Raw genomic sequence first — 139,981 nt, forward strand, 5'->3', positions numbered from 1 at the left:
CATATATCTCTGCTCCAATATGCATTGTGAAGCCCATGTGATGCAAAATGCCACCCACAGTCAGCAAAACCTGAACACAATCAACATACCTGGTGTCATTCAGTAAACATAACGACTCATAATTGAAAACACATGTTGCAAATGATGTGACCACACCTATATAAGTCAGTCTGCTGAAGGTTCCAAACAAAAATGGATGATCAAGGCAGAAGAGGAGGAGTTCATGTCAGAGGAGGGAGAGGAGCGGGTCAAGGAGTGGGCCAGAGAGGAACAGGTCAAGGAGTGGGCCAGAGAGGAGCGGGCCGAGGAGCGGGCCAGAGAGGAGCGGGTCGAGGAGTGGGCCAGAGAGGAGCGGGTCAAGGAGTGGGCCAGAGAGGAGCGGGTCAAGGAGCGGGCCAGAGAGGAGCGGGTCGAGGAGCGGGCCAGAGAGGAGCGGGCCAGAGAGGAGCGGGCCAGAGAGGAGCGGGCCAGAGAGGAGCGGGCCAGAGAGGAGCGGGCCAGAGAGGAGCGGGTCAAGGAGTGGGCCAGAGAGGAGCGGGTCAAGGAGTGGGCCAGAGAGGAGCGGGTCAAGGAGTGGGCCAGAGAGGAGCGGGTCAAGGAGTGGGCCAGAGAGGGCGAGAAGCAGTCCAAAGAGGAGCAGACCAAGGAGGAAGAGGAGAAGGTGGGCGAGCAAGACAACGCATTTTCATTACAGATGAAATGAGAGCAACAGTCATTGACCATGTCATTGTCCACGGCATGACAATGACCTAAGCAGGACAACGAGTCCAACCGAACCTCAGCAGATTCTCAGTGGCCACCATTATTCGGGCCTTCAGAGAACACAACAGGTACTGTATGTACTAGGTTTTTAGTCACTACTGTACACTAGATGTTTACAGTATACAGTACTATAGTGGAGTGCACCTACATACAGACAATCACGGTTACAGTAAAAGTGTGTACTGGACCATTTCTGACCAAATGTTGAAAGATTGCCATTTGCAGGTGGGAGGCCTTCCAGATTCACACCAGCCCAAGAGGTCCTCATTGTGGATATGGTCCGGGAGAACAATATGATAAGACTACGGGAGATACAGGAGAGGATCATTGGTGACAATGTGAACTTTCAGAACATTGACAATGTCAGCCTGACAACCATAGACAGAGTCCTCAAGTGCCAGAGAGTACGCATGAAGCAGGCCTATAGGGTACCCTTTGAGCGCAACTCTGACAGAATAAAACACCTACGTCACCAGTATGTGCAAGTAAGTACAGTACAATCCATGTACACGGTGGCCTACAGTACTTTACATGCAATACTATACTATCGTACTGTAATGTGCTGTATTGACTGTGTCTGAACACCTGAAAACGCTTTTTGTTTCCACAGAGGATCCATGGCCAGACCCCATGAATTTATATTTGTGGATGAGGCTGGCTTCAACCTCAACAAAAGGAGGAGGAGAGGCCATAACATCATAGGACGGAGAGCTATCGTTGATGTGTTTGGCCAACGTGGAGGAAACATCACTCTCTGCGCTGCCATGAGTTCTAGAGGGCTTCTCCACCGGCATGCTGAACTTGGTGCCTACAACACTGAGCGTCTCCTCACCTTCCTAGGAGAGCTCAGATGTTTTGCATGAAAATGACCACCCGAATGCTGGGCCAGCTGATCACCACGACCAGCAGAATCCTGGGCCGACTGATCTTCCCATATATGTCATCCTCTGGGACAATGTTAGTTTCAGTAGCGAACCGTGACCATTAAACCTGGGCCCGCTACACTCCCATCCCCCCGAAAAAATGTTTTTCCTCTCCTAATAAACTGCAATAAAGAAAAAACCGAGACGACAGTATAGCTTTAGAAACGCAATAAACAATAACATTTGTACTAGATAACTTGTTAAGCAAAATAAGTTTCCAAACAAAATAAGGTTCACAGCTCCGTGGTTCTCGGAAGCGGAATATGTAAATGAGGACGTCAAAGGACTGAATCGAAACTAGCTAGCGGTGGTACGCTAACGACAGCTAGTGTCGCCACAGCGGGCGGAAATTATCATACAGTTAAGCCTGCCCACTAAGAGGGAAGATGTGATTGGTCAATTTTACTGCTGAATTATAACTGCCAGGCCCTCTGTAAACGAACAGCGGGCATCACAGTCCTGATAGGGGGAGACACAGGTTCACAGGCTACCACTTAACCCCTCACCTTCCAACACAGATTGAATAGACACGGTTGAATATTTTATTTGCTTATATTTTTGTAATTGTTTAGATGTCGAATGTCAAACTGTAAGTAGATAAAATAAAATTGGATAATTATATATATATATATATATATATAATGTTTTAAGAATATTTTAGGCCCTCTGAGAGGGCGTAGAGGGCCCTGACGGTTCCCCACTGGTTAGTTTCCATCGCAGCATCTAGGTCAGAGAGTGGTTTAACATCAACCAGCAATTTATTAATGTGTGTCTGCCACCCTACTCTCCATTCCTAAATAATAATAATAATATATAATAATAGAATTTTATTTATAAGCGCCTTTCAAGACACACAAGGACACTTTACAAGGGAATAGGCAACAAGAGATTAAATAAACTAAAAAGGATTAGAATAAGTCACAACAATTTAAAATAAATCATTAAATAACTAAAAACATTAGAAAGAAGCAGCAGATGAGAAAAGGGACACACATATACATAAACACGGACACATGTGAACCTACATATTCAAGAAGGCAATACTAAAAAGGTAAGTTTTTAAGAGCTTCTTAAAAGTAGTTAGGGATGTACATGTGCGGAGATAGAGGGGGACAGAGTTCCATAACTTAGGACCAACAACACTAAATGCTCTTCTACCATACGTGTTGAGTTTAGGACCAACAACACTAAATGCTCTTCTACCATACGTGTTGAGTTTAGGACCAACAACACTAAATGCTCTTCTACCATACGTGTTGAGTTTAGGACCAACAACACTAAATGCTCTTCTACCATACGTGTTGAGTTTAGGACCAACAACACTACACTCTTCTACCATACGTGTTGAGTTTAGGACCAACAACACTAAATGCTCTTCTACCATACGTGTTGAGTTTAGGACCAACAACACTAAATGCTCTTCTACCATACGTGTTGAGTTTAGGACCAACAACACTAAATGCTCTTCTACCATACGTGTTGAGTTTAGGACCAACAACACTAAATGCTCTTCTACCATACGTGTTGAGTTTAGGACCAACAACACTAAATGCTCTTCTACCATACGTGTTGAGTTTAGGACCAACAACACTAAATGCTCTTCTACCATACGTGTTGAGTTTAGGACCAACAACACTACACTCTTCTACCATACGTGTTGAGTTTAGGACCAACAACACTAAATGCTCTTCCACCATACGTGTTGAGTTTAGGACCAACAACACTAAATGCTCTTCTACCATACGTGTTGAGTTTAGGACCAACAACACTAAATGCTCTTCTACCATACGTGTTGAGTTTAGGACCAACAACACTAAATGCTCTTCCACCATACGTGTTGAGTTTTGGACCAACAACACTAAATGCTCTTCTACCATACGTGTTGAGTTTAGGACCAACAACACTAAATGCTCTTCTACCATACGTGTTGAGTTTAGGACCAACAACACTAAATGCTCTTCTACCATACGTGTTGAGTTTAGGACCAACAACACTAAATGCTCTTCCACCATACGTGTTGAGTTTAGGACCAACAACACTAAATGCTCTTCTACCATACGTGTTGAGTTTAGGACCAACAACACTAAATGCTCTTCTACCATACGTGTTGAGTTTTGGACCAACAACACTAAATGCTCTTCTACCATACGTGTTGAGTTTAGGACCAACAACACTAAATGCTCTTCTACCATACGTGTTGAGTTTAGGACCAACAACACTAAATGCTCTTCTACCATACGTGTTGAGTTTAGGACCAACAACACTAAATGCTCTTCTACCATACGTGTTGAGTTTAGGACCAACAACACTAAATGCTCTTCTACCATACGTGTTGAGTTTAGGACCAACAACACTAAATGCTCTTCTACCATACGTGTTGAGTTTAGGACCAACAACACTAAATGCTCTTCTACCATACGTGTTGAGTTTAGGACCAACAACACTAAATGCTCTTCCACCATACGTGTTGAGTTTAGGACCAACAACACTAAATGCTCTTCTACCATACGTGTTGAGTTTTGCAGTGCGTACAGATAGAAGGTGAGCATCTGCAGACCGAAGTGAGCGTGATGGTGTATATTTTGACAGTAAGCCGGAGAGGTAACAAGGAGCCAAACCATGCAGGGATTTAAAAACCAAAAGTAGTATTTTATACTGCATACGGTAATGAACCGGTAGCCAGTGCAGGTCTTTTAATATGGGGGTAATGTGTTCCCATGTCCTGGTGTGCGTGAGTAGTCTAGCTGCCGAATTCTGGACATACTGCAACTTCTTGAGGCTACTCATAGGGAGCCCAAATAAAACAGAGTTACAGTAGTCAAGTCTAGAAGTAATAAAAGCATGTATAAGTGTCTCCGCCACTGAGTCAGTAAGGGAGGGGCGCAGTCTGGCGATGTTTTTAAGATGGAAAAAGGCTATTTTGGTGACGTTCTTTATGTGTGCATCCAGAGAGAGTGTGGAGTCTAAAATAACACCCAAATTGCGAACCTGTGCCACCGAGGATGTGACGAAACCGGGAAGAGATATAGTTGGTTGGCCAATCTTCATGAGTGTGGAGGGTGATGCCACAAGAATGGCTTCAGATTTATTACTGTTCAGTTTCAGGAAGTTGTTATTCATCCATTTTTTAATGTCAGTTAAACAGCTAACCAATGCATCAGGAGGCAATGGGTCGGAAGGCTTCGTGCTGATGTATATTTGTGTGTCATCTGCATAGCAATGGAACTGAAGACCATGTTGTCGGATAATATTACCAAGTGGAAGCATGTAGATGATAAAAAGAAGGGGGCCTAGAACTGAACCCTGAGGGACACCGTAGGAGTGAGACAAAGTGTCTGATCTAAAACCATCCAGTGAAACGAACTGCTGCCTGTCCGTGAGGTATGACCGGAACCAGGCCATTGCCATGTCAGTGATCCCAGTCCAGGATTCCAGTCTGTGGAGCAATGTGTCATGACAGACAGTATCGAATGCTGCAGTAAGATCAAGGAGGACAAGGATGTTCACTAGTCCAGAATCAGCTGCCAGCAGTAGGTCATTCATGACTCTTACCAGGGCAGTTTCAGTGCTATGATTTGTTCTAAAACCAGATTGAAATTGTTCAAAGAGGTTGTTAGAGATGAGATGTTCTTTAAGTTGAACAGAAACTACACGCTCGAGCACCTTACTCAGGAAAGGCAGGTTAGATATGGGACGGTAGTTATTAAAATCATCAGGGGTAAGTCCTGGCTTCTTTAGTACAGGAGTAATAGCGGCCAGCTTTAAACTGAGAGGAACTGAACCGGTACTGAGAGAAGCATTAATGATCTTGGTGATCGGTGAACAGAGTGTTGTCAAACATGCTTTAACTAGATGAGTAGGCAGGGGGTCAAGGACACAAGTGGATGCTCTTGATCCCTTAATAAGCCTGGTAACAAAACTCTCTTCAACAGGGTGAAAAGCGGAAAGAGCATTATATAGTTTAGGTTGAGGTTTAGAGGAGTCCAAGTGGCAGGTTATATGTTGAAATTCTGAGTGAATATTCCTGACTTTCCTGGTAAAGAATGACAAAAATTCACTACAGAGAGATGATGAGGGGGTTAATGGAAACTTACTAGCGGGCTGCAGCAATTTATTTATTGTGGAGAACAGGGCTCGGGGATTTCCCTGGCAGTTAGCGATGTTGGAGGAATGAAAATCTGCCTTAGCCATTTTCAACGCAGTTTTATATTCAAGAATATGATCATTATAAGCAACTGCATGGACGGTCAATTTCGTTTTTTTGCTGAGACGCTCCAGTTGCCTGCCTCTAGCTTTCATTAACCTGAGCTCAGGAGTAAACCAAGGGGCAGAGTGACGGAAAGTCACAACCCGTGTCTGAAGAGGAACATGGAGATCAAGTGTGGCTGAGACCATGTTATTATAGTGATCGACCAGGACTTCAGGAGACGACAGGATCGGAGGAATTGTGAACTGGGCTAGCGTATTCATAAGAGCAAGAGGGCTGGCAGTTCTAAAATTCCTAAAAGTAATGCTGCGAGGTGTATGCATTCTCTTGGAAGGGAGTGATAGCAGTAGATAAAATACAACAGCTCCATGATCAGAAACATTAAATTCTGTAACCTGCAAATTAGATGGAGAAATACAGGGGGTAGTACAGACAAGGTCCAGAATATGACCATGAGAGTGAGTGGCTGAGGCTACATGTTGAGTGAGATCAAAACAATGCAGTAGGTTAAGAAGATCAGCAGAGTGAGCACATTGACTGGAGTCCATATGAATGTTAAAATCACCCAATACTAACACAGAAGGAAACAGAGGAGAGTGCAAGGCTAGCAGTTCAGACAGCTCTGACAGAAAGAGCGGTACAGAATTGGATTTAGGTGGACGGTAAACCAACAAGATCAACAATGGCTTTGATCCAGCTATCTTCAGACCAAGACACTCAAATGTAGATGTCGGGGGAATAGACACTTTGTGGACCTTGTAGGTGGAACGATATAGGACCGCCAGTCCACCTCCACGACCAGTTGTACGGGGGTTATCAATGTACTGAAAACCAGGGGGTGAAGCTTCATTCAGTGCCAGATAATCATCTGGTTGTTGCCATGTTTCAGTCAGGAATAAAAAGTCAATGTTATTGTCCGTAATAATATCAGATATAAAAGTCGCTTTGTTATTGAGAGACCGCACATTAAGCAAAGTAAACTTTGTATTCCTACATGAGGCAGGGTCATGTGTAGTTGACCAGTCAGAGGTTTTAGGGAGTTTCAACAGTACTGAAGGATCCACATAGCGCCGGGTTTTAGAGCAGCGGCGACTAGAACTCCAGATGCAGGGAATAGATCCAGGTTTAGCAGTGTGATAGCTCAGAGATGGAGTGGATCGAGTGCCACGATGCATATACCGGGGGCAACGAGCTATTCCCAGTTGGGAACAGTTGTAAAACACATCAGGGGAGAGTCTGTAACTCCTGTCCCTAATCTGCAGAAGTTCGCTGGCAGTGTACGAAATTGCCATAGAGAGATGCAGGGGAGTTCCGACGCCACAGATAATCCAGTGAGCTACTTTGATAAGAACCAGGACACCCAGGGTGACTACAGCTGCTAAACGCCGGCTAGCCAAACTCATCTTAGCACACAACCGAAAACACAGCCAGATAATACACCACGTTAGCCTACTAATCACATCCACTAATATACGCCATGACAGAGCAGTTATACTTACTCCTCAGGGCATAAAGAGGAACATAACACCACAACAAGCGAGAGAGTGGAAACTTACTCGAATGTAGCAGGTTAGTGTCGGCAGGGAGTGAAGAGGGAAAGCTCGTGTTAGGCCGGTATCAGCATACATGCATGAGTAGAAGCGCAGCATATAGCACACAACCAGGGTGGAAAAGTCACAGCAGCATAGCGAAACTGTCCAAGCAACCTGCAGTGGGGAGTCCAACTGTAGTAATTGAAGAAAGTTCCAGTGGAAGGAGTTTCAGCAGGAGAGGAAATCCAAGCACACTGTATCCAGGTACAGGCACAAACAGTGAGCTAATAAAAACAAACACGAGTAGCACGAGCAAACAGCGAGTAAAAGTCCTGGAAATGATAATAAAACAGGAGCCGAATTTAACTAACTAATTAACTAACAATACAAAAAACCCTGGAGCAAAGCGGCAACCAAACGCGCACAGCGTACTTGCAACAGGAAACACAGCCACGCCAATAGAACCCAATAGAAGAGTTCTTCTCATCATGGCGGTGGAAGGTCTATGAGCCCAACCTTACACCAGAGAGAACCTTCTCAGTGCTATGGACCTGGCCTGTGATGATGTGGCCAGCACGACGACGTGATGCCGCCCAATGATTTCAGTGTCAACATACAACATACTGTGTCAATTTACAATTTACAGAAATCGCACCCTGAACATTGTTTTGGATTGTTACTGTACTGTATCTATTGTGTGTACTGGATCCTCCATGGAGGTTACAGTACTCATTTCTGCATTGAGTTGTGATATTACTGCATTTTCTGCATTATTCATTATTCCTATGAAATGCACAAATCTATAGTAAATGCCCAATACATATTTGAGAATAAATAAGGGTTGCTCAAATGCATCCTGGCAGTTGTGAAACTGTAAATAGTACAGTCTCACACTGAAAATTGTGTCCTCAATATTTTTGGTAATGTGGTTAATGATGCTCAGTAGTGTGTAAATTTTTTGCAGGCCTTGCGCGGTATTGTGGTGTCAAAGTTTGCTTTTGAGCATATGAGCAACTGTTTTGGTGTGATGGGTTGGTTTTGAAAAGAGACTGCGGTTGTGTGTATGTAGCTTTAGAAAAGTGTTTTGTGTTTAGAGTTTGTGAAAAATGAGGGGGGGGGGGCATCGTGAAATGTGTTTAAGCAATAGAGAAAAACTGTATATCTGGCCCCGCCTCCACCTGCCGTTCATGTCATTGTTTGTTTTTCTATGTACCTCGTTCTTTTTAGATGTCTCTCGTTTATATCACGACCTCTCTTATTGGTTTCAGCTGTTTCTAGTTGTGTTTGCTCACTTAGTTTGGTATTTATTTCCTCTTTGTGTCCAGTCTTCTCTTGTTGACGCTTATGATAATGTTGGTGATATGAGTTTCTGTTCAGCTGTCCTTGTTTACGTATCCAGGTAGTTTACCTGTGTCTCATATCATGAGCCTCATAACCAAACCAGCGCTGTGGGACCTTCTGTGAGACCTTCGTCCTCGTGGAGAAGCTGGATGTCTTTTGCAGCGCCTCCCCAAAGCGTCATGCTACTTTCGTTAGATTTAGACACGTTGAGGAACTTAAAAGGCTGTGAGATCCCCGTTGGGCTTGCCGGGAACAAGCACTGAAGGCCCTTCAGAGAAATATGACAGCTATAACATTGTTGCTTGATGAGATCTGGGAGAGATCCACCTGACCTGGTCCTGGGTTGACCTGGTCCTGGGTTCACCTGGCCCTAGGGGACACAACAATATACAAATGCGATTAACTTCTCATTCATCCTCTGCATGAACCACCCCAGTGTTTGAACTCACTGATGTTGGATCAAACTCTCTGTAAGAACACATCTGTGTCACAAGGTCACATGTCCTAGACATGAGTGAAACACAATTTAACTACAAGGTAATTTATGGCGTCAAAATAGGACCTAGAATATTAAACTCAAAATAGACTATTGAAAACATAAATATTGTGTTTACAAACCAGCTTTTTTAACTCTCAATATTAACGACAGTTTTCTCAATTACAAAACGTAATTTCTTGGTTATGGATTCTGTTTTTTGATTCTCAAAACATTAGGTCCTATTTTGACGCCATAGTAATTTATGCAAATCACTTTTGATCAGTGTATGTAAGCATCTGTAAATGAAAGTGAGTTTTACTGACCTCTTCATGGGAATGGAGACAGAGTCATTTATGCTAATAAGAAACATCCAGATGTATCAATGTGGTCAGTTTTGACTAAAGGACATTTGCTTTGCTGGACATTTTCAATAACAGTCCTGTCTACTATAGTAGAGACACTGACACAAAACGAAGAGCTAATTTGATTCAGGGTATGTAGATTATCTCTACATTTGTAAAATAAACTTGTAAATAATTCAGTTAAGAAGTTCACTTGGATATTTTCAATAACTTTAGTCCATTGTTTGCCATTTTTAGACATGAGGAAGCTCTGGTCTACACTACTGAGTCTTTGAGGGGCGTAGCAGTTGTACACAGTAGCTTCAGTTAATTACTATTAGTGACAGTTGTGTTTTTAATAGTAAAATCATCTTTAAACACATCTTTTTTATTCAACTTGCTGCAATTAATTCCTGGATTGCAGGTTACACTGTTAACCAGAAATACCAATACTGCTCCAACCACTGGAACCCACACAAACATGACAGCTCCCTGTTTTTGATGGAGACACAGATGTTGCAATAGTTAACAGTTTACTGATCTACAGTACTCAGTAAACCAATGATTCATGTTGAAGGGATTCATGTTCCTCTCCTGTATATCATGTGCTTGTTTCATTTCTGCTTTTGTCTGAGGCTGTTTTATCACATTTTATATTTATACTGAAGGTTTATGTTTAGTTATTCTATAATTATTCTGAATGTCTCTGTGGCTGCATTATGTGCCATGCTGCTGTGTGCACAATATACCGCTGTGAAAGCTGTGAAAGTGTGGACAAAGGTTTCAGTAGTTTTTTGAAGATTCAGAAGTTTAATACATACTATCATTTTTATTAACCAAAGATTTAGACAAAAAAATATTAAAACAAATTACAAACATGTTTTATACCTAAAACAATGCATCAATAATGTTATTAATTTATATAATGAATAAATGTAATTACTAATTCAGGTACAACAAAAAGATAAAGACGTTCTGAAATCCTTGTTTTGCTATAGACGAAATGCCACTGTAGTATGAGTGAATGAAGAGAGACAAACGATGCAGTGTTTAATTAAGAGAATAAAGGAGGTGTGATTACAGCAGAGGGGAGACACACAGGACTCTCATCAGTGAGGAGGCGTCTCAGACCATCGATGTGAAACACTGAACTCAGGACCCTGTGGGGTTAAACAGTTTGAAATGAGAAACTGGTGTAAATAATAATGAGTGAACTGGTGATTGTTGTAGTTGGAAGGGGACGTGATTGGTGTGTGAGACCTGGCGGGGTTCAGGTGACAGTGAGATGTGAACGTTAGACACATTAACTACTACCGCAGGCCTGGAACTGTGTGAGATCCTGAGGGACTTCTTGAGATTTTTTGTAAGTTGATGTTATTCCACGGTTGTCAGTCATATTCATCATTAAGTTGATTTTCCAGTAGTAATGCTTTGCTGGAAAGATTCAAATGAGGATCTCCTGAATAAAGTTCACAGGCCACTGTCACAGGCCAAAGTCACTGAAGTCATTGAAGTGGGGTATCTTTCTGTTCCTACAACACTAAGGCCCTGCCACGTCAGGTCATGTGATGGGCGTTAATCATTCTGGGAGGAGGGGGGGTAAAATAACTACACCCCATAACTGCCCTGTTCTCTTACGTCCACGTCTTTATATCTGCCTTATAAAGCAGTTTTAGTATTTTGACAACACATCTGATACCCTACAGATTCCAAAAGTGTTTAAATTAAAATGATGTAAAAATTGGAAATTAAATAAAATTATACCACAGTTAGTTCCGACCCTACAATGTGATTGGCTGAGAGGCGATCTAGGAGTGCCAATATTACATGTTATAGCACTGTAACCGAAGCTCTCCATGTATTACTCCGCCACATACAGGTAACCTAGCAACGAAGCAGCGTTTACAAGCCAAACAGCGCAACTACAAACAAGCAGCAACATTATCAAAACGAATTACAGGGAGTTTGTTAAATCTATTGGCTTGGAAAGCATTTGTTTCAATCTGAAACTGGAGGATGAAGCTATAAATGACCAGCCTGATTCCTCCAATGAGCCAAGGTTTGTCACGCTTACAAACAATGATTTGGATGAGCTGGAAATGCAGAGAAACGAAGTTAATACCGTAAAACAAACGTCCTGGGCTCTTAATGTATTTACATCCTGGTTTAAGAGCAATTGCAGTCGATTTTAGTATTATCAACAAAATGGAATGAATCAGCTTCTACGACGTTGTTATGGATCCGTCAGAAACGTGAAGGGAGAGTTATATGGCATCAGCAGCTTCGTTGGTTTAAGAGCTGGACTGAACAGATACCTGAACCCTCCTCGAACAAACCTCCAATCAGTGGATGGCCAATAATTGTTGTACATTATTTTTAATAAATACAACTTTATCAACAGTTGTTTTTGTGTATATTACCGCTATAATATTTATTGGGTAAGGCTGTTCCAGTGTTGTGTAAGTTTAGCAGCGATCCATTGAATGGAACTATTTTAACTGGCGGAGTATTTTTAACCAAACAGGTCGTATTTTCTCGTCCTCTTTAACTCAAAATCTTTCAATAAACAGCGATAATGGAACTGTGGTATAATCGCAATAATACACTCGAGGTTCGTGCTATAACGTGTAATATTGGCACTGCTGTGCTGCGGTCGTAGGCACGAGGCCGCAGGCCGATTTACTCTGTTTCGTGTATTATTGCTTCATTACTGGAGAAGTTGTTGATGAATGAATAAGATCAAATGATGACGTTAAATGGGAGTACTTACTGTGTGCTTGGTGAGCACGGACCAACACACGAGATTTAACGGTTAGCAACAGAAGTGTAGATGATGTCATCATGAGCATCTTGAGGCTGTTTGAACAGGGGAGAAGTTAAGGATGAAGATCAGCCAACGTCTTCATCACAACTGCTGGTTATTAAAAGCTTTACTTCATCTCCAAGATACTTAACATGGACTTATCAGTGAAGCCTAATACATAATTCTTACAGACAACTAAAGCCAGTTTATACTGTACTGTTACCTATCACACACAAACAAATAATAATGCATCTCATCAGACCCTCTAAACAAGGAGACATAAACAACAACAACAATAAAATTGATATTTTTGTGTTAATGATTGTTTCAGAATAATCAGACCTTCTCCGGTTTCCTTTGTTTTGACTTCTTTGACTTGAAACCAAATGAACTGTACATCACCGTATCAGACTGAAAGAGCAGGAGAGAGTTTTAAGAAGTAATTCAGAACTTCCTGTTTTTCAGCTAATCAGTACAACAGGGATCACGAACTTCATCTGTATCATTAAGTTCAGTACTAACCGTGGAGGCTGCAGTGTGTGTGTCTGTCTCTGCAGAGCCGGCTGACCTTGATACTTCTGGATGTGATTGAAGTGATAGTTAGATAATGTCAGTTAGTTAATAGCCAGTTAAAGTTTATCAATTTTGGAGTTGGTGTTTGTAAGTGAAACTAGACACTACAGCTCCTCTGTTGCTTTGTTTGACACAAACCATTTGCACATAAGATATCAGAGGTCAGTTTTGACCAAAGGACATTTGCTTTGCTGGACATTTTCAATTACAGTCCAGTCTACTATAGAGACACTGACACTCAGGCAACATGCTTAAAACCCCTCACACACATCCTGTGAGTGACCCATGACTGACCACTGCAGTGTTCGTGTTTACAGTGAAGTGAAAACGAGTACTTAACTACAATAACTAAAATCAACGCTGCCTTTCAGGATGTTTTAAAGTGTTTTTAACAGCAATAGCTTCAAATGTCTTTAGGTCTTACCCACGTCAGGGACACTTACTACACTTCCTCTTTGACATACAGATGCTACAAACCAGAACGGTCAGCAGCAGAAGTCCCACCCCCATCAGACTCCAAATGACTGTGATCCTTTCTTCCCTGTAGAGGTGAAATATTTGTTAACACATGTCATTATTAACTAAATTCATAAGAGGAGAGTAAATATAGAGTTTATATCTTGTATTTTACATTAATGTGGAGTGTAACCAGTGATGTTTAATACATTTATCTGGTCATAGATGTGTTTTGGCACAACAGTATGTTTGCTGTCATGGACCCTGGTAAGATGTGTAGATGTGATCATCAGTGAAGGGTCTTACATGTTCTTATGGGTTTGTTCTTTGTTTTCAGTTGTATTGATGTGAGTTCCAGCTGTATGAGAAAATGTGACACTGTCAGGAATAATTATGGTGTCATGGTGTTAATCAGATAGAAGACGACGTCTGAGGTTGTTAACCAGAAAACTAAAAAGAACTCTTACAGAACTGACCAAACGTATACTCACTGCAGTAATGTTTTAGACTGTCTAAATTTCTAAAATTCTTCTAAAATAAAAATTCTAAATAAATTCCCAACCCAACCACGTCTCAGTGCATTTCCCATAACATCACACCACCCAGGCAAACGTACATTACTCCAAATTATGACGGTGTGACACAGGAAGCTCTGTGCAGCCTTGTCAAATGAGAAATGTGATACAGGCGTGATTAGTGGTTATGTAATTTAAAATATGTTTGTGTAATAGTGTGTATGATTAATGTAGTAATTGTTTTCCAACCTAACCAGCTTAGTTCATAACATCAAACACGTTGTGATTGTGAACATAACACTATCTGCTCTGGTACCTGGAGTGGTGTGTGGACTGATATTTCTGATGCTGGTTTTCTTAATGTCAGTTGTCTTTGTCCCTATGAAGAAAGAATAAAAAACTTAATTGTTATCAAATGTAACATATTACTTGGTTACATAAACTATAGATCAATATTAGTGATGGTACCTGGTCTGGTTTGTGGTGTGATCTTTCTGATGCTGGTTTTGTCATTGTCAGGTGTCCCTGTCAGTATGAGGAAAGAATGAACATCTTAACATTTCAGACACATTGTGGTATCAGTGAGAACATTTTTCATTAAGAGGGTCTCTGGTTGCTTCCTCTGATCTCCATACTGAGAATGTTGCATTCAGGACACGACAGAGACCAAATATGAAAGAGTCAAACTGACTCACTTCTACTCTTGTCCACTGGGACCAAATCTAGTATCACACCACAGACACTGGGTCAGTTATTCTGTCTCTAGTCAGTGCTGTCATGGTTTAAATGTTCATCGACATATACATTTTCACCACTTAATTACTTAATTAAAACACAAAGGTACATGTAAACACACCTGTGAGTGCATCAGTGACTGTGAGGTGAACAGGAACCTGTACATCTCCAACAGAGCACCAGTACCAGCCAGCATCACTCTTCTTCAGTCCACTCATCTCCACCGTGAAGGATGTTTTCCCATCATCACTGATCCACACTGCTGAATTCTGGGATGTGTAAGTCCTCCCCACTGTGTAGCAGCTCCAGTCTGTAGATCTGCACCACTGCTTGTGTTTATTCTGATATGTAGCACTGTAGAGACACTGAACACTGACGCTGCTCCCCTCCTCTCCACTCACACTGCTCCTGTTCACTGACACCGCAGGAGCTGAACACAGAACACAGCTGAGACTGCACCAAGTGCTCAAATCCACTGGTATGGTACATCTTACTAATCACTAGTTACTGGGAGAGAAATACAGTGTTGGACTCAAATCTGTGGAGTGTTGAATTCACTCCTGACATATTGAATTAATGTGTACAGTGTTCATTCAAGTCCTGCTGATCACCAGGATTGATTCAGCAGTGGTGGGTTTAGTGTGTAATCACATACCTGATGTGACTGTGAAATAAAGTTGCTCTGTAACATCTAGTTGAAATATTCCTCCAATCTCCACAGCACACCAGTACATTCCAGTATGATCCTCCTCTAGATCTCTCATCGTGACAGTAAAGAGACTCTGAGCTGGGTTGTCAGTCACAGTCACTTTGCCCTCTGTGGTATTTGCATACGCCAGAATCTTGCAGTAATTGTACGCTGCATAAGCATGATAGCACCAGTATTTCTTGTGCTGAATATATTCTCTGTCGTAATGACACGGGATGGTGACAGAACCTCCAGTCTGAAGAGTTAACTTCTTCTCTGTCCAAGTCCGCTCGATCCCTACAGCAACAAACTCTGAATATTATCGCTGCTAAATACTAACCACGTATTTTCACATTTCTTAAAGATGTCACTTCAATTTAAGACTTTAGTGTTCATTAATACATAAAGGGATTATTTGCACATTTTATACAGAAAAAAAACTACTAACCTTGAACAAAGAAAATGACAATCAAAAGATACTTCATGTCTTCTTACTTCCTGCATCACTTTGTCTACTGAGATCATAAGACCATGTTAGAGGATGTACAAGCACTTATCTGATTGCGTAAAGGATCAAGTCATTGGTACACTGACCGCTTTCTTGAACTTCCCATTACAACTCAGCAAGCGCTCACTGACTCAACACTGCCCCCTGCTGAAGTCTAAAGAATGTGCATGTGCGTTTTTAAAAATGCACATCTAAAATGAGTCAAACTACAAATCCTGTTACCCCAATCTGTAAAAACATCAGTAAGTAAACAAGCACACTTGGAATTGAGTTTGTACTCAAGACAACATGACATTAACTGTGCTGAGTTCTGATGGTTTACCTTCCTCATCATCAGAACTTAGGAACAGTTTAAGGAAACAGGTGTTTAGTACTGAGATGTTTCTCAGGATGAATATCCCAAATGTCCTGCATCTTAAAATCAGTTTGTGATCTGCCATAAATGTACTAACTGTAAGAGGAAATAGAACCAGTGAGTGTCTGGAACATCAGAATCAGGTTTAATTTAATAGGTTTGCTCACACATACAAGGAGTTTATTCATGATTATAACATCTCACACCACAGAGCTGCAGGCAGATGATCTCACTGTCATACACAACACACACACACACACACACACACACACACACACACACACACACACACACACACACACACACACACCACGCAAACAACCTCAACTAATACACACATATTTCTCCCCTTACATATCACCGAGAGAACTCCTCACACACACACACACACACACACACACACACACACACACACACACACAACACGCCTCTGAAAGCAGGGTACGACACACTTTGTGTCAGGGTGAGATTAAATTCCATTACATTTCACCTCATTCATACATCAATTAATTAATTCATTGATTCATTCATTCATCTGTATCTTCATGCCTTTCAGTAATATGTTTTAAATAGTAAAAGGTTGTCACATATCTTTAAAATACCCATATTTTCCCCATATAATATAGTTCCTCCCCTAATGTTTGTTATTTCTCTTTTATTTTCTTACATGTAATCTGTTACATTACTTCCATTCACACTCAATATGTATGAAATGACTTCAGTGGTCTTTCCCTCTGACCTGCTGTACAGTATTTATGAGACAAACACTGTCTGCATTAGTGTCTTTTAAATGACCAACATTTAAAATGCAAATGATAAGGCAGTGAAACTGACTCCACCCCTGTCTGGAGCCTCTACATGTTTTACTGTAAAAGAGACTTTGAATACATTATTAGTGTCATTTTTAGCAAGTAATTTGAAGTAATAATACACCTAATTAATTAAACAGTGATATTTTTGGCATTAACAATTTATTTAGACTTTATAATATTCACAACACACAATATACACATGTACAGGTTTAACAGATGACAAAAGTTCCTCCATATATTAATTTTTCTATTTACATTTTTACAAAGTTTGATGCAAAACAGGGAAATACATCTGCACAGTCCGTCATTTATACTGTTTCTATATTCCCTCATTTCTGTTCTGTTTAAGACGTTGCAGGATACCAAACACCACCAAACACTAGTGCTATTGATTCTGCAGCAAAGAAGTCCACAAATCAAACCCTATAAGGTCACTGTTAACAAACCATGTTGTTATTAATGTTGGCAGGCAACTGCTTTTCATGAAACTGCTTCCAGTCCCAGTGTCACAGCTGGGCTTTTATATACGTTGTTATTGTTACATGTTGTTGTTGTTGTTGTTTTTATTTACATGTCATTTCCAGTTTGAGGGTCTCAGTGGCATCCACAGCTTCCGGCCACCATATCATCATACTGCTTCAGCACGACGTTCTCCTCGTCGTCGAAGTAGAGGAGGTTGATGGAGAAGAGCTTGTCAGGAACACAGCACGGCATCTCCACAGCTTTGCTGAGCTTCAGGGCGTAGATGATGGACTGGACGGTGGCGTGGTTGGTCGGCCTCATGTTCTGCCCCAGAGGGAAGGGGCAGGAGCCCCTGCAGTGGTAGGCGTTGTAGCCGCGAGGAGACACGATCCACCCGGACCAGCCGATCTCCTCGAAGTCGACGTACAGGGGCATCCGCTGACACGGGACCTTCTCGGGGATCTCGTCGTAGTCGAGGGAGCGCGCGTGTCTGCGCTCCGTGATCGGGAGGGTGAAGCTGGTGAAAGGAAGACTCAGGCCTGCGGAGGAATCGTCAGACCCTGGAGAAGAGAAGAACTTCTGGTTAGAGAACGCCGTGTCTGTGGGAACTTCAACCAAACGTTAGAGAAGCTGAGAAGAGGAGCGTGCTGTACTTCGGAGGACGCTCTCCGGCGACGTGGTGCGTCGGCTGTCGTCCGTGAAGAGAACCAGCATGGGCTGCTTGCTGTGGTGGTGGTTCTGGCCCGACGCAAACCGCACGGGCTTCGGGTCCGTCGCAGAACCCACGAGCGTCTGCACCGACACCAGCAAACTGAGGTCACTGCGTTCCTCCAACATCGAGGTACGCACCTGGTGGATTCAGCATTCACACATAAACATTCACCTTCTATGATCTTTATGCTTACATAGAAATCCTGTTCTGTTTGTGTTATCATTATGAGAAATACATTTACAAGTTAAAACGGTAAACTCACAGCTTGTGTGATGGTAAAAACCTCCCAGCCACTAGTGTGTACAGGAATAAGCCTTGAAGATACCAGTTTCTTCCCCTGAGAGACGTTCGTTTTGCTATCAACAATCTGAAAGACACTGACCTGTGGACAATAACAAAAGAGCTTTGTTTACACACGTTTTCAGGACGTTTATTAACTCGAGTGAGTTCGTCTGTCGTCCGCCGCCCGACAGTGAAAGTTCAAATCTAGTAATCTTGTAATCTAGTAATGGTGTTTTCGTATGAAAAGATCTTACCTTGCAGAAATGGTGTCTGTTGAACGGTACCGTCGCTGTCGGTTTCAGTTTGAATAGGTGCAGTTCCGCCGTCAGAACCTTCTCGCTCCTCGCCACGGAAGACAAGTTGAATAAATACTCGATTTGTTCACTATGCACTGTTGAGGAATAAAAAACAGGATTTAGATTTAGATAAATTTACATTTACACTTACTCCTACACACTATTTAAATGTATATATATAAAGAGGTAGGCTACATTTTATAAATCCACTAAGGATAATCAATTCAGCAGTGTTTGAATCACTGTTTAAATCCAGAAATACGGAACATTTCTTACGCTTGTCGAAGAAGCTGCGCACGGTGTTTCCCTCCAGCAGGGTTGGGTCCTTGGTGACCCCGTCCACGTCCGCGATGGTGTTGTACAGGTCCAGCATGTACTGGGGGGGCTGCTTGTGGCTGCGCGCCGGGGTCGCGGGGGGGTCTTCCATGCCAAAAACCTCCAAAAGTCTTTTGATAGCCACCGACCGGACCTCCTTCGAGTCGTTCTCCGTGGAGAAGTGGTTTTCTAAGTAGTTCGGTGCTGGTCTGGGGCTGCCAGTACTTACAGCAGAGATTAGGAGAAGAGCCACGGTGAGCATCTTGGTAGCTCCTGTAATCCGAAGATGATGCGCTCTGGACGTTGAGGTTACACCTGGCTGAAGCATCTGACTGCGTACCTCCTCCCCGGTACCATTTTATGTGAATTTGGCCAGCACCGTCTAAGTCTTCGGTAAACAGCGATAAAGAGGTGCTATTTGGTCGCAAATGTAAGTCAATAATCAGCGAATGTAACGCAGAGTTAATGGTGGCGTTAACAAGGTGTGAGTTTCAATCAGGGTTCAGTCTGTCGGGTCCTTCAGATGCAAGAGCGCACAGATTACTCTTGAAAGCTTATAGCCTATATTCATCTAGAAAAGTTTTCTAAAAGTCCCAAAGCATGTGTAATGGCGTGAATGTTTTATGCTGTGTTTTAATCAAAGCTAGTGCGCGCGCCAGCAGCGCATGGGCGCAGAATGTGTGTTGGAGGCGCGAGGAAGTTTGCACTCCCCGGGAGGTTAACGTCTTTCAAATGGATCCATTAATTTAGACAAACGAGGACGATTTGATACAACAGGAACAACAATTACTTTAGCAAACCAAATGCTCACGACGCAACACCTGCTCAAATACAGCCAACTTCATCTAAAGGAGCATATTTTAAAAATCAGTTAGGTTGGGTCGGGCTGCCCGAATAATTAGAACCTGTGTAATCAACCCATTAATTAGTGTTAATATAAACAGCCTTAAGACCGTTGATTTAAATAGATTTATTATGTACTGTTAATGAAAACATGTTTCTTGGTTTACGGAGTCTCCTGGTATATAATCTGATCTAAAATGCAATGGTTCTTTCATTGTTTTCATTAGGGTTTTATTTATTGGTGTTTACACACGTTGATTCCTTTGACTACGAGACTGCTCTGCTCACTTTTGAGGTCATGTTTTCTCCCAACTATGTATAAAATACTCAGATTTTTGTTAATATGAATTAAGATAATGTAACCTCCCATTCTCTTGAACAAATTGCATATTTTATGCCACTAACATGTTAATACATATAGGCTTGACGTAAAACTAATAAAAACCAACTATCTACTCGGGTGGTCTTCCTAGCTAATGGATAATGTGAATGTTTTATGGATATTTCAAGTCTTCAAAGATGAAATAAAGGTGCACAAATATAATCGATCCTTTGAATGTCGTATTGACTGTCTCACACCAGCCTATCGTAAGTCACACACTGTTGCGATGAAGTGGTTTATTTTACCTGGTCCAGCACGTATTGGCAACACGGTGTATAACTTTATAGGTATATAGGGGGTATAGCACATGAAAGGCGTTTTTTTCTAAAAGAGATTTCATACCTCTCTAACAAGTGCGTGGCTTAAGAACAGAAAATCACAAAATAAAAATGTCAAATTGACAGCAATCATGACCCCATTCGTAAAAATAAATGTGCCATATTTTGTAAATATCTTTGAAAAATAGTCAATATCTCAAGCAATGACCATTTTATTTTACAAAATCATATTTACATAATTTACATATATTACACACACAGCTGAGACATGTCAACTGAATATAAGAGACATTTGTCCTTGACAAACAAAATCCCCGAAAATCACGAGTCGTGTGGGGTATATTTCTCCTTCACTTCATTGTAGTTATCAGACACGTCCAGTATAGGGCGCTGTGGCTACGACTGGCAGAGACACGACGTGATGGCCAGCACAGTGCGGATTTGGCCGTGATGATTCAGAAACGTGTGGCTCTCGTAGCCTTGCGGAACGCACGCGCTCCCCTGACCTTCCGCCCAGAGCAAACACTCGAACGAGTCAGATGCACTCCTGCAAAACATTCAAAGGAAATTAAAGAAATAAATACTTAGTACAGTCACAAAGTCTTAATGTCTAGGTGCTACTCAGGCTGTTTTTGTGGTAGTCCAAAATTATTATTATATTTAGAGAAAGTCTTTTGACTCTTTATAGATATCTGTCAATGTCTTCTCCAGTAGGAGTAGATAAATTAATGATCTCAGATGTCTGTACATAAACAGTAGAACTTTAACAATGAACCCCATCGTTGAATTATGGGCTAAAGAATTGGGCTAAATGCATTGTAAATCATTTATACATTTTAATTTCAGACACAAGTGGGCTGCCCTTGAAAATGATTAATTATCTGGACAAAGTTCACCCAGATAAGTGTATTGATGCCTGTCTCAAGGTTTTCAGGCTGATCAAAGTAAAATGCAAATGAATATGTCTTCAACTGTGTGTGTGTGTGTGTGTGTGTGTGTGTGTGTGTGTGTGTGTGTGTGTGTGTGTGTGTGTGTGTGTGTGTGTGTGTGTGTGTTCTCCATCTGAATCACACACACAGTCTGGCTGCTTTGAAGCCTACCTGAGAAGACAGCGATGTCCTGACCGGCAGTTCCCCAAACATCTCCCCACGTCTATTTCCTGCAAGACAATTAGCAACACAAGAGAGGGAAATAGTTAAGTCTCTACAAGCTGCCAGTCAACAGTGAACCCCAGAAATGTGGGGGGGGGTCTCGACACTTTGGCTCAGCACCTGCTGGGGCCATTTGTGCCCCTCTATGAGGGGGTGGCAACATATGGTCACCATTTCCCTCCTTTGATGTAAATACGCATCTTCTTGACTAACGCAATCCTGCCAATTTCTTGACAATTTAATGTGGGTAAATGTAAACGAGTTCAGGGTTTCTGTAGCAATACAGTTATGATTAGTGACATTTTATGAATGGCTTGCACAATAGCAGTTACATAAACTTAATTTTTTTAGTTTTCTTGCGTTATTATACATGTTTTTTTTGTTATTTATTCAGTAACCTATTTACTAAGACGTTGTTTAGATGTGGCATAAAGTAATTACATTTTGTCTGTCTTGTGGTGTCTCAGACCTGTAAGTGTTGTGGATTTATAAATGAGTCGAATTAGTTTCACATCATCCATTATTTGGGTATCAACAGAGTTACAAAAGCTTCATGTTTTGTTATTTTTCAATAACTTATTTATTTAGACTTTTTTTTTAGATATTGCATAAAGCAATCTGCGTCTGTATTGCGGCATCTAAAAACTAAAAGTGCTTTGTAATTTATAACTGAGTGAAATCAGGTCCACATCGTGTGTAATCTGGGGATTAAAAGTGCGATGTGGATTGGGATTAAGGGAAACAGATCATTGGTTGGACCTTTTGTCTGGCAAATGAAGATAATTTATTATCTATGGCTGACACCAGACGCTAATGACCAGTTTCCTTCTTAACTAGTTAACTGGGTGCTGAGACTCGGGACCTTTGTGGGAATATTTTTAGTCTCCTAGATGTAAATGCCACAAGTTTATATGTTTCATGGTTAAGACATTGCAAATGTCACTGACAAAGATTGTAAATAAAAATGTCCATGTTTTGAGAACATTAATTTGTTAACATTAAAATTGACAATGACCTTTTTACCTTTAGAACTAACAACAGCTAAATATCTACACCAATTCACTGCATCTAATACTCCTTGATATTCATTGTACCTAATATTCCTTTATTTGCAGCCCTTTAGCTGGTGAAATGTCCTTTTATTCTGCTAAAACCCACCTTCAGTTTCTCTTCTTTGAAGCCCTCTTCGTTGTACGTGATTTCATAATGGTACTCTACATAAGGGATTCTGTAGCAACCTTCCTTCACGTCACACCCCGCCACAGTCTGAATGGACTCCACTTTGTTCGGCGTGTCCACGAGAGCAGAGTCGAACTTTATAGGCACACAGGAAAATCCTTCTGTGAAGAAATGCAACGAAAAATCCTAAACGTTTCATCTTAATTTCAGTAATTTCTAGCCAAATATTTACCATGCACTACAAACGTATAGAAACTTGGCCCGATTTGTAGGGAAAATTATGTTTGTGCACCATTAAATTGTATTTGATAGGTTGTTGTAGGTGTTAAAACTCTATTTTTCTTACCTAGGGCACCTTTTGACCCCACGCATTTGCCGACGTCCACGACGGTCTCGTAGGGGGTTTCATAAAAGTAGGTCCTGAGGGAGGGCGCGCGGACGCACCTCGTGGCTCTAACTTCGCAGTGACACTCCTCGATTATCTCCATCTCGCGCACGCCGTCTAGAAGCGTCACTTTGTCCACGCGCAGCCCGGTCGGCTCGCAGGTCGCCGTCGCGCCGCAGGACGCCACGTTCCCGGCGGAGCGCGCGGAGCCTCGGTGCGCAGCGCCCAGCACGCGCGTCTGGTGCAAAAACAAGCGCTATATTTTAGTGACTGAAAGAATGACAAACCCTCTTTACATACCTGGACGTGCATGATATTTAGCCAGTGGCAGTTCTTATTCTAGTAGAATAATCACAATATTATTAATATTATAACAGAACTGATACATTGTAAAAAGCATTGCAACATTTTAAAATATGTATTATGGTTTGATATAACTTTTTTGTTTGTATCAGCTGTAAAATTGTGGTCAGCAGTAAAGTTGATGTACAGTACACCATTTTAAAGCTAGTACGGTAGTTTTAGACCTGGCAGGGTAGGTCTGTATTCCAGACGTACCTTTTTGCCCTTCAGGACGTCCTGTATGTGTCTCGAGTAGTCCTGCATTCCTGCATCAACGGCCATTGGCAGCGACTGACCACAGTGAGTCCTGCACATGCCCACGTCTATATTCACGGGACTGCCTAAAATATCTGAATTATAGCAAAGGAGGGATCCTCGTCAAATAATCTGTCAATAAATGATCTTCACACTGTTCACGTACAATTAAAAAACAGAAGATTGATATAATTAGCATTTTTGTTAGTGTTGCTGTTGGTTGGTTGGTGTCTTTATGGATCAATATTTCTACCAAAGCAGTTCTAGTCTTGGCTGACAGGAGGCGCCATTGTGCAGAACGGTGTCCCTCTTACCTTGTCCTATGTAGATGAAATGACTTTGTCTTCTACAGCAGGCTCTCTCTGCAAACAGGTTTCTTAACTCTGTGGGTTTGTTCAGTATTGCCAGAACTGCAAGACACCCAAAGAACAAACGCAGGACACTCAGTAAAGTCTCAAAGGCCGTGTGAGACGCTCTAGGAATGTCCACATGTCCACACTGCTCATTTCTCCTTCACAGTCAGAGATGTTTCCATCTGCTGTGGAGAGACATGACACACCTCCCCTTCCGGTTGTATTTGTAGCAGTACATTTTCTCCCTGTGTTTCCACGAGGAACCCCTGACACTCACAACTATAGCACTTTCCTAAGCCGCTTGAGAACACTTGTTACACATGCCGACGGGATTGAGCAAAATAGAAGAACGACTTCGGGTAAGAATGAGAGAGACGGGCGAGCGGTGTCGTTGTGGCGACGTTCTAGCGTAGAAGCCTCGTGAACGGAGGGAGAGAAGATCGGCTACTTACAGCTCGGCCGGCACACGCAGAGAAGGATCGCAACACGCAACGGTACCGCAAACATGGCGTCAGTTCTGAGCACCACACACATGCACCTCCACACGACTCCTGCTCCTGCACCAAACCTGGATATTTATATGGGCCTGTGAGACCCAGCTGTCACCAGATCAGTCCTCCCAACTGGGACTGACTGGAACAAAGAGGTGTGGAGGAGTGAAGAATAATCACATTTCCATTCTTCTAATGCCTGCTGGTTGGTAGGGGACCACATCAAAGGGACTCTGGGGCACCTGAGGATCTTGTCACCTTCCAGGACGAGTCCTCTGGTCTTGGGGTGCGGGAGCCCAGCGGGTCGTGGGTCACCCAGGCCCTGTCCCCTCACTAATGACCCGCTTAAAGGGCTTTTAGGTTCTAAGCACCTCTCACTGGGAGGAATTATTCATCATTTATCCCGGGAGGACGGTGTTTAGCACCTCCCCTTAAACCAAAACAGGGTCTGGCATGAGTGAACCAGCCCTGCATGGCAGCAAAGACACTCCCCTCACACACACACACACACACACACACACACACACACACACACACACACACACACACACACACACACACACACACACACATACACACATACACACCACCACCACCACCACCAACTGAGGAGAGCAACACCTTTGTGTTTATTCTGCATGAGCCAAATGGTGTGTGAGAGAGAGGTCAAAGCAGTATGCACACACACACACACACACACACACACACACACACACACACACACACACACACACACACACACACACACACACACACACACACACCCACACACACACACACACACACACACACACACACACACACTTTCCGTCTCTCTGTACAAAGGCTAAATGATGGGATGACCCAAAGCAGGTGAGGTTTTTACTAGAGATTACGACAGGCTTCATTACTTTGCTTTGCTCGAGTGCCCACCTTAGACAAACAGGACACTGACTTCTTCTGCACACACATTCACCCCACCAAAGCAGCGGCTTTGATTTTGCACAACATGCGTACATCATCATGAATAATTATGCACTAATGAAATAAAGTGTTAGTGAAGGTGTGTGAGCAGTGTGATGTTTAGCTCAGCCACACACATCGGTGTATTCAGGACGTCCTGAATGATGCAGTCTTTGATGTCCTGTCTTCCTGAGCCATTTCCACCTCTGTCATTTTAATCAGTGACCTTCAGTTACGCCTTTAACACACACACACACACACACACACACACACACACACACACACACACACACACACACACACACACAGTTCAGGTTTTATCTTTGATCCAGGCACACCTACATGTCCCCTAATCACTCAACCTGCATCTCACTTTGATGTCTCCTGCTCACTTGTTTATCTTCCATGAGGAGTTACGATGAGCCTGACAAGGTTATTAAAGGAAAAGATAAACACAACCATTAATTAGTCAGACTTCAGAGATCCTTGCTTTGGAATTACAGGAATGCCGGTCCTGGTCCAAATATACACAACAGAGATCACTGACGAAGACCTTTGAGGTGGGACTGGGTCAGACGCCTGCACCTCAACCCAGACATCTGGACCTCAACCCAGACGTCTGGACCTCAACCCAGACACCTGTACCTCAACACAGATGACTGGACCTCAACCTGGACGTCTAGACCTCAACCCAGACACCTGGACCTCAACCCAGACGACTGGACCTCAACCCAGACGACTGGACCTCAACCTGGACGTCTAGACCTCAATCCAGATGCCTGAACCTCAACCCAGATGTCTGGACACGCTGTGCCCAGAGTCTCAGACTCTAAATGAACTGGTTCCACACAGTGAGAAGAGTGAAACCTCCCAGTAAGGTGATGGGAAAACCCGCTGGAGCTGAACTGGAGGTGTACGGATGTCTGTGTCCTCTCACTCCGTCTGCAGGATTAGCTCTCATGTCTGTCTGGCCTCACTAGAACACACAGTGCTGACTCAAAAGACTTTAATGAGATCTTAGCCTTGTGTGTCTGGGATCGTCTCGTCAGCCTGAGGACAGACGTATGATCGTGATGTCATGTGGACTGATTGTCCTTCAACTGGTTGAGGTGAAAGCAGGACGACGTGTCCTACATCTGTCCAACATTTGTCCTTCATGAGACTGAGACGAAAGGTCTTTAACTAGAGCTACTGTTGCATAGCATAACTCTATTCACACAGCGCATGGTTTCTAATAGATCTACAAATGAAATACAGGACGTACAAATACAAAAAACAGGAAACACACACATGCACACACACACACACAATGGTATATATTATGCAATCTCAGTGACCTGCCAGTACACAGTGAGAATGTATAATCTCATCCCTGTCTGCAGGAGTGATTGACAGCCGTGGCCATGTGAATGGCGTCTTTGTCTGCAGGTCGGTCAGTAGGTCTGGACGCAGGATTAGCCAGATTTGATACGCTGGAGGCTGCTTAGCGCAGCAGCTCTCTGTGACAGGGCAGTGCACGTGAACGTCTGAGCACGTGAACGTGTGAGCAGGTCCCGAGCACTTCACTCCAGGAACATCACTCTGCAGCCCGAGGAACCAGGAGAACCTTCAGGGCTCTGGATGTGCTTAACGAGTTGGATCACTGCACAGGACGAGCTGGGTTTGAAATCGACTGGACTAGCAGACTCTCCGACTCTCGAGGAGTAAGCAGGCCACATCCCCAAACAGTAATATGTACGGAAAACCAAAGAAAAGTGGGAGGGGCCCGTCGCGAGGTGTGTAGTGCTGGTCGTACTGCGGAACGTCCCGGAATGACACAGTAACCTTCCCGCGTTTGTCTGCTCGTCATGAGACTGTCTCCACTTTTCCTGCTTCTCTCTCTCTCTTTTATAACGAGCAGTTATTTCTACATTTATTCTGTTTTACCCTCTCTCTACCTCTCCCCCACTCTCTCTCTCTCAATTCTCTCTCTCAATTATAGACAGTATTATAGACACAATTATAGGCTGGAATATAATACTAGACATTTTCAATAATCTATAAAGAAGAGAAAAAGAAAACAAGAACCAAAATGATTGCTACATATGTAATAATCAATAATCATCTGTTTGCTTGTTCTCACTGGTTGTCCCTCAGGTGGTGACAGGTTTACACATGTGTGTGTGCTGTGTGTGTGTGTGCTGTGTGTGTGTGTGTTGTGTGTGTGATCTTCTCTCCTAATATGTACAGCAGTGTCTCAGTGTTACTGCAGCGCTGGAACTCAGGGGAGACGCTCATTACCTTCCTGTAGAATTCATTTATAATGGGGTCAAATTTAGGACATTCAGTAAGAAAGTGCAGCTCTGTCTCCACCACTGAGAGATCACAGTGAGAACACAGTCTGGTCTCTCTGGGTAACCAGCTCTGTCTGTGCCGGCCAGTTTCATTGGCCAGACTGTGCTCATTGTGTCTGTACATTGTCAAAATCTTCCTCTGTTTTTCTTGTTTTTCTTGTCAGGTTTAGGGTGAAATAGCGTTGGAGTTTGTGTTGGTGTGTCATTTCAGTCCAGTAGGTGATGTAATTTTGTTTTGGGTTGGGGATAATTTGATTGGGTCTGATGACGGGAGTCTCTCTCTCTCTCTCTCTTTCTCTCTCTCTCTCTCTCATTCTCTCTCTCTCTCTCTCTCATTCTCTCTCTCTCTCTCTCTCTTTCTCTCTCAGGGTGGGTGGTTCAGCACACTCTGCGACACAGAGGCCCCATCTCCCAGCATGCCTTGCGGGAGGGCCCCCGCCTGAAGGAGGCGGGGAGGGAGAAGTCCGAGGGGTCGGAGGTCAAGCGCACGCCGTTTGAGAAGGCCGTGCACGACCTGGCGCACTGTGAGAGGGTGATCAGTGACCTCACCTTCGGACGCCGCGTTGGCTTCTACCACCTGCGTGAGAACATCGGCAGCGGGAACTTCTCCCAGGTCACGCTGGGCGTCCATGACCTCACCAAAGGTATCTCAGCAGATAAAACAACTAAACATGCCTCATTCATCACAGCTTTTCTAACTGTGGACTAAATATTTCTTCAGGTTCTTCAACTCAACAATATTTAAAATGAAAATTTATTTCTGAATTGATTTCTGAGTTGATTGAATACTTATCGACTATTGGTTGACAATTTGACATTTCAACACAAACTGGCTACTTCACCTTTCATTGATATTTTGGGCATGATGTCGACATGGGCTCACACTCAGTTAGGCTGGTCCACGCATCACAACATCTCACCTGAGTTTTGGAAAAGCTTCAATGTAGATCTCACCAGAAGACAAGAAGCCAAATAGCTCATATTAATGGCATAAAAACTATTTTAAATATTAATAATTCTTTAAAAAAATAATAATAATTTTAAATCATTTTAATATGAACCTATTTGAAATATGTTGAAATAATGCTCTCTTGCTTATAGCTGCCACAATTAGTACATTCAATTATTCCATTGAATTGTCTACTGCATTCATTATATCATCTTTCTTTCTTTTTGCTTTTCTGTCACGTGTGTTCTGTCCTTGTCCTTTAAATCTCTTTTCTGTCCCCCAAGAGAAAGTCGCCGTAAAAATCCTGGACAAAGTTCATCTGGACAAGCGTTCACACCAACTGTTCTCCTCTGAGATCAGCTGTATGGAGAAACTGTCCCATCCCAACATCGTGCGCCTGTACGAGGTGATTGAGACCTACCGACGTCTGTACCTGGTGATGGAGTACGCTTCAGGTGGAGAGCTATACTCCAGTATCTCCAGCAGGGGGCGCATGTCCGATCCAGAAAACAAACTGGTGTTCTCTCAGATCCTGTCTGCAGTCAGATACATGGTGAGTATTTTTGTAACTAAATATATGAATATCCACAGACATTAAGTTCTGGGTGAATGATTGTTTTGTGGATACAGAAGAATATTAACGTATTATCTGTTTGTGGTCCTTTGAAGATCTGCAATTGGAGGTTTGTTTAAAGGCCTTAGTTTAGTTTCCTTTAATAAAAACACACTTTTTTGTGATGTACACACTCTCAGCACGACAACAACATCGTCCACCGGGACCTGAAGGCGGAGAATGTCTTCTACAGCACCGGCTACGTGGTCAAGGTGGGCGACTTTGGCTTCAGCACTCAGATAAAGCCCGACGAGATGCTGACCACATTCTGCGGCTCACCGCCCTACGCCGCCCCCGAGCTCTTCCAGAACGAGGCCTACGTGGGCTCCCTCGTGGACCTCTGGGCGCTGGGTGTGCTCCTTTTCTTCATGGTGACCGCCACGTTCCCCTTCAGTGGCACGGGCCTGTCCAAACTTCGACAGAGCATCCTGCAGGGCACCTACACCACGCCCGCCTACGTGCCCGAGCCGTGCCGGAGGGTCATCGAGGGTCTCCTGACACCGGACCCTGCCGATCGCTCCCCCCTCGCCCAGGTCATGGATAGTGGCTGGCTGGCCGGTATCAGGTACCCGTGCCCATACCATCTCCCACCCACCACCCCGGAGCACCTGGTGGGCCCAGCAGAGCAGCTCAGCACCGAGCAGCGTGCGGTGAAAGCAGCCCTGGAGGATCTAGGTGTCACCGAGGAACATCTGACCAACAACACCCATCTGGACTGCCGGAGCCCTTTAACTGGCGCGTACCGAATCGTCCTGCACCGCGTCCAGAAGAGGTGCTCGCTGGAGTCGACCGGCTACGTCAGCCTCCACCCAGAGCACTTCCAGCCCAGACACCAACACTGGACCCACCCAAACTCCACCTTCCACTCAGCTGTGTGCTCAATCCTGTGAGAGCCCGGGACAGATGGGAACCCGATCATGTAGCAGGACGGGAAACAAGAGTGTATTACAGTTCCTCACACTCGAACTCTCAGAACTACAGTTAGTCCTGATTTGGTAAACTGTTGTATTTCATCTACAATTACACTAATTGCCCGGAGACTGAACTGACCCAAGAACATTTTCTGCCAAGATTATTCAGGAATAAGGACTGGTGCTAACAAATGCTAACAACCAATTAATAGTAAAAGAGGTAAACAGTAAACAACCCCACGGACAGCCATTTTAATTGATGCTGTAAAAGATCGCTTCACATATTTGTCCCTTAGTGACCCAGATGTTTTCCTGGGAGTGATTTCATACCTGGCTCACATAGGCACTACAGCACCACCTGGTGCATTCAGATTATAGTCCAGATTAAAGTCCAGATTATATTTACGTCAATTCCATGAATGTGATTTTGCCTTTCTTTAAACTACATTTAAAGTTTGTAAAACATGTTGATGTGTATGAGCGTCTTGTGACGTGATGCATTTCTATGTGTTCTCGTGATTATTGTCACTGAGGTCATCTAGAGTTCTTGGTGTGTATATGACAAAACATTATTTTGATGCATCACCTTTCTGTTTATTAGTTAATATGCCAAAAGTTAAGAATGTATAAATATGTTTACAAATGATACATATTCTTTTTGTACACATATTATGTATTTTATTGTCCAAACCAAGTAACTCAAATAGCACTTAAAAAACTCAAATTGTGTGTACGTATATTCAGTATGTTATATAATATTCTGTTTGTGTATGTAAATAATATGATGCTCAAATAACACAGAAACTTTTCTTTGTACCTGCAGAGAGCAGTATATGCTTGAATAAAGAAACTACTTTAAGAACGAAAAGCATGAAGTGAAGAGAAATGAAAGAACTCTTTATGGGCCAGCATAGCCACACTATTTAGCTGTGTTCAGGATGAGAAGTACATGAATTTGTCTTATTTAATGTACGTGGTAAATAGACCTTATTTCAAGTCATTGAAATGATCAAATTCAGAAGAAATTCAGGCAGATTTAATAAAGGTCAATTGCAATTTTGTGCATTTCACAAATTTATTGCTTGACGTTTTTGAACAAGTGTATTTGCAAATTTCCTTCAGTTTGCCACCGCTGCTGATCCACAGGTGAAACACCCTTCCTCCTGAACGGGCTCCTGAATTCACTTCAGAACCCAGAGCCACACTGGGTCATGACCCACAATGCTCAGAACATGTCTGCCGTTGCTCAGGCAGGTTTTCAGCGAGGAAAGTTATTTTTGGAATAAGTTTCAGGGAAATGATGTCTTCATGTTTGAGTGATGATTGTGCATAATGGAGGAGGTGCACTTGAAAAAAAGAGTGTAAAATCAGTGATGGTTTAAAGGTGTTGAGGAGCAGTATACAAAAACATGTAAAAATGTAAAAAAACAAAAAAAAACGTAAAATAAAAAAACGTAAAAATGTAATTAAAAAAACATATAAAATTAAAAAAAACGTAAAAATGTAAAAAAAAAAAACATGTAAAAATGTAGAGGTTTTATGCACTTTGTGGTGCCCAGTGAATATCGGACAGCAGCGCATATATGAAAATAATACATAATACATCCTGCTAATGTATATGCTAATATGTATTAATATATATAATATATGAAACTTGAGTTTGGCACAATCATTACAAAGACTCTAGATGGACTTTGAGAGCAGACCGAACCCAGACACTCGCAGATTTAGCTTTAAGCCAAAACCATAGTCAGCTTCCACAGAACGCAAGAAATATAATACATCCTGTATAAACACAATGGGTAAACAAGATGTCAGAGAAGATCAATAATCCAATAATCAGGGGAAGCAGATCAAAGCAGCTGGCTGTGATTGGTAGAACTGGTTGGAGTGACAGATGGGATGATGGGAAATGTAGTCAGAAGCAGGGAGCATGACTGGGACACAGCCTCACAACTTGGCTATGTACTGAGAAATGTCAAAACGATTTTCCAGGAAAACGACAGCAACCATCCATCACGTTCAGGACTGTCACCTTAGACCACAAATGGAATCACATCACCCCTTAATGTAGACGCAGAACTTTGAAAAGAAAATGTAATTTCACACTCTGTGTGAAATTTCACACACTGCCAGAGCGCTACTGATGACACGAGTCATTATTGACTTTTATAGCAGTAATGGCTGTCACGTTTGATCGCACTGGAGCAGGAGAGATTGAGTGTTGGCAGACTGATTCCTCACAGGTACAGCTACATTCCTGTCAGTATTTTTACTAACCGATGGCAGAATGCTAATTTTGGCCTTCAAATGTGATGCACTTCCCCCAGCTCGCCGTTCTAGCTCTGACAGCCTGGCACGTTCGTTTATTCACACGTTAGTTCAAAGTAGAGCACTGTAGTGCAGAGGTCACGTCGGGACGAGGGCCCTCTGCTCTGGTAGGAAGCCCAGCTCTTATCATGTGATGATAATGTAGATTGTGCAGGGGAATTCAGAACCGAACAAGCGTTCATTGAACCCGACCTCTCCACTCCCCAGTTTCCTATTACTACATCTAATCATTCAGCTGATGCTTTTTGTCCAACGCAATTGATGCCTAACCAAGATATTGTCTCATCAATAAGTGCCGTGCCAATGATGGTAGGCAACTGGGTTTGAACACAAGTCCTCTATTAAGCCACAATTAATCACTCACTGCAATCTCTTGTAATGCTTTGGAATGGGTTGTGCTCTCCAGACTGTAAAGAAGCTGCATTAAGGATGCTAAGATGCTTTTTGAAGTCTGCTAGGATGTCAGAGTAGAGCAGGACCCCTCCAGACTCTCCTGACGTCTGAAGGTTTTGTGTGTCCCGTTCTCTGTCTCACCACTCAGTAGGACTGTTTTGGGTTTTTATTCCAGCTGATGAGGTTCCTCGTGATTTTCCCCCGGGGATATTTTTTGGGAACGATGGAGACTGGAAGCAATGAATCACAGTGGAGGTGAAGTGTGAAGTCACTTAGATGATATCTGAGCTAGCATGCCCCAACTCCCTCCATGCCACGGCGAAGAAGAGAAGACACTTTGACAAATCCTGGCACCCCAGGAAACCCAGAGAGCTCAAAGATGGAGCCAGCGTGCTGAAACGTGTGCACCCGTCGATCCCGGGACGCGAGAGGGCTGCGATATTCGACATGCTCCGCAGAGTGTGAGAAGGAAAAACGAGCTGTCATGAAACAAGGTCAAGTAGTGATCCCTGAATGAATAGGCCCGTAATCCTGTGTTCTTGTGAATGATCTCGCCTGTCATCTAAAGCAAACTTGTTTGAGAATCCACCTGTTTTGTTCATGTTTGAAAGTGAAAGGATACCTGGGGTGTGCGTTTGTGATGTTATGCTTAGTTGATGTTAGAATCTTAATGTCCATTGGGATTCATAGACCATAATTGGTTTGTTCAGAATGGATATGTAAAAATTCTGCCAAGGTAATGTGCAAATCTGTACAAAACAAGAATTTTCTCCTCAACATTCAGCACTTTTACTGACAGGTGAGATTCACTATTCGCTCCACAATCTTATACATATACTGGTGGTAATAGATGTAATTGGCTACAGGGATATAGGGATCTGTATTATGAGCTATGCCACAGAAGTAGAAATGTCTAGAGATCTCCCAAGTTTTAGCAAGATGGGAAATTTACCTCAAAAAAACCTTAAATAATGTATTAAATTTAAATTAAGTTATTATCTAATAATATGTATAAATGTTCATTAGTAATGTCACTGTGTTTCATCTGTGATCATTTGTTTATATTTGTTTTCCCGCCGATATGTTTTCAGATCTTTTGATCTTGTTGTAGTGCTATGGTGAGACCATAATCATTCCAGAATTTTTATTGTTATTTTATGGCAATGGCAATGAACACATATATTGTCTTGAGATATAAAAATACTTTACATGAAAAGCAGCAATAATATTAAGAAAGAAAGCTCCCCAAACAGTGGGGCAGATGTGCAAGAATTGAACATAATTCAGACTTATTGTTGAAATAAAATTTACATTCTCAGTTTTCTTTGGTAAAAGTCAAAGTAAAAAGCTACAAAAAAATGATGAAAGTTACAATGATTCCTTATTCTAAAGATACTCACAGACGTTATACTAATTCTAAAGTATTAATATTATGACATCAACATAATTAGCAGGAATATGTAAGTATTGAATTGGCATGAATGAAATGAATACAAAAACTCATAATATGCCCATATACAAACTCACAATGTCATATCACAAGGAAACATACAGCAAAATTGAATGGATTGTAAAATTGCTCCATCAGCCTTTGGAATTATTTTGTTATCAGCTGTTGTGAAGCCGGTGGCCATAAGGTTTATAGACATATTTCATCACTCTATAGCTTAGATAAGCAGCACACCCAGCCTGAACAAACTCTTTTGGTGTGGCCAGAGAGAGCGGGCAGTGACATTATGTGGAAAGTGCTGATAAATCAATTACGTTCTGGCCAAAACACACACGATTCAACCGATGGAACCACAGCACTCAAAGCACAAACGCTATAAACGCCTCCGTCTGCAGAGCATGTTCCCAGTGTCAACGCTTAGCCTCTCGAACCCTGTAAACGAAACCAGAAGAATGGTGTCTACTTAAAAGCTTCATTTCAATCACCAGATTTAGGATTTAGGTGTTATGTAAACACTGGACTATATGAAGTTTAAACCATGTGCTCAGAATGCTACCCGTTCATGTTCTGGAAATGGCACGTTCTAGAAATGTAACACTTTGCAGCTCTGGCATTTAGGTGAGGTAGATGCCAAGGTATTTTATTACCTTATTCTTTGTGTTCTTGTTGCCTGAGACGGAATTTGGTGTTTTAATGTTCAGGACTTTGTCAACATTTCTCATCATACTGATGACCCAGTTCTGTCTGGGGTCAGCACAGAAAACCCGCCCCCTCTTTAGTTTAAACCTGAAAAAGAGAAAACATAAATATACACACACACACACACACACACACACACACACACACACACACACACACATATATATATATATATATATATATATGTCACGTTACGAAGGCCCCCTGTTGGCCGCCCCCGTCAGCAGTATTTCATGTTTTCCTGTGCATAATGGGCGTAATGGGCCTGTTAGGGAACCCGACACCTGAGGGTCGTTTGTCTGTCTATATATGTCTTGGCTTTGTAGAAGTTGACTGCTGGTTATTGTATCCTTAATCTGTGGGTTTGATGACAGTTGGGTTTTTGGTGGACAGGTTTTGAGTTTTCCCATTTTCCCTGAGACTGGCATGCTCATTATTATTTACAGTCCTTGCACATCACATATATAACTGGACATTACTGGAAAAGCATATTGGTGGAGGAGGCATGGCATAACAACAGTGCCCAGTGGTTGTTGAACTCAAGACCAGAGCTTCCCTGAACACGATCCAGTAGCCATCTCATTAGCAGATGTCCAAGAAAGGGTCTCAAGAGCCAGACAGCACCACGTCCTGACATGGTCCGACCGCTACTGGCTGAAGAAGCTAATTGCACATGTAATTTGGCCTGGACAGGCGTGGTCAGATGCTTACAAGTAGAGGAAACGTAGTACTGACATAACAGATGTTGAGAGCAGCTGCAAGTATCTTGGAATCCCACAACCTGATGGGGATCATGCAGAGGCCACAAGGAAAGCGGCTACAGCCAAAAACCTCCAGAGAGTGAGACAGGTCCTGAGAAGCCAGTGGAAAGGGAAGAACACGATTCTGACAATCATCTACCGGTCTTCAGATACCCCACTGCCATTATAAGATGAAAAAATCCAGCCAGAGACTGGAAAAGGCTGGAGACAATGACATCACGGAGGCACTAATCACGCCAGCACAGGAACAAGCCAGCAGGGGTGCGAGATGTTCCCAGGCCTGGTGTGTGTTTGTGTGTGTGTGTGTGTATGTGTGTGTGTGTGTGTGTGTGTGTGTGTGTGTGTGTATGTGTGTGTGTGTGTGTGTGTGTGTGTGTGTGTGTGTGTGTGTGTGTGTGTGTGTGTGTGTGTGTGTGTGTGTGTGTGTGTGTGTGTGTGTGTATGTGTGTGTGTGTGTGTGTGTGTGTGTGTGTGTGTGTGTGTGTGTGTGTGTGTGTGTGTGTAACTCACACTATTGCTGGGATGTTACAGCCTCCATCCTGCTCCTGTTTTCTGTAGCTGGACACATTTTTTACGAGAGCCCTCACGTTCTTTCTTGTTGGTGCCTTTATGTACTGCAGGCAGCAGTCCTCATATGAGCCTACAGCAAGACACACACACACACACACACACACACACAAAATATAAAGCCTGAGGTATGAAATGTGTTCTTTGGTACATTTAGGACAAGTCTCTATTTCAAAGAACAGAATTTGAGTTGGTAAATGGATTGTCAAACTTTTGCAAGGATTTAACAGTCACCCTTGTGAAGAGTGACTTAGAACAGTGCTTTGTTGAAACCGTGATGCTAGTACATTAGGCCCAGGTCTAAAGGCACCATTAAGCTAGAACTCCTAAATTGGAGTGAATAAAGAAAGTTAAGAAATATATGTATATATATGTGCAGTACTGGTTTATTCACATCATCGCACTGCAAAGACAATTCTATCAGAGCACTCGAACCATCATGTGCCGTTGGGAATTACACTTCAATCATGCATAAACTTGTTTGCTATTTCATAACCTGCATAAATTGTAGAGCCTTTGACCCAATTGGGCAAATGCAGAATGGGACGAATAAATCCCTCCCTCATGCATGCTGAAAAAAAAATTCATTTAGCAAGTGTATATTAATCTTGCTGGGAAAAGGCTGCTAACTAAAACTAAAAGAGTTTGCTTCTTTCATCTCAGTCTCCTTGGGGAAAGATTAAGAAGGGGCCATATTTCACCGCTCCAAAGTCGACACAGCGTCTGTCAGTTTGATGAATGGCTGTGTGGCGGGTCTCTGCACAGAACAGGTGCTGGATGTGAAAACCAGGTTTACAAACACTGAATGTTCACGACATGTCCACCTCCCTTCCAGCTGTGTTCTCCCAATTTACAAGGGCTTCGACCCAACTTACCAAAATACAATCTTGAATGATGTGCAAATATTTACCTCTGCAAATGTAAACCAAACTAACATGCGCTACTGATAATATATGTGTGTGTTAGGAGCCCAAGTTTTGCTTTCATGGTGGTTTTATGAGTCATGATGAGTCTCATGGGGTAAAGTGTTGTCTTGGTGAGAAGGTCTGTGGTACCTTGGGCCATGCAGAACCAGAAGACCCCCAGGAGGAGGAACCAGAACATCAGGTTGAATCTCATGGCTGGAAGGTGTTGGCGCTTCTCTGCAGGAAACCAGAGGTAAATTTCAGCCACAAACAGTGCAAGAATGCGTTGAAGCTTATCGCCATGGCGCTGCCCTCATTCCTGGAGCCTTGACCCTTGGACAGAGCCTCAAGTTGAGTCTGAAAACACCCGACATTTACAGGGAGACACTTTCAGACATCACACACCGTGCTGCAAGGGTGAAAGTGCCCGGTAAACCAAGAGGCATCAACTGCACTGAATATCATTCTTTCATGATACATATCGAAGCAAACATGCAAATAGTGAACTGGGAAAGACACAATAATATCAGCCTGATCATATTTGAATCATTTACTTAACAAGTTAATTTGGTAACAAGTGATTCGGCACAATTAAAGTGATTTGGAAAGCGAAACGTTGACGATCCCGCAGGGATCTGCGGTAGATTCGGTGTCGCACACTTACCTGAGTCAGTGTGAGGTCCTTCAGAGCTTCGTCAGGTCAGTTCTGGGCTCCAGGAGTGTGTTCGTCTTGTCGTTGGGAATCCTGCTCATAAGATTGAACATGGCTCCACCCACAAGTGAAGACCACGCCCCCCTGATGTGCACTCCAGTGAAATGATACTTTCTGTTTGGATGTGCAAGCCCAAACCTATTCATTGTTTTTTTAGATGGCTTATGTGCGTTGTTTTTTGCGTGGGTCTTTTTTTATGGTAGTTGATAAATATTCTTTTCGTTTTGTTGGTTAGATGAGTTTAAACTTAAACTAGAGTTTAAGTACATATGTGTAGGGTTAAAGTGCATCTTAAGTATATCCACACAAGAGTGTGTGGATATCAGTAACTTGGATATCATAAATCAATAACCGATGTTCTCGGATTTTGAAAGAAGTAGGTGTTGCTATCAAAGGGATGGCAGTAGCTCTCTGTTATCTCAGACTGGTTTGGGCATGCTTGCACAAAGATTTATGAAAGGTTATATTAGCTGTCGGGCTAGAAACTTGTGAGTTTGTGTGTCTTTCCTTATGAGCTCCAAGAAAATCTCCCATATTTATTATAAACACCAGCATCTGGCTTGCCAAATAATTCTAAATATGAGGCTATCCTTAGTGTTAAAGAGAAGGGGTCGAAATAAATTAATGCCATTACTCAGTTATGGGGTGTTCTGTGTGAATCAGGAACCATATGCCAACATTAATATTTTATTTGCATAGAGAAGTGGCATAGTGCTAAGTTGAACCCAAATCAGAGACAAAACACCTAATCTGAAGATTATCATTGATGACCAAATTGAATACAACACGTTCATTCTGTGTGTTGTGCGTGTCTTTCAAACCCTATGGAAGTAAAACTAAAGCAGACTGAAGATTAATCTCCCTTTGAAATGACCAATGAAATAACTTGCTGAAAATGCTCCAAACTAGTAATCAGTTACTGAGGCATAAACAATCTTACACAAGAACTGGTGAAAAATGTTCGGATTTTGAAGTGTCATCCATTGCTTGCAATAAGGATCTCCAAAAGAACATTACTGTAACATAAGACACTAAAGGTAAAAAACATTCCTGCCTCGTCGCGAGGTTGAAGGACACGTAATCCAAGCAGACGGCACTGTTTAAACTTGAAAGAAATGCAGAACCCTTTCATTTCCACTTCCAACGCGGCAGAAGCTTCACTCCATGGTCCCTCGTCTCTGGGAGTCGACCTGTACCATCACATGACCTTTCACCTGCTTCTAGCAGCTCGCAGCATTCATGGGTTCATCAAACGTCCCTCGGTGTGAGTCATAATGGACCTTTCTGTGCAAACGTAGCACTGGGGCAGTCATGGTCCTGTGGTAGGGAACTGGACTTGTGACCGGAGGGTCGTGGGTTCGATTCCCATGACTGAGGTGCCCTTGAGCAAGGCACTTAACCCCAACTCCTCCCCGGGTGCCAGGATAGGGCTGCCCACCGCTCTGGGCACGTGTGATCCACAGCCCCTTAGTGATCACTTGTGTGTGTGTGTGTGTGTGTGTGTTCGAACTGCACAGCTGGGTAAATGCGGAGGACAAATTTCAATTGCCGTGAAAAATCACAATTGACAAATATGGCATGTTTCATTTCACTGTGCAAATGTGTAGACGTGTGCCTGTCACACGTCTCACGTTTGGCACCCTTACATTGTTTTAGTCGTTTCGTCATTTTAAAGGCTGAGGTGGGAAGAATCTGACAAACGCGTTTCTCTGCACCTTTCTACATGAGAGCCGCCATCTTCCCGGTGGTCCACACAACAGATTCAATCTGAATCTTCTATCTCCTTGACTCCAAGTTCATAAACGCACCATGAAATGTGGATCTCTGATAGTGCAAGTGGGATTCTTTTCGCCCACATTTTATTGGGCAGGTTTGTCAATAGTATAAGCAAACACGGACACTCTTGTGTTTTAAACACTCTTGAATTTGAAATAAGGGAATAAAGTAAGATGACACATCACTATAACTGCTGTAACAGAAGATCTAAATATACTGAACCTCTGCAGTCACCACATCGTATAAACTCATATAAGCATCATTTCCTTTTACCCAAAACACTGGGGCTACTGACTGAGAGTGTGACTGATGTCTATTAATGTTACTTATTAGTTGGATATTATGTATGCTGGTGTCAGCATTTCACTTTGAATGTCTTCACAATCAAGTTTGGATTTTTCAGAATAATATTTATTTATTTACATTATCTACATTATCTATTATAAGTTATTACTGTTCATAGAGTAGCTACTGTTCATAGTGCTGTTATTACTTCTCAGTCTCTATGCTAAGTTCTCTTTCTTCACTAGTCAAGATATATTTTTTTATATCTTGTTTGCATATTTATTTTTTTATTGTGCTTAATATTTATCATTGGTTATTACATTGTTATACATCACATCTCTAACAACACTATCAATAATAGACAGTTTGTTTTTTTTTTGCCTTATACAGAAAAAGTCAGGGTTAGGGTTAGGTAAAGTCAAGGTTAGGGTTAGGTGAAGTTTCTTCACCGACGCTGGACACTGAGCAGCTGAGAAGCAGAGCAGGTCTCAGACGTCCTGGAGACAGCGTTCTCAAATGACCTTCTTCACAGGACTCACGTTCCTCCTGCTCTTTTGTCTCTCAGGTCGAGTCATGTCCTGATAGGTGTTAATGTGTCAGATGTCAGGACTTCTCTGTCATCGGCTCTTGCGATGAGGGTCTAATGTTTTGCCCGAGTACCTCCCAGCTTTCATTCTTAAGTTCTGTGGAAGCTTTGAAAGATGCTGAACCACTCAGCAGAGGCTGGAGTGAGAATGGAGCTATTTGATAGTGTGTTTGAAGACTACCCCTCACATGTACCTTTCACACACCAGTGAAGCATTGAAGAATGTGTTCTCTGGCTGACAGAGCTGTTTATGAATATGTGTCTCGCAGTTTCATACTGACAGCTGATGCAGATACAGAAAATGTAATACACACACACGCACACACACAAATACACACACATACACACAGATAAACACACACACCCCCACACACAGATACACACACACACACTCATGGATACACACACACACACACACACACACACACACACACACACACACACACACACACACACACACACACACACTATTAAATACTTTATTTGGATTAACATGGAAGATAAAATGCTCAAACACACATAATGTAAATATGTTTGTTCAGTCATCATTGTGCAGTTCAAACATCTGGCCACATTATCTCATATCTTAAGATTACAAATAGCAGCATCTTCTCCAGATATGCAAGCTTCCACACACACACACACACACACACACACACACACACACACACACACACACACACACACACACACACATTCTCTAAACACATTAAACATAAATGCCATGGTAAAGAATATAATCAGTGCAACATTACAAATTACATTATTACAAGTCCTAAGAAAACATGCACATGTTACACGCCCAGGCGTAGGGTCGGTGTAGACAGATTACTGTGTAACCTGAAACAGGATAAAAACGGATGGGACACAGGAATTGTATCTGATAACTGCAGATGCCTCTCAGCTCTGAGAGGCGGAGCTAATCGCTGCAGCTACCAGCTCACCCAAGGCCCCAGCTCCGCCCCTGTCTGTCATAACAGCAGCCAGAGGACCCAAATTTTGCTAGCAGAAGTCCATAACAATTTCTCAATAAAATAAAATATCCCAATAAACCACGTACCACAAATGTGACAACAGTTTGAGGGTGTCACACTCTCCCGGACAAAAATAAAATGACAAAATAAAATGATAACAGCAATCATGTTTCTTATCCCTCCCATGTTCTCATCTTTTAGTGAACAGGGGTAGTGTAACTGTAGGGTACATATGTATGTGGCATATAAAAGTGTTGTGTAGGCGTGGTAGCCCAGAGTGGTGGTGCAAGGAGGGGTTGTGTGTGAGTCGCCACCAAAAATGTTGGTGAGGTATGATTCAGTGCATTTCCTAGTGGGTTGTGTGGTCTAGTGCATGCCCCAATGACATTCACCCTAGGGTGGACCTGTAGGGAAGGTTGTCCTAATGTTTCATATGTCAAGATCTGCTTTGGCCTCCTCTCTCTCGCTGACCGTCTACATTCAGTATGTGTGTTGGTGGCAAAGGGTAATGGACACACTCCCTCCAGTCCTGATTCTGTTTCATCTTCACCGAGTACCTCAGGTCCAGCTGGGTCATTCAGTGACGCATTTTCGGACCACTGGGTTGGTCCACTTGTGTCCGACAGGAGTTCACCCTGTCCCTGCCTCACACCTCTGTCCAGCCCGTAGGTGGACCATTCACCTTCTGAGGTCGGGTCCCTCTGAGCTTGGGTAGGCCTTTCACAATAGGCATCTTTCCTTCTTACCTCTTCCCTAACAGGCATCCTCAACCAGTAACCTCCTGGGCTTTCTTCTTGCTCCGAATCAGTTGTATCTCTGGAGGGGACATGTTCTCTTAAGTTCCTACTGGTTAAATTTGGTCTCTGTCTTGGTTTGGCTTTAGATGATGATTTGGCATGATCTGGGGGTGCAAAGATAGGTAAGTCATTCACCAACAGCAACAGATTGCGATGCAGGGTCCTTGTCCTCCGATGGTCACCTGTCTCAGGAGCGACCACATAAACTGGATTACTGGCTACCTGTTCTTTTACCACATATATGGCTCTTTCCCAGTATGATCGCAGTTTACCCGGACCTCCCCGCTCACCAAGGTTTCTCACTAGCACTCGGTCCCCAGGCTGTAGGACTATCCCCTTTGTCTTCCGGTCATAGTAGGATTTTCCCCGAGCGCTGGACTGCTTGCTGTTCTCCTCTGCAATCTTGTATGCTTCAGTCATTTTGTGTGACCATTGCTTTGCATATCCCTCGTGTGTGTCTGAATCTTCCTCCCCAGTAAGTCTAAACAGCAAGTCGACAGGTAACCGAGGGTGGCGACCATACATTAAAAAGTAAGGGGAGTATCCGGTGGACTCGTGCCGGGTACAGTTGTATGCATGAATCACTTGAGGCAGGTGGTCTTTCCATCGTTCCTTTTCCTTCTCCTCCAGAGTGCGCAGCATCTGTAGTAGGGTTCGGTTAAACCTTTCAACAGGGTTGCTCTGGGGGTGGTATGGGGATGTTCTGGAGTGGCCTATCCCCGACAGTCGTTGCAGTGTTTTAAAAAGCTCATTCTCAAACTCTCTGCCTTGGTCATGGTGTAGCTTGGAGGGGTATCCGAAACGAGGGATGAAATCATTAAAAATCCGTTCCGCTGCCGTCCGACCAGATTTGTTTTTTGTCGCATAGGCCTGAGCAAATCTCGTAAAGTGGTCCACCACCACCAAGATATACTCGTACCCTCCCCGACTGCTCTCTAGATGCATGTAATCAATACATACAAGTTCAAGGGGTGAACTTGAGGTGATGCTACCCAGCGGGGCACGTACATGGGTAACTGGCTTTTTCTGTGCAATACATGGACACCGCCGAGTGACATAGGCCTCAACATCTTTCTTCATGTATGGCCAGTAAAATCTCTCTCTCACTAGGTGAAGAACTCGCTCAGTGCCGACATGGGCCATATCGTCATGGAGGTGTTTCATCACGACCTGTCTGTACTTGGCAGGGAGTACAAGTTGTCTTCGCTCCCTTGTCCGCCTATAGAGAATGTCATCCTCCAGATGTAGCCTCCTCCACTCATGCAGGAGTTTTCTGGTCGCCCCACTCACTCCATTCCTTAAGTCCCTTGTGAGGATGGTGTTTGTCTCCTTCAGTGTTATCACATGCCCGATTAAGTCATCTTCCCTCTGTGCTTTCACGAGCTCATCATGACTGATTGGTGGCCGAGTCATGCCCAATGACGGATGGGCTCCTGTGGAAGACATGGCCAGAGCTGCAATCCATGCCACATCCTTTTGCTCAGCTGCTTTACTTCCTTGCCAAGTCGCATGCAGCACATCTGAAGACAACTCCTCTGTACATTCCTGCATATAACTGTCAATATCAAGAGGGATGCGTGACAGTGTGTCTGCGTCACTGTTTGCCTTCCCAGGTCTGTATTTCACCTCAAACCGAAAGTCTGCCAGTTCCCCCACCCAGCGGTGGCCCACTGCATTGAGTTTGGCAGTGCTCATTACATAAGTCAAAGGATTATTATCCGTATACACCGTGAAATGGGTAGCATAGAACAAGTAATCCCGAAACTTTTCACACACAGCCCACTTCAGCGCCAAGAACTCCAGTTTTCCACTGTGCATGTTATAGTTTTTTTCTGCTGGTGTCAATGTTCTTGACCCATACCCTATGACCCTCATCTTTCCACCTTGACGCTGGTACAGGACCGCCCCTAGGCCTTCCTCTGAGGCATCTGTATGCAGGGTAAATGGCAGACTGAAGTCAGGATAAGCCAGCACTGGGGGTGATACCAGCATGCCAATGAGACATTCTAGTACGCCTGTGTGCTCTCCTGTCCACTCGATGGGGGTCCTGGAGGCCAGCTGGGGGCCCCTGGCTTTCCTTGTGGCTGAATGGACTTGTGCTGCCTCTGCCCTCCCTTTTAGCAGTTGGTAAAGGGGCCTGGCTATCCGGGAAAAGTCCTGTATATAGGACCGGTAATAGCTGAGAAACCCTAGGAGTTTCCTTACATCGCCGACTGTCTGTGGTGTCTTGTTCTTTAGACATAAGACAGCATCCAAATCCCTGGGGTCTATCTTTACCCCCTCCGCAGACACCAGGCGACCGACATACCTAACCTCTCGACGGAAAAGATCACACTTTTCTGGTCTGAGCTTTACTCCATGACGCTGGAGTGCCCTCAGGACTTTTCGGACCCCATCCAAATGCTTTTCAAAGGATTTGGCATAACAGAGGACATCATCGAGGTAAGGGATGCAACACTCATCTCTGAGAGTGTCTAACATCTCCTCCATACTTCGTTGGAATGCTGCTGGGGCATTAGATAGCCCAAAGGGGATCCGGACCCATTCATAAAGGCCCCAGGGTGTAATGAATGCGGTGTAGTGCCTTGAACCCTCCGCGATGAACCCCTGGTGGTATGCCTTTCCTTGGTCCAGAATACTGAACCATGTATAACCCCCGAGTGTGTTGAGGAGATCTCCAATACGAGGCAGTGGGTGCCTGTCTGCGACAGTCTTCTGGTTGAGGAGCCGATAGTCGACACAGAGGCGCAGTGTCCCGTCCTTTTTCCGGACACAAACGATGGGAGCGGAGTATGGTGACTTTGATTTTACTATCCACCCCTTGGCTAGAAGATCCTGAATATACTCCTTTACTTCCCTGAAGAGGGGTTTCGGTACTGCTGAATATGCTCGCTGCACTGGAATGCTATCTTTAAGATTTATGGACATTTGTAGATTTGGAATACAACCTATGTCAGATTCACCCCTTGCAAAAGCTTCCGACTCCTCACGTAACATCTTCCTGACTTCCTCTTGCTGCTCGGGTTCGAGATGGTTTAGATCAACTGGTGGATCCCACAGCTGAGTTGTTGGAGCTCCCCCAGTGGATGTGACTAACTCACCCCTGTCTCTCTCGTTGGGCACTTGCTCTTTAGTCGAATCAGTTTGAATAATTTTGTCAATTAGCTGAACTACACCGATCACTGATTTTCGTGGTAAGGTGATGTCATGCTTGGTGTGATTGCCCACTGGTACTGCTACGTATGGGTTTTTCGGGTTTTGGATCTTCAAAAGACCCTCTCCTACATCCAGCGGGTCTAGTTGCTCATTGTCCTCATCAGGTTCAAACAACACTAAGGCATCGGTGGAGTATATGCTTGATGGGATGCTGCACTTTAGCCAAGTCGTTTGCCCTGCTGGCACAACCAAGTCCTGGTGACCAACCCTCAGATATTCAGGTGGAGTGACAGGCTTTTTAGTCTGCACGAAACTTACTAGAGCCCTTGCATCACTACTTGGAATTGAAACTGCACCACTAAGTAAGCTGACCAGTGTTGGTATCAGGTACTCGGACTGGCCTTGAATTAGCTCTTCTAGTACATTAAACCCCAATAATGGCCTCTCCAGTGGTAAGTGACTCACTAAGAAGGGCACACTTATGGACAAACTTGGGTTCTCTGTGCCAGGGAGGTTGACATTAACAGCTATCCAGCCCTCAAATGGGATAAGTTCACCATTAACCGCATACACCTCCAATTTTCCATCACGCTCCAGAAGATCAGTGAGTGGCCGGGGATCATGACCAGGTAAATATTTGTTTTTCCAGTCCCGGTCAATCATGCTCACCTGGGCTCCCGTGTCCAGCAAGGCAGCTACTGCTATCCCATTCAGGTTGCACTGTATAATTGCCTTTTTCCCAATAAGCTTCACAACCGGTTCGTTTTTGATGACTGATGGCTCAGATGTAGGTGGGGAGTGGTCCTTCTGTTCATGCTTCGAGTTGGTTTCCCCTGGGCATGGCCGAACCCTAGTATTATTCTGTCTCTCCCTGATGTGATGGGACTCTTTTGAGCCGATCATTGGTGGCCCCTCTCCAATGACCGGCCCCCGTTTCCCTGACACTCTGTTTTTTTTGTACAGCCGATGGCTCTGTGCCCCTCTTCCCCGCAGATGAAGCAGTGTGTGCACCGAGCCATGCCTTGTTCAACACATTTTGGACATTTAAACGTTTTCTCCCTTTTAGTCATAGGTGGTTTTTTTTCACCATACTTATAAGTGTGCTCAGAGTTGTTCCGGGTGGACTGCCGCATTGAGTCCACAATACTGGTTAGGGCGTCTATTTTGGCAGTTAGCTCCTTCAGTGCATCTTTCTTTCCTTTAACCCCGAGAACGTCTTGGGAGTAGACGCAGTCTGTTAGACCTCCCCCTTCAAGTTGAGCACTGTTCACTGCCGGCTGTCTGAAGCGGGGAGTCGCCCCTAATCTGCGCTGCCTCTCATTCTCATCGCTAGTGATCTTTGTTATCTGCCTCAAGATGGCCTGATCAGTGACTGAATTGTGTGACAGCAGTGGCTTCAGCTCTCTGCGAATGTCGTTATATTTATGGCCCAACCCCTGATGGACAGTATGTAGAAAGACCCCTTGAACTGTTTCAGAGTCATACCTTATGTCTGCATTGGCTTGTTTTGATGCAAAAAGAACCCTTTGCTTCAGTCCTATTACTCTGTAAAGGAACTGCTGGGGTGTCTCTGATTCACTCTGTTTTGTGCACATCAGTTCTTGGAGTAGTTCAGTACTATTTTTCTCTCCTAAATGTGACTGGAGGAACATCTTCAGCTCTGCTATTGTCATATCTTCCTTGTTCATCAGCATGTCCTTGAAGTTTCCCGGTTTCACGACTCTCAACACACTTCGGAAGATTTCAGCCTCACTAAAACCCTCTCGGACACCTTCTTCAATCTGTTTGCATATGTTATTGTAAGTGATGTCTGACCCCTGATCACCAATTTGACCCCCCTGTATTTTGAATTCTCTTCTATGTAAGTAAGAGAGGTCCCTTAGGGAGACCCTATCCTCATGTGTGTTATGAGTAGCATTTCCATATTGGGTCTTAATGTGTGGAATTTGACTGGTGGATGCCATTGACTGAGCGTGCTCAGGTGGGGTGGATTTTTCATTGATACACTGATGAAGCCTTCTACCTAGCTCCTCGTAGTCTGATAACATCTTCTGTAAGCTCATGTCTACAGTGTCATGAGTGCTGGTAACAATGTGGGGTGGGCTAAACTGTGCCATGCTGTTCATGCAATTGGGGGCTGAGCTAACTGAGGGAATTACTACACTAGTGTTGTGCGATGCAACATCAACCTCGGGGTTAACCAGTTGAGATGTAGTATGGCCGGATTCAATGCTTTCCCTCACCATATCCCTCAGAACCAACAATGAACTCATACCGCTGTCCTCCAAGTCAAGTAAAGACTTACTATACATGAAGGAATTCACATACTCAAAACAACCTTCGAGGTCAGTAGCATCAAGTTCTGAAACGTCTCTCTCTGGTATAGGACTGATGGCTTTAACAATCTGGAAAAGTTCGCCTGCTGACAAGGTGAGGAGGCTTTTCCTGATTTCCCACACCAGGCTTTTCCTCTCACCATCTGCCCTGGAAAGCTTTCCCTCCATTATTGTTTCAACAACACTCTGTCCTCTCTTCCCTCAGTTCAGTACCTCTTCACAGCCCACTCTCTGCCTCTGCACGGCCTCACTGTAGCCCTCTGACAGCCCTGGCGTCCTTCTGGTCCCGAACATCCAAAATCACTAGATCAGCTATCCACCACCAGGAGGCGCTGATCCCGGACGAGCCCCCAAGAATCTGTTACACGCCCAGGCGTAGGGTCGGTGTAGACAGATTACTGTGTAACCTGAAACAGGATAAAAACGGATGGGACACAGGAATTGTATCTGATAACTGCAGATGCCTCTCAGCTCTGAGAGGCGGAGCTAATCGCTGCAGCTACCAGCTCACCCAAGGCCCCAGCTCCGCCCCTGTCTGTCATAACAGCAGCCAGAGGACCCAAATTTTGCTAGCAGAAGTCCATAACAATTTCTCAATAAAATAAAATATCCCAATAAACCACGTACCACAAATGTGACAACAGTTTGAGGGTGTCACACACAGTATAGTTTCCTATTGTGGTTTAAATCTATTGTGTAATACATATTTCATGTTTCATTGCTGTGTAGTATGTAATACATTTGATCATGACAGTTCTCAGATATGAAATGTAATTTATGAATCCTAACATATACATGCCAGTGGACATTTGTAATAAATACAAATAATAAATAATAAATGCAGAGGCATTCTGATGTTTTTGCTGGTTGGCACCTTAGACCTTAGACTACTCATGGATCTTGAAGTCATCACACCGTTAAAAATATTTCTTTGTTTTTTAATTTAAAAAAAGCATGATAAAATAACTAGGTTGTGAATTAATGTCTGCTCAGGAGAGAGCTCCTCACAGACACAACTCTCTCCATATCCCCTGGCCCTGAAACATGAATAAATCACCTCCAACTTCCTTCAATTTCTTAATATGTCCCAACACCCTGATCTGAGGAAGATTGAAAAACTGAAACACACTCTTAGAGGTGCTACATACCAGCAGGCAAGGCAACAGCTTGGGGCCCCAGGCCAGTAGGGGGCCCCCAAGGGCTGACAAACTCTAAACTACATGAGTGTCACCCTGACTTCCCCCAGGGAGCCCTGGGGAATTTTGCCTAGGGCCCCAACAGACTGTAGAGTTGCACATCCAGTCACCCTGTCACTAAGTAAAACCAACACAAGCGTCATTCATACAGTAGTCTGTGAACTACCTTAAACTGAACCAGCCGAACTGATGGATCGGCATTTTAGAAAGAATACAATGTGTACATGAATTCACAAAATATTCATAAAGCTAGCACACCTCACACACTCATATACTCATATAAACCCATAGACCATAACACAGACCCTAACTCTAACCCATAGGCCAACAGCAAGCCTGCAACAGCCAGGTATATATTATGAATAGTGATACAGCATGGTCTAGATCAGGGTTTTTCAAACTATGGGTCACGACCCTAAAATGGGTCGCGAGGCAAAAAAAAGGGTCGCTAATAAATAAATGTTAATATATTTAATAAATTATATTTATAGCACGCGACTGCGCGAACGTTAATACTTGGCGATCGATCGCGATATAATAGTTAAACTCCGTCAACAACTTACGTTCGCCGCCCCCAACCAGTCAACAACTTACTTTCGCCTTTCAGACCACCTCCACCTCCCCGTTCGCCACCCCCGTCAACATCTTACGCTCGCGACCAAGTATACTGTATATATATTTCTTAGTAGGCTGGGTCGCGGGAAAGATCAGGGACAAAATATGGGTCGTTAGAAAAAAAGTTTGAAAAACACTGGTCTAGATTATATTATGAATAGTGATGCAGTGTGGTCTAGATTATATTATGAATAGTGATGCAGTGTGGTCTATATTATATTATGAATAGTGATGCAGCGTGGTCTAGATAATATTATGAATAGTGATGCAGTGTGGTCTAGATTATATTATGAATAGTGATGCAGTGTGGTCTAGATTATATTATGAATAGTGATGCAGTGTGGTCTATATTATATTATGAATAGTGATGCAGTGTGGTCTATATTATATTATGAATAGTGATGCAGCGTGGTCTAGATAATATTATGAATAGTGATGCAGTGTGGTCTAGATTATATTATGAATAGTGATGCAGCGTGGTCTAGATAATATTATGAATAGTGATGCAGTGTGGTCTAGATTATATTGTGAATAGTGATGCAGTGTGGTCTAGATTATATTATGAATAGTGATGCAGTGTGGTCTATATTATATTATGAATAGTGATGCAGCGTGGTCTAGATTATATTATGAATAGTGATGCAGTGTGGTCTAGATTATATTATGAATAGTGATGCAGTGTGGTCTAGATTATATTATGAATAGTGATGCAGCGTGGTCTAGATTATATTGTGAATAGTGATGCAGTGTGGTCTATATTATATTATGAATAGTGATGCAGTGTGGTCTATATTATATTATGAATAGTGATGCAGCGTGGTCTAGATAATATTATGAATAGTGATGCAGTGTGGTCTAGATTATATTGTGAATAGTGATGCAGTACGGTCTATATTATATTATGAATAGTGATGCAGCGTGGTCTATATTATATTATGAATAGTGATGCAGCGTGGTCTAGATTATATTATGAATAGTGATGCAGTGTGGTCTAGATTATATTATGAATAGTGATGCAGTGTGGTCTAGATTATATTATGAATAGTGATGCAGTGTGGTCTATATTATATTATGAATAGTGATGCAGCGTGGTCTAGATTATATTGTGAATAGTGATGCAGTGTGGTCTAGATTATATTATGAATAGTGATGCAGTGTGGTCTAGATTAAATTATGAATAGTGATGCAGTGTGGTCTAGATTAAATTATGAATAGTGATGCAGTGTGGTCTAGATTGTATTATGAATAATATTATTCATAAAATGACTATATTATGTCACATGACTATGTTCTGGACTACACACTTAAATACTCTCCATGCCATGACTTTGACAAACACTGTGCTCTTTGCTCCATAACAAACTGCATCAGTATTTCAGATGGACCCTACTAACAGTCTTGTGTAAGCATTTAGGGGTCTCCCACATTCCACATTATCCACAGACTTCCTGCAGTCTAAAATGTAGTTTATATAAGGAACTCCAGAATTGAGCAATTTTTCAAAATGTCAAAAACTTGTTCTTATGCCTCATGCACTGAAAAACTGTTCAGTCTGAATGTAATTTAAAATTCATAACTGAACATAATGTAGCCTTCAAATTTACTGTTATAAAGTTGGGCCTATCACATGAATCAATGTTAGGAGTTTTAAATGATAAAATGTATTTAGTTATACAGCAAAAAAGTGTTGAATTAAGTCTGGTGTGTTTACATAGGTCCATCTGGACTTTCATAAACACCTTTGGTGTTTTGGTTGTGCTCACAGGAGGGTTATAAGTGTGTACGGAGGTGGAGGGATTTGTAAAATGTATGTTGTGTAAAACTGTCTGATAGAACATTTTGTCTTTTCAACAGACGCAGAAAAAAGACAACGATCCTTGTGTCTCTAGTACCACCACGTCTTTTTGCACCACAGCAGTAAACAGATGTTTTAAAAGTTGGCATACTCTCCTTTGTTTCCCGTTTGTGATCATGAATCAATGTCAGTGAACTGTTACAACTCGCACAGAGAGAGTTTACAAAGGGTCTGCAAAGCTGATGGTCTACTGCCAAGCTTGTGTGGAGGACAAAAAACAACATCTAGACAAGCATTGTGTCCCCCGTACGTACCATCAGTCAGTGACACATGGCGGTCAGGTGGCACTCCACGGAGGTCATCTTCAGATCTTCAGATCTTCAGATTGCATATTCTGGCAGAATTAGACTTAGCTACATTAGTGATCCATGAGAATGTCTTGATTTACAGGAAACATGAAACATCTGTGAAAGACGCCCTGTGCTAATCTTAACTCCCCTTTGAGAATAAGATGAAAACAAGTTTACTGACAAAAACACATTGACAAAAATTGTAGTCATCAAAATTGTAGTGAAGTTGTCACGTCTGGCTCCACCCCCCAGTAGTACACAAGTTTCTAGAGAAATACTGAAAGAAATTGTGTACTTCACAACCATTTTGATTATATCTAGGTTATAAAAATGTAGACAATTTACTGCAATTTTTATGTGTATATAAACATAGAATCAAAATTGTAGTGAGCTATACAAGGTTTCCACAGAAATATTTCTCGTGAAATCTTGTGTACTCTTGTGTACACAGTGATGCATGCACATGGCCAAGAATAAAAAATTCAAGCAGTTTGTTTTTTAAGAGAAATGTTGATGGAAATTTAAAAGAAATAAAGTGTTACTGAGATTATTTGACTATTTATTGAATCTTCATTAAGTTTGTAAAGTTGCCATATTGTCAACTGTGATTTTCACCCCAATCAAAATTAGTCCTCCGCATTTACCCATCTGTGCACTGAGAATATACACACACACTAGTGATCACCAGGGGGCTGTGGTGCATACACACTAATTATCACTAGGGGGCAGTGGTGCACACGTGCCCAGTGTGGTGGGTACTGGTGGGAATCAAACTAGACTAGTGGTGGGCGGTGGGCAGCCCTAGCCTGTCACCCAGGGAGCAGTTGGGGTTAGGTGCCTTGCTCAAGGGCACCTCAGTCATGGCCTCATGGCCTGGGAATCGAACCCACAACCCTCCGGTCACAAGACTAGTTCCCTACCACAGGACCATGACTGCCCAATAATACCCAGTTATACCCAATAATACTCAATAATAACTCATTTCAATGAAGTTGTTTGTATTTGACCTTAATGGGCGGTCATGGTCTGGTGGCTAGGACACTGATGTTGTGACCGGAGGGTCGTGGGTTCGATTCCCAGACCTGAGGCCATAACAGAGGTGCCCTTGAGCAAGGCACCTAACCCCAACTGCTCGCCGGGCTAGGGCTGCCCACCGCTCTGGGCATGTGTGTGTGTGTGTGTGTGTGTGTGTGTGTGTGTGTGTGTGTGTGTGTGTGTGTGTGTGTGTGTGTGTGTGTGTGTTCTAACTGCACAGATGGATAAATGCTGAGGACAAATTTCGATTGCGGTGAAAAATCACAATTGACAAATATGGCACATTTCACATTTTATTGGGTATAACTGGGTATTATTGGATATTATTCAGTTCACTTCATACATTTGTCATAATTTGTCTTTCTGTTCTTTTCATGGAGACATCAACACATCATCGCACTATGACTGGTGGTAATTGCCTGCAGTATTTTTCTGAGCGTATTATAAAAGGAAGCTCTGCTTATTGCTTTAAAACCACACTCAGGCATCTGGATAATACCGAGCTGCACCCTCTTCAGTGTGTTTCCTACAACACTGATGCAGTTGGGGCAGGTCTGTGCCTAAAGTCTAGGGACAGAGAGAAGCAAGAATCAACACGCAGTGACGTAAGTTTGATTAAAAGGTCTGGGTGTTATAATCCCTGCCAATCACTTCCCCATTAACTGGTGGTGATTGCACAGAGTTGCTTTTAGTGGTAATAATAGAAATCTAGAGAAGAAGAAAATTTTTTTTAACTAAGTTAAAACTAATTAATCTAAAGGATGTTATCAATGTGTGTTCTATATAGGAGTAATCAAAATGGGTTTCTCAATTTCTGCTTGTACACTTAAGGTATTAATGAACATGACAAATTGCATTGAGATGGAGGAAACAGGAGCTACAGATCTCTGTCCCAGCCGTGTCACTCTTTTAAAGCTAAATTTGAGCTGTAACTCTTCCCAGAGCAGCCAGCCGTGGTGTGCACACAGATCCGTTTCTCTTTGATCTATGAAGTAGTGCACAGAACGTGTGGGCACCTGGCACACGCCTCAGGGCTCTGTCAAATACACCTCACACATTGTGAAATACTGGATGGATGTCCTCGTGTCCTCGTTGTCTCTTTCCCTCCGTTTCCCTCCACACACTTCCACAGTTTCCATCTTTCTTGTTTGTTTGTTTGTTTGTTTGTTTTTGTGCATATTAAGAGTCAAAAGTCTGGTTTGAGTTATCTTATGCACAGTATGACAAAGGTGTATGTATGTGAAATGCTTGTGGTGAGGCTTTTCTAATATGTTTCACAGACATGTAAGCTAATGAAAATGAAATATAGACAATAGAAATCCTGAATATAGAAGTCTGTAAAAACATGTAGAAATGTCAAAAAATATCAAAATAAAAGAACGTATTAGAAGATTACAAGAAGGAATACACAAATGTATGAAGTAAACACCTGTAAACAAGTGCATACTACACATGGCAAACACCTACTTAACATTTAAGTTTTCCTCAAAGATGTGTTTGAACAGCAAGCACTTTCATTACAATGTTTGATAAAAAACTAATTCAGCATGATCAAACACAGGTAGGTAGAAACAGTTGATTTATTTTGCTATAAGGTTATGCATAAAATCAATTAACGAGCATAAAAATAATTTATATGCATAAAATCAATTAAGTAATCCTGTATTAAATAACGAGAATACAGGATTGTTAGAGTCAAATGAGTAGAATAGAGGGTCAGTTGCCTGCATCAAATCTGCATAAATGTTAATTTATTTAATCTATACATATAGCCTATATAGGTATACACACACACACGCACACGCACACGCACACGCACACACACACACACACACACACACACACACACACACACACACACACACACACACACTTGTCTGCCCAACCTCGGGCTGAAAACCAAAGGCCCATGTGATCTGCATGAATCTGACATTGCAAAGTAACTTGAAGAAATTACGCCACCCCGTGGTCTCAGTGTCGCACAGAAATTGTGCCACTTTGAAACGAAAATGCAGCATTTAATTACCGTTGTCATCAGCTTAATTTGTTGCGTGGTACCTCTAAATAAGACAGACACCACCAAACACACATTTACTGACACGTTATCTCGTTTTACCCCTTACATTTAAATTTCACTAGGGGAAGAAAAACACATCAATTAATTAAGGTTTATATTCTATTAAAGGGAAAGAGACTAATTCGTGACAGGTCATAATTAAAACGAAGCGTACAATTAAAGTGTTAATAAAAAAAGGGACTTGGTTTCTATTATAAGGCTTTTGTGTCGCTCCTAGAAATAACACCATTCTGGCGCGGTGGCTTGTGCGCTTGCGCGGAGAAATAAAATGGCGGACTTGGCAAACGAAGGTAGGCAATGGAGCTGAAGCGAAGCCAGCAAAACAAAGAAAATACATGAATATACGTCCGTGCGGGAGCGGCCGGGTCACCGCATACGTGTGGAGAACTTATTTGCCCACGAGTTCGTGAGATTAATCCTCTCTCACGGGCTAGCAGTTTTTAAATTACCCGGCGAACGTGTGAATGTTTAGCTAGCGGTGTTAGCATGGTTAGCCGTTAGCGCTTAGCAACCGTCGCTAGCCGGACGGAGTGTGTGTGTTTAGTTTGGTGTAATCCGGTAACACGGACCGGTACCGGTACCGGTGTGATATTGGTGTGAGTCGTGGGGTTATTTATGGGTTAAATGTGTTGAACGCGGCTGGTAGGGGCTCGAGGGGTCGGCTAACGTAGCATGGCTGTGCTAACTAGGCTAACGTCGCTGCCCGACCCAGTTAACGTTAACGGGGCAGTGGCGGACCTGGACGGGCCTCGGGGGTGTGGACCTGGACGGGTCTGGGGGGTTTGGACCTGGACGGGGCCTGGGGGGGTTTGGACCTGGACGGGGCCTGGGGGGGTTTGGACCTGGACGGGGCCTGGGGGGGGTTTGGACCTGGACGGGGCCTGGGGGGGGTTTGGACCTGGACGGGGCCTGGGGGGGGGGTTGGACCTGGACGGGCCCTGGGGGGTTTGGACACCTGGACCTGGTTTATTTGTGAGGTTAACTAGTGTGCTAGTTGGTGCCCGTTATTTGATGGACCTCCAGAGCCTGGGTTTCTCATGCCTGCAGACTCGCCAGTCTGCATGTTTTACTCACTTGTCTATCACATGGTGCTGAAATTAAGGGAGTTTGTGTGGGTTTTGTTTCTTTTTCTTGATGAATTTTGTTCATATGTGCGGCTGAGCGGTGGTGTCGGCCAACCCGGTTTTGTCGACTACGTTCGCAGTGAAAATGTGGCTTTGGTGAGATTAGACAGGCTATTTTTAACAGGAGTCCAACACCAGTTTGACCAGGAGGATGATTCGTATGTGGCTTGTTGGTAGATTGACTCGCAGTTCTGATCTCAGTTGGAACCTAAGTCTGACGTTGAGGTTTTCTTCTGCTCCACCGTGTGGTCGTGTGTGTCTCACATGGTGTGGGGGAGCTGGACCACCAAACGCCTGACACACTCCTGCATCTTCACACGTGGTTTACATCACGCCACTCCAGACCTGTTGCATCCTAAATGCATCACCGCGGGCTGCATCAGGACCCTGTAGCAGGCTGGGCTCGGCCAGGTCTGGGGAAGTGGCCTCATCACATATCCAGGGCCAGCACTGGCGACGTCTGCTGCTGCCGGACCGGGCCCGCCCACCTCTGGACTCCAGGGTGTAACGAAAGCCCTTCTGCACATGACTCCCGGCAGCCCGGCCTACTCCAGCCCATAGATCCATTACTATGTGGTGAAGTCATGTTGCAGTGCCCACCTCAGAAATGTAACTGGGATCATGCCCGTTGCCTCCGTGAGTGATTATGCTCAATCGTAAAAGCAAAAAAAATCATCGCCCCTGCTTCCAGCGGATGGAAGGCGTCCGAATACGTCTGAACGTAACTCTTTAATTTAACAAATGTACATTTACATATCAGCGCTAACACAATCCTACATCATCGGGTGTTTATGTGGTTTGGAAAGTTTGGACAAAAATCACGAGGTTAAACGTTTTTATTACCAGGATGTTGAGAGCGGTAATGATCACACGTTTATCTGTGCATGCGAAGCTCGTATGGGATAACAGTCGGTGTTGTATTTTAATATCATTATTTTTATTCAGGATACAGTTACAAATTATGGTGCCACAGCAGTGGGTGGAGATTAACGTTCTCCAACAGTGCAGTTGTAGCTAGCGTACGTACCAGGCACTCAGGGTTTTGAATGGCTTGGCTCAGGTGCGCCTACACGCTGGTAAGAGCAAAAATCTGGGCCGTCTGGAAAATCCGTGCTGGTTCCCCGAGGAGCCGATTAAGACGTGATGGAGAGCTGCTGTGTCTAGACAGGAGGGGTGTGTCGCCACGCTAACTCGACATGGTGACTCTTCCCAGAAGCAAACCAGGTGCACTGTAGAAGTGTTTCGCTGCAAAGCTTAGTCACATCACAGAGGTTTGTTACGGATTAACGACCCAGTTTTAGCTCTGCACGGACACATTTCAGTGGCAAATAAAGTTGATTGCTGTGTTGGTCCTGTGGAGGTAAATAAATGTTTACTTCTAGTGTCCCACACCCTCCGCCCGCTTCATTCATATGCTGTTTGATTTTCCTTGATTTGTTGATGGTTTTTTGTGTGTGTAAATGTCAGACTGCATTTAGTTACATAATCAGTTGCTGTGCTGCTCGTAGGATTGACAGTTCTGCAGAGGATGAAACACTTAATTTGTCATGATGAAAGAAAATCAATGAATTAGTCCTTCCATATTATCATTATTCTGTGTCCAGCACAGTGGTGTAAGCTGGTTTGAGGTTTCAATATAAATGGAAGAAGAATCATGGATTTTTTTTCCCCCCACAGTTGATTATTGTTGCTTTTTAGACAAATGTGGCCAAGACTCTCTTGAACTCGGTTGGTTAACCACATTTTTATCGCTCATTTGAGTTAAAACCACAACATGAGCCTTCATGAATCCTGTTAAACATGGAGACCATGTTGCTCTACTGGTTCCTGTGGTACATACTGAGCCACTGTCTTAGTGCCCTAACCTGTGTTAAAACCCACAGGCAGCTTGTTGGAGTCCCACCTTGTGGTGTAGGCTACCTGTGGAGTGAACAAGTCTTGTTTGTTTATTTACCTCACACGTTAAACTGCTCGTGCTTTTATCAATGTTTTATTTTGTATTCTTCCAAATACTTAGTCGGTCATACCAGGGGAAAAAAGCGTGTGTGTGTTTGGGCTCTGGAGACCCTCAACCTGGAGACACTTCACACTTTTGTCCTGTTGGATCCAGTGTGGTTGGGTGGAAAAGCGCGGCACCCTTTTAAAAGTGACCCAACCTAGTGTGCTATTGTGAGTTATACAGGAGAACTCCATTAACACCCACCAAACTATGAGCACAATCTATTTTTCTTTCTCCACAGAGAAGCCTGCCATAGCTCCTCCAGTGTTTGTGTTCCAAAAAGAGAAAACACAAAAGGTAGGCCCGCTGTAATGGCGACTGCGTTAATGTCTCTCACGTTTGACCGTTCTCTTTGGGAACATCTAGCTGAAGATGCCTCGATAAACACGGTGCTTAATTAATTCAGGTGTTATATTCCCCTATCTTATAAATATGCTAATTAAAATTTCATAAAGCAGGAGTTCTCATTAAGGCCTGGTTTTCACTGATACTGGAAAACGTGTCTGATTTCTTACGCTTTGTCCTTTCATACACTAAAACGGGCCTTTTCTGCCACTGTTGACGCATCTTTTCAAAACCGTCCTCCAGAATTAAAACTGCTAAGCCTGTGTCTCTGTTTACTGCAGTAGGTGTTTTAATGTCAGGTCTGCCTGCTGTGTATAGTATACAAACTAGGTTTTGGCGTGCAAGAAGGTTTATTTAGTGTTCATTCTACCAGTTCAACAGGTGTCAGTTCAACAGGAGTAATCAACAGTAAATGTCTTGTGTATAGGGGTCATAGGTCAGATGCTCACTGTCACCTTCCAATTTATCCATAGTTTCCATGTCTGAAAAACAGTATTTTCCAAGTCACCGGTGTTTGTGTGAACTTGGCTGTAGACATTCAACCCAAATTCAGGTCTGTCCAATCAGAGGCTTCCAATCAGTTGATCCTGTCCTTCCAATCTGATTGGTCTCTGTTTCCCCCCTCTGCAGCGATCAGCTGATGGATCCAGTGCGGAGGATGGTGATGGTGCGTTTGTGTTTTAATCTTTAATCCTAAATCTGGGATCTAAATCTAGTTGTAGGCTTTAAGCCTGGTTTATACTTGACGTGCCGCTCGCGGCAAAAATGACGTAATCGCTGTGGCTCCGCCCGTGCGCGAGGGCCTCGCGCGCTGTCCATTCGCGAGGTCGTGCACCTCTCGAATTTTGTAACCTCGCGCGTGCCGCACTTCAGCGCAATGAACAAAGTCATATTTGCAGGGTTCATACACCTTTATAAGGTGGAATTAAAGCACTTGTACGTCACTTTGAAGGTCCATTTCAGTATTTCCCAGCACGGTAATCTTAATTAAGTTAAATATTTATACATATACTTGAAATGAATCGAAATAATTCGCTTTTTTATCACATTATTTAATGGTTGTTTATTTCCAAAACGCCCAATCTTCACGTCTTCACGTTCTCTCATGTTTCGTCCTGGAATTACAAGAGGTTCGTATTTGTTAACGTATCGTTTCGGACAACACTGCAAAGCCATATTTTACACTGCAGTGATGCTCGCGAAAGTATAAACGCGTACACCGCTCGCGCGCGAAAGTATAAACCAGGCTTTAGAGTTCACATGTCACCTGCCAAAATGATCTGCTCTACCAAAACTACACTGAGTAAACATCATTAAGATAACCTCCTTAGCATTCCCTTCAATCATCTGTGGTGGCTGGTCCACTTAAGTTCTGTAGCAAATGTATGAAGGGGGTATTAAATGCAAATGTGATTTCAGCCATGTCGCATTTTGTCATTTTATATAAGTGATTTTTTCACAGAGCAGTGTAGCTCCTTTCTTAGCTACCATAGGCCTGGTGGTGTATAAAGTGCCGTACTGACTCTGGTTTGTGTTTGCTGTAGACTCGGACAGGGAGGATGGAGAATACTGTCCTCCACTGAAGAGAGAGAGAACCTCATCGCTGACACAGTTCCCTCCATCACATTCAGGTACTGCTGCCCAGCTGTTTGTTTATTTAGGTAGTTAATCCTGCCTTAACAAGCCCAGATCAGCTAACAAAGGGCTCAGTAATTGGCGGAGTTGAATTTTGCATTTTAGATAAAGGGTGAACGCAAATCTGCCATGCCACAATTCTCCCGGGCCAGATCTGGACAGCCTTCCTTTACGCAGTTATAATTATTTATGTAAATTCTTTTTTTTTTTTACATGTGTGTCATGACATACTTTAATGTAGATCTCGTCTACACCAGCCGCCAACGCAGAGCTCTTTGTTCCATCACGCCGATCAAAACGGCTATTAAAAATCATAATCGGCATGGCTAGCATCCCTGCCATCCTCCACCGCGATTGGTGTTTGCCGCCGACCGTTAACCAATCGTCTGTGGCGGAAATGTATTTGTGGGCGGTGGCGCCTCGGTCACACTGCGTGTCTCTCTCCACGTGTTTGTCTCCCGCTGCAGTTTCCAAGAATAATGTGTTTATGCCGACAAGCTTCTGCCAGTCTCCCACGGGGAACTCGGATTCAGAGCCAGGTAAGAGCAGACCGCTCTCCCCTGCAGGCCTACAGCAGCCGGTCCAGCTCTGCCTCTGACAGGATTACTCTCTTATTTACATCAGGCACAAAGTGCACAAAGTGTGTTTCTCTGTGCCTGGGGGGGCGTGGAGGTGTGTGCATCGTCACATCATGATTCTGTCTGAGTCCTTGTCCTGGGATTTTATGGGGTTTGAAGTGCAGTACGTATTGAAAACTTTGAGTGTTTGATTTGTGGATGCTAAATATATTCAATATGAATCTCTGTATTAAGATTTTTTGTTTTTGTCGTCATGTGAGATGTACAGTGCTGGAAGGATGACGTTTTGAACATATGGCTGCACCTATTTAATCATATTTGTCCTCCATTCTGAGATCTGAGCTTTTTTTAAGCCTCCAGCACTAATGTCCTTTAGTTATTGTCAAACGGCTCGGGGGGGCTGTTGCACAACACAACTCTGCTATTGTTTTGTTTTTTCTTCTCTCAACCGAGCCGGTTTTCTCCAGCAGAGGGAAGAGGTGAACTAAACAGTTTCACTATTTGGAAATCGTTTCCAAAGCTGGCCAGAGGCGAGCGTCACATATATTTTTTTTCTGACCCTAGTTGGAATATGACTATTTATACAGCGCACATGACCTGGGGGATTTATTTGATGGAAGCAGAAAGCACTGGTGAGAGTGTGAGGCATGGAGGAGAAGGTGGAGGGAGCCTGGAGCCGCCCCCAGGGGGCGGGGCTGGCCTTTCTATTTCTGTCTCTTCCAAGACTGAGCAGTCAGGCACACCGAACCCGAATGTCCAAATGTGCTCAGTTGCCGTCTCTGACGGCCCAGGAATGTGTAGAAGTGGGTCTCCAGCAGGCCTGTAGTCCACCCCTGCCAACAAGACCCAGCAGGACGTAGTCCAGCAGCCCACACGGCTGTTGCTGCGGTAACAGGACACAACCGTGTTGTGCCGTGCGGCGGATGAGAGGGCGGGGAGACCAGAGTGTAGTTGTAATGGAGAGACACTCCCGAGTGGCCCTCTAGACTAGTGAGGAACTGTGTGTGTGTGTGTGTGTGTGTGTGTGTGTGTGTGTGTGTGTGTGTGTGTGTGTGTTCGATTCAGCATCTTTTTAAAATGCTCAGACCTGGCACAGAACGGGGTGACTCATGATGTGTGTTTTCTGCCTCTGTGTTGTTGATCCCTGTTAGAGGAGAAACCCGTGGGCTTCCGGTTGAAACCACCCACTCTGATTCACGGCCAGGCCCCCAGTGCAGGTAACACTCGCCCCGTCCTGTCAGTGAGAAGGTCTTGTAGCCGCTACAGACTTCAGCGTTCTTCATCATAATGTGCTTTACAAAACACGGGCTTTGTTTCTGCAAATTGACTTGAATGAGTTTTAATAAATATCTCCAAATCTGAATGCAAAAAACTGAATGCAGAATATAAAGTGGTTTCTTGTTCATAGTTTTTTTTTTCTTTTTTAAGCCTGTAAAATCAGTAAACAAAACAGGATGATTGAAAGGAAGTGTTGTGAAGTTGGAGCTGTGTGGAGTGATTGAGCTCCTGCACGGGCCCCACGTCCTGGGGGCCGTACGGTTTCAGATCCAATCCATTAGCAGACTGTTTTACAGGCGTCCCCAGTCAGAAACCCAAGGAGCAACAGCGTAGCGTCCTGAGACCCGCCGTCCTTCAGGCTCCGCCCACAAAGACCCTCTCCGAGCCCAGCAAGAGCAGTGAGTCCCGCCCACTTTGCGGTCCGCTCACGGACAGTAGAGACGTTCACACTTTGGGGTCCCCCCCCACATTCTTGGCTGACTTTTCAGTTGTGTGGCTGTCGAGTGTCATTTGAAATTTGGTTCCCAAGTCCACGACCACTGAATTGTCCAGGGACAGGAGGACACTTTGTGACAGGGACAGGAGGACACTTTGTGACAGGGACAGGAGGACACTTTGTGACAGGGACAGGAGGACACTTTGTCCAGGGACAGGAGGACACTTTGTCCAGGGACAGGAGGACACTTTGTGACAGGCCTGCTTTTTTATGGTGCTATTGGTTTTGGTGGCATTTTTTTAGCACTCTGGGATCTATTGATTGTGTCTGATGAATTTGAAATAGTTGTGCGGCGTATTCAGAGCAGTTAACTCTTATGTTAACTATTCTTATTAGGAAGTTAAGGCAGAAGCAGTTCACATCGGCCTTGGGTCAGGGTTAGTAGGATTAGCAGGCTCTTTGGGTCAGGGTTAGTAGGATTAGCAGGATTAGCAGGCTCTTTGGGTTAGTGTTAGTAGGATTAGCAGGCTCTTTGGGTTAGGGTTAGTAGGATTAGCAGGCTCTTTGGGTTAGGGTTAGTAGGATTAGCAGGCTCTTTGGGTCAGCGTTAGTAGGATTAGCAGGCTCTTTGGGTCAGGGTTAGTAGGATTAGCAGGCTCTTTGGGTTAGGGTTAGTAGGATTAGCAGGCTCTTTGGGTCAGGGTTAGTAGGATTAGCAGGATTAGCAGGCTCTTTGGGTTAGCGTTAGTAGGATTAGCAGGCTCTTTGGGTTAGCGTTAGTAGGATTAGCAGGCTCTTTGGGTTAGCGTTAGTAGGATTAGCAGGCTCTTTGGGTCAGGGTAAGTAGGATTAGCAGGCTCTTTGGGTCAGGGTTAGTAGGATTAGCAGGCTCTTTGGGTCAGGATTAGTAGGATTAGCAGGCTCTTTGGGTCAGGGTTAGCAGGCTCTTTGTTCCAGAATGACTGGAGGTTTCCAGTCATGGTTTTACTGTCTGTAGTGTGGCTAATGGCTTGTTTTGAGATGGGATAGTTTGTTGTCATATTTACATTCACCCCAAAATAGCCGTAAAATTCTCCCCAGCTTTGCCTGATGACAGTCGGCAGTGTGATCAGGGGAATGTGCTAGACGTCTCGTCAGAAGTGCTCGTGCGCATGTGTGAAGTAACCTTTAGCGTTCCTGTTGTGAGTTTAGGTGTGTGTGTGTGTGTGTGTGTGTGTGTGTGTGTGTGTGTGTGTGTTTCCCTCCTGCCTAACCCCCTCTACAACCTCCCCTTCAGACTCCAGCTGTGGAACAAACGGTGTGGGCAAGTTTTCAGACGCGCAGACAGAAGACCAGTCCATCTTTCAGAACAGCACGGAGAGCTCGGACAAGTCGCCGGTGAGAACAGCGGGGAGACTGGCGGGCTGCGTCCTCGCGCACACGTTCACACACCGCGCCATTTTAAACTCGTCATATATGGAGAGAGGAGCCGTTGTTGTGTGTCTGCTAACTGATGCAGATATTAATAGTTAGCCTTTAAAACTACAAAGCTACCACATCGGGTTTCCAATAGAGCGCGCTGTGACCTTTCACCCAGTGTCCTCTCTGTGACGGTCAGGACACCCAGCATGCATCACAGGGTGTCTCCACCGTTTTGGTGGCCCGTGGGTGTTTTTCACCCAACCGCCCAAACCCGTTCTGTGGTTTCTGCACCTTTCCTAAACGCTGGCCGACGCTCTTTCCCGTGTGCACTGTGCTCGTGGCGTCCGCAGAAGAGGGAGGCGGAGCCAGGGGAGAGCAGCGGAGCTCCGAGCGAGGATGACGCCCCCAGGAAGGAGGCCCACGTCAACTCTGGTTTTGTGTTCGGGCAGAACATCAAAGAGAGGGCAAAGGTCAGTGGTCCCTAGCGTTGGCTCGGGTCGTGTCCTGGCCACTTGTCGCAGCGGAACAGCACGGAGCTTCTTCACGGTTCAATATTTATTATAAGTGAGCACGAAGGCGTTATGGAGGATATAATGAGTGAGTTTTGTTGTTTTATTCTTTCAGGTGGAGGAGAACAGCTCTGGCAGCGATTCAAAAGACTCCACACAGGACTCCCAGTCTGGCAGTACTAATTACTTCCTGCAGTACATCGGCACCTCCAGGTACCCACCGTACCTCCGTCTTCCTGTGTCTCCGCCCGTCACACACTTCTGCACACACTTTCTCTCTGGAGTTCCTTCATGCTAAATCCTGCGTGCAGTTTCGGACTGTACTACCTCTGTCTGGTTCAGCCACTCTCTTGCTTGTCTAACACCGTGTCTGTCTGGGTTTTCAGCTCTCTGAATGCGACCAACAACACGGACAAAGGAGCCAAGTTTGTCTTCGGCCAGAACATGTCTGAGAGGGTGCTGGTGAGTGGGCTCGCTCCAGTGTGTCACGGTGGAGCTGGTATTAAACCCGGCATCGCTGTTGACGTTTCGAAATGTTCTCAAAAGTTTGAGCAATTATGTGTGTGTGTGTGTGTCTCTCTCTCAGAGTCCTCCAAAGGGCAGCGAATCAACGGTAGAGAGTAACAGAGACACAGTGTCCGCTTCAGAGCCCTCGTCGCAGGAGACCACCCCAGAAAAGCGTACGTCCCCTCGTCTAAACTTCCCAGAGACACTACAGATCTTTATCGGTCCCTCGAGCTGAGTGATCTGTGTGTGGCACACGCAGGCCTCCCTCCTCAAACCAAAACAAAGAGAAAGATGAGTGATGTGTATACTAGCGTGGCCCGCTTTGATATGCAACCACGGTATTTCATAACACAACCGTCCTTCACCCCTGGCAGCTCTAATGGCACCCACAGGCCCGAGTTTCTCCCTACGGAGGCAGGACGCTCTTTAAATACTTTTCAGATGAAATGCTTCTGAATAAAATAAATGTAATGAATATTTTCATGGTGAAATAATAGAAACTACGAAAAGGAAGCGAAAAAAAAAACGTGTGTGTGTGTGTGTGTGTGTGTGTGTGTGTGTGTGTGTGTGTGTGTGTGTGTGTGTGTGTGTGTGTGTGTGTGTGTGTGTGTGTGTGTGTGTGTGTGTGTGTGTGTGTGCGCGCGCGCGCAGTTCCCAGCGTGACGGAGTCTCTGGAGGAGTCTGCGGCGGCCTACACCAAAGCCACGGCCAAGAAGTGCATCCTGGAGAAGGTGGAGGTGCGCACGGGCGAGGAGGCGGAGAGCAACGTGTTGCAGGTCAGCTCCCGTCCTGGGCCTTCACGCCGCAGGGGCGGGGCCTTCACAACGCAGTCATCCTCGGCTCCCTGGTTTCAGGGTTTCTCACCGCTTACACTCGGCTGTGCCGTGACCTGTTTTAAAGCTCGATCTTCAGTCTCCTTTTCCTAACACCTTTTTAATTGGAACTTGTGCGAAAACGGTAAAAAGCTTCATATGAGACTCGCGGACTCTCTGCACTGTCGGCACCGTGTCTGACGTCTTCACACGCGAGATCACCGGAGAGCCTGATCGAGCGTGAGGCTCACCGCTCAGACCACGCCCGGTCTCACGGCTTTCTCGCCTCCTCTCGTCTCACAGATGCAGTGTAAGCTGTTTGTGTTCGACAAGCCGTCTCAGTCGTGGGTGGAACGGGGACGAGGACTCCTGAGGCTCAATGACATGGCGTCTACAGACGACGGCACGTTACGCTCCAGACTAGGTCAGCTGCTGTCTGTTATTATTATTAGAATGATTCGTCCTGATTAATCAGGACCGGTGTGCACCTGCCTGCATGAACTCGTGTGTGTCCCCGTCCCCGTCTCTGTCCCCCGGCAGTGATGCGTACCCAGGGAAGCCTCAGGCTGATTCTCAACACCAAGCTGTGGGCGCAGATGCAGGTGGACAAGGCCAGTGAGAAGAGTGTCCGCATCACTGCCATGGACACGGAGGACCAGGGAGTCAAGGTCTTCCTCATATCGGTACGTCTGGGCCAGGCTCTCTGTGTGGCGTCCCTGTGTGTGCGTGCACTCTGGTGACTGATGCTCACTGAGCTATTGGGAGAGAAAATGGTGTATGCAGTGTGTAGTTACATAAAACATCTACACACCAGAGTCTACCGTCTGGAATGTAGCCCCCGTTTCTGATTTTTAACATTTTAGAAATGTCATTCCTGAATATGAATATGGCTTTTTAATTCAGATTTTCAGTGCCACCTTAAAAGGTGCAATGAGAAACTAGATTTAAGGTGGAACAAACAATTTGAAGAGTAGGCGGTTAAGGTGGAACGGGAAATTAGATTAAGATTCCAGCTACAGCCTGAACTGGCAGATGAACAGATGTCGGATGTTTGAAACTGTTCCTATACGAGTGAAAAGCGAAATAATGCAAAAACTGATTTGTCGCCCGGACTTCTGTGAGCAACGGTGTGGTTGTGTGTGGTGCGTTTGCAGAACGTGACCTGCAGATGGTGGTGCTGGTGTTCACTGCGTAGCTGAAGTGGCTTCTAACATTTGGATGAGCATTTTGTGAACATGCGCTTTGTTTCTGAGTTCTGGGTGAGATAAGTGGGTTCAGGTCCCCGTGCTGGAGGTGCAGATCCTGTGGAAGCTCCTCCCACCCTTACCTGGTCAGGTGTGTCAGCACAGTCCTCAACCGGGAGCATTACTAATAAATAATTAATAAAATTAATACAAAGAGAGAGAAAAGATGAAAAATGTTTTCTTGATAATCACTTTATATTCTTCCCTTAGTTTAATCTTGTGGGCATCAGAATGTTAACGCTTCAGTCATTAAGATTCAGAGGGTTGACGATGTGTTTGGACTTCAGTGGGTTGTTTCCTGAACTCCCCTTGACTGTTGATGGCTGTCCAGCCTTGTGGAGTCTGGTGGTGGGGGGGGTCTGGGGCCCGTTGGCTTGATGAACAGAGTGAACCTTTTCATCATGGCAGTAGTTTGGGTCGGCAGTCTCTACGACAGCCAGCGAATTGTGTGGTCTCTTCAGAGAGGGTCTACATTTGTGTTTGTGGAGACGAGCGTCTCATTTATACAGACATGACATTGCAGGAAGAACAAGGGGACAGGCCTGTGTGAGAGACACACAGCTGTTACCCATACAGGAAGACTGTCAGTTGCCATCTGGGAATTGTAGTCCTAGTTGTTGTAAGTTGTAGTCCTGGCTGGCCCCAGGGCTGGTCATTATCCTGCTCTAGCACAACAGACATGCTCAGATTTATTGCATATGTATTGGAGAAAGGAACTGAAAACCCCATGTCCTATTTATCAGTGTGTATCCTCTCTAATCCCTGAGGCATATGTTGTTGTTGTATTGCCGTATGAAGCGGGGGGTGGTGTTTGTTTCATACTGCCCCACCGGGACGTGTAGCACTCTTCTGGGTGCTGATGTAGCTGTGTGCTGCACCGCTGAGCCAGAAGTTAGCTGGCACGCGTCAAATCAGAACTAGCCAGACTGCCTTGAATGAAAGTGATACCTGTAGTCATTATGGAAACAACGACTGTGTTCATATGGTTGTAATTCATAGATTTGTGTGTCTCCATCTGTCTATAACAGTACAAGAGGCCTGTAGACCCCCTCTTCTTCTCTGTTCCCTCCTCTTCCTCTCTCTTCCTCCCTATCTTCCCCTCTCTCCCCCCCCCTCTCTTTCTCTTTCCACTGTGTGCAACAGGCTTGATATAATACGGAGCGTCACACCAGCTTTCAGTGAATTTACTGCATATTTGAATCCTAGAAGATTAGTATGGTGTGTTCAGTATAGTGCAGAGGTCTTCCTCAGGCTGCAGGTCCTTCAGGTGTCTGGTCTTCAGGCTGCAGGTCCTTCAGGTGTCTGGTCTTCAGGCTGCAGGTCCTTCAGGTGTTGGTCCTGCAGGAAGAATATGTAGTTCTCCTTAATTAAGATATTAGGAGCAGATGTTTTCAATTGTATAAAAAACAATATCAAACTAGTGAAAGCATAACTTTATTTCTGAAGCATAAACATTCAAGATGCTTTTATTAATAACGTATGACTGCATCAAAATGTTATTGTGCTTCTCCATGGGTCACGTGAAACCGGGTCGACGTGGCCCCCCAGCGCGCAGCTACGTGGCAGCACGGCTCCGTTAAGCGTGTCGGGTTCGTGCGTCCACGCAGCTAACGTGCCGTCTCGTGTCCCGCAGGCCAGCTCGAAGGACGCGGGACAGCTAGCCGCCGCGCTCCACCACCGTATCCTGGCGCTACGGAGCCGGGCGGAGCAAGAGACGGAGAGCACGCCCACCCCTCCCCAGGCCGACGCCCCACGCCCCGACCAGGACGACAGCGACGAAGACGATCTCGCCAACAACAGTGCCGGCATGGCGACGGCAGGGAGCGCCAGTGGTGCGTGTCCCGCCTCTCCGTGTCCCGCCTGCCTGTCCCGCCTCTCCTGCCGTGTCTCGCTAGCTTGGCCGTGTGCCGGTCGCCTCAGTCAAATCAGCTGTTCCTAATGTCTGCAGTGGGAGGTCTAGGCCACCCTCTTTACATCCTGTTAAATGTATTTATAATCATTTAGATTCCTTCTTTCCTAACTCGAGTTGTCAGCCGTGATTACTTGTTGAGAGTTGGCTTTCCTCGTAATCCACTTTATTTCTCTACCCCACACACACACACACACACACTTGAGGAAGTGGCAGATCTTTAATCCAGGATTAACAGTATGGTAGAGTAACTTCATGTCTTCTTTCCCTCTAGGCACCTTTGAAGCATCTGCTCCAGTGACCGAGAGCACATAACATCCTGCCCAGCTGCCCCACTGAAAACTGCTCAACAGGGTTTTTTTTTTTTTTTTAGTTTGTTTTGGGGTTTCCATCCCTTTTTCTTTTTTCTTTTTTTTTTCTTTTATGCGCGGGCATCTGGGTGGACAGCCTTATCCACCACGACTCTCCCAACCCAGTGCCGCGGGTCCTTCACTTGCAGCCCTGTAGCGGTTTCAGCCTCTCACCTAAAACTCGTGTAGTTCAATTTTCTGCATTTATCGTAAAATCTGGAATTCACTTTTGTTTTTCCTCCAGGTTCAGAATATTTTGTTGAGTTTGTTTTATCATTTTTGTTTGGTTTTGCATTCTGTTTTAGTTTCCTGGACTGCAAACAAACAAAAAAAAAAAGAGAGAAAAGAAAAACAGAGACTTTTCCATATATGGGTTTGGACTTGGGTGCTCATCATATTGATGAGTGTGAGGGTATTCCTCTCTCTGTTTTAAGATACGGCACATCTCACAACTGCAGTTTCTACCGCAGGACTTTTTTTACTTTCTGGCTCCTCAACCCCCCCCCCCCCCCCCCCCCCCCCCCCACCTCCCACCCCCCCACCTTTTCACACGTTCCCAACACTCACTTTCTAACTCATCTCACACTCGGTCCCAGACCACCCCTCCTTCCATACGTCCAACATCCAATCAGAAACTTCCACCCCTCCTTCCTGACATCCAACATCCAATCAGTAACTTCCACCAGTTTCCCTGGACCCGGTCCCCCTCCTCTTCACCCTTCTGGTTTTTGGTAGCTGTAACCTTTTGCTCTGATTCTAACTTATTTCCAGTGGTTTCACCAAGCATCTCTGGTTTCCCATAAGCCAATGTGCTTACTAGTCTGCTATGATGGTAGTTAGGTAGATCTCTTATTGATGTAATGAATAAAGGATTAAACCAACACATGGACTGTGCTATTGTGGATCTCTGCTTCTAGAATACTCCATAGCCCCACTTCTGAGAAGAACAAGATGGCAGCAAAGGGGACGAGGAGAAAGGAGTTAATTTTGCCCCCCCCCCCCCCCAACCCTCCGCCCTTATGAAACCACAGTCTATCCTGCAACTCTGCCTTTGACAGATGGATTTCTGTTTGACCTGAAAACTTACTGAAGTCAGCATCTCTGCAGAATTACTGGTTTTTATTTTCCATATTCTGAAGGTTTATATGTTAACTTTTTTATTGTTTTATTATATTAACTTTTTATCCATTTTCATGTCATTGGAGACAGTACAGTGCAGATGTTTTTTCCTTGTGTGTTGAAATTGAGTGCATTTAGAAAAAACGTGAATATGGAACTTCTCATGTAAATTTCTATGAACATGATCATTTACTAGAACACCATGTCTCCAAACTCCTTTACAAAATAAATAGAAAAATCAAAGTTAAAAAAAAAAGCAAAAGGAAAAACTTTGAAATAAATTTTTGTCTAATGTCAAATGTGGTCTATGCCTTACCTTGCTTAAACAGAGAAACGGGTTGGATGTGTGGTTTGGAATTTGTTGTGAAGTTAGAAGATTACAAACCGAAACGTTAATGCGGACGGCTAAATGACAGCTTGTTGTTGTATTTTATAATCGTTTGATAGCGTTTCCACACCGGCATCACAACACATTAAATATGCCCATCGAGTAGTTTGGTGGTGCTTTGGTTGTCCACCAGAGGGCGTCAAATTGCCAGTAATAAGGAAATGTCATAGTTTCAATATTTGTGAAACGTTAGTAAACTGAAATAAAGCATTATTTCAGCTAGCGTTAAAAATGTCAGAAGTCCTGTATTCTTGGAGACATGTGAACAACTTTGCGAGCTTTCAAGTGTTATACCTAAGTACTAAAGGTGTATATAAACCAGTTGCTCAATGTAGTTTACTGTTTAATGCATGTTAAATCAAACTTGGCACCAATGAACTAGGCATTAAATTCCAAAAACCACAGACGCATTAAAATCTTTAGACCGCTGAGGAGATTACAGCTTCCATGCGTTCTTCATCATGGTCACAAAGTACTCATCACTGTCGATGGAAGCGCTGACTCCACTATAGTAGTTCACAAATTCATCCAGAGTTACCTGCAGGGGAGGAGAGGAGATTCTTTAAAAGTTCTTTCAACTCTGGGGAAACAGAACTATGAATTCAGGAGCTCGACTGGAGGCTCATTCAAAGAAGTTGCATGGTATAAAGATGTACATGGTGGAACATGAGTTAAGTTCAGTGTTGTTAACCTATTTGTCAGCAAAATTGCTTTGAATATCTAGTGAGCTTTAAAATGAACCTGTCTGAGCTAGAATCTTCTATCAGCCATCAGCATTGGTCTCTTATCTACACCAGGAGATCATTTGGTGGATACCTTTCCATCTTTCTCGTATGGAGAATCAAAGCTGTCCAGGAAGGAGCGAAACACTTGCTCCTCGGTCCACTGGCCGCTCTTGAACTTGGGGTGCTGTTTGCAGTTGTACACGCCCTGCAGGTCCTCCACGGTCACAACTCCATCGCCTGTGCGGTCGAGTTTCTTGAAAGCCTGCTGGATCACCTGCACTCTGGCGCTGGACATCGGAGGCTGAGGGAAGGCGGTTATGTGACACTTGACCCCCGAGCTGAATCCCTGACCTGACAAAACTGCCCTTGCTCTTGTTAGTGATTAGTAAGATTAGCCTGTGAAAATGGTCTAGTGGGTTGGAAACACAGGCTGTACTCGCCTTGCTGATCAAAGATCTTTCACATAAACTAAGTGCTTCTACATTAGGCCACACATGTAAGTACTGGACTGTGTCTTTCTGATCTCTTACCCTGAGCTTCTCCAGAAACTCATTGAAGTCAATAGTGCCACTTCCATCCTTGTCGATCATCGCAAAGATCTGCGTGGCCTTGTCCTTTCCAACACAGACACCGTATGTCTCCAGCGCCTTCTGAAACTCCTGCAGGTCCAGAGTCTTACTGCCGTCATCATCCATTATAGAGAACACCCTGGACGGGACAGTATAAAGGCAGCGACGTCAGAATCCTCCTTGGTCCAAAGTGCTGCTCACTCTGCTGCTATACTTCATCTCAAATAATGGGAGAAAGTTGCATTTACAGCGTTAAAAGAGGTTGTCAGATTTTGCACAGACTGGCTATGGAATAGAAAAGCTGAGAAAGTTAAGAAGAAAGGCTTGCCTGCCCAGCCCTTTGATTCCGGCAGCTCCCCGGCTCAAGCAGTGTTGTCTCAGCTCCTCCAGTACATCACACATCCTTTCTCTTCCAGACCTCTTTGTGTGGGTCTCCGCATCCAAACGATTCAGGGCAATGGACCCGCCAGAGAACGTCCGCCGACTAGATTAGGGAAGCTACACTTGGATTACAAGCCTTATTGTCTCCCTTCCGTGGTTTGGCAAGAGGACGCAGCCCACGATTAGGTCTCCAGCGTCCCTCGAGACTCACAGTAGTTTGCTCCTTTGAACGTGGGGGGTTTGGGGTTGGCATGGGAACAAAGGAGACACCTGGGCAAACAAGGAAGTGCGGCCGCTGCAGGCTCTGTTGGCTTGGAAACTAAAATGCAAATACTGCTACCAGGTAAGTATGGACACAAGCCGAAAGCACTGTAGAACAATGGGCAATACAACTGAGCATAACCGGTCTGCCATGCGTGCTAATTTGCTTTGTGCATCGCAACTCATGTCCTCCTTGTAAACACCACAGAATATGCAAACCTGCGGTCTGGTTCTCAAAGTATTATGATGCATATTCTGTATGTTGCACCATAATACTACAGGGTGTTTTGTAAGGATGTTTTGTTATGTCCTGAGCAGCATGACCAATTATCTACAGTAACCAGTGGTAACTAAAGAAGGTAAACATGTGTCTGCAGTTAACCTAACCCTAACCTAACCCTCCCCACCAACTCATTTTCAACCTCTACTCGTGTTTTAGGTTGGGTGAGGTGAAAGACCGCGGCCATGTCGAGGTCTAACACGTTCAGCTAAGCCCCGCCCTTTATTATTGGCGGGACGACGTCTGTCAATCACGAGCGTTGGCGCGCGCCTCGCGCCACGCGTGACTTTTCCCGCTCATTTGTCTTTGTTCGCTGTTCGACGGCTGACTTTAACGCACTCAAACGACAAAATGTCGCAGACTAACGCACTCAAAAGTCAAAATTTATTATTTAAACGTGTACAGTTAAAGTCGCGAATGTATGAGTAAATAGGTGAGTGGTTTTGTTTTTCCTGATGAAGTTGATGAAGTAACATGGAGGCTTTCAAAGACACTTTAGTGTCAGGAACAGTAGGACACCCTCAGGACTCGCCACAAAATCACAGTTTAGTAACAGCTTTGTGTTTTGACAGTTTATTAAAACTAATCATTCTGGTACCAAAATGGGTCTCAAGTGGACCCTAATGTCCAAATCTGTTTGCAAGTTAATAATAAGGTTAAGTAGCAACGACACTCATTTTAATTCAGTGTTTGATGTAACATTTGTGAGCGGTAATTGTGTAAATTACCGAATTACGGTAACCAATTGAGGCTAATAATTGGTTTCGTATGTGTGGAGAAAAAGATACAAACGCCTAAACCTTTCACAGTTTGAGTCTGGAACGCTTTCCTCTCAATTATTTACACAAAGCTGTTTACTCAATCTCGACTGTGTTAAATATGTCCAGGTTTCTGTAAAAATTCAGAGGTCTGTGTTATCCTTATAAACTACAGTGATCCCATAGGTTACATTTACACAATGCAAGCAAAGGACTTCCATCAGACATGGTTTCCTCAGTAAGGTAAATGTTTATTACAGATGGCGGAACTTTTATTTACAGAAGTGTTCCAACAAAAATTTATGAACAGGTTGTAGTACTTTATTTCTGAATCCACAAGTTTCCTTTTGTCTGAACACATCTCGCGGTTGACTGATGAACCCCTCTTGGCCACACATGAAAACATTTTTCCCACTGAATGGTTTTATTTAAGTGAAGATCTTGAAAAGATTAAAAGATATACGCCATCTGTTAACAAACGCATCACGAGGGTGGAATTTTTGGCGTCTCCATATTGTCACTGTAATGTCCTCTAATGCGTCTGGTTTCACACAAGCTTTAGGGTCTGCTTCCAAAAAATAAAAACCCACCCCAAAAACTCACATAACAAAGACACATCACTTCTTCATCAGTTTTAAAGAGTTCGTTGATGTTTATGCATGGTAGGTGAGCTCATTTAACCCATATCATATTCTGTCAGGTTTGTTATTTTTCATTATGGACGAGAACAGTCACCTGTTTGGCTGTGGTCTGTAGGTTAGATGAAACAGGGAAAGGGACACAGACATAATGAAAGTTAAATAAGCAATGGTGCTTTATTTGTGAAGCTGAGAACATTTCTTCAGCAGTTATGTAAGTGATGGATTAGTCACAAGTTCCATTTTGGCACAGTTTTTTTTTTTATCTTTTTTTAAAATAAATAAGTATTTGCTTTCCTCCTGACTAAAGTATGTAAATAAATACTCACTCCACTGCCCAATAAATATTGATTACCCACAACAAAGATGCACTGCATCGACACATCTGCTGTTTGTGTGAGACACCAGACACTAGCATTGCTGTTACTATAATATGGTGAGACCGGGAGAAGCTGCTTGTGCACAGATTGTGCTAACCTCTTACACGGCACGTTACAAAATAGGTGACGCATCTGTTCTTACCTGTTATGCTAAGAAACATTCTGTTTCACTCACAGAATTACAATACAGTATAACCCTTCAATTAAACACTTTTTTGAGACATAGAAAACTTTAAATATTAATATATACTGTATATATTATCTTTACAATGTGACTTAACAAAAAAAAGTTGTGTAATCATATTGCATCATCCTTCTTAAGTAATGTTTATCTTATGGTGAAGTAGAGTTTTATAGAATATCACTTAAGTGATATTAACATTTAAGTGGTCAAGGTTTTAGTACTGTCTGCTTGGGTCTTTGTCCACAATAGCCAATTAGCAAGTTTGCATAAAGCTGACTGGATCTCGCTGAAGAATTACATCTGGCTGGACATTCGGTCTCTTTGAAGCCACTCCAGCATACTGTGGCTGTCAGTCGAAGGTTACATGCATACGGAGACTCACAGGCAGGAGACTCACAGTTTTGTGTTCTGCAGGTAAATCTGGTGGCTAGAGCTCCAGATGGCACAGAGACCACACCCCCCCACACCACCACCACCTCCTCCCCCGGCTCCTGTTGCTACCGCTGCTGACATGTCTCCAGGGTAAGTGAATCAGTTCTGAAGGTAGGCCGCGTTCACGGTCTGCTGATTACCAGCCTGCCTCCGATGTCTTAATTTAGTTTTTTTGTTGTTGTTATTTTTATTTTTTTTACCACAGTTCCACGATGGCCTTGTCAACCCAGAAGCCTGCACTCGGTGAACTCGGCGTGAGTGGAACTAGGAGAAGTAAGTGTGGATCACCTGTGGAGTGATTTTTGTAGTGGAGATATGGCCATTTGTGAGGGATTAGCTGTTTACAGTATGTGTAGTGGACTACTCAATCTCATACAACCCAACACACACACACACACACACGTGTGTCAAGGCTGTTTGACTCAGGCCAGGATAACCCCTCAAGGCTGTCTGTCTCAGATTAATCTCTTGGAATTGACTACAAAGTAATCTTCAACAATTGTGAGCGTACAGATTGGATTTAACCTTTTAAACAATAAGCAAACTACATACTGATGGGTAACAGAAACACCCGAACTATACAGCTGTCGCTTTCAGATGACTCAACATTTGATAAAAGCCGAATACATCTGCCTCTGTATTTACAACAGGTCTTGCTTACATACAAAGCAATCAACCCATTGATGGGCATATATGTCATTATTGTTATAACAGATTTTACACACAAATATTTGTATATGTCACATATATGACCTACGCAGTCTGGTATGTTCTGTTCAGTACAGGCAACATTTATGTTGTTCATTCTTGGGTTTTTTTACTTTTCTTCTGGCAAAAATGAACTCGCACAGAAAGGAAAACTCTTATCAGACAGATTTTGGCAGAGCTTTAAGGGCTGCGTGATTTAAGTGGTGTTCTTTTAAGTGTCAGTCCATGTAGTTATTTAAAGAATCTGACCTGAGACGACACATGAATCTCTCTGTGTGTGTGTGTGTGTGTGTGTGTGTGTGTGTGTGTGTGTGTGTATCTTCACTGATTGGTATCAGTGAACGGTTTAGAGTGGGTGTGTAATCTGGATAAATGAGGTAGCTAATGTTCCATGTCATACTTCACTGCTCAGAGAGCATCCATGAGAAAAGACCTGTATCCTGTAAGTCCTGTATCCTGCTTCAGACGTATTAAAACAGCCCATATGGAAGCAAACAATGTAAAAATCCACTACACTTTCACCACTGCAGACATGGTTGTCACTCAGTCACAGTTTCATGAGTCTCCACTGGAATGCTGACGTTCAGGTTTTATCAAATAAATTCAAATGGGAAGATACCCCTTAAGGTCAAAATTGTCCACTTTCTCTCCTTTGGAACATATTTTGCAGCGATCCACTGAGTTTCATAATAAGCGATTATAAGACTCCACACGGTCTTACACACTACCAAAGCATCACAAACACAACCTTCCCGTTCCCATGGTGACGTCCGTGGAGTCAGTCTTCCCACACATGTTCATGGTTATGATGTTAGGCTTCCATTGTTACCATGGAGATGACTGTTGTCTGCGCCGTAACCATGGTGTTTGCACATCCCCTCCTTTGGGGGATCCCATGGTTCCCAGAACCTCGTTGGCTGGTTTCTCAGGAGCCACGCCCCTTTCGTCTCTCCACGCAAGCGTCATACGCAGCCGCACTCTCTGGCCGACACGTTCTTGATGGTGAAGAAACGGTCGTTGTTACCGAGGAACGACATCTTCTTCTCATACTTGACTGGCCGGCAGCAAGGGCCGTGGCGCCCCGGCTCCGCCTTTGCCCCGCCCCTCCTCCCACCCCTCCCACAGGAGGCGTCGCCCAGGCGCATGTGCTCCATGACCAGGTCGTAGTTGCGTCGGCGACCGTCACAGCGGCCGCTGCAGTATCGGAAGCTGACGGTCTCGTCGCTGTCGTAGCCCAGGCCCAGCTCGCTCACCGTCACCTGCACCTCGTGCAGCGAACACCCACGCTGCTCCTTCCTCGCCCGCCTCGTCCGTCGGCCCCGCCCACCGTACGCCACGCCCTGCCCCTCCCCCGCCGTCCCCAGCACGCTCTGCAGCTCACCCTGTGTGAAACTCTGGAACAGGTGGGAAACTAGAAGAAAACAAATCAAAATAAAACTCACACACTCCATAAATGAGCATTTTTCAGATGGGCGGTAAGTCAAGTTGATGATAAAATGAGGCTCCCCACTCTGGCTAAGCTACGCGTGCCTTTAAAAGCTCTTAAAAGAATCATCACCATGCCTGTGTTCTAGAATGCCGTGACCATGGTGATGGCTTGCACTATGCACTTGTGATTTGCGGCGTAATAAAGAGGGATTATGTGTCCCTTTAAAATACTTTTACTTAATAGCTCTTCACTGATTCCTTTTTCATTTTTTCTTTTTCAGGCTGAGGGCTGTTTAAGTGTATCAGTTGAGGGTATATTTATTAGTTCACAGACATTAAAATTATTTAGAACCACAGAGAGATATACTAATAGCCCAAGTGAGCTCATGTGAACTCTGAAAGGGCTGATTTCCCACTGACCATGTGGACGTGTACAAGTTTCGCCTCGCCCTTTTTGAACGGAAACCATAAAACCTTCACTGCTTTTCACAGTTTGCCCTTAGTTTATAGCTGGTACGGTGCTGGAAGAGTCCAAACTTGTTCCTGTGCTGATAGCTTGTTTAAACCTCGTCTGCCGTGACACATCAGGTGTGAAGTGTGGGGAGCAGTGATGGAAGGAGGTTGTGGTGTAAACGAAAGAGCGCTGAACACCAGGTTCTGCACTAATCCTGCCCCGGTGTGTGTTCACAATGCCTAAGCCCCGTTGGCCCTTGATAAAGGAGGCCACGGTCTGTTTGACTTACACTTTGTCAGGAGAGAGCCCATGCCCTCTGATGCTCTAGCCACCCGCTGAAGACCCTTCGTCCTGAGCGAGGATTGTGACGGTGGTGATGAAGATGACGACGAAGAGGATGAGGTTGATGAAGAAGGCGATGCTGATGATGATGATGAGGAGGAAGATGCAGAGCGTGCAGGTTGCATGGTTTGGGTGAGCAGGAGCAATGCAGTGACACTAATGACGATGACGATGGGAATGACCCCTTTCCATAACTTCATCTTAGAATGGGTCGGAGCATTGGAACTGCAACACAGTGAGCAGAAGACCAGAGACAGGCCAGTTAGCACCATTAGACGCAACCCCAGGAACACAGAGTCAAACCTTTTCCTGCCAGAAGATGTCAGCTAAGGGCACTCAGATGCTGAAACTGTAGGGTGACCTGGGTTTGTTTATTCTACAGCTTTCTTGCTGTTACCTAAGATTTTAGCAGCAGCGCCATCACGGAGAAAGAACTGAACACCAAGTCGCTCAAGAAGGAAATGTTGTGATTTACGCTAAGGCAGTTTGCTCAGTTGCCGTTCTGAACATGAAGCTACATCGTATTTTCCGCTTGGCGATAATTCTTGTGAAATGAGTCACTACTAGATCTCTGTAGGTGCTCTGTAGCTTCTATTCTGCCTCTCTATTCATCGCTGCTAAAACCTCTCTGTTTACTTTAGGTGAGTGAAAAGAAAGTTTACTTTCTTCCCTCTTCTTCTTCTTTTTTTTTTTTGATGCCATGGGCATATTTCAACCTACAGGCCTCTCTTCTGCTGAATCCCTCCTTCAGGTCTACAGAGGGTGTATTGCTATTTACAAGCATGTCCAAACACTCAGGAAGTGTAAAAGTGGGAACCCAGCACAGCCTCAGCCTGGCTTATCAAATTGTTGAGTGAATGGGAGGAGATTTGGCCTGACAAAAACTCTGTTGACATGCGTATGACACTCCTGATTGCCTACTAGGCACTCCTTCAGCCTGATTGCCTGCTTGGCACTCCTTCAGTCTGATTGCCTACTAGGCACTCCTTCAGCCTGATTGCCTGCTGGGCACTCCTTCAGCCTGATTACCTACTAGTCACTCCTTCAGCCTGAATGCCTACTAGGCACTCCTTCAGCCTGAATGCCTGCTGGGCACTCCTTCAGCCTGATTGCCTGCTGGGCACTCCTTCAGCCTGATTGCCTACTAGGCACTCCTTCAGCATGATTGCCTGCTGGGCACTCCTTCAGCCTGATTGCCTACTAGGCACTCCTTCAGTCTGATTTCCTACTAGGCACTCCTTCAGCCTGATTGCCTACTAGTCACTCCTTCAGCCTGATTGCCTGCTGGGCACTCCTTCAGCCTGATTGCCTACTAGTCACTCCTTCAGCCTGACTGCCTGCTGGGCACTCCTTCAGCCTGATTGCCTACTAGGCACTCCTTCAGCCTGAATGCCTACTAGTCACTCCTTCAGCCTGATTGCCTACTAGTCACTTCTTCAGCCTGATTGCCTACTAGGCACTCCTTCAGCCTGATTGCCTACTAGTCACTCCTTCAGCCTGATTGCCTACTAGTCACTCCTTCAGCCTGATTACCTACTAGTCACTCCTTCAGCCTGATTGCCTGTTGGGTACTCCTTCAGCCTGATTGCCTACTAGGCACTCCTTCAGTCTGATTTCCTACTAGGCACTCCTTCAGCCTGATTGCCTACTAGTCACTCCTTCAGCCTGATTGCTTGCTGGGCACTCCTTCAGCCTGATTGCCTACTAGGCACTCCTTCAGCCTGATTGCCTGCTGGGCACTCCTTCAGCCTGAATGCCTACTAGGCACTCCTTCAGCCTGAATGCCTACTAGTCACTCCTTCAGCCTGATTGACTACTAGGCACTCCTTCAGCCTGATTGCCTACTAGTCACTCCTTCAGCCTGATTGCCTACTGGGCACTCCTTCAGCCTGAATGCCTGCTGGGCACTCCTTCAGCCTGATTGCCTGCTGGGCACTCCTTCAGCCTTATTGCCTGCTGGGCACTCCTTCAGCCTGAATGCCTGCTGGGCACTCCTTTAGTCTGATTTCCTACTAGGCACTCCTTCAGCCTGATTGCCTACTAGGCACTCCTTCAGCCTGATTGCCTACTAGGCACTCCTTCAGCCTGAATGCCTGCTGGGCACTCCTTCAGCCTGATTGCCTGCTGGGCACTCCTTCAGCCTGATTACCTACTAGGCACCCCTTCAGCCTGATTGCCTACTAGGCACTCCTTCAGTCTGATTGCCTACTGGGCACTCCTTCAGCCTGATTGCCTAATAACCACTCCTTCAGCCTGATTGCCTACTAGTCACTCCTTCAGCCTGAATGCCTGCTGGGCACTCCTTCAGCCTGATTGCCTGCTGGGCACTCCTTCAGCCTGATTACCTACTAGGCACTCCTTCAGCCTGATTGCCTGCTGGGCACTCCTTCAGCCTGATTGCCTACTAGGCACTCCTTCAGCCTGATTACCTACTAGGCACTCCTTCAGCCTGATTGCCTGCTGGGCACTCCTTCAGCCTGATTACCTACTAGGCACTCCTTCAGCCTGATTACCTACTAGGCACTCCTTCAGCCTGATTGCCTGCTGGGCACTCCTTCAGCCACACCTGTTGGCTCTGCCTGCTAGGTCTGCTCAGCTTCAGGGCGTCGAGTACACCTGCTTGTCCTGGGCTTCCTGCGTCCTCAACTCTAATGTGCTTCTGCGGATGAACCTCAGTGTCATGTTTCTTTGTAGGAGAATATCAGACGACTCTAATTTTATCTTCCAGTCTCTTCTTTTCTAACAGTACAAATGGCGAGATTATTGCTGATAGAGGTTATTGACAGCATAAATTCTATAAAACACCACCTCAAACGACAATATTTTGTCTTATTTTACCGCATAACATGAATTACTTTTTTCACACATCACTGCTGTATGTGTCCATCTGCGTAGAAGGACAGTAAAGAATATAGATTACTCTGTCTTTGAATTTCGTGAGACACTTATCTCACATTTGAAACTCCTCTTCTGTGTATTTTGGATTAATTACATTGTGATTAATCTGAAATATTACCTCTCTCGTCATCTCTGAGGATGACTAAATGTGGTATTGTTTTGGCAGGCTTTAATTTCCCACAGATGATAATAAATTATAATATCTATTTGCTTGTACAGCCAAACACTTAAATCTCTGCATCTAAATTCTCATTAATCAAAATTGTGTAGTAAATCTTTTTTCTTTGGCCTAGAAATTCTGTAATGTCATTAAACGTCCATTCTATTAATACACTTTTGCACCATTACACCATATTACACTGGCAATCAGCTTTCCTATTCCGTCACTCTAAATTATCACCTAATTGCAGGATTAATAATCAAACACTGATCTTGGACTGATTAATCGCCCTGTTAAAATGAATTGCTGCTATCCACCTTTAAGCACTTTTCACTGACTGATGTGTTAGATTGCTGCACATATTCCGGGCAGTTAGTTGTAATCTATGTTTATGTACTCATTATTAGACCTGATATTAACAGCTTTAGATACACAAACTGTCAGACTGGCTGTGAGATGATGTGTTTCCCTTAAGTTATTACCAAGTGCATTTGGCTGGAAGTGTAATGAAGTGTTATTTATCCATGCCGTCTGTCTTCATCTACACGGCCAAGACACAAAGAGTAGTTGGTGATCATATGCTCACCACGAATATGACCATTTTTGTGGAGGCTACTGCTTCAGAGTTGAAGAACTCACAGCTGGTCATTCAAAGCACGTTGAACACAATACAAAAAAAGTGAGTCGGCTGAAGTTTATTGAATCTAACACTCTTTTACTGTTTCTTCAGAGGTAAGACAGAAAGAAACTCCAAAGTTACAAGTATAGTATTATATTCTAGTGCTACTGTTACTAAGATCTGATTTCTTATTGCCACGACACTGTATACAGAGCTCAGAAAGCTCCACGTTTTCTGTCTGTTCCAATACTCATTCTGAGTAAACATCTGGGGTTGACTTGATGTGTTGGTAGTTGTAATGACACACAGATTTTCGTGAGCTAGGGTCACCGATGCTCTTTGACAGACGTGTACCACTTCAACAATATCAGAAGAAAAGCACATTACAAAACAGTGGCTGTTTTCACACACACACTCCCCAGCCTGCTAATTAGAAACACCTTGTGTAGTTCGATACTGTATCCCACCTAACACACACCGGCCACAGTTTGCGTTTAGCCCATCCGTTCTGACCACATGGTCGCTGTTTGTTGAATATGTTTGGATGGGCATCTGCTTTAAACTCAGCAGTGACAGTGACATGTAAAACCTTCAGCAGCAATGCTGTGCCCAACATCGTGGAGCCAGGTCTTCCCCCTCAACCACACCACTACTCTGGTACTGTCCCATCAGTGCTGAGAACAGACCACTACCCAAATATGTCCGTTCAGCTAAGATTCTGAAGTCTGTGTGCAGGGTGGCGGTTACATGCTAACAGAACTCCCGTTGTGGAGTTGGACACTCCTAAATTGCACTTGTAAAGCCCCATGAGTGTAGGTTAAAGGAAGATATTTCACATAATGTGAGCGATGCATGACTTTTGTGACAGAATCCTTTCCTTGTAAATTATTACACTTAAGCTAGTGACTCACAATTTCCTATTCACAGACACACACTATTCTCTGTGTGGGTGTGTAAAGGACATACAGTGAATATGTACAAATGCTTTAATCTCAATCAGATTGTCATAACATCTAAGGATGAGCAATGCCAAATTCATGCCGTGTTAGAGAATGATCCAAGTTTAAATTCCCAGCTGTTAGACGCATCCTTCTTTATTTCTTTGGGCATGACTGTGTGCATGAGAGTGCATGAGAGTGCATGAGTGCGTGCATGAGTGTGCATGAGAGTGTATGAGAGTGCATGAGAGTGCATGCATGAGTGTGCATGAGAGTGCATGAGTGCGTGTATGAGTGTGCATGAGAGTGCATGAGAGTGCATGAGAGTGCATGCATGAGTGTGCATGAGAGTGCATGAGTGCGTGTATGAGTGAACATGAGTGCATGCATGAGTGTGCATGAGAGTGCATGAGAGTGCATGAGTGCGTGCATGAGAGTGCATGAGTGCGTGCATGAGTGAACATGTGTGTACATGAGTGTGTATGAGTGTGCATGAGTGCGTGCTATGCTTGCTGTGATTTGAATATGAAAACAAAGTCAGGTTTCTGTCAGGGATCCATCTGTCATTAGTCTCCTGTGATCGTGTGTCAGGCTGTTGTGCAAAGTGCTTCTATCAACAGGACTTCACTGCAGCCGACTTTAACTGGTGTACACGTACACAAGCTGGGTTGGGTATATATTTAGATTTTTATCCTCTATTAACCTAAACATTAAAACGAATTATTGGCTCCCTGAAACATGGTCATAGTTCTCATGACATCAACACCACTGGCATTAGGAGGTTTGATGTAATACAAACATTACAACCAGAAGATCCGAGTCTTTTTTTGTTTTGTTTTGCAAACTGAAGGTCGTTCGTTGACAGATGTGTAGTAGTAGACCATTCTTTAGAGATCTACGTGGAGGTTCTTTAGAGATCTACGTTGAGGTTCTTTAGAGATCTACGTTGAGGTTCTTTAAAGATCTACGTGGAGGTTCTGTAGAGATCTACGTGGAGGTTCTTTAAAGATCTACGTGGAGGTTCTTTAGAGATCTACGTTGAGGTTCTTTAGAGATCTACGTGGAGGTTCTTTAAAGATCTACGTGGAGGTTCTTTAGAGATCTACGTGGAGGTTCTTTAGAGATCTACGTGGAGGTTCTTTAGAGATCTACGTGGAGGTTCTTTAAAGATCTACATGGAGGTTCTTTAAAGATCTACGTGGAGGTTCTGTAGAGATCTACATGGAGGTTCATTCAAACACACTGTTTTGGCACATTTCCTAATTCCCTAACACACATCCTAAAGCATGGTGTTTAAGACCAGTAGCATGGGCACAGAATAAGCACCCCTGGACCAAGTCCAACCCTTTGCTTTGCTCTGCAGGCAAAAGCTCACGCTTTGATGCACTTTGGTACTGAGCATACCTGCATCTTACATCTCTCCCTCCAAAAAAAACATTAGGCGCCTTTCGATTGCAGAGAACGATTCACCTTTCTCTGGATTCTGTCCAATGCATTTTGACTGCGTGCTGAAATGCTTATTCAGAAATAAGCAGTGCAAACTGCAGAGCTATGCCCTACACGCCTCCTGAATGCTTGCAGTCATGGGAACACAGTGGGTGAAGTCAAGAGTGGAGCGCACGTCTCACCCTCAGAGTGCCCCTTCCCGGGTGTTCTGAGGGTGCTCCGTAGCCCTCGCCAGCCCTTTCCTCATCTTACACTCTTGCTGTTTTTTTTTTCTTTCCCAACAAATCATTCCCGTGACCTTGAACTTCTCACGTGTCCTTCCAGCCCAGTGGATATGACACAGCGCGCGACCTTCCCGACGGGCGGAGGACAAATGTTTTTAAAGAGCATAAGACGTGGACAAAACAAAGACTCGAACGGAACACATGGATGGCATATTTCACTCAGGCCCATCAAAACAGTCTGAGTGATTGTTGCCTGGCTGTGAAGAATATTCCAGAACAAACAAGGGTTGATTCATGGGGCTATGAAAGGCACCCCGGGGTACTTGGCCAAGGCCAGGGCAGGAGTTGGGCCACCCCTGCCGTAGTGCGCGATCTCTGCATGGGGCAAAGCCTGTGCATGCTGCGAAACTAAAGAGAGCAGCATGGTTGCTCGGTGCTTGGATAGAGCGCCAGCTCGCACCCCCGGAGTGTGTGTGTGTGTGTGTGTGTGTGAGAGAGAGAGAGAGAGAACAAGACACCGATAGCTGCTTTATGAGTGAATGCTTCTCTGCATTTGTTCTCACTTTAGTAGCTACAGTTATCTTATAAATGCGCTATAGCCCATCTCAGAATGGCGGCCACCCCCTACCCTGGCCATCAGGGGTCAGAGGTCAACCACAGGACTCTTGCTGGCTGGGTCTTATGGGTATTATTTTTGAGGATGCCCACTCTCAGCACAGCAATCATGTATGACAAGGTTGTGTCATGTTTGCAGGAGCTGACATATAGTCCCACATTTTTGGTGCAAAATATAATAATATAATAATTAAATTGCCGGTTATATCGCTGTCCTGGTCCCACCTTTTGCCCAGCTATTTGTGAGCATTGTGAAAGCATTTTAAATACTACTACGTGAACACATGGCCTCAGTTGCATAAAGGGTTAATCAAGTTCTAGGGAGCACCTCTATATCAAGACTGTAAACTCAAGACTGAAATCCCCAACCAACACATAAGAAGCTCTGATAAACAATGGAGTCTATGTTTCTTTTTTTCCTCCCTTCTTTTCCCTCCTGTGAGGAACTGAGAAACGTGGACCCTGGTGGTCCGCTGGCCTGTCCACGTGGTGAAACCCCTCTCCCATCATGGAGGGGGAGAGATCAACCCCTCTCTAAAGATCAGCACAGGATTAGCGCTAATACGCTAGCCTGTTTCATCTACAGCCGTGTGGGCTGATACCTGAGACCCGCTCTCTCAGGGTGTGGAAGCAGCCGGCCGGCCTAATCTTAGGGACTGCTCAACCAGCCCACCACATGCACGCACGCAGAGCACCTACATATGCTAACCATCTCCACGCACCTTCATCTCACACAGAAGGGAGTTGGGGGGGGTTTAAGCCCAACATGTCGGACGCGTAATTACAGAGCGATGTTTGCAGACGCGCACCATATTGCTTGAGTTACATGTTAACTCGTGTTCTACTTCCCAGAAGCATCAGATCAAGTTATTGGGTTCCTGAGGTTCCTGTGAGCTCTGCACAAAAGCCTGTTGTGTTCCTTCAACGTGTTCTTCTCCAGGTCCTTCAGTGGCAATACATGCATCTTCAGACCTAGCTAAAAGAGAGAGTTGACTATTAGGGGTGGGAATCGTTTACTATCTCACGATTCGATCCGATTCCGATTTTTTATTCAAAACTATTTTCGATTCAAAAAATGATTTGATTTATAAAATCTGCTTCAGTCTATAAAATCTGCATGATCTACTACAGTCTGCTTTGCAAGACAGAACGACAAATACAGAAAATAAAGTGTCTTTTACTTTTCATTAACAAAAATAATGTGCTTTGGTAAAATAAAATGCTTTTTTGTTTGTTGTTCTTGAGCTTCATTTTGCAAGCTGTCAGGGCTGGCTATGAATCGATTTTTTGGCACACCTCTATTGACTAAAATCAACTTTACTGCAGGTTTATCACATATATAATGTGCAATTGCAACTTTTGAAAATATGGGTAAGCACTGGAATTAGCTCCTGTGCCCAAACTGGACCAGCTCCCACATACCTAAGCTCTAATCAAACCTGGGTCTGCTCCGTGTGGACCACCAACCCCAAAAGCAAAGGAAACATGCGTGAAGACTCCTGGCCCACAGGTGGTGGTGAACCTCCACACCACACGTCTGAGTCACTGCCTTCAAAGACTGACTGAGGACTCACCTCTTCACAGAGTCAAGGAACGTCTTAGGTCATTACCACAATAGTATTGTCATGTTTGATATGGACTACAAATAACTTCTGTAAATCTGGACATGGGCGTCTGCCAGATTCTACAAATGTAAATGTAAACAAATTGGAATTTCAGAGGACCGAAGCGCTTGATTAAGTGTTAAGGGAAGAAAGCATTTGATCTCCCCTCTTGAGGGAGTGTTCTCATGACCTGTTGTATTTGACTTTTCCTGGTTCCTGTAAAGTCCATGACAAACACCCAGCGCTGGCGTACACAGACTGTGTTTGATCACACCTATACTGCATTCTTCACCACACGCATGTGGTCTAACTCAGGATCTAAAAGTTACGGTAGAAAAGGTTTGACTCAATAGTCGGATTCGTTACGCGTTGTATTTGTGGAAAGAAAAAATGGTACATTTCACTGCCTCTCTACATTTTACTGTACAAACAGTATTACCTGGAAGAGATTAAAAGGAAATCATATTTTAACTTTGTGACCAGTCTGCCAAACAAGGTCTGTCTGACTCCATGTGTGGGGTCTAGTCCTCTGTACAGAGCGGTAAGAAAACTGCATCTTCTTAGCAGTAGGGGTGTAATACGATGAGGTCCTGATGGGCTAATCTGAGCTCACCTGAGCATTATATGGTGGTTAGCAAACCGTTCTTATGACCGCAAGGTCGTGGGTTCGACTCCCAGGCCTGAGGCCATGACTGAGGTGCCCTTGAGCAAGGAACTTAACCCCAACTGCTCCCCGCATGCCGGGCAAGGGCTGCCCACCGCTCTGGGCACGTGTGCACCACAGCCCCCTAGTAATCACTAGTGTGTGTGTGTGTGTGTGTGTGTGTGTGTGTGTGTGTGTGTGTGTGTGTGTGCACCACAGCCCCCTAGTAATCACTAGTGTTTGTGTGTACTCACTGCACAGATGGGTGAATGCGGAGGACAACAAAGTGTTTTTAACAAATTTATATATTTTATTACCACTTGGCCAGTACTCATATGCTAAAAACAAAGAATGTTAAACACTCTACAGTGAAACATGCTGCCATCTTGTTTAGCTGACATTGACACTCTACACGTCCGTCCAGACTGTCCTGGCAGACTGGAATCACTGTCTCTGTCTGAAGGACATGGACTAAAGTCATTATCTCTGCACACACTCATCTTTTCTGCATGTTATTGCTTCACCTGGACACCCCGATGCACACCCGCACCGCAGATCAACCTGAGACCCAGGTATCGCGCCGTGAACTCAAAACACAACAGCTGGGTCTATAGTCATCATTCAAACGGGGCTATCGGAGCAGCGCTTGGTCTGTGGCGAACACTGCGAGAAGCGGCTGGAGTTCGTGAGAACGTGCTGACGAGGGCACTCGCGCCGACGAAGGGGCACTCGCTCTTTGCATCAACACATCTGCCGAGAACGGAATGCTCTGCTCCGCATTTCGTCCTGTCATTCCCCAAAGCGAAAGTTGGCAGTGCTGTAGCTGAAGATTTTCCCACTAGGTCCTTACTGCCGAAAGGTGGCTAGTTACTATCATCCTGACTGAAAGTTGCGTCTGAAGACTTTTGCCTTACTTCTAGATATTTCCTAGATATATTCTAGATATATATTTCCAAGATAAGAACAGATGACACTGCAGGTTCCTGGTGTCACATCGAGACATGACGTGTGCCTGTGCCACAGAGAGACACCCCAGCTGAGTCAGGACCCTGTTGGCTTGGTCATACGTGGCGTGTTGACCCAAGCCAGCATGCTCATTTTGCCCTCTTCTCACCCCTCAACAGGGGCATGTGCACTCCTGCCTGTCACCTGTTTCTGCTGCTTGTGCTGTATCCCCAAGGCCATAAAGTCTGGAGACCACCAACCTCATTCGGGACGTTTTTCTGGACATTCGGGATGTTTGATTTGTGAGTCGATCCACACCGCCGCAGAAGGAATCTGATGTGGTTACACAGGCCTCCATCACAAGGTCAAAGCTCCCACAGTTGGTAACGGTCTCCCCCCTCAGCCGCTCACGTGAGACTGCTCGTGTGCTTGTAACAGAGCTTACATAGGACACTCACATCTGTCACTAATAAAATCCCAGGTGCGCAACGGAGAGACCTGGGAATCTATTCCTCAGATGATAGACACCTGGAGAAAAGTTCTGATATATATACACACTGCAGAAGGCTTTAGTGTCTCGTTGACTTTCCATTTTTTCCCAGACAAACATGATGCGGTGAAATGTAACTGTTGATCACATGCAGTGTGACATGCACATTTTAAACACACTGCAGTGGGAATGGCATAGGAAAAGCGTTTGTCTTTTTGTTTTGTGTTTTTTAAGAGACATTAAATTTTTAATAAACAAGTAAGGATACAATCAAATAATAGTTTCTCTGCTTGCTGCTCGTGTCTTCATGCTGAGATTCTTCTTGATGTGCGTGTGATTTTTGTTGAGTCTTGACAGGATCAGTGACAAAGAACTCGTACTAAACATCCAAACTTTGGGGTTTTATTGTGGGTGGTGGCGGTTTAAAGCCCGTCTGATTACAGCTAGACAGGAGCTGAATGAGGTTCCTCCGAGCATGTCAGCGCAGGGAACGCTGAGAAAACAAACCACCAGCCCGTCAATCTGACGCATGTGCCGGCATCGAAGAGCAGCTCCACGAAGCCCCGAGAACACGTGCCTCGCAAACACTGGGCGAGTCTCACAGGTCGCCGTGCAGATTACGCCATCCCTCCCACGACACGTGAAAGTGCGTGTGGCAGAAGACAGGTACATGTGTTCGCCGTGCAGATTTTAAGCTGGTTCCCAGGTTACGGGAGTCGAGAGGATAATACTGACTTAGCCTCCGGTGCCTCTGCCTTCCTTGAAACGGCACCGTTCTTCTCTGAGAAATACTAACAGGACATGTTAGTCACTCGTTAAGACTCCCTTGGACTAAAGGACGGCAGAGTGAAGCCCCACTAACCAGCTGTACACATCAGCTTGGATTCACACCAGTGATGGATCAGATCTTCAAGCTAAAAGTCATTTCTCCTCATCTGCACCATGCAGACCAACACTAAATATACAGGTTTCAATCACCAACTCACAGATTTCGATAGAAATTTAAATTCTCTCAGGCTATTCAGCTGGCATGCCAACAATTTATTCCCTGTAATAAAAAAAAGGTTCAGGGGTTGAAGACTCACAGGAAGGAAAAAGATGGAAATCTTTAACCTGTGCCCCTTTGCAGAAACCATCAAACATACATTTCCTCTCTGGTTTAAAATCATCAGATATGATTCAGTTCACAGTCTTTTTTCCACAACAAAACCCAAATCATGTCTTCTAGCAATATCAGTGTGTAAATGCTGGAAAAGCCACAGACCTACACCAGACAATCGATTCTCATTATTCTGAGAGATATTTTTGGCTGCAAAACTTTTACGGCATGTAAAATGAATAAATGGGAATGGGTTAGGGATGCATGTGTGAAAGTCAGCAAAAGTGTACCAGAAGTTCCTTGATGATGAAATACTGAGCTATAATAGAAGATTTTCTCCTTTTTTTCTATATATTTACTTTCCATAACATGTAGGCGTCATTTCCCCAGAGCTGTGGCTCTCAGTGATGCGTAATACCCATGCCTGTAAGCCGCTGTCAAAGGGAGACGTGTGCTTACCGTGAGCCCGGCTAAGTGGGACTTATCAGGGTGGCGTTGTGTCCAGCTGACCTCAGACAACAGGTGGGGTGCAGAAATCCCTCATGTTCTGCAGGACGCCGGTATTGAGTATGACAGGACACACTCCTACTCCACCTGCTACGTCCATGCGCCCAGGGAGGGGGATCCTCCCAAACACGCTACGTTGGGTGGGCTAGGTCGATTTCGCTTCGGCTGATCCAAGCTGGTCCAGGTTTATTGAGCCTTGGTTGGTCCGGGCTGGACTGGGTTTAGTAGTGCTGGGCTGGGCTGGGTCTTCATCCTTTGGCCAAGTCAGCCATAAATCCATGCATAAATCCGGGACTAGCAGATTATGGTCTGGTAATCTTAAGAAGGATGCAAATAGCCTCTCAACGTGTGGTGTGTAGCGCTCAGCATAGGACATCAGAATGTCTGCTCGACATCTAGATCATTGTTTTCATCTTCTGATCTGAAACAAGAAGATGAGGAAGGATTTCACCCATGAGACCACAGGCACCCAAACACACAAGAATAGAGTCAACAGTTCCAGTCTGCCCTGTCTCCGTGTCCCTGATTACACGTTTTTTTCATGCATTTAAGTTATTTGTAATAAATTAAAATATTTTTGCATACATTAGCATACTATTAATTTGGCCATCGCTAAAGTTGCCAGAGCCAGGAACATCTATAGCTGTATACAGTTGTACGTAGCAGACTTTGTCAAGTTTTGAAACATAGAATTCACATAGATTCACATGTGCAACAAATTAAAACTGCGACAAGCCAAAAAGAAGGGAGGAAACGTCTCTCAGCCTCTTACGTCTGTCGAAGTGAAGACCCTGAACTGTCCTGACCACATCTCCTCTCGCATGGTGGACGCGTCTGAAGGGTGTGAACCTCTGTGAGTGTGTTTGAACTAAAGGACAGGGTGGGACATGTGTATGTGTGCTCCTCCTGGTTGCATTCTCTCTCTCTCTCTCTCTCTCTCTCTCTCTCTCTCTCTCTCTCTCTCTCTCTCTCTCTTTCTCTCTCCCTCCCTCTCTCTCCCTCTCTCTCTATTTCTCTCCCTCTCACTCTCTCTCCCTCCCTCTCTCTCTCCCCCTGTCTCACTCCCTCTCTCTCTATTTCTCTCCCTCCCTCTCTCTCTCTCTCTCTCTCTCTTTCTCTCTCTCTCTCTTTCTCCCTGTTTGAGGCTCCTCCTCAAACTGAGTAGTGATCACAGTGAGGCTCCGATTACTGTTGTCTCGTTAATCACATATAGCAGGACTCCTGGTAAGACGTGAGTCTGAGGTTGGGCACAGAGTTTGGGGTGTGAGGTTGAGGGTGAACCAGCCTCCTCTCATCTCCTTACCGCAAACAGACTTTATCTCACAACCACAAGGACATCAGTCTGTACCCTTAACCTAACTGTCCGTGGTTTTTGGAGCAACCGTAATGGCTGCGCAGACACGGGAATAGCTCCACGACCCTCCCACACCGTAGAGCGCAGCGGTCTGCGTAACGCGTTCAGCGGGAGCTGTGTGGACGTGCACGCCTCGTGGCTGTTGTGCGAATCAAGCGTGGTGCTGCACACATGGCCTTCAGAGCCGGAAAAATTCCAAACCAAAACATTCACAGGCGGATGACACGAACTGGAGGAGAGGTTGGTCAAAAAAGGAAGAGGGGAACAAATGAGAAAGAGATAAATAAAGAGAAAGAAAAACAGAGAGAAGGATATGTTCATATTCTGTTTAAAACAATGTGAATATTGAATGTGTTAAAAGCAGCTAATGGTGAACAGATGGAGGTCTCGTGGGCACGCGTCCAACTCTGTAATCTTCAGAATAAATAAACACCTGACTCAAGTGTGAAAGGTCTGAGCACAACAGAGAACCAGCCGCCAAGGTTTTCCGAGCAACCACGCAGAGACGAGGTTCGTGACCAAATGGGACCAGAGCATATCTGGCATCATCTCTGGTATCATCTCTGGTACCTGACTCTCAGCAAGCACCTTTCAGGTGTGAGACAGTGCATAATGCTCATTTGTGTGCAAGCGTTAATCACTGAATCCCAGGCAGCACAATATTTTTTTAACTTTTGGTCCTAAATCAATGAGATGCTGTTGGGATATATTTTTGGGAGGTATTTCTTAATAAAGAGTGATTAAGCATACAGTAATGTTTTGTATTGCATGTGTTGAATAACCTTGAATCAAAAGTGAAACATTGAACCATGTGCATCCAGCTACACAAAAAACAAACAAAAACAAAATACCTTCTCTCTCTCTTTCTCTCTCCTTCTGTCTGTTTCTCTCTCTCTCCTAATCTGTCTCTCTCTCCTTCTCTCTGTCTCTCTCTCTCTCTCTCTCTCTCTCTCTCTCTCTCTCTCACACACACACACACACACACACATCTACTCATATTCACTCATACTCCTTAACCAAAAGCCAGGTAAGGAAAAACCAAACATAGCCACTGAGTATCGGACATTTGTTTATCATTTAATCTGATATTGCAACAATAATCCGATTGCTTAATACTATAAGAATAACAGAGGAGGAAATGCATCTTGCTCATTGTTAGTGTTAAGTGATGAAAGACTAACATCAACTGATTTTTTTTTTCAAACAATTCACAAGATGGGTGTAAAATAGAAGTTCAAAAGATTTTTTTCAGTCAGTCCTAACCAAACTGCCTTCAAAACTATTCTCAGAAGTTGTAAAGAAATATTCAAAAATTGTGTTCTTTCTATGTAGAAAAATAAACTCATTCTTGGGAATTCTGGCTTACATAGCAGCTACACTGAAGCAAAACCTTGAAATGAACAACACTTGAGGATGAAACAAAAAGTTATCTTATGAGTAACTGCAACGTGAAGATTTGTTTAGTTTCATCAAAGCTTTCACATGTGCACGTGTTTTTCCTCCTAAAATGGGCTGTTTTCTTTACAAGACATGAGACAGATTGAGCAGTCTTACCTGTTAGAACCACTTTACCCCCTATAATCGGCCCCAAACTCAGATGCTCCTTACCACCTCTGGGACAGTCTTAGCCAGTCTTAGCCAGTCTTAGCCAGTCTTAGCCAGTCTTAGCCAGTCTTAGCATCCCCTGTTCTCCATTGTCCCCTTTTCAGTCCCTGGTATTTCTCCACTTGGCTGGATCTTTTTCACTTCTCATCAAAACAACTGTATTGGCTGTATTGTCTGGATCTGGTGATCCCACGAGATCCTGTGAGATCCTCCCATGTATTCCTGTGCAGTGCTGCCCCCTGTGTCCAGTACCTGTGTGGCCTATGAGTGCGGTGCTGGGTTGTCTCCAGAAGGTCCTTCCATCTCAAGCTTGTCTGCGATGGTACACCCCTGCTTAGATTGGCCTAGAACTTCATGACTGTTCATGGCCCATGTCTGTCCGCCGCTCATTTCACACTATGGCATGTCTGTGGTTTCCATTTTATCCATTTCCTCGATCTGTATGAGTCATATAGCTGCTTATCTTCCACAGCTTATGAAAAACATAGATGCTTTATGGTTTTTCCATAACAGTGCAGTTTATCGTTTCTAGCTGGTATACAATCTTTTGAGTTTTTTGCTCATAATATTGGCAGCAGCCGGGTCCTCTGGTGGACGTCTCGCTCAGCCGGTTGAGTGTGTGACGCCTGGCTCTGGAGAGCTGTGTCTGGAGCACTGACTCTGGAGAACTGACTCTGGACAGCTGTGTCTGGAGCACTGACTCTGGAGAACTGACTCTGGACAGCTGTGTCTGGAGCACTGACTCTGGAGAACTGACTCTGGACAGCTGTGTCTGGAGCACTGACTCTGGAGAACTGACTCTGGACAGCTGTGTCTGGAGCACTGACTCTGGAGAACTGACTCTGGACAGCTGTGTCTGGAGCACTGACTCTGGAGAACTGACTCTGGAGAACTGTGTCTGGAGTGCTGAATCTGGAGAGCTGACTCTGGAGAACTGACTCTGGAGAACTGACTCTGGAGAGCTGTGTCTGGAGCACTGACTCTGGAGCACTGACTCTGGAGAGCTGACTCTGGAGAACTGACTCTGGAGCACTGACTCTGGAGAACTGTGTCTGGAGCACTGACTCTGTAGAACTGACTCTGGAGCACTGACTCTGGAGAGCTGTGTCTTGAGCACTGACTCTGTAGAACTGACTCTGGAGAACTGACTCTGTAGAACTGACTCTGGAGCACTGACTCTGGAGAGCTGTGTCTTGAGCACTGACTCTGTAGAACTGACTCTGGAGCACTGACTCTGGAGAACTGACTCTGGAGAACTGACTCTGGAGAGCTGTCTCTGGAGCACTGACTCTGAAGAACTGACTCGGGACAGCTGACTCTGGCCTTTGAGATACTTTTGTTATCCTTCAGGTCACCTCACACATGAGGACGGCCGTCGTGCGGCTGTGTGCACTACTGTAGGACACCGTGAAAATCCAGCCCCACTGCAACAGCGCCTGGGTGGCCAGGGTGAAACAGTCAGACCATGTTGCTCAGTAACAGTATGAAAGTGGAGCAGGTGCTGATGGTTGATCTCCTTTCATTTGCTGTGAGTGAACCTGGGTCCTCGCTGAAATGGGTGGTGTGTTTTGGTGCGGCTGTCCTGTTTGGGAAAGGCTTCACAGGACAGAGGCCCGAGGGTATTTAGTTGGGTTTCTCAGTGTGAGGAGTTGATGGAAAATAACAGGTCGCAGGCTTGGTGATGGAGCTGCTGGTGGTGGTGGTACATTCTCAGCAGACCTGTTCAAAAACGTATTTGCATTGACAACATTTGGTGAAAGGCACAAAGGCATAACCCTGTGATGACTCAGTGCAGTTACGTGGAATCGCAGGCAGGCCGTTGATTGGAGGTTTCCTAGTTGGTTCTTTGGAAGACTGTTCAAAAGTTCCAGCGAACACGACACCGAACAAGGTGAGAATGTTTGAGTGTCATCTCCAGGGATGGGTCTGAATTGAGCTGACTGCCTCTCTATTTCTCTGTGAGGGCTCAGTTCATTTCATTCTGAACATATGTCTAGGTAGTCTGATAAAAAGATTCATTTGATTCATTTGTGTTTGCTTTTCCTATTGTTGAAGAGATATTAAGGTCCCACACTCCCACAAGCACACACGGTTTATATTAAATTGTAATGCACTGGTGATACTTTAAGGTGCGGGGCTGTCATGGTGCCGTATATGTGGGTGCTTTTCCGCTCGATGGGGGTGTGGGGGGGTGGGGGGGGGGGGTGTGTGGAGGTGGGTGGGGTTATGCTTATATCGACTACTCTTTAATAGCAATCAAACTGCTGCCATTGGCGTTTTAAATACTTTCAGTAATAGTACTGAATTAAGATCCACTGACCATTCTTTAAAAAAATAAATAAATAAATAAATAATACAACAACAACAAAAAACACAGACAAGACAGGATTCAATCCTTCATCATAGAACATTCCAGTAATTTCCACGTGTGATACCATGTTACACATGATCGTTGCTGAGTTGCTAAACACTCATAATAATGATGAGGAAGATGATTATGAAATTCAGTATGACAACATTCCCTCTCGTGTGATTATGCTTAAATATCCATTCTGGGTTTTGGGGTAATAACATTAGGTAAAAGTACATAACAGTAATGTAACACCTTTTCAACACTTATCTGGTATTGGAAGTGAACATTAGTCTGTTCTACCCTGGAACTGGACAGCTTTACACTGAAATGAACAATCTGCTTGATGTACATGGACCTAACCATGCCCAGATGTTCTCAGCAAAAACTTTTCATAATGCAAATGAAAAGTGATGCCTGCTTGATACATCACTAGCACACTAACACCCTCATCTCAACGTGTGTGTGTGTGTGTGTGTGTGTGTGTGTGTTTTAATCATTTGAACATTGGACACAGTGCACATGGTAATGCCAAGTATGAAAACAAACAGCATAAGCACAGAGTCCCACTGCGAGCAGCCCAGCGTTGTCCTACACACAACATTAAACTCACAGAAGCACCACATGTTGAACAACACTGCCAAGTCAAATGTATTTATATTGTGCATCTTAGCGTTTTACAGCACCTACTTCACAGACGTCTGAGCACAAGAGCCCTGCTGAGCTGGCCAAAGGAAAAACTCCCTAAGGGAGGAAGAAACCTTGAGAGGAACCAAGTGGAACCTTCGAGGAACTTCTCAACGAGGCGGTCCAACCATACGGGTTGATACCAGACACCACAAAACTGGAACAATATGACCAATTAGATCAAGACAAGAAAACGAGCGTGTTCTGGGTTTCTAGGAGATTCTTTCAGTGTGTTTGGTGTGTGTGTGTGTGTGTTTGTGTGTGTGTGTGTGTGTGTGTGTGTGTGTGTGTGTGTGTGGGTTTACAGCAAGGGGAGGAGTTGAGGGGTGGAGTTAGAGATGGGTGGACTCAACATATATATAGGATAAATATAAATATAGGATTTTTAAATATAAATATAGGATATTTGTAGGTTACTACAATGTGTAAAATAGGGGTATTTAATATGTAAGGGTGGACCCTGGCAGCACAGGTAACTTCAGAACTCCGCCCCTAACCAGCCAACACACCTGAGTGAGGACAAAGAGGTTGACCTGACATCATCTCAGTTTACTCTCATAGTCCATGAACCCCCAGATCTACACTAGGATAGGAGGGATTGTATGAAATACTAAACAACCAGGGTCTCCACCTATAGAGTCCCCAGCGTTGACACTGGAGTAATTATAGAAGTAATGTAACCAGGGTCTCCACCTATAGAGTCCCCAGCGTTGACACTGGAGTAATTATAGAAGTAATGTAACCAGGGTCTCCACCTATAGAGTCCCCAGCGTTGACACTGGAGTAATTATAGAAGTAATGTAACCAGGGTCTCCACCTATAGAGTCCCCAGCGTTGACACTGGAGTAATTATAGAAGTAATGTAACCAGGGTCTCCACCTATAGAGTCCCCAGCGTTGACACTGGAGTAATTATAGAAGTAATGTAACCAGGGTCTCCACCTATAGAGTCCCCAGCGTTCACACTGGAGTAATTATAGAAGTAATGTAACCAGGGTCTCCACCTATAGAGTCCCCAGCATTGACACTGGAGTAATTATAGAAGTAATGTAACCAGGGTCTCCACCTATAGAGTCCCCAGCGTTGACACTGGAGTAATTATAGAAGTAATGTAACCAGGGTCTCCACCTATAGAGTCCCCAGCGTTGACACTGGAGTAATTATAGAAGTAATGTAACCAGGGTCTCCACCTCTAGAGTCCCCAGCGTTGACACTGGAGTAATTATAGAAGTAATGTAACCAGGGTCTCCACCTATAGAGTCCCCAGCGTTGACACTGGAGTAATTATAGAAGTAATGTAACCAGGGTCTCCACCTATAGAGTCCCCAGCGTTGACACTGGAGTAATTATAGAAGTAATGTAACCAGGGTCTCCACCTATAGAGTCCCCAGCGTTGACACTGGAGTAATTATAGAAGTAATGTAACCAGGGTCTCCACCTATAGAGTCCCCAGCGTTGACACTGGAGTAATTATAGAAGTAATGTAACCAGGGTCTCCACCTATAGAGTCCCCAGCGTTGACACTGGAGTAATTATAGAAGTAATGTAACCAGGGTCTCCACCTATAGAGTCCCCAGCATTGACACTGGAGTAATTATAGAAGTAATGTAACCAGGGTCTCCACCTATAGAGTCCCCAGCGTTGACACTGGAGTAATTATAGAAGTAATGTAACCAGGGTCTCCACCTATAGAGTCCCCAGCGTTGACACTGGAGTAATTATAGAAGTAATGTAACCAGGGTCTCCACCTATAGAGTCCCCAGCGTTGACACTGGAGTAATTATAGAAGTAATGTAACCAGGGTCTCCACCTATAGAGTCCCCAGCGTTGACACTGGAGTAATTATAGAAGTCCCTGTATTCCCACGCTGCTCCTTTTTGACCTAATGATTTGTATCATGAAAAGACTGAATTTCATAAGATCCACTGCACTGGCCTCTGAGAGCCTCTGGACCGTCTGGCTGGGCTGGCCCGTCTGGGACATGTCCTGGCTGTTCCACACAGCCACCCTCCTGGAATCTGGATGTTTTTGGTACTTCTTGTGTGTTTTCTGTTATGACAAGCAGGTCCATTATCCCCTTAAAGAGAGAGAGAGTGTTGAGAGATGCGGCATCTCATCTGTGTCTGGCTGAGAAATGAACCCAGTTTTTGTTCTTTTCCTTTGTGTGCTTGCAAACAGTGTGATGCAATCTAGGAGATCTCACAGATCTAGGAGATCTCACAGATCTAGGAGATCTCACAGGTCCAGGTGATCTCATTCATCTCTGTCACTTAGATAAGTGCTTATAGTCTCTCTGACAAGGTACCAGGTAGCCAGTACACACCAGGAAAGCCACGATCATTTGTTCATTAATAGCTGTATTCACTCAAACATTACTGAGTAATGATGACTGATAGCTGTTTAAGGGAGAGACAGGAGACATTACTAGCAACTAGAGAAATGCATTTTCTGTCTAGTCTGCGTGTGTGGACCTGTGTGTGGGTCTGTGTGTGAGTTTGTGTGTGGGTCTGTGTGTGTTTGTGTGTGGGCCTGTGAGTTTGTGTGTGGGTCTGTGTGTGAGTTTGTGTGTGGGTCTGTGGGTGAGTTTGTGTGTGGGTCTGTGGGTGAGTTTATGTGTAGGTCTGTGTGTGAGTTTGTGTGTGGGCCTGTGTGTGGGTCTGTGTGTGAGTTTGTGTGTTGGTCTGTGTGTGAGTTTGTGTGTGAGTTTGTGTGGGTCTGTGTGTGAGTTTGTGTGTGGGTTTGTGTGGGTCTGTGTGTGAGTTTGTGTGTTGGTCTGTGTGTGTTTGTGTGTGGGTCTGTGTGTGGGTCTGTGTGTGAGTTTGTGTGTAGGTCTGTGTGTGAGTTTGTGTGTAGGTCTGTGTGTGGGTTTGTGTGTAGGTCTGTGTGTGAGTTTGTGTGTGGGTTTGTGTGGGTCTGTGTGTGAGTTTGTGTGGGTCTGTGTGTGAGTTTGTGTGTGAGTTTGTGTGTAGGTCTGTGTGTGAGTTTGTGTGTGGGTCTGTGTGAGTTTGTGTGTAGGTCTGTTTGTGGGTTTGTGTGTAGGTCTGTGTGTGAGTTTGTGTGTAGGTCTGTGTGTGAGTTTGTGTGTGGGTTTGTGTGGGTCTGTGTGTGAGTTTGTGTGTTGGTCTGTGTGTGAGTTTGTGTGTGGATCTGTGTGTGAGTTTGTGTGTGGGTCTGTGTGTGAGTTTGTGTGTAGGTCTGTGTGTGAGTTTGTGTGTGAGTTTGTGTGTGGGTCTGTGTGTGGGTTTGTGTGTAGGTGTGTGGTCTGTGTGTGAGTTTGTGTGTAGGTCTGTGTGTGAGTTTGTGTGTAGGTCTGTGTGTGGGTTTGTGTGTGGGTCTGTGTGTAAGTTTGTGTGTAGGTCTGTGTGTGGGTTTGTGTGTAGGTCTGTGTGTGAGTTTGTGTGTGAGTTTGTGTGTGGGTCTGTGTGTGAGTTTGTGTGTGGGTCTGTGTGTGGGTCTGTGTGTGAGTTTGTGTGTAGGTCTGTGTGTGAGTTTGTGTGTGGGTCTGTGTATGAGTTTGTGTGTGGGTCTGTGTGTGAGTTTGTGTGGGTCTGTGTGTGAGTTTGTGTGTGGGTCTGTGTGTGAGTTTGTGTGTGGGTCTGTGTGTGAGTTTGTGTGTAGGTCTGTGTGTGAGTTTGTGTGTGGGTCTGTGTGTGAGTTTGTGTGTAGGTCTGTGTGTGAGTTTGTGTGTGGGTCTGTGTGTGGGTTTGTGTGTAGGTCTGTGTGTGAGTTTGTGTGTGAGTTTGTGTGTGGGTCTGTGTGTGAGTTTGTGTGTAGGTCTGTGTGTGAGTTTGTGTGTGGGTCTGTGTGTGGGTTTGTGTGTGGGTCTGTGTGTGAGTTTGTGTGGGTCTGTGTGTGAGTTTGTGTGTGAGTTTGTGTGTGGGTCTGTGTGTGAGTTTGTGTGTGGGTCTGTGTGTGAGTTTGTGTGTAGGTCTGTGTGTGAGTTTGTGTGTGGGTCTGTGTGTGAGTTTGTGTGTAGGTCTGTGTGTGAGTTTGTGTGTGGGTCTGTGTGTGGGTTTGTGTGTAGGTCTGTGTGTGAGTTTGTGTGTGAGTTTGTGTGTAGGTCTGTGTGTGAGTTTGTGTGTGGGTCTGTGTGTGGGTTTGTGTGTGGGTCTGTGTGTGAGTTTGTGTGGGTCTGTGTGTGAGTTTGTGTGTGAGTTTGTGTGTGGGTCTGTGTGTGAGTTTGTGTGTGGGTCTGTGTGTGAGTTTGTGTGTAGGTCTGTGTGTGAGTTTGTGTGTGGGTCTGTGTGTGAGTTTGTGTGTAGGTCTGTGTGTGAGTTTGTGTGTAGGTCTGTGTGTGAGTTTGTGTGTGGGTCTGTGTGTGAGTTTGTGTGTGGGTCTGTGTGTGAGTTTGTGTGTGAGTTTGTGTGTGGGTCTGTGTGTGAGTTTGTGTGTGGGTCTGTGTGTGAGTTTGTGTGTGGGTCTGTGTGTGAGTTTGTGTGTAGGTCTGTGTGTGGGTTTGTGTGTAGGTCTGTGTGTGAGACCTAGGGAGAACCTAACAACAATAGCAACATATTTTATTTCTTAAAACTGAACAAGACAAAATGTTTTTTTGATTACTGATTTTAAAGTCATGGTCTCTGTGGCTACATTTCAGCTCTTCCTGCTGAGACTACAGTTCCACCATGTGCAGGTTTTTCTATGTCTCAGTCCAGTCATTTGAGACACGGTGTATTTACTGTGGTATTAGAGCGTTTCACACATCATGGAGCCGCGTTATGGCTCCTGTCGCCACGGCTCCTGTTGCCACGGGTGCTGCCCCTCTGTGACAGGACAGGAAATGATTATTGCAAACATAACTGCTGAAAACGGAGCCGCGTGATTGGGTGACTGGGCTGGAGGTCCCGTGTTCCTCGCATGGACAATGAGCCTAAAGTCCAACTTATACCTGTCTAACTTATACCTGTCTGACTTATAACTGTCCAACTTATAACTGTCTAACTTATACCTGTCTGACTTATAACTGTCTAACTTATACCTGTCTAACTTATAACTATCTAACTTATAACTATCTAACTTATAACTGTCTAACTTATACCTGTCTAACTTATACCTGTCTAACTTATACCTGTCTAACTTATAACTATCTAACTTATACCTGTCTAACTTATACCTGTCTGACTTATAACTATCTAACTTATACCTGTCTAACTTATAACTGTCTGATTATAACTGTCTGATTATAACTGTCTAACTTATAACTGTCTGACTTATAACTGTCTAACTTATACCTGTCTAACTTTTAACTGTCCAACTTATACCTGTCTAACTTATACCTGTCGGATTATAACTGTCTAACTTATAACTGTCTGACTTATAACTGTCTAACTTATACCTGTCTAACTTATAACTATCTAACTTATAACTGTCTGATTATAACTGTCTAACTTATAACTGTCTGACTTATACCTGTATAACTTATACCTGTCTAACTTATAACTATCTAAGTTATACCTGTCTAACTTATAACTATCTAACTTATAACTATCTAACTTATACCTGTCTAACTTATAACTATCTAAGTTATACCTGTCTAACTTATACCTGTCTAACTTATAACTAACTTATAACTATCTAACTCATAACTAACTTATACCTGTCTAACTTATAACTATCTAACTTATACCTGTTCTTCCTCTCTGTCGCTGCGTTCACTAACACACGTCCAAACGGCCGAGATGTTGTCAGATTTCATACGTGGGGAGGGGAAAATGAAAAGTCTTGCTCAATATGGCAACTCGAACGATGGAACCAATTACTCAAAACACAGACCACTACCAGCCTCTCAAAACACAGTCCACTACCAGCCTCTCGACTGGAGCTCACACAAATGTTTATTTAGATCTGCACACCCACACCGAGGACATTCTGCCATAGCTGTGGTTGGTACTACGATAAACATCTCCATACGGTTAAGCAGACTACCACTGAAGCTATCTGCTGCCCATGAAGTGCAACAGGAAAGTTCTAGAAAGATTCTACTGCATCAAAAAAATGTAAGATATGCAGCGTGTATCGTGTTTCTTAGTTTAGGTCCTTCTTAGTCTTAAGACTAAGCTGTGATATAAACCAAGCTAAAGCAGCTTTCTAATGCTGAGAACTGGTTCAGCCTTCAGCAGGATGGGGTGGTTAGGTGTTAACCAGCGCTTAATGGTATTACAGAAGTGTTTTGAACCTGTTGTTGTGACAGTGACTTTGAGACACTGGAACATAAACTTTGTCATTTCCTGTGATTCAGTGTTTCCTGGTGGCCACTTTATGTGTGTCCACAAGATGTAAACTTTACTACTTGTTTAAAGGACTAACCAAAATAAAGAAGGGATCTTCAACTAAGACTTGTGTTGACTTTTCATTAATAAAACCTAAATAAAGAAACGCAAAAAAAACAGACATAGAAATTCATGTGGTTTTCTGCTGAAAATTCAGCAAGTCCAGGCTTCCTCCATCAGCAGTGCCCTCCTGTGGTCATGTGCCAGAACTGCACCTGTTCAGAGTTTTTTAAGTACCAAAAACCGCATAAATTTCACCAGGCGGTACTTCCTCTCTCTGTCTGACAAAGCACGCAGATGGTGTTCTTATAGTTTATAACAGAGGCATTCAGTTCACAGTCCTGAAGTGGCAGGTCCTACAGGTTTTTACCCTCCCTGTATGTAGATGTCAGGACTCATGACACAATGGTCAAGCAGTTAATTAATCATCAACCACAAGGGATTAACAAATTCCCAGACCGGATCTGTTATGGCATGTTAAGGCCACACAAACCCCAGACATGTAATTTAAAAAAAAAATCATGAAACAAACAAACCCACACATGGCTAAACAGTTGCATTTTTGGTGACTTTTATTTTGATATTTCATGACGTATATTATATCCACACATTTCCAGGCAGTGTGATTAATATAGATTATGCAACATAGATCCCGGGGTACACTGAACTACAAATGGTTGTACACTGGAACACTGCCTTTGTGTACGTGTCCCGAAGAGAAGGAGAAAAGAGTCCTTCTGAACATCAACCCCAGCTCTGTCCTCAGCTCTGTCCCTTGTCCCTAGACATGAAGGTTCAGCTTTTTGCAGCATCTTGCAGTGGCCACCACTTAATGTTTATTTAAAAGTAAAACAGAGTACTACCCAAAATCTGACCACCCTCTGAACACCACAGTCCTCCCAACCTCCATTACTCCTTGTTCGTCACATACATACATCTCCATCTGATCCAGCCTCTTCTGGAGCAGCTCAGTGGTGAATGCACGGCAGTATAACGGATCATTACTCCATAGTTTAGTCAAGAAATCCTTTACACGCGTTAGTGCTACTTTCACTTTATTCAAAGGTTCACAATTACACCGAGACACTAATCTTGGGCTTGGCATTGAGAAGCACGACACTGGTGAAGGGTAGCACACGCATTTATATTGGCAGTAGACTTCAGTCAGAGCTGGTGTGATTCCTCCCAGTTCCAGCTTCTAGAATGTACTGTTCCACCACCGCTTACTTGCATATAAGCACCTTAGCGAACTCTATCCTCAGTCCTGAGAGCAATATTCTGTGTGCAAGTGCCTTCATATGTAATACTGCACAATCACACCTGTTAAATCACCATACCGTTTAATGCTCTGGGTGTTTATGAAATATTATGCAATTGAAATTAATTATGTGCAAACAGGTTGACAGCCTAGACAGAAAGTAGGATTGCATTTAACACTGTATTTTTGGTTGGTTCATATGTTGCCACAAACCTGTGTGTGAAAACGCCGGCTTTAACGCAGAGAGATCTCTGTGGTGGTTTCTCTTAGATAACCAGGGCAAGCCTGCACAGTTTTAAGGTCAGATGTGCCATGCTTATAAATACCAACGAACCTTAGGAAGTTTCTCCACAGCACTGGGCCAGGAAAGAGCCTGTTAAACCTCACAGAGATACGGCAAAACTTCACACTGCGTGATGGACAGTTGATTGACAGGAACACTAAAAAACAAAATAATAATAACTAAATAAAATAAAGATAAAACTGTATGAGTAATGTTATTAGAAAAGATGGACTATTCTGCCGTCTTTGATCACATGTACAATGACGTGAGGGTGTTTGGGGGGGGGCACTATGTAATCCTGCCACTCATTCCTGCTAACTGACTGACACGAGAAGCTTGTTACTGTGCTGCGTGAAGTTTGCCTGTCTAGAACACATCCCACCCAGGTGAATATTTAACAGCTTCACATAAACACTGATACTGCAGTTTCTGCTCCATCCCAAAACCAAGCGAGTTTTCATTCAGTAGCTCTGGCCTTTAAATTATACACTAGACAATTTGGTACAGGGTGGGCGAAGGGCTTTACCAGCAGGTCAGCCCAGGAGGGGGTTCTGCCACTCTTTCTGTCTCTGTCAGTGACTGTCTGTCTCTCTCTGTCCGTCTCGCTCTGTCTGTCTCTCTCTGTCTCTCTCTCTCTGCAGTTTTGCTGCAGTCTTGCTGTCCTGCGTGTATGAAACACTGGTGAGTGTACAGAGCTGCTCTGGTGCACAGAGCCGCTGACTCTGCCGGGGCTGCCGTGTCACGCACCGGCCTCCTGCTTTTCCAACCACACACACACACACACCACCCCACCCTCCCACGTCTCAAAGGAGCCCTGCTCCGTGTCTTCTTCCAGCCGAGTGGTTTCGGTTTGTTTTCGCGACGGCGCACATCACAGCTTGGTCTGATTACGCAGTCTGAGCATTGTGTCTGCCTGTCAGAATCGTTTTTCGGTGTGTTTTCCTGGACGATTCTGTTTACAGTACAGCTTTAAACAATATTCCCAGTTAAGATGGCAATGTGAATATATTTATATTTCTATGTTAAATGTAACAGTCATGTACCGAGCTAGCATATTTCCTGTTTAATTACAGTACCAAAGCCATATTAGCGTCGCCTTAGCAGCAACATCTTAATACCCCTCGTTGTCATGACAGCACGTCTGATACCCCAGCGCTTGCTGAAGATACCCACCAACCCTTTTCTCCTGCTTCCTGGTTGCTTGGCAACTGCTTGTTGCTGATATGTGATTTTCACAACACTCCCCTTTAACTCACAGTCATATAGCTCCGGTTTCCACAAAACAGAAGATTTATTCACGGAAAAATATACATGTTGTTGGAGTATATATATCTGTTCTTATGTACGCGTTCACGCTGATTCTCTTATATCAGACGTAATATTCCAACGCCTTGGTTATTCGAGGCGGATGGTTATTCATTTTAGATGTTGGAAGTTTGTTCTGTGACCTTCCCCAGTCCTTCCTACAGGTCCTATGGGCGTGTTTCATGGGAAGACAATATCACCACTGGGTTTTTTACATTTTCCTGGGCGTGATTATTAGCAGTAGTTAGTTCTGAACAGACAATGGTGTCCAGCAAAGGTGTGCCAAAGGTCACATCAGACGTGCGTCTAGCCTGCGTCTATCCATGGGTCATAGGTAACGCGTGTGGTTCACAAGCACGTTCCCAGCTCAGGGTCCAGCCTTCTCTGAAGTCCAGCCCAGTTCAGTCTGGACCTCAAACGAGCCGTAGTTTTGTTCTTTGGAGTGACCTCCGGTCCATTTGATTACACACCACAATAAGGAAGGATAATTGTCTGAAGGTAGCAGAGAGATATGAAGCCACTGAGATCGGAAAAAAACGGTAGTTTCTGCTCTGAAATCAGGTTTAAGCTTTTTCGTTTCTGTCCTCCCGTCCAGTCCGGACAGAGACCCTCACGGTGGTCCTTTCCTGGTGACCTGGTGCAGTCTGCTTGAAGCCCAGTGCTCAGTCAGGGTGCCTGCATCACCTCTCACAGCCTGCCATCAACAGCCTCGATTTACCCCACAAAACTCACCGTCTTCATTGCTTATTTGTTCGGGGCTTTGCTGGCTTTGGGTGTCCCGGTTTCTCCTGCTTGCTTCTCTGCAGTCTCATTCGCTGTGTCTGTGGGAGTCCGGCCCGCAGTTGCCTTGGAGACGGGATCCTTGCCGGAGACGTCCGGCTCCCAGAGGAAGAACTCGTGCAGGAGCGTGTTGACCGTTTCGGGACATTCCATCATCACCATGTGACTGCCTTCCTCAATCACCTTCAGGAACGCGAAAAGCAGGATCTGGAAGACAGCAGAGTTATGGTCAAAACACTGAACACTGTGCTGTCTGAAGAGTGCTGTCATGTCCATTTAAGAGTGCTGTCCTGTCACTTTTAGGGTGTTGTCCTGTCACTTTAGGAGTGCTGTCCTGTTTTAATCACAAACAGCCTTCACACCCCTCTGCCTTTGAATGGACAGCATGGTAAGACTACAGTGGCTACCCTGGGACATTGTAGATTTGTTTGAATCATTTTTAGCCTACTACTTTTAGCCAGGTTCTGTTGTCCTTGTCCTCCATTATCTCTGATGTCCCTGGGTTATGTAGTACATTTGTCATTTTTCTGTTTCTATAATTCATATATCTTTTGAACACTACACTCTGAATCTCACAAAGTTGCTACTGCCACATTAATTCAACTATCTCATGTTGATCTCATGTTGGTCTCGTGTCAGAGCTCAGATAAGTATGAGCCTGGTTCCCTGTTTTCTCAGATTCTGTCTCAAAGCTTGTTCAGTTGTGGATCATAATGAGACAGGAGCTGTAGTTCGCCAAGGCGTTTCCACTGTGGACGTCATAACATTTTTGGTTTTACCCCAGAAAGGTGCATTTCATGGTGTCGTGTGCCGTGTTATGTCTAGGATTCTTTCCCAGAGAACCGTTTTTCCCAGTATATCTGCGTCTGCAACTGACAGTGAACCCAATAAATGCCATTGCACATTGTTGTAAACGTTTCCACTCCAAGTGGACGTCTCTGTGTACCTCATTTATCTCATGACTTGGGAATTTATCATACACACGACACCCCCTCACATCAGACATGTTTTATAGCTACGTTGACAGTTCAGCGTACTTAGGGAAGATCGTTTTTGTTCAGGAGGGAAAAGTGCACATGTAAACCAGTTCAGTGCATTAGTACATTTGTTGTAAATTATCCTGCTTGTCTTCCCATTTTTCATTCCATTGGATGCCTTAGTAAACTGTAAGTGTTGTGGGAATGGCTGTCTCTCTAAGAGACAGGACAGCACTCTCAAAGAGACAGGACAGCACTCTCTAAGAGACAGGACAGCACTCTCAAAGAGACAGGACAGCACTCTCAAATGGACAGGACAGCACTCTCAAAGAGACAGGACAGCACTCTCAAAGAGACAGGACAGCACTCTCTAAGAGACAGGACAGCACTCTCAAAGAGACAGGACAGCACTCTCAAATGGACAGGACAGCACTCTCTAAGAGACAGGACAGCACTCTCAAAGAGACAGGACAGCACTCTCTAAGAGACAGGACAGCACTCTCTAAGAGACAGGACAGCACTCTCAAAGAGACAGGACAGCACTCTCAAAGAGACAGGACAGCACTCTTAAAGAGACAAGACACCAGTCTTAAAGAGACAGGACAGCACTCTCTAAGAGACAGGACACCAGTCTTAAAGAGACAGGACACAGAACACAAGATACCACGGACCTAGAACACCACAGAGAAGATGGATATTGAGATGTATCTCAGTGGCTGGTCATGGCTGGAATACCATTAATGTTGTTAGAAGAAACCAATTTATGTGTAAATGTCAATGTAAAATCCTCTACTGATTGTATTTGTTTATCCATTTCTAGAGATGATAAAGTTCATTCATTTTAATTTAAGAGGTTAACATATATTCAAGTTATTTTTTTGTTATTGTTCATTAATGTTAAGAGAACGTTCCAAAAATAATTTTACCTTTCAAGTTATTTTTAAACTGTAAAAAGTCATCTTGAACTCTTTTCAAATGGGGGTTTCAGTCTTCATTAAATAGTGAAATTCACTATATGTGCAATGCTATATTTTCAGGGTGAGTGTGGTTTGGGGTGCTGGTAAACAACAACATTTTTACCCGTACCAATGTGGTACTTGCATGATATTTTTCATCCAGAAGGGGGTGCAATTGTCACAGGGAAGTGACATGGAATCATGATAACAACCTATTTGTCCCGCCCACTTCTAATTATATGTAAGTGAACTTTAAACCAAAGATACAAGGAAAACGAAGACAGATCTTTTCATTTCGCATCTTTTCATTTGATATTTAGAAATATGTGGAAAAAATGGCACAGAATTTTTGGGCAGATTAACGTCCAGCACTGACTGAGAAATGGAGTCAAATCTTTGCTTTTACGTTTAGGACATTATCTGCACATCATCAACGGAACAGGAAAACCGGTTGTGCGTTGTTTCAAAGATCTTCACCACGACACAGAATCTGCTCCAGAAAAGTTCTCACCAATGCTCCGCTTTCTTGTTCAAAATCTCAAGATCGATCAAAGCAGCATTTGAAACGAATCTGATCAGATAATGTTGATATATTTCATTTAATGCTTAACGTTGAGCAGGCTAGACACTGTTCTTGGGACAATAAGGAGCTTTTGTCTCCCAGTACACATCGGACACTTCTGCAGTGACGTGCACACACACATAATGCCCCTTCATGAAAGATGCACTCGACTCCACACAGAGACACGGTTGTTTGCAGTTGTCCTGCACAATGGCAAACACAAAAGAAAACCCCCTACAGTGGGGGGGAGGGGGGATGTTAAAACCCCCTACAGTGGGGCGGGGGGGCCCGTGTCTCCCTGTTACCTCTCTGTGATAATAGTGACCGGAGGACTTTAGAGGCGCCGTACCTCGGCCATGCGCTGGTCTTCGTCCATGGGCACGAACTTGTCGTGCAGGCCGTGCACGAGGAGGATGGGGGCGGTGAGCTCGGCGTGGTACACCTCGTCGCCCTCGGGCCAGTACTGTCCGCTCATCATGGCCCGAAGAACAAAGGGCGAAACGTTGAAGGCGTTTCCCTCCTTCAACAGCTGCTTCTCTTTAGCACCCTGCCTGGCAAAGCCAGCCCTGAGAGAGAGGGGGGGGGGAGCGAATACAATGGAGAGATAGTGGAGAGGGAGAGAAGGGAAGAGAGAGAAAGGTGTCCGAATGAGAGACAGATGGGGAGAAGAGAGAGAGAGAGAGAGAGATAAAAGTGGAATAATGAACACTACTGCACAGAGGTTTGAAGATACTGAAGTTAATGCCAAATCAGAAGCTGTGATTGGAGCACAGAGGTTCAGCTGAACGTTCAAAGCGTGTTCATCTAATAAAAAAAAATCGGTCTGGACATCTTTGTGCTTCAATGAATTTTATGGTCAGTAATAAAGTAATAATATTCACAATAATTGTGAATTAAATTCAAAGTACTTTAATGCCAGTCATTATATGGCCTGCACTTCAGCTATGAGAAGCCCAGAAGCACAGCGGCCATGTGGACGACCTGGAGCCCAGCGGGGGGAGAGTCATGGCGGCCTCTTACTTGAGGAAGCTCCAGGCCAGGCAGGGAGACAGGCAGTGCAGCACGCAGGAGGGCAGCTGGAAGATGGAGCACAGGCTGGGCTCCAACGCCGTCGGGCCTCCCCCGTTGATCATCACCACCTTGTGCACCTGCTCGGGGTACTCGTGGGCCAGGAAGGTGCAGAAGGACACCCTGCAGCAGGGGGAGAGACAGTAGGGGGCGATGTCTGACCCGAATGCTTCTCCTCAGCGAAGAGAATCACAGAAGAGCAGTGACAGATTGGGGTTTTGTCGTCAGCAGGTGAGATTGCAGTCAAAAGTGCGAGAGGTGTATATATATATATATATATATATATATATATATATATATATATATATATAAACAGACGTCCATGTGTTCTGGTCTAGTTCCTGTCTCTCTTCTATCAGCCTATCAACAACTGTTGCTTGTTGAGTAGCTGTCTGACTGGCTGGAGCTCCCTGAAGTGTCAACTGAAAATTCCGCTACGATAAAACCTTTGATTTGTCAAGTATCTAAGAAACAGTTTGTTGTTTTCACAGTAAAGCTGAGCACGACTGGGAAACATCTCATCTTACCCGTACGAGTGGCCGATGAGAATGTTGCGCTTGCGTGCGTATCTCTTGAATATGGCCCGCAGGTCCTCGGCCAGGGCGTAGAAGGTGTACGCCGCCGCTATCTGGGGCGCGGTGCTGGCGCCGTGCCCTGCTAGGTCGGGGGCGATGACCTCGTAGCCCAGCCTGGAGAAGAAGTCCAGCTGACGGCCCCAGATGTCCAGCGAGCCTCCCACGCCGTGGATGAAGAAGAGGGCCACGTCCGGGTGGGTCCCCTTGCAGCTGCTGATGTGGCGTTCGGAGTCGATGAGCAGCGTGCGTTTGGGCTTCCGTCGGCGCCGTCTGGGAGGGGGCGCGGGCCTCTGCTGGTCCGAGGCGGGGAGCGGGGGCGTGGGCTTGGGGTCGGGCGACGACGGGGCGTTGGCGTAGTCGGCCAGCTCCACCTCCACCGTGCCGCACGGCTCCACGTCGCCGTCGGGACACTGCAGGATCTCGGCGTGCAGGACGTCGCCCAGGTTCTCGATCACCAGCTGCCCGTTGCGGTACACGGTGATCTTGCGCTTGCAGTGGACGCTGGAGCCGAGCTGCGCTGGGTGCTGGGAGACGGCGGGACGCTCTGGCAGGACGTGCCGCACGCGCAGGACCCGGCCCGGCTTCACCTCCACAAACTCGAAGCCATCGGCAGGACGGGAGTCGGAGGACTCCACGGGCAGGACCACGCCACCGCTCTTACCCGTCAGGCAGCAGAGGATGCCCTCGGTGATACTGGTCAACATGGCACCTGCACAGCTGGACACACCAGTAAAGAACAGGTCAGCTGACCAAAAAAACAAACACACCTACACTCTAGAGTTTAATTACTGATTACAAAAAAACGATTCTTTTAACTACGGTTCTTTAAATACGATTCTTGATAGAAGCTTTCTTTAATAAGCCTTCATCTGACAACATGATCTCTCTTTTCATGACATATTAATTGTTTTCATGTTTCGCACCTATCACCTTCAGAAAGATCTTTCATGTTTCGCACCTATCACCTTCAGAAAGATCTTTCATGTTTCGCACCTATCACCTTCAGAAAGATCTTTCTCCCTGAGATGAGACGAAGGAGAACTGTGACTTGCTTAATAATCTGAAACGATCTCTTTAAGTGAAGTTACATTTTTCTTTAACTAGGCAAACTAATTAGCCAACCTGTCTGAAATTTATATCAGTATCTAAAAAGACAAACATTTTATTTGAAAAACTAAAACCTAAATGCTCATTTTACTGATATAGTTACGTGTATAATCATTACGAACGTGGTGTATAAATTTCCCATAAATCACTTCTGAATGAGATTCTAAGAAACATACTTGGTTTCAAATACAGTATCAAATGTAGAAGTGTCGGTACTGACCCGTTACTTAGCAGCGCGAGCCCTTATGTCACGCCTTACAGGCTCACAGACACAGAGAGACAGGGCCGAGGCCTGGTGGGCCTGCTGAAGTGGCGCCTGTAGGGCTTACACACTTTCACAGGCACCGCCTGTGACGCCGGCGTCAGCTGGTATACGCGTCGCTGTTATGAGGCCATATTGGGCTTCAGTAGAGGGTGAATGTATGTCAGCTGTGTTCAGTTATGACTCAACACCAGCATGAAGCACCCAGACACAAACCAGCCTGAACGCAAACATACAAACAGAAGGTGGAGTAGGTGTGGGGGGATGAGGGTGGTGGTGGTGGGGTAGGTAAGGGGGGATGAGGGTGGTGGTGGTGGGGTAGGTGTGGAGGGATGAGGGTGGTGGTGGGGTAGGTGTGGGGGGATGAGGGTGGTGGTGGTGGGGTAGGTGTGGAGGGATGAGGGTGGAGGTGGGGTAGGTGTGGGGGGATGAGGGTGGTGGTGGGGTAGGTGTGGAGGGATGAGGGTGGTGGTGGGGTAGGTGTGGGGGGATGAGGGTGGTGGTGGGGTAGGTGTGGAGGGATGAGGGTGGTGGTGGGGTAGGTGTGGAGGGATGAGGGTGGAGGTGGGGTAGGTGTGGGGGGATGAGGGTGGTGGTGGGGTAGGTGTGGGGGGATGAGGGTGGTGGTGGGGTAGGTGTGGGGGATGAGGGTGGTGGTGGGGTAGGTGTGGAGGGATGAGGGTGGTGGTGGGGTAGGTGTGGGGGGATGAGGGTGGTGGTGGGGTAGGTGTGGAGGGATGAGGGTGGTGGTGGGGTAGGTGTGGAGGGATGAGGGTGGTGGTGGGGTAGGTGTGGAGGGATGAGGGTGGTGGTGGGGTAGGTGTGGAGGGATGAGGGTGGTGGTGGGGTAGGTGTGGGGGGATGAGGGTGGTGGTGGTGGGGTAGGTGTGGAGGGATGAGGGTGGTGGTGGGGTAGGTGTGGAGGGATGAGGGTGGTGGTGGGGTAGGTGTGGAGGGATGAGAGTGGTGGTGGGGTAGGTGTGGGGGATGAGGGTGGTGGTGGGGTAGGTGTGGAGGGATGAGGGTGGTGGTGGTGGTAGGTGTGGGGGGATGAGGGTGGTGGTGGTGGTGGTGGTAGGTGTGGGGGGATGAGGGTGGTGGTGGTGGTGGTGGTGGTGGTGGTGGTGGTAGGTGTGGGGGGAGGGACAGAGAATCTGGCTGCCGCAGTGCTGCAAATCCATCCAAAATACAGCAGAGTAGCAGGTGAAGATGCAGGGTGCTGTTAAATGCTTCTCTCTCCCTCTCTCTCTCTCTCTCTTTCTCTCCCCTCCCTCTCTCCCCCTCTCTCACCCCCTCTCCCTCTCTCCCTCTCTCTCTCCCTCTCTCTCGTCCTCTCTCTCTCCCTCTCTCCCCCCTCTCTCTCCCTTTCTCTCTCTCCCTCTCTCTCTTTCTCAGTCCCCATTTGGCCTTTTTCAGAACAGCATAATAACAGCATCATCTCACTCTCCCACCATATAATTTCTTGTTCTCTTTCTTCCTCACTTGTCTTTCTCCTCCTCCTCCTCCATTTCCCAGAATGCTCTGACCTGCTTTTTCCAAGTTCACATTGGAGCACCACACACTCTTTGTACTAAACACGATGTTACCACATGCAAATCATTCATAATTAAGGGAAGCTTTTCCAGAGGAACCGGCGGGCAGATCCACTTTCCCTCAGACCCGCAGTCTGTCCTGGCCAGACCTGCTCTCACACCGGACCTTCAGCCTGACGTAGATACTGGAAAGTGCTTGCAAGGGCCTAATGCAGTAATCTGAGCTGATGCATTGATTTAGTGATACCTGATTTTTCTTCTTGATGCACCAGCGATGTTAGCGGGTTTCTGACGCAAGGACAGAACCCCCTCAAGGGTTCCAGGACGCCCGATGGAAATATTTCACCTTGTCATGGGGGATCGTGTTTGATCAGCTTTATTTCACTTCAGTCTTGCAGCAGAAAGTATTTTGACTGCAGTTCATACTGCAACATCTGAAACGTTCCTTGTGTGACCCGTGTGCTTGGAGCGGTGCAGTACTGGACGTGTGTGTGGAGTGTTTGGGGAGAACTGAGTTCATACACAAGTGATTCACATTTGTTTCACAAGGCACCTAGTACAGGAAAAAAACAGCACTGCCGGCAACCAGAAATGTATCATCATGAATCACATGCAGTGAATAAGCTGCTGGTGTTTGTGTAGCCTTGCTCATCTGGTTTAGGGCCCATGGCCCGATTTAGACGCTGCTCTGTGTTTTCTTAACTTCCTGCACACTGAGGGTTTGTTCTAGATGTCTTCATCAACACCCACGCTACAGGTGGAGTGGACAATCACGCATCGCCATGGCCACGCTTCACCACCCTCATGGTTACGGAAGCCAACTTTAAAGAAAACTTGGTAGATACTGACATGCTGACGGTGGGCATGGTAACGCACACAAAGAGGTGTGGCAAATGGCAACAGAGGGTGTGGTCTGAACATTTTGCTGTTGTTGTAGTTCCACGACTGGCCTGCCGATCGCCCGAGTCGTGGAGCTACAGGATGGAGGTTGCTGGGATCACGCATGACGTCCAGGATCACAGCAACTGGGGGAGACTGAAGGGCAAACGTTCTGTTGAAGGAGACAGACTGAAGCAGGTACACATCACCGTTCCTCCAGAGAGAAGCTCACTGAAACACTGGAGCTCCACACTAATCAATACTGGGAGAGAGATGCACAGATACTGGGGGGGGGGGGTGCATTGATAGGTAGAGAGTGAAGGACAGAGTCAGAGAGAGGAGAGAGGGAGGAGAAGAGAGAAAGAGGAGAAGTAAAAGGAGGAAAGGATAAGGTTGATAGAGGCGCAAAACAAATGTAAGTAAAAAGCGTGAACTTGCGAAGACACGTGAATGCAACAGTCCTAAAGCTCTACCTTGGACAAGAGTGAGATTTTCATTACCCTCTTTGGACGTGTCGTTATGTTGTTGTACATTTAACTTTAAATCATTCAAAACAGGCAGAGAAATTGAAATATTCAAAGCAAAATACAATATGTCTATAGTATGGGGGAAAGTACAGTGTAAAGTCCTCAGAATAATGCTATAATTAATGAAAATATTCAGAATTTTTTACTGTCCTTAAACTTTAAGCAAAAATAAAACATAGGCCACCGAGAGAAACTAGCTTTGAGTATTATCAGTATCGTTCCTTGGACATAGTCGGGTGAACGGTTCCTCGGGTGTGAGGGTGTCTACAGTGTCCCGTACACTGGCCCGTATTAGCAGCGAGTGGGATGAGTTACTGACGTGTAATCCTTCACTCTGCAATGCAGAAGAGACGTGCGCGGCCGCCTAGCGGACCCAATGTGTTACTGCAACACGCACCACACGCATCTACAACCGTCTTCAACACTACAGCGCTCCTGCGCCACAGTTATGCCCATGTCTCCGTCTCGTGACGGTTATTCAGCTGCTCATATGTGTGTTTTCCAGTGTGTGTGCCAGTGACGGGGACCGCAACGCACGCGGGCACGCACACGCAACGCCAACGAACGCGTCTGTACCGTGTGTCACACATACCAGCAATAAAGCAATAAACGCGTCTGCGCAACGTCTTGCACACGAGACGCGCGCGGCGGCGCAATCTTGCACCGCGAGCGCGTGTTTGGTGCGTCCTCTAGCGCGCGCGGGTCACGGCGAATGAATGCGCAGCGCCCGCGCGTCTTTACCTGGAGCGGCGCGTCTTACCTGGAGCGCTACGGCGTGGAGCGACGGCTCCCTGCGGACTGTCTTCCCGATCTGAAGCGATGCAGTGGCATTCGATCGTGGTATATAGAAATATAGATATTTAAATAATCATGTAGTCCAGATTTAAATGATCAAGTAATATAAGACGGGTCCCGTTTGTCCAAAGGCGCGCGCAGACCACCCGGTGAGGCAGGGCTGCATCTCTCGTCAACATCCCCCCTCTGCAGTGCACACAGGCGGGTACTCGCCAACCCAATGCCCTTGTTTTCAGCAGCCGGGGGAACCTTTCTGTCGTGTTCGCTGCTTGACTGACATGTTGCGTGACGAATCGCTCGGGTAGGCGGTATCCAATACGATGCGCCCCTGAACGCTGTTGCTAAGGTCGTGCGAGAGCGCGAAGTGCGCATGCGCGTCTCTGCACCAAGCGTTTATGATAGATGGAGGATCTACGTGTTTGTGGAGGGTTCGCTCCTCAATCCCCGTTAAACGTGCACTTGTTTTCATAGAAGCCATATATCAAGTAACTAGACTGACAAATATATCAGAACAAATATATTTGTTGAACCTGTTTAATTTAAATGTGTGTAAAAGCTGTTAAAACGGTTTCATGTAAAAAATTGTTTCTAAAAAAATGATATACTACAAAACATTTTTAAGCAGGCCCTGATGTTAAACTATTAGGGAATAAACAATATTATTTTAGAGTGTTTTATTGTGTTATTTTCAAAGAGTACTTAATATGTTATTGTATGCTGAATCGTGCATTTCTTTTGGTGGTGTAAATGTGAACTGCATTTGCAAATATTTTTTAAATATGTTTTCATTCAAACCACATTTTTGAAACAATACAACAGTAATTTACAAACACAGTGGCGCATAATTGTCTCTACGTCTCGGTCTGAGCTCCCAAATCCTCCAGGACCAGAACCGTTCAAGCCCGACAGACCCTGTTCATCCATGGCAAGGCTGCGATACGGTATCAGAAGCTTCATGGTGCTTCTCTGATGTCCGTTGTCCACACCCTGCAGAGCTGTTATGGATCTGACATAACACACCATGGAATTGAACAAAGGAAGACGTCCCAGAACATGTCCATAAGGTGTTTAGTGAGGACAGCTAGCGTCCTGTGGTCAGACGTGTCCATAAGGTGCTTACGGAGGACGAGTGTCCTGTGGTCAGTCTTGGCTCTCAGGGCATGTTCTCCCTCACCAGGGGGTCTCCATATGCACAGTCCTTCTCTATGGCCAGATTATACTGGTTTCCTCTGCCTTCCTTATACGCGCTGGTGACAATTCTGGCCCAACCTGCCTCTCCCTGTGGACAAAAAACAAATCACACCCAGTGTTGCCAAACCTCCCAGTAAGACATGATATGGGATGTAAACACACGGTGTGGCCCTGGGTGGGAGTGATTTGAGTTCAAAGAAAATAATGTACAGAACTGTGGAAAAGAAAATGATGCCAACGGTTGTTTATCCACGCAGATTGATGCTCATGAAGACACCAAGTTTGCAGAATAGTCCAGGGACGTTTGGGTTCTTTCTGTATTGTATTCATGTTTATTTCTGTGTTTTAAAGTGTTTTTACTTTTAAATGCAAATAAATGCTGCCTAATAAATTGCTTATAAATTGCTTGTCAGGAACATGGAAAGATGCCTCAAAATAGAGTGTGTGTGTGTGTGAGTGTGTGTGTGTGTGTGTGTGTGTGTGTGTGTGTGTGTGTGTGTGTGTGTGTGTGTGTGTGTGTGTGTGTGTGTGTACAAAGAACTCTCATTCATTTATGATTTGGGATGTTCTGAATGTGTCATTTCACTCATTAGTACTTTAACTGCACTAAAATCACTGCAACTCACCCCCAAGAAGCCCACAGCGCCACAGACCTACCCAAAACTCTCCCCAGGAATTTCGGACTATCCAGTACTCGGTGCCATGTTGGTCCATGCCCCAACCGGCCACAGACACGATGTGGTTGATGAGAGGGAGGAGGTGGTGCTCTGCAAACACACCTCCCTCGTACGCCACCAGACCCCTGGTCGCCATGACGCCACAGCTGCCCAGGAGACACACGTACGTTACACATGCAGACCTCAGAGTAGTGAGTGTTGACACTGCAGTGTAGTTACTCAGGTAGATGGTTTAGTAGTAAACACCTAAACAAACATCTCGTTCTCTCCACATCATCCATCACACATTTACTTAAGAATCCACAGGCCTAAAGATGAGGAAATATTTTTGTTGTAGGAAGACGACATGAAACGTGAAGTTGCTAATCCAGCATCGCTAGCTGGACAGTGCAACCCAGGAGGTTCAGAGACCCGTCCTGTGAGGAGCAGAGCTCATGTCATTGTCACGTAGGGCAACGCCCCCTCTCGTAGCTGTCACTCTGGGTTCCCTCATGTCTGTGTTCCCTGCCGGTTTATCCCGCCCAGCTCGTTTGTCTTCGTGATTCTTCGTTTGTTACCACGCCCCTGTATTATCGTTCACACCTGTCCCTCGTTTTCTGTCCCATGTATATAAACCCCTGAGTCTCCCTTGTCCTTTGTCGGGTATTTTGACTGTTTGTTCATTGTACTTGGCCGTAGTGTGTTCCTGCTTTGATTCTTTGTATGTTCTCGTGTCCCCTGTCTTTGTAATGCCCGTGTACGCATGTTTCTCGGACTGCCCTCCCGTTATGGACCCGGACTGGCTCAGCGATGACGATTATGGTATTCCCTTCAATAAATCTCGCTCTTCTCAGCGATTGTGTCCGTCTCTTCGCTCCGTGGCACGAGCCACGTTACAGTCATGTGCTGCCAGGCTGGGGTTTTACCTAATCGGGCCGTTTGTGTAGATCTCGGCTTTCATGTGGTCTCTTCCGGAAACCTTCCCATAATCCCCCACTTTCCACACGGTGTAGTTCTTCACGTTGGAACACGACCCGAAGAAGGAGCAGGTCCCGCACTGGTTGAATGGGTCACATTCTGTCCATGTGCACACACACACACACACGTCGGTGCAGGGGGGCAGATGCTGAAGCACGAGTGATGTCACAACATGTATAACCATTCCTGTTTAACAATGAGTATATATGCTATACTATTAATACTGTAATTACATAATCAATGTAATAATGTAATAAATATGATTTCATGCCGTTAATTAAGCCTATTGAGCACTAAAGCTAAATTGTAATTACATTTATATTTGACACCAAAATGTTGTACATTTAAAGCATGTAAAAGCATTAAAATAAACAAGAAATGCCGTAGAGAGACAGAGACTGTGCTTACTCTGATTTCTGGCTTGATAGTTGTTACAGGTCTCGTCCGGAATGCCCTTCTGGTGCGCGTAAGCGTACACGCCCACATGGTCTCCTCCGAAACAAGAGCCCGCCCCACCACAGTCGATCACGTTCTGGACCGACAGGTAGGCTGACGGCCACGCGCCTTTCCTTCTGATGTTTATACGATCTTAATGAAAAGACAGCCAAAGCGTTTCATCGCAGCAATTTTAAAACACTCCAAACTAAATGCAATTCTACAATTTGCAGTAATGTATTAAAAGTCATAAGATATAAATCATTTCCTTTTAACCCTTTGATACGCAACATGGGTCAAAAGTGACCTGGCTGAGATTTCATTTTCTATATCTTTGCAATAATTTAATTTAATTTAATCTGTCACGTTGTGGGGGGGGGCCCTACCGGTCGCCCCCGGTTACAGCGGCAGCGGTCCTGTTTTTTGTCACGTGATGTTCGTCCTTCAGGTGGGCGGGACCCGTGATCCGTCTCACCTGAGGGTCGTTTGTTCGTCTATATACGTCTTGTCTTTGTACCAGTTGACTGCTGGTTATTATTTCCTTCATTTGGAACAATGCACGGGTTTTTGGTTTGCACACTTTCTATTAAACCATCCTCTTTCCCTGAGACTTGGCGTGATCGCTTCCTTTTTGAGTTGCTCACCCTGCCCGTCGCATAATCATTCAGCATTCAAGGTATTCTTCAATTAACTTGTTTTTGATCATCATATATCCTTAATTTATTTTTTCCTTTACTTTTTAAATAAAAACCCTTTTTGTATCACTACCCCTATAACGCACAACATGGGTCAAAAAGGACCCGCATTCATTTTCTATGTTATTTCATGTTTGGCTGAGTGTTTCTATGGTATATCTTAGAAGTGTAAATTAATGAATCATTAATCATTTTCTATTCCAAGTACGCAGTAAATATTTTGTTTTTGTTTAGCACAAATCTTCATTCTTATTTTCCTTTCTTACTTATGAAGAAACACAGCTTTTATATTTCTACATCAAGTTTACACACATGGGTCACACACGACCCACATGCGTTTACCATTTCATATCTCGCCACAGCTCCCATCACACAAGTATTGTTGTTTGTTCTAACATTACTTTGGATGTACACAACGGCCCCCGTCATCAAGCGCGCGTCCCCGACGCCGATTACCCGCGAGCGCGCTTGTGGAGCCCATGGCCCAGCACGAGCCGCAGTACTTGGGGATGTGCTGGTTGCGCGTGACGCTCGCGTAGTTTCTCCCATCAACGTTGCGCCAGTCCCAGGACACCGGTAGTCCTCCCACGTCCACGTATTCATGGGGTCTGGGGTAGTTCCTACAAGAAACCGCGTACATTAATGCACCGATTCGGATAAAAGTGCACGGTTTGAGTTTCCCAGTCTGCTCTTGAAAGGTATTTTAACACAATAAGGTCCAGTTTGGGACAGGGGGACAGGGCGTGGACTGGCGACACTAACGGGACAGTATCCGGACGTACGTTGTGCTTACCTTACAAACAGAGGTCTGCTGTCCTTTACTGGTTTATAACAAGAATGAGATATTTGTCTGGTGTCATTTAATTCTGGATCCAGTGCAAAAATGTTGAAAACAGATGAGAGCCAAAACAAAACTCTCCTGATAGACGACATGCTGATTTAGCTCCGTTCTGTTTGCGTTTGAAGTAACTTGTTGTTTGCACGGCAAAAAATAAAATAAAAAACATGAAACATCGCCATCTGTCTTCATGGAGTATAATCGTTTTCTGCAGGACATGATTTGGGCTAGTTTGTCCGAAAATGTTAAATGAGTAACCAGCGAAGCACAAAAACGCCAAAATATATATAGAGAGTCGTTTTTGAGCCACAGAGAAGAAATGAACACGAGCTCAAACGTGTCAGTATGCTTGAAGTTTAATGCACGCCTCATTTACGAAAATAGGGACAGTGATGGTACCTGAGACGTGACTATGGTGTTTAATTTGACTTGGTGTTTACATTTTTTGTACAAGTTGTTAACCATACATATTTTCAAACTGCAGTGTGCAGCTTGTATGAGATGGTTTGTTTAGATATCCTCTTAAATGTATAATAATTTTGTAATCCAAGCCTTATGATTATTATAAAATTACTTCATTATTATAACAATTTTGTACATATCATGCATCACATGCAGAAGATGAATGCTAAACATTATAAGAGGGATTTATAACAAATATTTTAAAAGTAAAAATTTCCTTCCATGTCTTTTAATTGATAAGTTATATAAGTAAGAAACATGTTTATTTAGTTACTACAGCACCACTGTCCACTGTACTGTATCAATGGTTCAGATACCTCAGCTTTTACACCAGTAGAGGGCGCAAGCATCTTATCAGTAGAAGTAGGAATAGGTACATAATTATATGAAGTAATGACAGGAGATTGCCAAATTACTCGCCCTCTCTCTCTCTCTCTCTCTCTCTCTCTCTCTCTCTCTCTCTCTCTGTGTGTGTCTGTTTCTGTGTGCCTTTGTGTGTATCAAACCCCTGTATTACATCTGTTAGGAATGTAGGAGTGTACACTTAAAATATATTACATCACATTAGGAGATGTTACTTGTTTTGTAGGGAATGTCCCCACAGAAATGTTTCAGTTTTTAAATGTGAATTATTGGGCCGATGGGCAGACGTCTCGCGTTGTGCAGCTTTGACCAGTAGAGGGCGCTGTCTGCTGCCGTCTGCTGTGATTGCCAGGACTTTAGAGGATGCTGCTGTGTAAAGCTTGAACTGAAATATCAAGTGAGTCCACAACAAATGTCCTTTCAAGACGTGAATGCAAGCTGCCACGCAAACTACAAATCCCATGAACCTTCCACGTCTTCAGCCTTCCATATATCACATATTGCACAGAAATGAACTGTGTTTATTAAACCATTGTAATTTGACAATTTTCTTTATTAAGCGTTCTGTAGTTGACCGTATATTCACTCACCATGGTAAGCTACTGTATAATTTTCTCACACAGTTTACAAAGTTACTTTGTACCCAGTCCTATCAGGTGGCTTTCATGGTAGATAATTACACTAAACATTTTATTGTTATTATTTCATAGGTTAAAATGTTGGACATTTTAATGACGTATTGAGCTGAGCTGGACATGTCCCCTGTTTCAGAAGTCTGCTTACCTTAAAGTACTGTTACATGATTCAATCTTCACAATAGTTCAGCTACCTCAGTTTATTACTCCTGGTTACTCCTCTGTTTTGTCCAGTCAGCTGAGTGCTTGGAGTTGAATTGCCATGTGATTCAATTAGTCATGGCAAAGTTTCCCTTAAATGCAGCCCATCAGAGCCTCTTACCAAAACGAAGCAGGTATCCTAATGTAATCAGAGCTGTTTGTGTTTTTGCTGGTGTACATCCTTACGATAAGAGCTTAGAAGGAACTACGTGGGAATTGAGGAAGATATTAGCGTAAATAACGACAACCAGGTCTGTTTGTTAAAGAATAATTTCAGAATATGAGCTCTAGAGTGAAATGACACTCAAAGTGAATTGTGCAATATCTCTCAGCCTAGATTCAATGGGAGATTGCTACTGAGTGCTACTGTTATTGAAACATTTAAAGTTTAGAAAAATGTCTTCATATTTTGAGGTTTGCGGGCTTTTGGCTTGTGTGTCTTAATGCATGTCAATATTAGCAAAATAACCCACAGAAACAAATGTTCTGCAGGTAAGATTTATTTACCAAGGTGTTTATCTGGTCTGCAGAACAATCAAAGTAATTAAAAACTGAAAACAAAGTAAACTGGAAAATGACTTGATATTTGACATATAGATCTCATTATTTCTCATTATAGATTTAGATGCATAGATTTGTTTTACTAGATCAAGTAATACAACACACAAACATAGACAGACAGAAGCTGTTTCTTTCAGCAGTGTTTGAAGTGGTTGGTGAAGGATCTCTGTCCAAACATTTTGATTCTCTGGAAGTTTAGTGTACTTTAATATGTCTGTGTGTGTGTGTCTGTGTGTGTGTCTGTGTGTGTGTGTGTGTGTGTGTGTACCATTCCTGGATGTACAAGTGTTTGGGTTAGTTTTGTAATGTCTCTGTTCATGTTAATTTTTTGTGGGTCATCTATCTCTGTCAGTTTCAGCTCAGATAACTGTTTTCAGAACCTTCTCAAAGCATGTACACTAACCTCGTCCATGTTTGCGCTTCAGATGGTTGTGCAGGAGGGTGTGGTGAAATGTTGGGATCCTTGAACTGTGTTAAAAGCTTTGGGCAGCTTCATCTTAATTGCAGATTTGCATAGTGTAATGGCCTCCAGTAATGCGTGGAATGATGGATAGATCCTGCCCATGGAAACTTAAACAGGACGTCATAAATGTTTTAGGGACGATGATGGTGCTGATGAAGATGCTGATGGTGATGATGATGATGATGATGATGATGATGGTACATGTGGCAATTTGAGCCCAGTAAAGTCACCGGCGCCATTTAACAGATGTCGTTCAGACTTCAGACCTTTGTACTTCTCCCGGCTAATCTTAAGGTTACCCCACTTAAATGTTGGTGTCAATATGAAAACTACAGAAACATGATTCACAATAAGAAACAGACCAACCGCCTGTTTATGGTAGTTACAGATATTAAATGTTATGGGAACATGCAGCTGTAATTCAGAATCATCATCTTAATCAAACATTCTTGCATACGTTTTAAAATATTTGTAATATTTTCGCTAAAAGCTTTATAGTGTGAGATATCAGAGAAATCCATTACTCAAAAAATATCTAGACTTGTTAACCATTTGTTTCATATGAATACCATTAGTAGTGTGCACTCACCACACATATCCTCCACAAGCCCGATTTCATTACAGACAGATCGGTGTTTTGTGGCTAATAATTTACTATAAATATCTTTCTGTCTCTGCCATTAAATGAAGGCCGCTTGATCAATCATCTTGATGTTCATGGAAGACAGAACTATGGTCCAATCAGGAGGCCTTTTGAAGGGAAGGGGAGGGGTTTATAGAGAGTGACATCCATTTTTCCTGAGAGCTTAACTCAACAGCCCCTAAATTATGAATAAAAGATTACTGTTTCCTGTTTCCTGTCTGTTAGGACTGGGCCTTTGGAAAATAGTCTTAAAAAAAGTTTGTTAAAACTATTGACATCAATCAATAGGTGCTTCTGTGTTCAGTTTTGACTGAGTGCATGCCAGTCAAGCATCATTGCTGGTCATTGGCTCAGCAAAGTAGCTGTATTAACATAGAGGAAGTGAGGTCATACTACAGTTTTACACAAATCAGCCACGGCCCTCTCCTGTTCACGCTGACAGTCTCCTGATTGGCTACTTTGGGATAGGATCACTGGCGGCACGGTGAATATTATAGTTGGTCCTCAGACATATGTTTAGACCATTAAACTGATTAATGTCAGCATACTAAGTATGCAAACATCATAAACAAACTAGGAAATAAATAACAAAGCAATGTATAAATGTCAACCATGCTGGAATCGGCTTGGATGTGCCTGGTATTCTGACTGTTAATCTGACTATTAATCTGACTGCTTATCTTGACTGTGAGTCAGATTCACTCATGCATGCAGCAATTTTGGAAAGTGTAAGAAATTAACTGTTTCTCAAGACTGGTGCTTTAACACGTTCTCGTTTGCTTTAAGGTTGGAGTTATTGGACTGTTGTTGGATTTTGGTGTGTTGAGACGTGTTGAGACTTTGGTGTGGGTCGGTCCACCGATCGTTGCTTTGCATTCTTAGGTTGAGATGATACCACAGCAGAATCCATCAACTGGAATCAAACCCCTGAGTTTTTGGGTCCTCTCTTTTGTTTTCGGACTCTTCACATGCCAAATAAAACACAACTACACAATAAAATGTCTGTATTAGTAGCTGTGAGAAATTTGTTAGACTTTAAAAGTGATGGAGAGGTTACGTACAGTAATCTTAACTGCTGCAGAGGAGAATGTGGTGGTGTCGTTCTGTGAAAGTGAACATCACGTAGGTTGCAAGACGATGTGTAAGAAACACAACGTAGCAGGACAGCATCCATTCTGCTCCTAACCATTAGCGGCTCGTTGGACGTGAGTGAAATGCATTATGGATGGGTTTTAACAAACTCTGCATTACGCTACAGTGGGCATGATTTGTTATCTTGAATAAGAAAAAAAGCCATTAAAATTATTGTAAAACAAATTGGTAAAGTATAGTAAATAAGTAATGTAAAGTATAGTAAATTAGTAATGTAAAGTATAGTAAATTAGTAATGTGAATATGCATTACTATGGAATAGAAATAAGATTCATAAGATTAGTGTTTTGTGTAAATTAGTGAAGTAAAGAATTAAGACATTATATAAATTATATATATATATTAGGGGTGGGCATAGATTAATTTTTTTAATCTAGATTAATCTCACTGAAATCTTGAAATTATTAATATTAAAATGGCTCATATGCGTGCTACCCAAGTAATGACTAAAAGTCAGTTTTTGAGATAGGGTTTCTTAATACAGGGGGTGCATTAGACCAGGGGCTCATCTCCTGTTTCCTAAATGCATCAATGACTGCTTGAGAAAGCTGTTCTACTTTCTCAACATGCTCAATAAAATGTAGGCTACTCGTGTTCAACGGTTTATTCAGTTAAACATGAATTTGTAAGCCTACATACTGTACATTAAAAGGGGTTGATAACATGTTTATTCAGCTAAACATGATATTTGAAATGTAAGCCAACATTTAGTACATTTAACCTCACGGATGTAATTTGGGGGGGGACTTTTTCAAAAGTCGGTTTTGGTCCTCTGCAGTTTTAATGGTTAAAAATAAATATTTAAATAGCGACGTATCTAGCGCTAGGACCATGCAGAAAACCACTCCGGTAACATTTTACGTTCCTAAAATGTATTTTCGATGAAGCAAACCTGGCGACTTCGTGGCTGCATCCATGTAAACACACGTACGACTTGTAATTCAGGTTTGAAAACTCGTTCTCGCCCCTACTGTGCAATTTGGTTAGGAATACAGCCGAGCTAAACTATCAAGTTGAAAGTCATCATAGTTTGCTTACCCATTTTGACCCAGTTCCCAACCCAACTTTAAGAATAGATTAACGGCGATAATTTTTATATCGCCCGATAAGAGTATCAAATTAACGAACGCCGTTAACGGCCCACCAATAATATATATATATATATATATATATATATATATATATATATATATATATATATATATATATATATATGATATGATATATACATCATAGTGAGTATTGTAAAAACTGCTGATGATCTGTGATTTTCAAGCCCGGTCTCTAGAGTAGTGACACAGATTAGTGCGTGAGGTGTATCTTCATGAGCACAAATGCTTTGTTAATGAGAGAGGTCCGAAGAGAATGGCCAGACTGACTGGAGATGACCGGAAGGCTATGGTAACTCAAATGACCGCTCTTTACAACCCTGTGGTAACTCAAATGACCACGCTTTACAACCGTGGTGAGCAGAAAAGCAATTTAGATCATCCAGGCCAGGAGACTGTGAGACTGACTGACTACAGCAGCAGCTGTTGACCACACCAGGTCCCTCTACTGTCGGCTGTGGCCAGAAAAACTGCATTTTTACACGGGCACTGTGACACCGGACAGCCTGGATTTGATTAAAGATGGAAAAACATTGTTCAGCCCAATCTTGATAGTTTTGGTGTGGTTGCACTGATGGTAGAGTCAGAATTGGTCAAAAGCAGCACAAACACATGATCCAACCTCGCTTTGTGTCTAGGAACCTAGTGGTAGTGTATTCATGTATGGAAATTTTCTGTTTTACTTATGTAATAAATGTCATTCATAGTAACATAAACTTTCTCTAAAACTCAGTGTGAATGAATGAGGTCCAGAATATTTCCAGAACATTTTAGCTGTGTAAAAAGAAATCTGCTTCTAATGTGCTTATCAGATTTGGCCCCTACAGCACTCCAGACTGTCTACATTCTTGGTGAAGTTGCTTCCTCTTATTTGACAGATTTTGGCTCCCGTGACTAATAGAGGGGATTTGAATAATCCCCTGGAAAATAATGTGGTCAAAAATTTGATTCTGCATTAGCCTGTATTAATTACATAAATCTCAAACAAGCCTGCTGTCAGACAGGCTAAGAAATAATCTTCCTTGAATTTTAAATGAATCTTCAAAGTGCAAGTGCCTCGGAGACCTTTAGTCCCGCCTCCCGCTCGTTCTGATTGGCTGGCTTGTTGACGCCTATGAAGTGTTTTGTTATTGGACTCTGGGTGGGCAGATGTTGTGTCAGTGTAGACTCGTGGACATTTGATTGAGGTATACGGTGGAAATCGTTTCGTTGTCTTTGAAACCGAGTTTAGAAAATATGTAGCATTTTTATGTAGCATTAAAAAGAATTTTAAAATATTTTTGACTGATTGTAAGCAACAAACAGTAACTTAGTTTTTTTGTCTGAATTGGGCACGTCCAGTGTGCGGAGCGAAGAACCGACGGATAACTTCTTTGCCGCAAGGCGCAGTTCCCGGTATCACGAAGTGCGGAGACGGGAAACCCAGGCGTATAAATGACCTGACTTTTGCTTTAGCGCTGAATGTGATTAGGAGATTATGCTGGTCTTAGGTGTCTTAATTTTGACAAAAGTAGACTGTCACTTCAAACAAAGGCATGCATCTAACTGAAGTTGTTAAACCGGGGACGTCTGTAGTTTGGATGAGCGAACTCGGACTGGAATTAGGAAGCAGCGAATAAATCAGTGGTGCGCGGAGCGCGCGCGGGGAGACGCGGCGCGACTGTGCGACAAACTCGGGGACGCGCGCATGATGAGGAGGGAACGGAGACGAACATTTGTGAACGGGATACCGGGAGTTTTTATTTGATGTCGTTTCTTCTGAGTTGTGCTGAATGAAAGACCTCACGGACGATGGCGTCTGAGGTTGTGTGTGGACTGAGCTTCAGACTGTTATTGCCATTCTGTCTGGCGGCAGGTGAGTTGACAAAAGAAACCAAAAAAACATACAAACAAACAAACAAACAAAAAAGAAACAGTGAGTTGAAAAAGTCATTCAGTTGAAAACTGTGGTTGATAACTATTTTTTGTATTCTGTTTGTGTCTTGTCATTTGTGTGCATTGCTGCTGCAACAGAAATTTCTCTGGGGGGAAAATGAAATGTGTTAATCTACCTGTTGTTTATAATGGGATAATTTGACGTATTTTGTTCCGTTAACCCGAAGCTGTCAGGCACTAAACATAGTCTAATTAGTTGCTGTCGAGATTAGTACAGTGTATTTATCCTAAAATACAGAACTAAATAAAAAACAAACAAACAAAAAATTTTAAATCACAAAAAAACCCCATAAATACGCTACTCAAAAGCAGGTATGGTCACGTTGTTGTCTGGGTGCGCGTGTGTCGCTGAGCGCGTGTGTCTCTGTGCGCGTGTGTCTCTGAGCGCGTGTGTCTCTGTGCGCGTGTGGCGCTGCACGAGGAGAGCCGCCGCGTGCCTCGGAATGTCGGCGCCGCACGCGTGTTCCCTCCTCGCGACTTCACGCGGCTCAGTTGCCGCCTTTAAGTTCAAAGAGCGTTTACATTTCCACACCGATCAGAAGTGAAATGCAGTTTTTTGGGGAAAGGTCTTGAGAAAACACCTGACAAGACGTACGGTGTATTGTCTTAAGGCAGTTTTACATACCGTATATACCGTTATGGCTTAATATTCATACATAAATACAAAAAAGTACTTTTTTGACTCATAGGAAACGTAAAGCTATCTTACTGTACCTAAGAATATGTTGTTTAATTGTAATTATTCTTTGCTAATATGTATTCACATTTTTAAAAAGAAAAGCCTGCTATATTGAATTGAAATTTATATAAATACAATTATAGTAATGTCCTCAGCATATGTTAGTGAACAGGTCCGATCTGAGATCTGACCACAGGTACACAGTCAGACCACTGTACCTTCCTTTTTTATTTCAGAAGAATTATATATAAGAATTAGATATAAAGGGCAATGGGCCAAAACATAAACATCCCGAATCACCCAATCAGATGACAATAGAGTTAATCTTATCTTACCTTTATTACAACAATTCAGGGTTATGGAATATATGTTTATGTATATTTATATATTTTAAATATTATTAATGAGGAAACATGTAATATTAATAACATAATGTAATATGTAAATATTTGTGAAATTAGTATTGCCCTTCATTTACCAATTAGTTAATTTCACAACTAGATTAAGACGTGATAAATGCAGTCATAAAAATGGTCGGAGTTATGGAATACAGAATAAGATCACAATGTTATCGCGTTCATAGTTCTTGTCTGATGTCACACAATATGTGTGGCCCAGAAATGCAGTATTGACATTTCTGGTATCGACATGTTTTTATGTTGCTTGTTGTTATTTCGTGTTGTCACACGGGCTAACACGCATAACGTGTTTGCCAATAATTATGACGGTTACTGAACTTTAAACCTGATTTGATAAGGTGTGTAATCTTTTATGCATTATTGTAGTCCTCTGTGTATTTTTTTAACCCATCAGCCATGAATCACCAGGCACTACGCTTTAAACGTCGGTGTGACAACACGGCTGACGTAATTTGATAAACAGGTGACCACAACTGATGAGAATTAACTTCTTGATTCCCCTAATACTCAAACTCGCTGGGGTGAGAGACGTCTGCAGCTCAGAGTGTTATGGCTATAGGAGCCACTCAGCTGTATAGCACTATAATGTATCGCCAAACTGCCGAGGGAGTCTGTTCTTTTTCCTCAGAAAGCAATCCAGAGAAGCCGGGCTGCGTCCCCATTAATCGCTGGAAAGTCGTTTTAACCGCATGAATTAATAATGCGGCATCAAAGGGGAGAAAAATGGCCTCCTCTGTTATCGTAAACACACCTTTAATATTTGATGATTTGAATTTTTTTTTTTAAGTGGTGATGATCAGAGGTCAGTCACAGGAATGTTCCGAGGTAACTGGAAAAAAAAAGAAAGAAAGGAAACATGTCAGAGAGGACAGGAAACCTACATGGGTGATGAAGACCACTCATGAGTGATGAAGAATAGCTCACATGGAGCTGTGATGCGGAACGGGCCGCGTGTGCTTGTGTGCTCATTGGTCGATGTCTTAATATCACTGTTGGTTTCTCCCTTTATGATGATTAGATATCTGTTCTGGTGTGTCTGTACAATTTATGGTGAAGTACACAGGACATGACACACTTTATCCCAAAAGTAAAATTATGAGGTGAGGATTTTAATGAATAGAGACGGGTTCAGGGGGATTCAGTATAACATCTTATAATGGTGTCTGTGCTAAAACAGTGTTCAGCCTTTGTTACATAATTTACAGGTGGCAGGACGTTTGGCCTTTTTTAATTGAATACTTAGATAATGGAGTGGGCGTGGCTTGATTACAGTGTTAATTGTTTGTGGATTGTGGAGGTCTGAAGACTGTATTTATCAGTAAGGGTGTATGGACACTGGTACCTCCTCGTGTACAGGTGTGAAACACCTGCTGGTGTAAAACATGTCAAGGTCAGTGATGTTGAAGATGTGTTTCAGTATGTCAGTTCCTGTGTGGATGTGACAAAGCTATTTTTAACTACTTCTTTGGACTTGACGTATCACCAATCGGACCCATTGATTGTTCTGATCAAACCACTCAGGTAGTCTGAACCGGCCCATGGATTATTCTGATAAAAACTGTTGTGTAGTCTGAACCGGCCCGTGGATTATTCTGATAAAAACTTTGTTTTATTCATGCTCCTCAAACGGACACTCTGCTCTTTCTCAGAGAGCCAGAACGCTGGTTATAATGATTATAATTTAACAGGCTGCTTTTGTAAGTGTTGCACGTTGTGAGTTTGCCAGAAACTCATTCGCTTGGGCCTGGTTCTGGAGCCCGACCGTGAAACCCGGCCCAGTCCAGCCCTACCAGAACTGCTCCTAGGTTTTACCACTGACTAAACAGGACTGATTCACGGAGAGATGCAGATTCTCAAAGGTATGGCTTTACTGTGGTTGCCGTGCAGGTTGATGAATAGACCACAATAGACCACACGAGTACTTTACAAACACGTAGTACTTTTGTAAGTGAGTACCTGCTAATCATGGCCATTATGGTGTGGACACCCCCCCCCCCCCCCTTCACCCCCCCCCACCCCCCATCCTCAAGCAGCACTCGAGTTTGTGTTTTGAACGGGTTTTACCATTGGAAAAAATGTCTGTTGCAGTTTTGCAGTATATATGAAAGGATTCCTGGTGAGTAACTGTAGTGTGAGATATGTAGTGCACTTTACTTGCAAAGATTGACCCCTGTATGAAATATCCTGTTCCACTGGAAACTTTGTGAACTTCACTGCAATCTCTCTCTCTCTCTCTCTCTCTCTCTCTCTCTCTCTCTCTCTCTCTCTCTCTCTCTCTCTCTCTCTCTCTCTCTCTCTCTCTCTCTCTCTCTCTCTTTATGTTTACACACATATATATTTGTGTGTGTTTAATGGCTTTTATATACATACATATGTGTGTGTGTGTGTGTGTGTGTGTGTGTGTGTGTGTGTGTATGTAATACATTTAGTGGGTCCTTATTTCTTATCTTAGCCTTTTCTTCTTCTCTTCTGCTTTCTGTCGCAGAACCAAACGCAGTTTTTCGTTTTTTTTCACTTTCCAACTTTGATAGGAAATTCTAACATGTTCTAACAATGACTGAAGGCACCGATGTCATCGCCTGTTAGCGACGTTTCTTTCCGAAGCAGCAGAATTTACATGATACATCTTAGCTGTTATTCATGATGAATGTTTTTAATGTCAATGATTTTTTATTTCCTTAAAAAAAATGTCGACTGTGGCGAACAGTTCTGCAAATGGTCCAGCCAACACATGTGCGTGACGTGAAATAGGTTTCAGTGGTCTTACATCACTGCTTATCAGCAGGTTTGATGGGAGCGGAGCTGAACACAACTCTGGTCTGGCAGCAGAGAACTTCCACTAACTGCCCCTCATAACTGCAGACATGCGTAGCGTCCGGCACAGAGAACTGTGGTCTGCTCCTGAAGCTCTGGTCCAGAACTGTGGTCTGCTCCTGAACCTCTGGTCCAGAACTGTGGTCTGCTCCTAAAGCTCTGGTCCAGAACTGTGGTCTGCTCCTGAACCTCTGGTCCAGAACTGTGGTCTGCTCCTGGAGCTCTGGTCCAGAACTGTGGTCTGCTCCTGAAGCTCTGGTCCAGAACTGTGGTCTGCTCCTGAAGCTCTGGTCCAGAACTGTGGTCTGCTCCTAAAGCTCTGGTCCAGAACTGTGGTCTGCTCCTGAAGCTCTGGTCCAGAACTGTGGTCTGCTCCTGAAGCTCTGGTCCAGAACTGTGGTCTGCTCCTAAAGCTCTGGTCCAGAACTGTGGTCTGCTCCTGAAGCTCTGGTCCAGAACTGTGGTCTGCTCCTGGAGCTCTGGTCCAGTTGTGAGAGGGTCCTGGAGACTTTGGGCCTGGGGGCAACACTCACAGGGCAGATGACACATGCTTCTTCAGTTACCCCCTTTCACGCGTGTTATAAGGCAAAGAAACAACCAGCCAATCACAAGCTGCCACAACAGATCTGCTTCTCACCTTCACTTCCCTCTTCGCTTATCTGTGAAGACCTTTATCTACATGTTTAATATGTAGTCTATATTGTTATGCAAATCCTTAAATGTCATTGTTCTTTAGTCTCTCAACTATAGTGGCATTTCCAGCAGAGCTGGTCTGTAACTGGTAGCCTGTAACTGGTAGTCTGTAACTGGTAGTCTGTAACTAGTAGCCTGTAACTGGTAGTCTGTAACTAGTAGCCTGTAACTGGTAGTCTGTAACTGGTAGCCTGTAACTGGTAGCCTGTAACTGGTAGTCTGTAACTGGTAGTTTGTAACTGGTAGTCTGTAACTGGTAGTCTGTAACTGGTAGTTTGTAACTGGTAGTCTGTAACTGGTAGCCTGTAACTGGTAGTCTGTAAATGTAGTCCATACTCTTCCTGTATAGGTGCCTCAGACTGATGGAAACACTCATATGTTACACAGATTCACAAAATCTCAAACATCAGAATAATACTGTCTTAAATAGGTTCATATTTCATATTTTAAACAACCATCTACTCTACGAAATGTAGGAGTGTCATATTCAGTAGGTTCATAAGTTCATATTTTAAACATCCATCTACTTTTGTGTCCACAAAAGATTATTTTCATAAAATGTTATTTGCTCAAATAGCCTGTGAAATGACAGTATATGTTCATTTATTTACTTTTGGCAAATGTGGTTTGATTGGTAATAAACACTAGCAATACTAGCTATTAAACATTGGTCTTTGTATCTGTGAGACAGCCAGTCCCTTCATATTGATGTATCAGAGTTGTGGTACATTGATGAGTCCTGTTTAGATACACTGGGGTTATTTATTACAGTGTGGCAGTACAGTCAGTACAGTCAGATTCATGCTGTTTGCACATGTTCAATGCATCAGATGAATGTTGTGTTTCTGCATTATTTTCATTCAAAAACCGTGTAGTCTTAAAATGAATGTTTAATGAATGTTTTACTGCAAGTCAAATAATAATTAAGCGTTGCCATGACACAGATGTTTTATATGAACCGTAATTCTTTTAACACTTTAATTCTGCACTTTGGGTTTCGGGTCATAGCTGAGATCATTTGTTTGACTTATCTTAATTTGATCTTCGACTCTGACTGCTTTGTATTCAATTTCCGTTTTTTTTTTTTGTTGTTATTTATTTTTTTTGTTTGGTGGGGTGGGGGTGACACTGGAGTGTTCTACTACCCCACAGAGCTCCGTACAGCTCGGTGAGCTGCAGGCGTCATGGCGTCATTACCCAGACCGTCTGCTGGTGTGGTCTGCTCCCAGGTGCATCCTGGAGCGAGAGCGTGTTGTGTGTCAGGACCTCACGCCCACCTCTGACGCTCTGCTGATGCTCAACGCCTGCGTTTGACATCTGGTGACTATCCTGTAACACCCCTGCTCTACGCTGAGTGTTCTCTCTCTCTCTCTCTCTCTCTCTCTCTCTCTCTCTCTCTTTCTCTCTCTCTCTCCACAGCATGCCTGTTCAGGTACAACGTCCTCTCACTCATCTACCTCATCTACCTCCTCCTCATCCCACTGTTCCCAGAACCCTCCAGCACCAACATGCAAGGTAAGGGATGCTCCACCCACTCTCGCCCCCCACCGACCCCACCCAGGCCCAGCCACCACACGCCCCTTCTCCCCTACGCTGCTGGTGCTTCCTGCGGCCCACTGAGAGGAAACAGTGGCCTCAAAAACGTAATGAATCAGGAGTTTGGAGAGAGGAGACCTGTCAGTCTTCACTTTGGCCTTCGTGCAGATACTGAAAGTGCTTTAAGTGTGTGTTTCAGGTAAATTTACTCAACAAGAGAACAGCCGTCAAAGTTTGTCATTTTGAGATGTAGTCCATGTAGTTATCATGAAAGAGGTGATGTATTTATTCACGTTTAAAATATTTTTATTTTCCCTTCAGTTCTGGCCCTCTTGCTTGGCCTGACCACCCAACTCATGACATCAGCAACCTAACTGTGTCTGTACACAATCCTACCTACATTTCCACTCTATTAATCATTTATGTTAGAAACTTAAGCTGGAGGTTTTGGCAGTGCGTTGAAGCCCCGCTAAAGAGTTAAAGCTCATTAAAGTGTACTAGAAAGAGACTACCAGAGTCGAGTGTCGTCCAGACGTGTGTGTTTTGAGACGAGGGTTCCACGTTGCTGCCGTTGTGTGTTTGAGCGGTTGTGCACACGCACGTCGTTTGGAGACGCGGTGGTGAGTGTGTCCAGGAGAAGGTCAGGGACGTCCACACTGCTGTCTCTCCTGGAGCTGCTGGGAGTGAGAGGAGGGAAGTTGCTAAAGTGAACCACTTACATCCTCATCAATAGTTAAAGAGAGTAGACATGACTGCTAAATGCATTCCAGCATGTGACGGAGGTTTCACGTCGCTGTGAAGTACCTGTAGGTGGTGCATACTGTGCGATCACCACACTGGAAGGGCTAACATGCTAGCAGGCCTCAGAGTTGAAGACAAACGCCAGTGTGTGGTGTGGGTGTCTGTCTCCATCGGTCAAATGTATTTCTGAGTTAGAGAGAGAGCAGGTCAGAGAGACAAACACACCCACTTTACACCGCATTAGTAAACTTTACGCTTTACAATGGTAAACTGTACACTCTACATTTATAAACTTTACGCTTTACATTACATGAAATGTCATATTCAGTAGGTTCATAAGTTCATATTTTAAACATCCATCTACTTTTGTGTCCACAAAAGATTATTTCCATAAAATGTTATTTGCTCAATTAGCCTGTGAAATGACAGTATATGTTCATTTATTTACTTTTGGTAAATGTGGTTTGACTGGTAATAAACACATTAGTAAAATTTACACTTTACATTAGTAAACTGTATGCTCTACATTAGTAAACTTTACGCTTTACATTAGTAAACTACTGGAATGTCATATTCAGTAGGTTGAATGAAGCCAGTTTTAGGGTGTATGTTTGTGTGCCTCACACGTTGCTTACAAAAAGGTGAAATACAACCACAAACACATACACACATTCGCATGCACACACACACACACACACACACACACACACACACACACACACACACACACACACACACACACACGCACATTCGCATGCACACACACCACATTCAGACTACAGACAGACCGCACAGTGTTTGATCAACATTCAAATCAATTTGACCAATGTTGAATGACAGCACTCAAAACTGGAACAAATGTTTGATACTATTCTGCTCCAAGTTGTATTCCAAAAGCCCTACAGAAGAACTATCACCATGAACCATGTGCTGCTAATGGCTGGGTTGGTTTTGGAGAAGGTTTTTTTTTTGCGTATGCATGTGTGTGACATATTCAAGCTGTCATCTCTTCAGTCCAGAAGCTGGTGGGAGGATGCTTTTGACATTAAAGTCAGCCAGGCGTGCAGATGAGGTTGATAGGAGAAACAGGTGTTGGCCATTCAGACGTAGTTTAAATTCTGGATTAAATTGAACCGACAGTGAACACACTGACTCTGTTTAGTCTAAGACTAGCCCCAAAGATCACCCCACCAAACTGTTTTCTTCTGGTACCAGTTAAATATGCTTTTATAGACAGTTATTTATACATTGCTCTGGATAATGGTATCTGGTAAATGACAGTGCCAAGTATATACAAAACAGGAGTGAGGAAATGACACAGGCTCTCTCTCTCTGTTTCCCTGCAGTTAGTCAATTCACTGTATTTGAGTGTATTTTAAAATACATGTATTTCAGATATAATTTGTTCTATGTTTTTTCAATGTTTATTGAACCGATGAGTTGAAACCTAAAGGTTCTTTTAGATGATGAGATAATCAGGTGTGTGTGCGTGTGTGCGTGTGTGTGTGTGTGTGTGTGTGTGTGTGTGTGTGTGTGTGTGTGTGTGTGTGTGTGAGAGAGAGAGACACAAACAGCTCAGTTGTGTTCAGCTGGTGCGATCTGATAGGTGCCTGCCCAGACAGGTGAGTCTCGTGCATGTGCCTCAGGTAGATGATGAGATGGTTTGCCACAGGACAAGTGAGGAGAACAGACGTGTAGCATAGACCGCAGATCACAGAACGAACACACACTAGCACGTACATCAACAAACACACACGACACACACTCAGCGCACGACACATGGAAGCGTGTGTTTCACACAGACCCTGACAGATAACCAGACACATGAACACATGCAATCACACGTCAGACTTTAAAGCAGTGAAGTCTTTAGCATCTTTTCTCTTAAACTTCCCTACAGAGTGAGCTCAGGTACAAGGACGTTCGTGTTTTAGACTCTTACACACATTGTTAGGTTTGTGCGATTTAGCCATTATTTGGCCTCTCACCCTTGTTTTTTTAATCTCGTACTTGCAGGTCTACGCTTTCTTGGCTTTTTAATTGGTCAGTGAGGGCTACTAGAATATAATCAGCGTAATATACTAGAATATTATATCAGCGTAAGCAGGTTGAAATGTATTTTAGTATTAAGTGAAGAAACTGACAATTTAATGGAACGTTTTTGGATGGTATTTGCAACGTAAGACAGTAGCGTTAATCCTATACTCTATAAGTTAATCTGGGGTTTGGATTCAGTTATTACCTAAGTATTAATTGGCAATAGAATAGAATAGAATTGCATTGTAGTGTTTCAAGGGTTTGCAGCACGGTTACAGTCTCCAATCGTTTTGTCAGAATTGCTTGTAAAATGTTTTGCATATTTCATTGCATGTTCCCCGTTCTTCACAGCTGATGGAGCACATGATCTTATGTGTATGTTTATATGAACATAATGGTGAGCGCTAGCCTTCTCTTCAGCTTGCTCGTGTTCTCCTGGGGGCCGACCGGGGGGGAGGGGGGAACCGTCGCACCACTCCGGGAGTTCCTCGCTCTGTGACGGCTTCGCTTGGCCTCTGCCAGGCCTGTTCGTGATGAAGTGTCATTTTCCCAAATTGCTTCAGCTCGGATTTTACGAAGCGGAGCTGGAACGAGTTCTGTGTGAGACTCGCTGGTCAGGGACTGTGGATTATAGTCCCACCCCCCACCTCCACCACCACCCTGAGAGTCCACGCTGTTGGCTTGGAGTCTCCCTACAGGACATAGTGCTCACTGAGTGCCTTCAGGATTTTTAAAAAGCTTTAGAGCAACATATGGACATTGTAATGCTGCAACGTATGTCTAGACATAACCGTCTAGACCGTGCATGCTTCCTTCCCCAGTAAAAAACAGAACTGTCTAGACCAAGCCCATGCCCCCCACAACCATGCCTGTTCAAAAGGCCACGCCCCTCTACAGCTGCACCCGTCCAAGTGGACACACCCCCCACAACCGCAGCCATTCAAAACCCCACGCCCTCCAAATCCACACCCGTTCAAAAGGCCACACCTTCCACAACTGTACCTGTTTAAAAGGCCACGCCCCCAGAACTGCACCCGTTAAGAAAGGAGATTGCAAATGCCATTTCAAATGAATCATCTCCTACTTTGCTGCTGGCTAATGCCCAGACACTAGGGATGTGGAGATTCATCGATTCACATCGGTGAATCGGTACACATGTCTGCGATGCGACTGCATCGGTAGATTCAACGTGCATCGAGTTTAATTTGCGGGCGAATTCACGATGCATCGCCTTCAGTGAGGCGGTCACGTAATCTGCAAACAATGCCGTGGGGCTAAATACGTTAGTAGCACAACGAACCTGGCGACACGCATGAAAAGACGGCACGGTGTGGACATCTCTGCGGCCGCTACCCCCTCGTAACCCCCCCCCCCCCCCCCCCGCTCAACAACTTACGTTCGTGAGTGTGTCGTATCGCATCGCATTTGCATCGCATCGCATCGACAAGGGGTTTCAGAGTATTGCAGTTATATCGCATCGTTGGCAGTGTATCGAGATGTGTATCGAATCTAGCTTAGTGGTGACGATATACATCCCTACCAGACACACATTAGATAGACAAGCATGAGGTGTAGATATTTTGAAGTTAGTGTAAATTCTTTGTAATGCCTCCAATATGTGTATTGTGAATCATTGTTAGAATAGAATAAACCAGTTAATTTATTAATCTGATTTATCCAGGATTTTTTTTCTTTACCAGTCAAAGGACATAATTAATTATTTGGTGACTGGATTACTTCATATATGTATTATTCAGTAAGTGATTCAGTAACTGGAAGTTTTTTTTTTGCCCATGAGGTAATCTGATTTAATTCATTGCTGTTGCCTCTCCAGGCCACACGGGGCGCTTGTTGATGTCTCTGTGCTTCACCAGTGCAACCTTCCTCCTGTTCCACGTCATCTACCAAATTACCGTCAACAGCCTTCTGGCGGGGAACACCATCGATGCCGGCTTCAACTGTGAGTCTAGCTTGTTCTGTGGTGTATTCAGCAGAGGAACGTGGTGTACCTTGTCTGGTTGTCGTTGACGGGACAGTCTGTCCCAGTTTCTCCAGAGTTTAGCCATGCTTGGGAATTCAAAAGAATGTTTGCTTCTTTTAACAACCATCTTTTAGTTCATCTTTGAGTTCTTTGAGTTCATCTTTGAGTTCTTTTAGTTCATGTGAATCAGAGGCTCACATATTCCATGTTCAGATACCCAGAGATGCTTAGAGAACCTGCATGTTTAACGCAGGCTGGTCAAAATAGCAGAGCTAGAAAGACATTTTGGTAACGTTTTCTATGAAGTCTGTATTTATACGCAATTATAAATGGGATTATAATTGTTGATAACTTCATAATAATGTTACCAACAGTTATAATCACATTTTTAATGGCTTATAAATACAGAAAGTATATAGAAAGTGTGTGTTGTGTTACTACGTCTTTACAAAATAATTCACTACAAGTTCCTTATGAGGCATTATTGGAGATTATATGTATGCTTACAAAGCATTATTACAAAGTTACAAACAGTTATAATCACATTTGTAATGACTTATAAATGCAGGCTTAGAAAGTCTTAGCGAAATCTTCATTGCAACATTTTTTAAGACGTAAAAAAAGTCAGTCCTTTAAAAATATTGGATACAAAATATTTAGAGCATGAATGAGAAAGAGATGAGATATCAGAAAAAGAGATGTCAGAAAAAGAGACATGCCTTGAATCTGTATAGGTGTTTGTTACTATGTGAAAATAAATTAAAAATGTAGTAGTATGGTAGCATTTACAATACGTCCAAACAATAATGACGAATACCCAAATTGGCAAAATACCACAAAATATGTTCACAAGGATATGGGCCATACATGGGGTGTTCCTACCCCCCAGTTCATGTGTTGGTGAGAGTAGAGACAGGCGCACTGCGTCTGTGGGTCTGAAGAGCGTTCCTGAGTCTGGGAAGAACACCTCATCTGA

General features: G+C 44.2%; 11 protein-coding genes and 2 long non-coding RNA genes across 27 annotated transcripts in view; 5 read left to right on the forward strand and 8 right to left on the reverse strand.

Moving 5' to 3' along the window:
- Window positions 1-10,495: 10,495 nt before the first annotated feature.
- LOC143483206 (polymeric immunoglobulin receptor-like) lies at window positions 10,496-15,902 on the reverse strand. Its single transcript, XM_076982019.1, has 11 exons — window positions 15,803-15,902; window positions 15,322-15,651; window positions 14,788-15,096; window positions 14,400-14,456; window positions 14,248-14,310; window positions 13,723-13,774; window positions 13,404-13,501; window positions 12,910-12,965; window positions 12,730-12,798; window positions 12,355-12,440; window positions 10,496-10,744 (listed from the first exon to the last, which is right to left on the reverse strand). Exons 1-10 carry the CDS (start codon window positions 15,837-15,839, stop codon window positions 12,390-12,392), a joined length of 1,122 nt encoding a protein of 373 aa, XP_076838134.1. The 5' UTR covers window positions 15,840-15,902; the 3' UTR covers window positions 10,496-10,744; window positions 12,355-12,389.
- LOC143483208 (uncharacterized) lies at window positions 11,345-13,959 on the forward strand. The gene is made up of 3 exons (XR_013122442.1): window positions 11,345-11,643; window positions 13,427-13,509; window positions 13,754-13,959. It is a non-coding gene; the product is annotated as an uncharacterized LOC143483208 (long non-coding RNA).
- Window positions 15,903-17,120: 1,218 nt separating the features above from the next.
- On the reverse strand, window positions 17,121-19,437 carry admp (anti-dorsalizing morphogenic protein). Its single transcript, XM_076981930.1, has 5 exons — window positions 19,058-19,437; window positions 18,740-18,876; window positions 18,466-18,585; window positions 18,145-18,340; window positions 17,121-18,051 (listed from the first exon to the last, which is right to left on the reverse strand). Exons 1-5 carry the CDS (start codon window positions 19,422-19,424, stop codon window positions 17,624-17,626), a joined length of 1,248 nt encoding a protein of 415 aa, XP_076838045.1. The 5' UTR covers window positions 19,425-19,437; the 3' UTR covers window positions 17,121-17,623.
- Window positions 19,438-20,942: 1,505 nt separating this feature from the next.
- pnhd (pinhead) lies at window positions 20,943-24,771 on the reverse strand. The gene is made up of 7 exons (XM_076982167.1): window positions 24,717-24,771; window positions 24,226-24,321; window positions 23,873-24,006; window positions 23,276-23,552; window positions 22,909-23,090; window positions 21,700-21,758; window positions 20,943-21,146 (listed from the first exon to the last, which is right to left on the reverse strand). The coding sequence occupies exons 1-7, from the start codon at window positions 24,769-24,771 to the stop codon at window positions 20,996-20,998; spliced, it is 954 nt and encodes a 317-aa protein (XP_076838282.1). The 3' UTR covers window positions 20,943-20,995.
- A 1,701-nt stretch (window positions 24,772-26,472) lies between these two features.
- On the forward strand, window positions 26,473-30,482 carry LOC143483325 (serine/threonine-protein kinase NIM1-like). The gene is made up of 5 exons (XM_076982168.1): window positions 26,473-26,570; window positions 27,248-27,400; window positions 28,430-28,674; window positions 29,264-29,532; window positions 29,733-30,482. The coding sequence occupies exons 1-5, from the start codon at window positions 26,473-26,475 to the stop codon at window positions 30,480-30,482; spliced, it is 1,515 nt and encodes a 504-aa protein (XP_076838283.1).
- A 3,874-nt stretch (window positions 30,483-34,356) lies between these two features.
- On the reverse strand, window positions 34,357-38,392 carry ccl25a (chemokine (C-C motif) ligand 25a). Of its 2 annotated transcripts, none has more exons than XM_076981757.1 (5): window positions 38,274-38,392; window positions 37,760-37,846; window positions 36,648-36,777; window positions 35,325-35,463; window positions 34,357-35,109 (listed from the first exon to the last, which is right to left on the reverse strand). In XM_076981757.1, the coding sequence occupies exons 2-5, from the start codon at window positions 37,821-37,823 to the stop codon at window positions 35,095-35,097; spliced, it is 348 nt and encodes a 115-aa protein (XP_076837872.1). In that variant the 5' UTR covers window positions 37,824-37,846; window positions 38,274-38,392; the 3' UTR covers window positions 34,357-35,094. The 2 variants fall into 2 exon arrangements, with proteins under 2 accessions (XP_076837872.1, XP_076837873.1); XM_076981758.1 differs by having other exon boundaries at window positions 37,760-37,966; window positions 38,274-38,368.
- Window positions 38,393-55,526: 17,134 nt separating this feature from the next.
- On the forward strand, window positions 55,527-69,834 carry ranbp3b (RAN binding protein 3b). 3 transcript variants are annotated; one of them, XM_076981273.1, is made up of 17 exons: window positions 55,527-55,589; window positions 58,664-58,719; window positions 59,398-59,434; window positions 60,312-60,398; window positions 60,870-60,941; window positions 62,132-62,197; window positions 62,543-62,656; window positions 63,971-64,071; window positions 64,446-64,565; window positions 64,720-64,817; window positions 64,991-65,066; window positions 65,191-65,284; window positions 65,763-65,887; window positions 66,227-66,347; window positions 66,464-66,606; window positions 68,801-68,999; window positions 69,351-69,834. In XM_076981273.1, exons 1-17 carry the CDS (start codon window positions 55,568-55,570, stop codon window positions 69,389-69,391), a joined length of 1,572 nt encoding a protein of 523 aa, XP_076837388.1. In that variant the 5' UTR covers window positions 55,527-55,567; the 3' UTR covers window positions 69,392-69,834. The 3 variants fall into 3 exon arrangements, with proteins under 3 accessions (XP_076837388.1, XP_076837390.1, XP_076837389.1); XM_076981275.1 differs by having other exon boundaries at window positions 62,555-62,656; XM_076981274.1 differs by lacking the exon at window positions 55,527-55,589 and having other exon boundaries at window positions 58,618-58,719; window positions 62,555-62,656.
- A 794-nt stretch (window positions 69,835-70,628) lies between these two features.
- Window positions 70,629-72,922, reverse strand: capsla (calcyphosine-like a). The gene is made up of 4 exons (XM_076981276.1): window positions 72,556-72,922; window positions 72,189-72,366; window positions 71,750-71,959; window positions 70,629-71,471 (listed from the first exon to the last, which is right to left on the reverse strand). The coding sequence occupies exons 1-4, from the start codon at window positions 72,627-72,629 to the stop codon at window positions 71,370-71,372; spliced, it is 564 nt and encodes a 187-aa protein (XP_076837391.1). The 5' UTR covers window positions 72,630-72,922; the 3' UTR covers window positions 70,629-71,369.
- Window positions 72,923-73,460: 538 nt separating this feature from the next.
- On the forward strand, window positions 73,461-105,144 carry LOC143483055 (uncharacterized). The gene is made up of 4 exons (XR_013122375.1): window positions 73,461-73,582; window positions 75,524-75,631; window positions 75,747-75,814; window positions 105,105-105,144. It is a non-coding gene; the product is annotated as an uncharacterized LOC143483055 (long non-coding RNA).
- On the reverse strand, window positions 75,601-91,594 carry LOC143483054 (uncharacterized). The gene is made up of 4 exons (XM_076981744.1): window positions 91,434-91,594; window positions 90,614-91,082; window positions 78,421-78,698; window positions 75,601-77,660 (listed from the first exon to the last, which is right to left on the reverse strand). The coding sequence occupies exons 3-4, from the start codon at window positions 78,671-78,673 to the stop codon at window positions 77,212-77,214; spliced, it is 702 nt and encodes a 233-aa protein (XP_076837859.1). The 5' UTR covers window positions 78,674-78,698; window positions 90,614-91,082; window positions 91,434-91,594; the 3' UTR covers window positions 75,601-77,211.
- abhd8a (abhydrolase domain containing 8a) lies at window positions 103,487-116,079 on the reverse strand. The gene is made up of 5 exons (XM_076981742.1): window positions 115,754-116,079; window positions 110,639-111,403; window positions 110,064-110,234; window positions 109,393-109,609; window positions 103,487-106,755 (listed from the first exon to the last, which is right to left on the reverse strand). The coding sequence occupies exons 2-5, from the start codon at window positions 111,388-111,390 to the stop codon at window positions 106,513-106,515; spliced, it is 1,383 nt and encodes a 460-aa protein (XP_076837857.1). The 5' UTR covers window positions 111,391-111,403; window positions 115,754-116,079; the 3' UTR covers window positions 103,487-106,512.
- A 368-nt stretch (window positions 116,080-116,447) lies between these two features.
- Window positions 116,448-120,739, reverse strand: LOC143483127 (cathepsin Z). 3 transcript variants are annotated; one of them, XM_076981887.1, is made up of 7 exons: window positions 120,537-120,739; window positions 120,200-120,363; window positions 119,022-119,201; window positions 118,562-118,712; window positions 117,637-117,802; window positions 116,909-117,067; window positions 116,448-116,794 (listed from the first exon to the last, which is right to left on the reverse strand). In XM_076981887.1, exons 1-6 carry the CDS (start codon window positions 120,674-120,676, stop codon window positions 116,942-116,944), a joined length of 927 nt encoding a protein of 308 aa, XP_076838002.1. In that variant the 5' UTR covers window positions 120,677-120,739; the 3' UTR covers window positions 116,448-116,794; window positions 116,909-116,941. The 3 variants fall into 3 exon arrangements, with proteins under 3 accessions (XP_076838002.1, XP_076838001.1, XP_076838003.1); XM_076981886.1 differs by having other exon boundaries at window positions 116,448-117,067; XM_076981888.1 differs by lacking the exon at window positions 120,537-120,739 and having other exon boundaries at window positions 116,448-117,067; window positions 120,145-120,342.
- Window positions 120,740-127,352: 6,613 nt separating this feature from the next.
- Window positions 127,353-139,981, forward strand: part of piezo2b (piezo-type mechanosensitive ion channel component 2b) — a 77,455-nt gene continuing 64,826 nt past the window's right edge. For all 10 annotated transcript variants that reach the window (XM_076981775.1, XM_076981782.1, XM_076981780.1 and 7 more), the window contains exons 1-3: window positions 127,353-128,025; window positions 134,130-134,225; window positions 138,859-138,984. In XM_076981775.1, coding sequence (XP_076837890.1) covers window positions 127,962-128,025; window positions 134,130-134,225; window positions 138,859-138,984 — 286 coding nt within the window. In that variant the 5' untranslated portion in view covers window positions 127,353-127,961. The remainder of the gene's footprint in view (window positions 128,026-134,129; window positions 134,226-138,858; window positions 138,985-139,981) is intronic.

Source organism: Brachyhypopomus gauderio, chromosome 19, assembly GCF_052324685.1.
Source record: "Brachyhypopomus gauderio isolate BG-103 chromosome 19, BGAUD_0.2, whole genome shotgun sequence".
Taxonomy (NCBI): Eukaryota; Metazoa; Chordata; class Actinopteri; order Gymnotiformes; family Hypopomidae; genus Brachyhypopomus; species Brachyhypopomus gauderio.

What these genes read in the sequence shown, in the direction of transcription:
- LOC143483206 (XM_076982019.1), bottom strand. Translation starts at nt 15,839, where the DNA reads ATGAAGTATCTTTTGATTGTCATTTTCTTTGTTCAAG. An exon ending in GAACAAACCCATAAGAACAT is followed by an intron (nt 13,502 to 13,722) that starts GTAAGACCCTTC and finishes TCACCTCTACAG; the next exon opens with GGAAGAAAGGATCACAGTCA. An exon ending in CACACACTGCAGCCTCCACG is followed by an intron (nt 12,799 to 12,909) that starts GTTAGTACTGAA and finishes CTGCTCTTTCAG; the next exon opens with TCTGATACGGTGATGTACAG.
- admp (XM_076981930.1), bottom strand. Translation starts at nt 19,424, where the DNA reads ATGCTTCAGCCAGGTGTAACCTCAACGTCCAGAGCGCATCATCTTCGG. An exon ending in ACAGACACCATTTCTGCAAG is followed by an intron (nt 18,586 to 18,739) that starts GTAAGATCTTTT and finishes TATTGTCCACAG; the next exon opens with GTCAGTGTCTTTCAGATTGT. An exon ending in GCCGGAGAGCGTCCTCCGAA is followed by an intron (nt 18,052 to 18,144) that starts GTACAGCACGCT and finishes TCTCTTCTCCAG; the next exon opens with GGTCTGACGATTCCTCCGCA.
- pnhd (XM_076982167.1), bottom strand. Translation starts at nt 24,771, where the DNA reads ATGTTTGCGGTACCGTTGCGTGTTGCGATCCTTCTCTGCGTGTGCCGG. An exon ending in TTTCATCTACATAGGACAAG is followed by an intron (nt 24,007 to 24,225) that starts GTAAGAGGGACA and finishes GCTATAATTCAG; the next exon opens with ATATTTTAGGCAGTCCCGTG. An exon ending in GGGGTCAAAAGGTGCCCTAG is followed by an intron (nt 23,091 to 23,275) that starts GTAAGAAAAATA and finishes ATTTCTTCACAG; the next exon opens with AAGGATTTTCCTGTGTGCCT.
- LOC143483325 (XM_076982168.1), top strand. Translation starts at nt 26,473, where the DNA reads ATGCCTGAACCTCAACCCAGATGTCTGGACACGCTGTGCCCAGAGTCT. An exon ending in CGTCCATGACCTCACCAAAG is followed by an intron (nt 28,675 to 29,263) that starts GTATCTCAGCAG and finishes CTGTCCCCCAAG; the next exon opens with AGAAAGTCGCCGTAAAAATC. An exon ending in TGTCTGCAGTCAGATACATG is followed by an intron (nt 29,533 to 29,732) that starts GTGAGTATTTTT and finishes ACACACTCTCAG; the next exon opens with CACGACAACAACATCGTCCA.
- ccl25a (XM_076981757.1), bottom strand. Translation starts at nt 37,823, where the DNA reads ATGAGATTCAACCTGATGTTCTGGTTCCTCCTCCTGGGGGTCTTCTGG. An exon ending in CTGGTTCTGCATGGCCCAAG is followed by an intron (nt 36,778 to 37,759) that starts GTACCACAGACC and finishes GTCTTGCTGTAG; the next exon opens with GCTCATATGAGGACTGCTGC. An exon ending in TGTAACATCCCAGCAATAGT is followed by an intron (nt 35,464 to 36,647) that starts GTGAGTTACACA and finishes TCTCTTTTTCAG; the next exon opens with GTTTAAACTAAAGAGGGGGC.
- ranbp3b (XM_076981273.1), top strand. Translation starts at nt 55,568, where the DNA reads ATGGCGGACTTGGCAAACGAAG. An exon ending in CAGTGCGGAGGATGGTGATG is followed by an intron (nt 59,435 to 60,311) that starts GTGCGTTTGTGT and finishes TGTTTGCTGTAG; the next exon opens with ACTCGGACAGGGAGGATGGA. An exon ending in AGAGCTCGGACAAGTCGCCG is followed by an intron (nt 64,072 to 64,445) that starts GTGAGAACAGCG and finishes TGGCGTCCGCAG; the next exon opens with AAGAGGGAGGCGGAGCCAGG.
- capsla (XM_076981276.1), bottom strand. Translation starts at nt 72,629, where the DNA reads ATGTGTGATGTACTGGAGGAGCTGAGACAACACTGCTTGAGCCGGGGA. An exon ending in GGAATCAAAGGGCTGGGCAG is followed by an intron (nt 72,367 to 72,555) that starts GCAAGCCTTTCT and finishes TGTCCCGTCCAG; the next exon opens with GGTGTTCTCTATAATGGATG. An exon ending in AGTTTCTGGAGAAGCTCAGG is followed by an intron (nt 71,960 to 72,188) that starts GTAAGAGATCAG and finishes GCCTTCCCTCAG; the next exon opens with CCTCCGATGTCCAGCGCCAG.
- LOC143483054 (XM_076981744.1), bottom strand. Translation starts at nt 78,673, where the DNA reads ATGAAGTTATGGAAAGGGGTCATTCCCATCGTCATCGTCATTAGTGTC. An exon ending in GGGCTCTCTCCTGACAAAGT is followed by an intron (nt 77,661 to 78,420) that starts GTAAGTCAAACA and finishes GTTTTCTTCTAG; the next exon opens with TTTCCCACCTGTTCCAGAGT.
- abhd8a (XM_076981742.1), bottom strand. Translation starts at nt 111,390, where the DNA reads ATGTTGACCAGTATCACCGAGGGCATCCTCTGCTGCCTGACGGGTAAG. An exon ending in CTCATCGGCCACTCGTACGG is followed by an intron (nt 110,235 to 110,638) that starts GTAAGATGAGAT and finishes CCCCTGCTGCAG; the next exon opens with GGTGTCCTTCTGCACCTTCC. An exon ending in AAGACCAGCGCATGGCCGAG is followed by an intron (nt 106,756 to 109,392) that starts GTACGGCGCCTC and finishes GCTGTCTTCCAG; the next exon opens with ATCCTGCTTTTCGCGTTCCT.
- LOC143483127 (XM_076981887.1), bottom strand. Translation starts at nt 120,676, where the DNA reads ATGTCGTCTATCAGGAGAGTTTTGTTTTGGCTCTCATCTGTTTTCAAC. An exon ending in CTCCACAAGCGCGCTCGCGG is followed by an intron (nt 119,202 to 120,199) that starts GTAATCGGCGTC and finishes CTTTTCATTAAG; the next exon opens with ATCGTATAAACATCAGAAGG. An exon ending in TACACAAACGGCCCGATTAG is followed by an intron (nt 117,803 to 118,561) that starts GTAAAACCCCAG and finishes TCTCCTGGGCAG; the next exon opens with CTGTGGCGTCATGGCGACCA.